The 103418-nt window shown below is 45.1% G+C and overlaps 1 protein-coding gene across 4 annotated transcripts; it reads right to left on the bottom strand.

Annotated features, from left to right (window-relative positions):
- Positions 1 to 39409: 39409 nt before the first annotated feature.
- ZMIZ2 (zinc finger MIZ-type containing 2) lies at positions 39410 to 97783 on the bottom strand. Of its 4 annotated transcripts, XM_040414580.1 has the most exons (20): positions 97710 to 97726; positions 97328 to 97435; positions 66606 to 66680; positions 66031 to 66145; positions 65613 to 65818; positions 64739 to 64925; positions 64246 to 64509; positions 62377 to 62550; positions 59121 to 59195; positions 57539 to 57710; positions 57311 to 57452; positions 57005 to 57215; positions 55362 to 55467; positions 55080 to 55237; positions 52044 to 52111; positions 48559 to 48627; positions 48184 to 48425; positions 41698 to 41876; positions 41006 to 41206; positions 39410 to 40915 (listed from the first exon to the last, which is right to left on the bottom strand). In XM_040414580.1, the coding sequence occupies exons 3-20, from the start codon at positions 66653 to 66655 to the stop codon at positions 40808 to 40810; spliced, it is 2727 nt and encodes a 908-aa protein (XP_040270514.1). In that variant the 5' UTR covers positions 66656 to 66680; positions 97328 to 97435; positions 97710 to 97726; the 3' UTR covers positions 39410 to 40807. The 4 variants fall into 4 exon arrangements, with proteins under 4 accessions (XP_040270514.1, XP_040270515.1, XP_040270513.1 ...); XM_040414581.1 differs by lacking the exon at positions 97328 to 97435 and having other exon boundaries at positions 97710 to 97783; XM_040414579.1 differs by lacking the exon at positions 97710 to 97726 and having other exon boundaries at positions 97328 to 97703.
- Positions 97784 to 103418: the final 5635 nt, after the last annotated feature.

Raw genomic sequence — 103418 nt, 5'->3', positions numbered from 1 at the left:
AGCTTTTTTTTGTGACTTCACCTCCCAAAAATGAAATAAAAAGCAACCAGAAAGCCAAATGTACCCTGAAATGGTGCCAATAAAAACTACAGCTTGTCTCACACAAAATAAGCCCTCATAAAGCTCATAAAAAAAAAATAAGTTATTGCTCTTAAAATCCATGACAGAACATTCCATGTTAGAAAATCCAGATCCCGCTCCTTCCCTTCTAAGCCCTAGCGTATCCCCAAATAACAGTTTATGACCACAATTGGGGTGTTACTGTATTCAGGAGAAAGTGGGTAGCAAATTGTGGGTGGATATTCTCCTGTTATCTTTTGTGAAAAAGAAAGTTTGGGCCTAAAGAACCATTTTCTTGTTAAAAAAAAATAATTTTTCATTTTCACACCCAAGTATTAAAAATTCTATGAAACAGCTGTTGAGTGAAGTGCTCGCTACACCCCTTAAAAATTCCTTGGGTGGTGTAGTTTACAAAATGTGGTCATTTTTTGGGGGTTTTCACTGTGAGGGTACCTCAGGGCCTCTTCAAATACAACATAGTGCCCAAAGACCATTCCAGCAAAATCTGCCCTCCATAAACCATATGGCACTCCTTGCATTCTGTGCCCAAAAAGCTATTCGACCACATATGGGGTGTTTCTGCAAACTGCAGAATCAATGTAATAAATATTGAGATTTGTTTTGTTGTTAACCCTTGATGTGTTCCAGGAAAAAATCGATTAAAATGGAAAATCTGCAAAAAAAGTGACATTTTGAAATTTCACCTCTATTTTGCTTTAATTCCTGTGGAATACCTAAAGGGTTAACAACATTTCTAAAACCAATTTTCGATAGTTTGAGGGGTGTCATTTCAAAAATGCGGTCATTTATGGGTTGGTTCTATTATATACGCCTTCAGAACTGAACTGGTCCTTAACCCCTTAAGGACATAGGACGTGCCGGTACGCCATGTTTGCCGAGTCCATAGGGACCCAGGGCGTACCGATACGTCCTAAGTTTAAAACTAGATTGCGGCGCTGCGGGCGGTGATCGGAACAGGATGTCCGCTGAAATCATTCAGTGGGCATCCTGTCACAACCCCGGGGGGGTCCCATGACCCCCCCCCCCCTCTGTGTCGGCGATTGCCGCAAACCGCAGGTCAATTCAGACCTGCAGTTTGCGGCTTTTACCTTATGCGGCGGCGGTGATCGGAGGTGCCATCGGGTCCCCATGCGATGCCTTCCAGCCCCCTGGATCTCACAGGCCGGAAGCTGTATGAGTAATACACACTGTATTACTCATACAGCCAATGCATTCCAATACAGAAGTATTGGAATGCATTGTAAAAGGGATTAGACCCCCAAAAGTTGAAGTCCCAAAGTCGGACAAAAAATAAAGTAAAAAAAAAAGTTGAAAAAAAAAAGTTTTCCCCCCAAAAAATTAAAAGTTTCAAGTAAAAATAAACAAAAACGTAATTTTCCCCAAATAAAGTTAAAAAATTAGGTAAAAAATATATAGGTATCGCCACGTCTGTATCGACCGGCTCTATAAAAAAGGCGTTTGCCCACCAAAATAGTACCAATCTAACCGTCACCTCATCCCGCAAAAAATGAGCCCCTACCTGAGACAATCGCCCAAAAAATAAAAAAACTATGGCTCAGAATATGGAGACACTAAAACATCTTTTTTTTGTTTAAAAAATGATATTATTGTGTAAAACTTACATAAATAAAAAAAAAGTATACATATTAGGTATCGCCACGTCCGTATCGACTGGCTCTATAAAAATATTACATGACCTAACCCCTCAGATAAACACCGTAAAAAAAATAAAAACTCTGCTAAATAAACCATTTTTTGTCACCTTACATCACATAAAGTGTAATAGCAAGCGATCAAAAAGTCATATGCACCCCAAAATAGTACCAATCAAACCATCATCTCATCCCGCAAAAAATGAGACCCTACCTAAGATAATTGCCCAAAAACTGAAAAAACTATGGCTCTCAGAATATGGACACACTAAAACATGATTTTTTTTGCTTCAAAAATGAAATCATTGTGTAAAACTTACATAAATAAAATAAAAGTATACATATTGGGTATCGCAGCGTCCGTAATAACTTGCTCTATAAAAATATCACATGACCTAACCCATCAGGTGAATACCGTAAAAAAAAAAAACGGTGTAAAAAAAGCTATTTTTTGTCACCTTACATCACAAAAAAAAGTAATAGCAAGCGATCAAAAAGTCACACGCACCCTAAAATAGTGCCAATTAAACCATCATCTCATCCCGTAAAAATCATACCCTACCCACGGTAATCGCCCAAAAACTGAAAAAATTATGGCTCTCAGACTATGGAAACACTAAAACAGGATTTTTTTTTGTTTAAAAAAAGAAATCATTGTGTAAAACTTACATAAATAAAAAAAAATGTATACATATTAGGTATCGCCGCATCCGTGACAACCTGGTCTATAACAATATCGCATGATCTAACCTGTCAGATGAATGTTGTAAATAAAAAATAAAAACTGTGCCAAAACAGCTATTTCTTGTTACCTTGCCTCACAAAGTGTAATATAGAGCAACCAAAAATCATATGTACCCTAAACTAGTACAAAACTGCCACCCTATCCCATAGTTTCTAAAATGGGGTCACTTTTTTGGAGTTTCTACTCTAGGGGTGCATCAGGGGGGCTTCAAATGGGACATGGTGTCAAAAAAACCAGTCAAGCAAAATCTGCCTTCCAAAAACCGTATGGCATTCCTTTCCTTCTGTGCCCTGCCGTGTGCCCGTACAGCAGTTTACGACCACATATGGGGTGTTTCTGTAAACTACAGAATCAGGGCCATAAATATTGAGTTTTGTTTGGCTGTTAACCCTTGCTTTGTTACTGGGAAAAATGGATTAAAATGGAAAATTTGCCAAAAAATTTAAATTCAGAAATTTCATCTCCATTTGCCAATAACTCTTGTGGAACACCTAAAGGGTTAACGATGTTTGTAAAATCTGTTTTAAATACCTTGAGGGGTGTAGTTTCTTAGATGGGGTCACTTTTATGGAGTTTCTACTCTAGGGGTGCATCAGGGGGGCTTCAAATGGGACATGGTGTCAAAAAAAACAGTCCAGCAAAACCTGCCTTCCAAAAACCGCATGGCATTCCTTTCCTTCTGCGCCCTGCCGTGTGCCCGTACAGTAGTTTCCGACCACATATTGGGTGTTTCTGTAAACTACAGAATCAGGGCCATAAATATTGAGTTTGGTTTGGCTGTTAACCCTTGCTTTGTAACTGGAAAAAAATTATTAAAATGGAAAATCTGCCAAAAAAGTGAAATTCTGAAATTGTATCTCTATTTTCCATTAATTCTTGTGGAACACCTAAAGGGTTAACGACGTTTGTAAAATCAGTTTTGAATACCTTGAGGGGTGTAGTTTCTTAGATGGGGTCACTTTTATGGAGTTTCTACTCTAGGGGTGCATCAGGGGGCAGGGCCGGACTGGGGATAAAAACCAGCCCTGGAAAAAGTTGCATACCAGCCCCACAGCATTGCGTCATTATTTGCTTGTTTATAATAGGAGAAAGCATTCATTTTAAAACACGTGTGTAAACACAAATATGAACTTTGCCCCACGATAGCTCTTTTGTAGAACCCCCATTGTTCATATTATCACAGTGTTTTCCCAACCAGGATGCCTCCAACTGTTGCAAAACTACAACTCTCAGCATGCTCAGGCAGTGTTTTACCACGCCCTTTGACCCGCCCCTTTTTTGTTGGCCACCTATTTAATGATTGTTGCATGCAACATTTTACTTGACCAGCTATTTTAGATATTCTACGGCAGTCCTGTTACAATCCCCCCCAATGAGCCTTTCGACCAAATAATAAAAATATTTATAAAATCTCACCCATATGCTGCAAAAAAAATAAAAAATCTGCAATGTAAAATCGATAATAAAGATCAACTACAAACATAAACATATTTCACATAAAAACGTAGTTACTTGGCTTGGCCCTTGGGGATCTCGGACACCACTTCAACACTTTGGCTGGCGGCTCGGCGGAGCTGATGTTGTGCTTTATCCTAATGAGAAAGATTTCATAATAAGGATTTGGAGAAGGGGCAGAGGGGTCGCAGAGCAGGGAGAGGCTGGTGCTGCTACTAGGGGGGTCATACCATGGGGGAGTAATAAAGCCCACCATAATGCCCCCCCCCAGTAGTAATAATTCTCCTTATAATGTTTAAAACATAGCCCTTTGTAATGCCCCCAGTTGAGCTAATGCTCCCATAATGTGCCAATATAAAATACCCCTTCTCAGTGCCGCCGTAGATGACCCCCATAGTGCTCCCCCCTTCCCCATAGTACCCACAATAATGTGTCCCAGTATAAAATGCCCCTATACAGAGCCCCCCATATAAAATACCCCTTCTTTTTAGCCTCAGTAGATGCCCCTATAGTGCCACCCAATAATCTGCCAGTAATAAGTGCCCCAATAGATGCCCCCAATCATGTGCCAGTAAGATGTGCTGCCATAGATGCCCCCAATTATGTCAGTAATAAGAGCCCCCCCACCATCATGTGCCAGTAGCCAGAGCCCCCCATATCATGTGCCCGTAGCCAGAGTACCCCCTATCATGTCCCAGTAGCCCCCCTTATTATGTGCCAGTAACCCCCCTTATGTGCCAGTAACCCCCCTTATGTGCCAGTAGCCCCCCTTATTATGTGCCAGTAGCCCCCCCTTATCATGTGCTAGTAGCCCCCCCCTTATGTGCCAGTAGCCCCCCCCTTATGTGCCGGTAGCCCCCCCTTATGTGCCGGTAGCCCCCCCCCTTATGCGCCAGTAGCCCCCTTATTATGTGCCAGTAGCCCCCCTTATCATGTGCCAGTAGTCCCCTTTATTGTGAATGTAGCCCCCCTTATGTGCCAATAGCCCCCTTATGTGCCAGTAGCCCCCCTTATCATGTGCCAGTAGTCCCCCTTATGTGCCAGTAGCCCCCTTATCATGTGCCAGCCCAGTAGTCCCCCCTTATCATGTGCCAGTATTGTACCTATATAAAAAAAAAAAAAAAAAACACTTATACTTACCTCCAGCAATGCGATGCAGGCCTCTTCCAGCCTGTGTCCCTTGCTATACGGCTCAGGCGGCGCGATGACGTCATCGTGCCGCCTGCACCGGCCTCTGATAGGCTGCCAGCACTAGGCCGGCAGCCTATCAGAGGAACGGGAGGGGGGACACCTCTCCCCCCCCCTGCCGCAGCATAGACATTTGTATCACCGTCCTGAGGACGGCGATACAGATGACTATGGCGATGAGCGCTTCCACAATGGAAGCGCTCATCTCCTGCTGCTGTGCCCTGCCGCCGGCCGCCCTCACTTGTCACCAGGGCCGCAGCCTTGCGGCACTCAGGCCTGCCGGCCTAGCGGGAGATTTCCCGGTATCCCGGCAGGCCAGTCCGGCCCTGTAAGGGGTGCTTCAAATGGGACATGGTGTAAAAAAAAACAGTCCAGCAAAACCTGCCTTCCAAAAACCGTATGGCATTCCTTTCCTTCTGAGCCCTGCCGTGTGCCCGTACAGCGGTTTAGGACCACATATGGGGTGTTTCTGTAAACTACAGAATCAGGGCCATAAATATTGAGTTTGGTTTGGCTGTTAAAATATTAAAATGGAAAATCTGCCAAAAAAGTGAAATTTTGAAATTGTATCTCTATTTTCCATTAATTCTTGTGGAACACCTAAAGGGTTAACAAAGTTTGTAAAATCAGTTTTGAATACCTTGAGGGGTGTAGTTTATAGAATGGGGTCATTTTTTGGTGGTTTCTATTATGTAAGCCTCGCAAAGTGACTTCAGACCTGAACTGATCCCTAAAAATTGGGTTTTTGTAAATTTCTGAAAAATTTCAAGATTTGCTCCTAAACTTCTAAGCCTTGTAACATCCCCAAAAAATAAAATATCATTCCCAAAATAATTCAAACATGAAGTAGACAAATGGGGAATGTAAAGTCATCACAATTTTTAGGGGTATTACTATGTATTACAGAAGTAGAGAAACTGAAACTTTGAAATTTTTGTTAAATTAGGTATTTTTTGGTGCAAAAAAAATAATTTTTTTGACTTCATTTTACCAGTGTCATGAAGTACAATATGTGACGAAAAAACAATCTCAGAACGGCCTGGATAAGTCAAAGCGTTTTAAAGTTATCAGCACTTAAAGTGACACTGGTCAGATTTGCAAAAAATGGCCTGGAAATTTTCTTAAAAATGTCAAAAATTGCTTCTAAAATTCTAAACCTTCTAACGTCCTAAAAAAAAATTACATTACAAAAATGATTCTAACAAAGTACACATATGGGGAATGTTGATTAATAAATATTTTATGAGGCATCACTGTCTGTCTTAAAAGCAGAGAGATTCGAATTTAGAAAAAAAAAATTGTTAACTTTTGGATTTTTTAAAATAAATAAATATAAATATATTGACTCAAATTTACCATTAACATGACGTACAATGCATCACGAGAAAACAGTCTCTGAATGGCTTGAATAAGTAAAAGCGTTCCAAAGTTATTACCACATAAAGTGACACATGTCAGAATTGCAAAATTAGGCCTGGTCAAGAAGGGGGTAAATATCTCGGTCTAGAAGTGGTTATAAATCATACGATGTAATTTTCTGGATTTTTTTTTTTAGATTCTGTCTCTCACAGTTGAAGTGTACCTATGATAAAAATTACAGACCTCTCCATTCTATTTTTAGGTGGGAAAACTTTCAAAATCACCAGTGTATTAAATACTTATTTTCCCCACCGTATATGCCAATGGTAGCCCTACCTATTGACAGAGGGACCACCCTAAGGAAGTAAAGGAAGGTGATGGAAAACCTCTGCAACGAATACAATCCTCTCTAATATAATGCCAAGATATTGGCCTTTATGCTATACACTTACAGTATTCAATCTTGTTTTAAAGGGGGTTGTCCCACAAAAAAATATTCTACAATTTTCTATCCAGCACCTGGATCTGAATAATTTTGTAATTAAAAATTTAGCATAACCGCTGACTTATTCAATAAAATGTAGCTGTATAGCGCCGCCTGCTGTTTGATAATTTTCTTAATATTTTGTCCTGCTCACTGAGAAGGCCGCACATGCTCAGTTCCATCCTTCAACTGCCTCCTGAGCTGTGATAGGGGGAGAAAGCTGCAGCAGAAAGGACACGCCCCCTGAGCATCAGCAGATAGGACACACACCCTGAGCTGCGGCAGAGAAGACACTCCCCTTGAGCTGTCAGCTTGATATAAATCTAGCAGAGCAATGAATGAGGAGATCTCTGGATCCATGTGAGGTACAGGGCTGGTTCTAGCTTTGTTAGAAAGAGATTGTCATGTAGTATAGTATTATGTAATTTTTACATTAGTCATGGGTTAACCCTTTTAACTGCAGCACTTCCTTGTGCAATAGCTGGTAAAAGGAAAAACATGATTTCTGATATTGTGAGTGCTTTTGGCAGTCAGTATATTTGAGACGATGAGTGATATTGCAGGTATTCCTGAACACCCGCCAACTGTGCGTTTTTTCTGGGAGACTTTAGACTTTACTTACCCCGTGCAGGACTTCATCAGCGACAAATGGAATAGTTTTCTTTTCTCTAACCTGGAAATCATTGTGCTGGAAAAGTACTGAGTATAACGGCATTATACAGCACTGAACAGTGGTTTTCCACGTGACCAGTTCTGAAAACAGACAGCCTAACAATTAACAGACATGGTGTGTGCCAGGGCTGTACCGGATCACCTGGTGGTTTAATATCACCAGTCCTGATTGCAGGACTGTACAAGCTTTTAAAGGGCGTCCGTCAACACATCTGTACCTATGAAACACCCGCGGGGAGGATCAGAGCTTGGTGCAGGAAGCAGCAGGGGAGAAAAGTGCCATTTGTTTTATATTTGAATCGTTTTTTCCTGTTTCTGTGGAGGTTTTTGTTTCACTTGCACTGTCCTTTTAAAGGGCATCTGTCATCAGATTTATACCTATGACACTGGCTGACCTGTTACAGCTGAAGACATCTGTGTTGGTCCCATGTTCATATGTGCCCTCATTGCTGAGAAAAATGATGATTCAATATATTTAACCACCTCCGGACCGCTGTACGCACAGACGCGTCCTGGAGGTGGTTGATTCATTCCTCCTGGACGCGCCGGCGCGTCCTCTCGCGAGACGCGAGATTTCCTGTGAACGCGCGCACACAGGCGCGCGCGCTCACAGGAACGGAAGGTAAGAGAGTTGATCTCCAGCCTGCCAGCGGCGATCGTTCGCTGGCAGGCTGGAGATGTGTTTTTTTTAACCCCTAACAGGTATATTAGACGCTGTTTTGATAACAGCGTCTAATATACCTGCTACCTGGTCCTCTGGTGGTCCCATTTGTTTGGATCGACCACCAGAGGACACAGGTAGCTCAGTAAAGTCCCACCAAGCACCACTACACTACACTACACCCCCCCCCCGTCACTTATTAACCCCTTATTAGCCCCTGATCACCCCTAATCACCCCTGATCACCCCATATAGACTCCCTGATCCCCCCCCTGTCATTGATTACCCCCCTGTCATTGATCAACCCCCTGTAAAGCTCCATTCAGATGTCCGCATGATTTTTACGGATCCACTGATAGATGGATCGGATCCGCAAAACGCATCCGGACGTCTGAATGAAGCCTTACAGGGGCATGATCAATGACTGTGGTTATCACCCCATATAGACTCCCTGATCACCCCCCTGTCATTGATCACCCCCCTGTCATTGATTACCCCCCTGTAAAGCTCCATTCAGACGTCCGCATGATTTTTACGGATCCACTGATAGATGGATCGGATCCGCAAAACGCATCCGGACGTCTGAATGAAGCCTTACAGGGGCATGATCAATGACTGTGGTGATCACCCCATATAGACTCCCTGATCACCCCCCTGTAAAGCTCCATTCAGATGTCCGCATGATTTTTACGGATCCACTGATAGATGGATCGGATCCGCAAAACGCATCCGGACGTCTGAATGAAGCCTTACAGGGGCATGATCAATGACTGTGGTTATCACCCCATATAGACTCCCTGATCACCCCCCTGTCATTGATCACCCCCCTGTCATTGATTACCCCCCTGTAAAGCTCCATTCAGACGTCCGCATGATTTTTACGGATCCACTGATAGATGGATCGGATCCGCAAAACGCATCCGGACGTCTGAATGAAGCCTTACAGGGGCATGATCAATGACTGTGGTGATCACCCCATATAGACTCCCTGATCACCCCCCTGTCATTGATTACCCCCCTGTCATTGATCACCCCCCTGTAAAGCTCCATTCAGACGTCCGCATGATTTTTACGGATCCACTGATAGATGGATCGGATCCGCAAAACGCATCCGGACGTCTGAATGAAGCCTTACAGGGGCATGATCAATGACTGTGGTTATCACCCCATATAGACTCCCTGATCACCCCCCTGTCATTGATTACCCCCCTGTAAAGCTCCATTCAGACGTCCGCATGATTTTTACGGATCCACTGATAGATGGATCGGATCCGCAAAACGCATCCGGACGTCTGAATGAAGCCTTACAGGGGCATGATCAATGACTGTGGTGATCACCCCATATAGACTCCCTGATCACCCCCCTGTCATTGATTACCCCCCTGTCATTGATCACCCCCCTGTAAAGCTCCATTCAGACGTCCGCATGATTTTTACGGATCCACTGATGGATGGATCGGATCCGCAAAACGCATCCGGACGTCTGAATGAAGCCTTACACGGGCGTGATAAATGACTGTGGTTATCACCCCATATAGACTCCCTGATCACCCCCCTGTCATTGATCACCACCCCTGTCATTGATCACCCCCCCTGTCATTGATCACCCCCCCTGTCATTGATCACCCCCCCTGTCATTGATCACCCCCCCTGTCATTGATCACCCCCCCTGTCATTGATCACCCCCCTGTTATTGATCAACCCCCTGTCATTGATCAACCCCCCTGTCATTGATCACCCCCCTGTCATTGATCACCCCCCTGTAAGGCTCCATTCAGACATTTTTTTGGCCCAAGTTAGCGGAATTATTATTTTTTTTTCTTACAAAGTCTCATATTCCACTAACTTGTGACAAAAAATAAAATCTCACATGAAGTCACCATACCCCTCACGGAATCCAAATGCGTAAAAATTTTTAGACATTTATATTCCAGACTTCTTCTCACGCTTTAGGGCCCCTAGAATGCCAGGGCAGTATAAATACCCCACATGTGACCCCATTTCGGAAAGAAGACACCCCCAGGTATTCCGTGAGGGGCATATTGAGTCCATGAAAGATTGAAATTTTTGTCCCAAGTTAGCGGAACGGGAGACTTTGTGAGAAAAAAATAAAAAATATCAATTTCCGCTAACTTGTGCCAAAAAAAAAAAATTTCTATGAACTCGCCATGCCCCTCATTGAATACCTTGGGGTGTCTTCTTTCCAAAATGGGGTCACATGTGGGGTATTTATACTGCCCTGGCATTCTAGGGGCCCCAAAGCGTGAGAAGAAGTCTGGTATCCAAATGTCTAAAAATGCCCTCCTAAAAGGAATTTGGGCCCCTTTGCGCATCTAGGCTGCAAAAAAGTGTCACACATCTGGTATCGCCGTACTCAGGAGAAGTTGGGGAATGTGTTTTGGGGTGTCTTTTTACATATACCCATGCTGGGTGAGATAAATATCTTGGTCAAATGCCAACTTTGTATAAAAAAATGGGAAAAGTTGTCTTTTGCCAAGATATTTCTCTCACCCAGCATGGGTATATGTAAAATGACACCCCAAAACACATTCCCCAACTTCACCCGAGTACGGAGATACCAGATGTGTGACACTTTTTTGCAGCCTAGGTGGGCAAAGGGGCCCATATTCCAAAGAGCACCTTTCGGATTTCACTGGTCATTTACCTACTTACCACACATTAGGGCCCCTGGAAAATGCCAGGGCAGTATAACTACCCCACAAGTGACCCCATTTTGGAAAGAAGACACCCCAAGGTATTCCGTGAGGGGCATGGCGAGTTCCTAGAATTTTTTATTTTTTGTCACAAGTTAGTGGAAAATGATGATTTTTTTTATATTTTTTTTTTTTCATACAAAGTCTCATATTCCACTAACTTGTGACAAAAAATAAAAACTTCCATGAACTCACTATGCCCATCAGCGAATACCTTGGGGTCTCTTCTTTCCAAAATGGGGTCACTTGTGGGGTAGTTATACTGCCCTGGCATTCTAGGGGCCCAAATGTGTGGTAAGGAGTTTGAAATCAAATTCTGTAAAAAATGACGAGTGAAATCCGAAAGGTGCTCTTTGGAATATGGGCCCCTTTGCCCACCTAGGCTGCAAAAAAGTGTCACACATCTGGTATCTCCGTATTCAGGAGAAGTTGGGGAATGTGTTTTGGGGTGTCTTTTTACATATACCCATGCTGGGTGAGAGAAATATCTTGGCAAAAGACAACTTTTCCCATTTTTTTATACAAAGTTGGCATTTGACCAAGATATTTATCTCACCCAGCATGGGTATATGTAAAATGACACCCCAAAACACATTCCCCAACTTCTACTGAATACGGAGATACCAGATGTGTGACACTTTTTTGCAGCCTAGGTGGGCAAAGGGGCCCACATTCCAAAGAGCACCTTTCGGATTTCACTGGTCAGTTTTTACAGAATTTGATTTCAAACTCCTTACCACACATTTGGGCCCCTAGAATGCCAGGGCAGTATAACTACCCCACAAGTGACCCCATTTTGGAAAGAAGAGACCCCAAGGTATTTCGTGATGGGCATAGTGAGTTCATGGAAGTTTTTATTTTTTGTCACAAGTTAGTGGAATATGAGACTTTGTAAGAAAAAAAAAAAAAAATCATCATTTTCCGCTAACTTGTGACAAAAAATAAAAAGTTCTATGAACTCACTATGCCCATCAGCGAATACCTTAGGGTGTGTACTTTCCGAAATGGGGTCATTTGTGGGGTGTTTGTACTGTCTGGGCATTGTAGAACCTCAGGAAACATGACAGGTGTTCAGAAAGTCAGAGCTGCTTCAAAAAGCGGAAATTCACATTTTTGTACCATAGTTTGTAAACGCTATAACTTTTACCCAAACCATTTTTTTTTTACCCAAACATTTTTTTTTTATCAAAGACATGTAGAACAATAAATTTAGAGCAAAATTTATATATGGATGTCATTTTTTTTGCAAAATTTTACAACTGAAAGTGAAAAATGTCATTTTTTTGCAAAAAAAATCGTTAAATTTCGATTAATAACAAAAAAAGTAAAAATGTCAGCAGCAATGAAATACCACCAAATGAAAGCTCTATTAGTGAGAAGAAAAGGAGGTAAAATTCATTTGGGTGGTAAGTTGCATGACCGAGCAATAAATGGTGAAAGTAGTGTAGGTCAGAAGTGTAAAAAGTGGCCTGGTCTTTCAGGGTGTTTAAGCACTGGGGGCTGAGGTGGTTAAATGAGCCTCTAGGAGCAACGGGGGCGTTGCCATTACACCTAGAGGCTGTGCTCTCTCTGCAACTGCCATGCCCTGAGAGTTTTTTTTTCTCTCAGGCTATGAGCTGAGCGCTGCGATTGGCCAGCGCTACAGCCTGGGAGAAGGAGACGCCGGCTGGCTCCACCCAGTTGAGCCGAACATATGAAGATCCCGGAGCCTATAGCGGGAGAACGGAGCGGCGCCCAGGGATAATAGTAAGTGCAGGGAGATCCCTGGGAGCCGCTCTACATGTCTGTATACTTAGTTTAGATTTTTTTATTGTAATGAAAGGTCCTCTTTAAATAATTTATATGTGTGTAACCGAAGTGTAACGTCATAGACATGAGACAAAGCAAGACTCGCGTTATTTGCAGCAAGGTTTTCCATACATTTTAGCACACTACAGAGGAGATATTCTAAACGGGTTCGGATAGAGCAATCTAAACCTGATTCACTCGAGCATAATTATATCTTCTGGGGCATTATAGGGAGCAGAGGCATTATAACTACTCCAACTGGGGCACTATGGGAGACATTTTAACTACTGGGGTACTATAAGGTAGATTCTAACTACTGGGGGCTCAATGGGGACATCATAGAGTACCTACTGTGGGTACTATAGGGGACATTATAACTACCGGGGGCACAAAAGAGGAGTCTTAATACTACTGGGTGCACTATGGTGGGCATTATTATTTGGCACACTATGGAGTACACCAGGCTCGGACTGGCCTACAGATGAATTCCCCGGTGGGCCCCTAGTCTCCCACCCCCTGCACAAGTGGCACATAACACAATAGACTTACTGCACTACATACATATATTCAATGTACAGCACCTCAACAAGCCTATGTTCATATACAAAACGTGACAGATTATTAAAGAAACTCCCCAGTTTATTATCATAGACACGATCAGAGTTAAGATGACTTCTAGGTATAGTGGAAAGCCACCAGTGTCTTCTTCTCCCCAGGACCTACCTTCTCAAAGTTGCTGCAGGGACCCCCATATTCAATCATCTGGTAGCATCTTGCTGGTGTGTGAGCAGGTAATATTTGGATATATCCGTACAGTGGGCCCCCAAAATAAATTTTACTGGTGGGCCCTAGACACCCCAGTCTGACACTACTACTAACGGGCATTCTTAGGGAACATTATTATTGGGTGCATTGTAGGGGGTATTATTACTAATACTCCGCACCCCAGCCAGCACCAGGTAGGACACCCCAAAGTCTACGGCTTGCCCTGAAGAGAAGGGTTGCATCCCTCAAACCACTGTGTGCGTGGCCTGGGAGAGCACCGGAGCAGTAAATAGCCACCGTGAGGACTATAACCGCCCTCATCGCTGCAGCCACCACTCTTCCACCTCACTCTTCATTGTGCATGCTGCACTATGAGTTTTTAATTTCTCTGGATCTTTTAGGACAGGGATACCCAACCTGCAGCCCTCCAGCTGTTGCAAAACTACAATTCCCAGCATGCCTGCACAGCCTACAGCTACTGGGAGTTGTAGTTTTGCAACAGCTGAAGGGCCGCAAGTTGAGCATCCGTTTTTTAGGAGAAACAGACACCAGTCAAGAAGGTCTGCACAGTCAGTGGCATAACCGTGAGCCTAGAAGGGGGGCCATTTTCAACTGGATCTGTATCCTCAGGACCCAGATAAAGTTGAGAACTATTGATTACCTGATGCAGCACTCTCACCACGTTATGCAGCTTTGATCTGGGTCCTCCTCTCCATGCATCTACATTTATCTAAACTGGTATTGTCGTCTATGTTCTCTAATCCAGGACCTTGCACACTGCATCACATACAAAGTCCTGAGGCTAGCAGATGTTGGGACCTTGTACGTGCCACAACTGAAAACCTGTATGCCAAGCCCTTTAGACAAGAGAGGACAAGATAGACGATAGGCAAGTAAATGCCTGTTTTTATTTGGGTTGTCTGATTTGTCTAAAAGTGTGGCATGGGCCAGCACGCTCTAGTTACACTTCTGTACACATTGGCTTGGTGGTTAGCACTGTTGTCTTGCAGCTCCAGGTTTAAAGTGTATCTGCCATTTCACTACCAAAAATGAAATTCCTAACATACACTCACCTAAAGAATTATTAGGAACACCTGTTCTATTTCTCATTAATGCAATTATCTAGTCAACCAATCACATGGCAGTTGCTTCAATGCATGTAGGGTTGTGGTCCTGGTCAAGACAATCTCCTGGACTCCAAATTGAATGTCAGAATGGGAAAGAAAGGTGATTTAAGGAATTTTGAGCGTGGCATGGTTGTTGGTGCCAGACGGGCCGGTCTGAGTATTTCACAATCTGCTCAGTTACTGGGATTTTCACGCACAACCATTTCTAGGGTTTACAAAGAATGGTGTGAAAAGGGAAAAACATCCAGTATGCGTCAGTCCTGTGGGCAAAAATGCCTTGTGGATGCTAGAGGTCAGAGGAGAATGGGCCGACTGATTCAAGCTGATAGAAGAGCAACGTTGACTGAAATAACCACTCGTTACAACCGAGGTATGCAGCAAAGCATTTGTGAAGCCACAACACGCACAACCTTGAGGCGGATGGGCTACAACAGCAGAAGACCCCACCGGGTACCACTCATCTCCACTACAAATAGGAAAAAGAGGCTACAATTTGCACGAGCTCACCAAAATTGGACTGTTGAAGACTAGAAAAATGTTGCCTGGTCTGATAAGTCTTGATTTCTGTTGAGACATTCAAATGGTAGAGTCCGAATTTGGCGTAAACAGAATGAGAACATGTATCCATCATGCCTTGTTACCACTGTGCAGGCTGGTGGTGGTGGTGTAATGGTGTGGGGGATGTTTTCTGGGCACACTTTAGGCTCCTTAGTGCCAATTGGGCATCGTTTAAATGCCACAGGCTACCTGAGCATTGTTTCTGACCATGTCCATCCCTTCATGACCACCATGTACCCATCCTCTGATGGCTACTTCCAGCAGGATAATGCACCATGTCACAAAGCTCGAATCATTTCAAATTGGTTTCTTGAACATGACAATGAATTCACTGTACTAAAATGGCCCCACAGTCACCAGATCTCAACCCAATAGAGCATCTTTGGGATGTGGTGGAACGGGAGCTTCGTGCCCTGGATGTGCATCCCTCAAATCCCCATCAACTGCAAGATGCTATCCTATCATTATGGGCCAACATTTCTAAAGAATGCTATCAGCACCTTGTTGAATCAATGCCACGTAGAATTAAGGCAGTTCTGAAGGCAAAAGGGGGTCCAACACCGTATTAGTATGGTGTTCCTAATAATTCTTTAGGTGAGTGTATGTGATGCTGAAGGGAAGATATTCAAGAAGCTGCATTTTTCAGCTAATTTTACCTTTCTGATGTCTGTATTCAGCCCTTAGCAACCATATTTTTCTGTGCCTCTATTTCAGCAACTTCCTAAGATGGCCTCTGCTGCTCTTCCTGTGATGATCTTTGCCTTTCCTTGAGGCCATCTTGTATTTCCCTCACTTCCCATAAGTCCTTGCTCTCATCACATGAACTAGCAGGACCAATCCAGGGCTCCAGACTAAAAAAAATATTAAGGAGCCATTGGCTCCTAACCTGAAAAATTTAGGAGCCAAATATAGAATACATATAATAAAGGTATAATAAAAAATAAAAACACACATGTCTTACCTAGGGTTGTCACGATACCAAAATTTGGACTCAATTTCGATACCATAAAAAAGTATTGCGATACTCGATTCTCGATGCATTCCACATTTTATGGAACATCTGGACCATAATAGAACAGTCCTAACCTAATTTTTGTCGGGACAAGGCGACTAAAAAATGGCAAACTGCACGTTTTTTTTTTTTTTTTTTTTTCCTGTTACGGCGTTTACCGCATTGGAGATATTTTTTAAATTACAATCTCTCTACAGCGCTGTAGAATGTAAGATACATGAATAAATAATACCGTCAGGTTTCTGCGTGCAGTTTTGGAAGCCAAAAGCAGGAGTGAATAAAAAAAAAAAGGGGAGAAATCAGTCCTGTATATATTTTCTTTTTATGATCCAGTCCTGATTTTGGCTTTCAAAACTGCATACAGAAATCCGAACGTGTGGCCATAGCCTTAGGGTCTGGTCCCTGTGCATCCCATGTAACTAGTGTAATTTAGACATGCAAGGCATTAAATCAGAATCATAAAGCCACTGGCTCAACACTGATTTTATTTGCACTTCATATGATAAAATCGTACATCCCAGAACATGCTAGAAGCTTGAGATTTAGAACCTGATATAGATAGGAGCCTCTAGGGGGTTCATATGCTGCTTCCACCTCCCTGTGGCATCTGTATTCCCCGCTGACTGTCCTGACCTATTTACTCAAGCTGCAAATCACCGCACATTGCCGCTCACAAAACCAGATGAAGCTAAGCTATTTTCAGAAGCAATAATATCTCGCTCTGTATCCAGGGTGCTTGTGATGAAATTTTTTTTTCTTGGGCTGATTCAGATGACAGTCATTCCTGTCCATGTGCTATCCAGACTGCACCTGCATAGCACATGAACCCATAACATTTTCCAGGACTTATTGAGGACATAGATCATTAATAGCAGATCAGCGGGGTCCCTTCGGGGTCATAGACAGATCTCATAGGAGAGAGTTACGACCATGTTATCTGTGGTGTTAACATCTGTGGTGTTACATAGGACTGCAGGTGACATCTACTACACTATCTGTACTCAGAGAGTTATCACTGTGTTATCTGTGGTCTTACATAGGACTGCAGGTGACTGTCACGATCAGTGTGTGGGGGAAACTCCACACTGAACACAGGAGTGAAAGGGGAACAGTAACTGGGCCTGGAAACTAGGGAAGAAACAGGTCACCTCCTAGACAAACCTAATCCGGGCCGAGACTACCTAACAATATGAATAGACCTTGAAGGTAGGAATATTCATATGCAGGATACCTAGGCCCTGATTTCCCTATAAGGCCCTGGAATAAGTTTGGGACCAGAGACAACCCATTCCTCTCCAGATGGACGAATGGAAGTCTCTGTCTCAGGTCCAGATACAATAACAGGGAACATAACAAATGTGACACTTAACTTCCGTAGAGATAAAAGAACAGGAAAACCAGAGACAACCTCACACCAGCTCAGCCAAACCCAAATGAAGCTATCTACCGCATAGTCAGAAGGGTGGGGTCAGACTATAAAGGTAGAAGTGATGACCACTGAGCAACAGCTGAGAAAAGGGAAGTGGTCATTAACCCTATCAACACTGAATAAAGAGAAATCAAGGAGGCAGTTAGATTCCTCCACGCTCAGCCAGTCTCTCTGATCTCCTGACACCAGTCACCTGAGGGACCGTGACAGTGACATCTACTACATTATCTGTACTCATAGAGTTATCACTGTGTTGTCTGTGGTATTACATAGGACTACATGTGACATCTAATACATTATCTGTACTCAGAGTTATCACTGTGTTAGGCTACTTTTACACTTGCGGCAGAGTGATCCAGCAAGCAGTTCCGGCAATCTGCATGCAAACGGACAGCATTTATAGATGGATCCGGATGCGGATCCGTCTTACAAATGCATTGCAAGAACGGATCCGTTATATTTTTTTTTTTCACATTTTTACCGGTCTGCATCCAGCACTAATATATGCTGCTGCGGTATTTCCTCCGTCCAAAACGCCGTTCAGTGACTGAACTGAAGACATCCTGATGCATCCTGAACGGATTACTCTCCATTCAGAATGCATGGGGATAAAACTGATCAGTTCTTTTCCGGTACAGAGCCCCTAGGACGGAACTCAGTGCTGGAAAATAGAAATGCTAGTGTGAAAGTATCCTTATCTGTGGTGTTACATAGGACTACATGTGACATCTACTACATTATCTGCACTCAGAGAGTTATCACTGTGTTATCTGTGGTGTTACATAGGACTGCATGTGACAGCGCTGGCTCGGCTATTTTTGTCTGGCCCATAGAAGTAAATGGGGGTGCGGTAGCCGCCCATGCGCTCCCATTGACTTCTATGGGGAGAGTGCTTGTTGGTGGCCAGACCCGGGGTTGTCCAGCCACCATTTTTCCCGTTCTTTATATACAGGTAGGTGTGGGTCCCAGCGGTGGGACCTGCACCTCAGACAATGGGGACATGTCCTAGCGATATGCCCCTATTGTCTGATGGGAATACCTCTTTAACTGAATCTAAGGAAAATCCTTTAGAGCAGGCATGCTCAACCTGTGGCCCTCCAGCTGTTGCAAAACTACAACTCCCAGCATGCCCTGCAGTATGCTGATAGCTGTTAAGGCATGCTGGGAGTTGTAGTTTTGCAACAGCTGGAGGGCCGCAGGTTGAGCATGCCTGCTTTAGAGGAAATGATGTACCCCAAAAATGAGACACACACATTTCTTCATTTTAGCAACAAGGTTATTCTCTCTCAATTTAGGCAGGACTTTAACACAAACAAGATGTTCCTCTGGTGACAAGGAAAAAAATCGTCCAAGTAAATTACCGCAAATTGACCCAAATACTTTCTGAATACATCTTACATAAAGCCCTAGAAGACAGTCTTGGCAATGCAAAGCCCAAAAGGCATTATTGAGTATTCCTAATGCCCTGTATAAGTATTGAAAGCTTTCTTCCATTCCTCCTCCTCACAGATTCGGACACGATTATAGACTTCCCTATGGTTGGTTTTAGAGAACTGCCTTTTTGAGCTGATCAATTAATTCTGAGATGAGGATAGTGGTTACATATGGAGATCTTATTTAGGCTACTTTCACACTTGCGGCAGAGTGATACGGCAAGCAGTTCCGTCGCCGGATCCGCCAAAACGTATGCCAACTGATGGCATTAGTAAGACTGATCAGGATACTGATCAGTCAAAAAAAATGCATTGAAATGCCGGATCCGTCTTTCCGGTGTCATTCGGCAAAACGGATCTGGCATTTTTTTTTTTCCACCTTTTTTCGGTCTGTTTATGCGCATCCGGCATTCAGGCAAGTCTTCAGTTTTTTTCGCCGGAGATAAAACCGTAGCATGCTACGGTTTTCCCTTTTGCCTGATCAGTCAAAATGACTGAACGGAAGACATCCTTATGCATCCTGAACGGATTACTCTCCATTCAGAATGCATGGGGATAAAACGGATCTTTTTTTTTTCCGGTATAGAGCCCCTAGGACAGAACTTTGTGCCGGAAAAGAAAACCGCTAGTGTGAAAGTACCCTTAGTCCCCTCTAGTCAATACAGGGACAAATACTGACACCTTTTTTGGTCACAAAAATGGGCCCAGCACGAGCTAGGGACCTGGATGGGAAAATAAATCCCTTCTCCAGGTTCTCCTTGACATACATTGTCTGGAGCAGACATGGAGTAAATCTTCCCTATGGGAATCAAACAACCGGGAAACAAAGGGAATCGGACACCAGCGACCTCCCTATCCATCTGTTTGCATAGACACATAGCTGTGGTTCACCTGATTAAAATGCTGGTTTTACTTTGTTGATCTGAGGCTCCGTTCCTGAGTTATGATTCTTTAGCTCAAAAGGCATTTGGTGCAATCAGGGTGTCACTATTGCTCACTAAGCTTCACTCATTTCTGTGGCCAGTCTCTAACCCGTTGCTTTAACACTGCTTGGTCCTGTCAATCAAAGCAGCAAGGGAGGGGCTGGCTACAGAAATAAATGAATCTTGGGCACAGCAAGGGCAATGATGATGCCCTCATTGCACCAAAGGTGTGTATATGTCTGCGCAAACAGTTGAATAGTTGCTACTGACAAATTCCCTTTAAAGGGCTATTACCCATCTCAGACTTTGATGGCATATTGCTAAGATATGCCATCAATATCAGATAGGAGCGGGTCCCAGACCTATCTAATATGCCATCAATATCTGAGATGGGAATACCTATTTGAGCATGAGGGATAAGAACATTAGCAATCTTTTCACACAAAAAAATTTGCAAATTCATGATACTCTGCAAGTGGACCCTGCACACATGCAGCAGCGACCAGAACAGGGGAACTAAAAGATCTTTCTGTACATGCTTTTCTTCATTGGGGTTCTGGAGAATTATATGACTGACAGCTATCTCTGTATACACATTTAAACAGAGAATGCTTTCAATCATTGCTAACACCTCCCCTGTGTACAACTATCAGCGACTGACAGCTACCTCTGTATACACACTTACACAGAGAATGCTATAAATCACTGATTACACCTCGCCGTGTACAACTATCAGTGACTGACAGCTATCCATGTATACACACTTAGGCTACTTTCAAACTTGTGCTAGCAGGGGAACAGCCTGCCGGATCTGTACAAATGCTAGCCCATGTGTGCCGTATGCTGTAGTTTTTGTGCATAGTTTTTGCCTGGCCGCCTTAGCATGTTTGCCGCGCTGTGGCCGGACCTCTGGCCTTTCCCTATTTTAGTGAATGGGGTCAGAGCGGACTTCCGGCGGCACACGTGGGCTAGCGTTAGTACAGATCCGGTAGGCTGTTCCTCTGTCAGAACAGCCTGCCGGATCGTGCTAGTAAAAGTGTGAAAGTAGCCTTACACAACGAACACCTCCCCGTGTACAACTATAAGTGACTGACAGCTATTTCTGTAACACTTTTAAACAGAGAATGCTATCACTGATAACATCTCCCCCGTGTACAGCTATCAGTGACTGACAGCTAACTCTGTACACTGCGTGCAGAATTATTAGGCAAATGAGTATTTTGACCACATCATCCTCTTTATGCATGTTGTCTTACTCCAAGCTGTATAGGCTCGAAAGCCTACTACCAATTAAGCATATTAGGTGATGTGCATCTCTGTAATGAGAAGGGGTGTGGTCTAATGACATCAACACCCTATATCAGGTGTGCATAATTATTAGGCAACTTCCTTTCCTTTGGCAAAATGGGTCAAAAGAAGGACTTGACAGGCTCAGAAAAGTCAAAAATAGTGAGATATCTTGCAGAGGGATGCAGCACTCTTAAAATTGCAAAGCTTCTGAAGCGTGATCATCGAACAATCAAGCGTTTCATTCAAAATAGTCAACAGGGTCGCAAGAAGCGTGTGGAAAAACCAAGGCGCAAAATAACTGCCCATAAACTGAGAAAAGTCAAGCGTGCAGCTGCCAAGATGCCACTTGCCACCAGTTTGGCCATATTTCAGAGCTGCAACATCACTGGAGTGCCCAAAAGCACAAGGTGTGCAATACTCAGAGACATGGCCAAGGTAAGAAAGGCTGAAAGACGACCACCACTGAACAAGACACACAAGCTGAAACGTCAAGACTGGGCCAAGAAATATCTCAAGACTGATTTTTCTAAGGTTTTGTGGACTGATGAAATGAGAGTGAGTCTTGATGGGCCAGATGGATGGGCCCGTGGCTGGATTGGTAAAGGGCAGAGAGCTCCAGTCCGACTCAGACGCCAGCAAGGTGGAGGTGGAGTACTGGTTTGGGCTGGTATCATCAAAGATGAGCTTGTGGGGCCTTTTCGGGTTGAGGATGGAGTCAAGCTCAACTCCCAGTCCTACTGCCAGTTTCTGGAAGACACCTTCTTCAAGCAGTGGTACAGGAAGAAGTCTGCATCCTTCAAGAAAAACATGATTTTCATGCAGGACAATGCTCCATCACACGCGTCCAAGTACTCCACAGCGTGGCTGGCAAGAAAGGGTATAAAAGAAGAAAATCTAATGACATGGCCTCCTTGTTCACCTGATCTGAACCCCATTGAGAACCTGTGGTCCATCATCAAAAGTGAGATTTACCAGGAGGGAAAACAGTACACCTCTCTGAACAGTGTCTGGGAGGCTGTGGTTGCTGCTGCACGCAATGTTGATGGTGAACAGATCAAAACACTGACAGAATCCATGGATGGCAGGCTTTTGAGTGTCCTTGCAAAGAAAGGTGGCTATATTGGTCACTGATTTGTTTTTGTTTTTGAATGTCAGAAATGTATATTTGTGAATGTTGAGATGTTATATTGGTTTCACTGGTAAAAATAAATAATTGAAATGGGTATATATTTGTTTTTTGTTAAGTTGCCTAATAATTATGCACAGTAATAGTCACCTGCACACACAGATATCCCCCTAAAATAGCTCAAACTAAAAACTACTTCCAAAAATATTCAGCTTTGATATTAATGAGTTTTTTGGGTTCATTGAGAACATGGTTGTTGTTCAATAATAAAATTAATCCTCAAAAATACAACTTGCCTAATAATTCTGCACTCCCTGTATACACACTGTGATAAAGTGCACGGTAGAGGTATGGTGGGGGGTGTATTTCACCCGGTGGTCCAGTTTAGCTGGGGGAGATAACTGAAATCCAGAAAAAGTGCTGCTTCAGGGAGGCATAGCTTGCTGGAGATTGTTCTGTTTAAAGTTGTATGGGCTGGATTTCTTTGGACTGGGAGACAGGTTGGTAGTGGGAGTCTTCCAGTCCACACCTCTAGTCCACTACAGGTATTCCCTTTAGCTGAGGAGATCACAGGTGAGGTCAGCTGGGCTGTAATCAAGGAGGGATAAGACAACCCTCTGTGTATGATCGGGGAGAGGAAGTGACCCTAGAGAGGGGGTTGGAGCCGGAGACCCTGTGTGTAAACTGCGTTTTTTGTTTAAACATCTTTTTATTGCTTTTTATTTCCAAATAGATGTACATTAATACACAAATAAAGCGATCCCATAGTCAACACAATGTGTGCTCTTCATTTGGATATATAACAATTCAACAGCGGTTTTTTTTTTTTAGGTGAGCCAGGTAGAAGACCTCTGTATTAGCTAGAGCCCAGACGGGCAGGTGTTTATTTTGGTTTATGTTTGTGATGGTGCTGAAGTGCCAGAATAAAGCACCATTTGGACTTGAACGCCGTTGTCAGAGGAGAAATCTGTGATTGTGACCCCCTGTGAGAGAGCGATCCTTTACAACAGGCATGCTCAACCGGCGGTCCTCCAGCTGTTGCAAAACCACAACTCCCACAAAAAATGGGCCCAGCACCAGCTAGGGACCTGGATGGGAAAATAAATCCCTTCTCCAGGTTCTCCTTGACATACATTGTCTGGAGCAGACAAGGAGTAAATCTTCCCTATGGGAATCAAACAACCGGGAAACAAAGGGAATCGGACACCAGCGACCTCCCTATCCAGCTGTTTGCATAGACACATAGCTGTGGTTCACCTGATTAAAATGCTGGTTTTACTTTGTTGATCTGAGGCTCCGTTCCTGAGTTATGATTCTTTAGCTTAAAATGCAAATCAGGCATTTGGTGCAATCAGGGTGTCACTATTGCTCACTAAGCTTCACTCATTTCTGTGGCCAGTCTCTAACTCGTTGCTTTAACACTGCTTGGTCCTGTCAATCAAAGCAGCAAGGGAGGGGCTGGCTACAGAAATAAATGGATCTTGGGCACAGCAAGGGCAATGATGATGCCCTCATTGCACCAAAGGTGTGTATATGTCTGTTGTCAGAGGAGAAATCTGTGATTGTGACCCCCTGTGAGAGAGCGATCCTTTACAACAGGTATGCTCAACCTGCGGTCCTCCAGCTGTTGCAAAACCACAACGCCCATCATTCCCTGACAGCCTACAGCTATCATCCTACAGAAGGGCATCGTGGGAGTTGTAGTTTTACAACAGCTGGAGAGCAGTAGGTTGAGCATCTCTGCTTTAAAACACTTATACAGAGAATTCTATCACTGATAGCATCTCCCTCGTGTACAACTATCAGTGGCTGACAGCTATCCATGTATACACATGTACATAGGGAATGCTATTAATCTGTGACAAAACCTCCCCCATGTATAGCTATCAGTGACTGACAGCTATCTCTGTATACACATTTACACAGAGAATGCTATCAATCATTGATAATACCTCTCCGGTGTATAACTATTTCTGACTGACAGCTATCTCTGTATACACACTTACACAGAGAATGCTATCAAATCACTGATAACACCTCCCCGTGTACAACTATCAGTGACTGATAGCTATCTCTTTATACACACTTAGGCTACTTTCAAACTTGTGCTAGCCCTACTAATGCTAGCCCATGTGTGCCGCATGCTGTATTTTTTCCCCGCCGCCTTGGCATGTTTGCCATGCTGCGGCCAGACCTCCGGCCCATCCCCGATACAGTGAATGGGGCCAGAGCAGACTTCCGGTGGCACATGTGGGCTAGCGTTAGTATAGATCCGGCAGGCTGTTCCCCTGTCGGACCGTGCCAGCACAAGTGTGAAAGTAGCCTTACACAAAGAACGCGATCACCTCCCAGTGTACAGCTATCAGTGACTGACAGCGCTCTCTGTATAAACACTTACACAGAGAATTCTATCAATCACTGATAACACTTCCCCAGTGTACAACTGAGCTCAGAAAGTGCAGATTTAAATGTATATAAGGTTTGCTAAATCTTTATCCACATCTGCATCCTCTGGCATTCCGGGCACCTAGATTAAAATCGGATTTCAGCCATTATTAGTGGTTAGCAGTGGTGCCTTGCAGTGCTGGGGTCCTAGGTTCAAATCTGACCAAGGACAACATCTGCATGGAGTTTGTATGTTCTCTTTGTGTTTGTGTGGGTTTCCTCCTACACTCCAAAGACATACTGATAGGGACCTTAGATTGTGAGCCCCATTGGGGACAGTGAGTGATGATAATGTCTGTGTAAAATAAATTATTTCTTCCAGAAAGTTTGTATAAATGAGCTGGCGCTGACAGCCCCATCCCTGCCTCACCGCCTTTTCAGAAAGTGGTGTAAAATTGCCACTTTGCCCCTAAATTTAGGCCCACTGTTTAAAACGTTGCAGACTTGCAGTGTGCACCTTTTTTATGCCTGTTTCTGACAGAGGGTCAATGGTGCATTTTACTCCTAGCCATGTGTTGCAGCCACATCCTATTTCCAGACACTTATCAGATCTGTCAAGGAAGGTTTAAAATACATTTTAAAAAAATTATAATTTAAAACCAAATTTTGGTGCCTACCATTTCCTGCACCGTTTATCAATTCTTGGTGGTCTCTCCCAGTACCTCTAGATCAGGGATGCTCAACCTGCGGCCCTCCAGCTGTTGTAAAACTACAACTCCCACAATGCTCTGCTGTAGGCTGTTCGGGCATGCTGAGAGTTGTAGTTTTGAAACAGCTGGAGGGCCGCAGGTTGAGCATGCCTGCTCTAGATGGTCACAATCTTGCCTATAAGGACTCAAAACTGCAGTGAGGACGGTTGTAGTGTTTTCCATGCCGACTCTCCATTGCCATGTCCAGCTCAGACCTTGTAGAGGACGGCAGGCAGGGCCGGATTAAGAGCATCATGGGCCTGGTGCTGAGGATTTTGCTGGGCCTTTTTATGGAACTGCACTCAGTGTCTTAATTACATATATATTTTATCGATACCATTAAAGTATTTTGTTCCTGCAACTACCCCTTCATTTGGCGTCTATCTTGGCAACATGGAGGGGGACCACGGGAAGGGGAGCCTGAGGGTGGGGCACCCCCAGGGCACTATAGTGTCAGGAAAACCGCTTTGTTTTCCTGACACTATAGTGATCATTTAACATTACTATGAAGATTACTGTTTTCTAGCTGCTGTGGACTGTGGACAACAGTAGCTCGAAACAGTAATTTTCATAGAGCTGTGTTATGATTTATGGACACAGCACTCAGCATGCTTAGCCAGTCAGATAGAAGGCTGGCTAAGCATGCTGAGAGCTGTGTCTAAATAACATAACACATTAAAGGGATTCTGTCACCAGGTTTGACCCCTGTCAGCTAAAAATATGCTGATGTTCAGGGCGTCTTCACGATTCCTAATGTGGGCTTATAAATGTCATCTGTGGGCTTATTTAGCTAAAAAACAGCTTTTACTAACCTGTCAGGCAAACAAATAAGGTGCCCAAGGGGATGTTAATGGGTGCAAGATGCCCGCCGCACCCACCGCCGTTCGTCCCCAGCGCCGCCTCCTAATCCTCTGTGCCGCCTCTCGCTCTCCCTCCCTCCCCCCTCCTCCTGCTGTAAGATCTCACGCATACAGGGGTTGAGCGAAGTGCCGGCGCATGCGCAATTCGCTGTAAGAAGCCAAGTGGAGAAGTCTGCACGGGCGCATCAGGCAGAGCCCTGTGCGCAAGCGCGAGATCTTACAGCAGAAGGAGGGGGGAGTGAGGGAGAGCGAGAGGCGGCACAGAGGATTAGGAGGCGGCGCAGAAGTCCGGAAAGGCGGCGCTGGGCACGAACGGCGGTGGGTGCGGTAGGCATCTTGCACCCATTAACATCTCCTTGGGCACCTTATTTGTTTGACTGACAGGTTAGTAATAGCTGTTTTTTAGCTAAATAAGCCCACAGATGACATTTATAAGCCCACATTAGGAATCGTGAAGACGCCCTGAACATCAGCATATTTTTAGCTGACAGGGGTCAAACCTGGTGACAGAATCCCTTTAAAGAAATTACTGTTTCTAGCTGCTGTGGACTAGCAGCTAGAAACAGTAATTTCTTTAATGTGTTATGTTATTTAGACTGAGCTCTCAGCATGCTTAGCCAGTCAGTAATTTTCATAGTGCTGTTATGATTTATGGACACAGCTCTCAGCATGCTTAGCCAGCCTTCTATCTGGCTGTGCTTCTTGAGAGTCACAGTCCACAGGCTCAGAAACAGCCAGATAGAAGGCTGGCTAAGCATGCTGAGAGCTGTGTCCATAAATCAGAACAGCACTATGATTGCCCTCCCTTCCAACTGGATGAGTTTATCTGATACCTGCCCTGCTCCAGAAGCTCCTGCTGTCTCACGGGCTGGTGTGGCTGAGCGCTGTGGGCCGTGTGCTGGTCGAAACTGCTGAGTAGGTTGTACACAGCGCAGCGTGCAGGAGGGATAACCGCGGGCGCACTGAGGTCATATCCGGCGGGCCGCGGCATTACAGGAACCGCACCAGCTGCTCTGACGTCCTGCCGCCGGATATCCTGTGACGTATATCCGGCATCAGGACGTCAGAGCAGCTGGTGCTGTTCCTGTAATGCCGTGGCCCGCCGGATATGACCTCAGTAGTGATAGGAAGTTCGGATCTTTCAGATGAATCGTTCATGAATCGGATCTTCGGTTCACTTGCTGAGTCACTGACTGCTGAGCTGACTCGCAAGTGAACCGAAGACTCTAGGTCCCGATGCGCATGCGCAAATGCTATCCATTTGATTCACTTGCTGCTGCTGACTCAGTCGGCTCTTCAGCTCTCTAATGAGTGAGTCAGGATCAGGAAGAGTGATTAATTATAGTGAAGGGAAGCTGAGGCTGACGCCGGACAGGAGGACTCAGGAGCTGTCACTGTGGTGTGCATTGTTGTCTGTTGTGCATTGTTACCCACAGTGACAACAGTCTGACACTGACAGTAGTACAACGAACCAAGTGAAGTGAAATGTGAATGCACGCACAGGGAAAACTATGTGCTGAATTGATAACAGTATTACAGTAACACAGTCACTGGCTGATAATAAAATAGTCCCCACTTAACGGAATCCATAAAGGATATGTGAACCCACCCTTAGTTATATAGCTACTGAATGAGATGCCTTTAACATATATATCTCCTGAGAAGCCAATTTGATCCTAAAGGGTTAATTCAACCTGTAATCTAAACTCTGTGTCATCTGTCACTTCTCTTATCTCTCTGCTCCTGTCAAAGGCGTACATAGAAATCACTGGGCCCCATAGCAAGAATCTAAATTGGGCCCCCATTCCCCTTTTATAGCCCCTCCCACTACCCATTCCAGGCCTCTCTCTTTGTTCCATGAACTATGTTCGCTGCTTTTTTTTAATTTATGCCATCAGGGCCAGATTGGGATTACAAAACAGGCCTGGCACACAAAAGAGGCATAATAGATACAGTGTATACAGATGTATAGTGTATACAGCAGTGTACTGATATGTGAGGAACGTGGTATAATATATGGAGTGTGTTCAGGTATATAGTATATACAGCAGTGTACTGATATATGAGGTATAAATTACAGCTCGTACCTCACATATCAATCCAATACTGTATATACAATATACCTGTACACACCATCTATTATACCTCGTACCTAACATATCAGTACACTGCTGTATATACAATATATCTATACACACTGCATATATTATACCTTGTACCTCACATATCAGTACACTGCAATATATATTATATATCTGTACATATTGCATCTATAATACTGTTTAATTAATATATGCAGTGTGTGTGTGTGTGTGTGTATATATATATATATATATATAGATGTGAGGCATACAAGGTATAATACTGTAGATGCAGTGTTTATAGAAATATGTGGTCAGTTATACATTATGGTCACTGTGTGTGTGAAGTACATGAGGTTGTGGTCACTGTACCTGTCTGAAGTATTATACATGAGTGAGCAATGAGTAAAAACAGGGCATGGAGGGGGGGGGGGGTAAATGATGAAAAGTGGAGGACCTCCTCTTACCACTCCATTCCAGTCTGTATGGATCAATGCAGAGCTGATTGTGAACTTCTAATACTTGCTGTTAGGGGTTGAAGGACCTGTGATGATGTCATCACAGGTCCTGGCAGATGTACCTTTCAAACCTAGGAACTACACCATTTTTGGTGCAGTTCCTTTGCTAGATTCTGCAGGACCTGTGATGCTGAAGATGTCATCACAGGTCCTAGCAGATGCACTGTTCTAACCTGGGAGCTACACTTTACACTGTGCAGTTCCCTTACAGGACCTGTGAGGACTCCCTGTACTACTCAGACGACTCAGAGCTGCTAGTGCTTGCCTTGCCTCAGCTCTGATTGGTTGGTGGGCGGGGAGGGGAGGGGCTGGCAGAAGCAGCTTCCACTCTAGGATCATATTACGCTCCTCCCCAGTCCCTCCCTCAGGCTCCTGCTGCCAGCGTGAGGTGAGCGTCTCTGCATTGTCTGTGTGCTATGTGACGCTGTGTACAACAGAGGACTTTTGGCTGGCAGATGGGCCTATTTTATGGTAGGGGCCTGGAGCTGCAGCTCCATCAGCCCCTACGTTAATCCGGCCCTGACGGCAGGCACGGGATCTCCAGAGCAGCCCTCTTTGGGTAGATGGCCTTTTGAAGAAAAACATAAATTCGTACAAAAGCGTAGCTTTATATTTATATTTTTTTCACCCAGGAGTGAAGCCGGCCATTTAATTGCCCGCTGAATTGCCTCTGGCAGCAGCTCATCTTCTCCCGGAACAAAGGTTCCAGCAAATTCATTCCCTTTCCACTAAATCTGCCATCAGGTTCACCCTCTTGCACATGGCCAGCATTAGAGTACATCCACAGTTTTTTTTACATGGATTTTGCTGCTGGTTCCACACCTAAAAATGCTTCCAAATCATCTCCATTGATTTCAATAGGTTAAACCACTTTCATTCATATGGCATTTTTTTCGACACCGAATCCACATAGAGTTCTCATTGAAAATGGGCAGGGTGAAAAAAAGACACCCTAAAAACCATGAAGGTTCTGAATCAGTTTTTTTGTGTACAGATGTGATGTGTGAACATACCCTTAGACTTTACAGTCACGAGGAAGTGCCACTGATTAAACATAGCAGATCTGGTGGTGCCTACTGCAGTCTCCATCTTTTACTGCAGGAAAAAGCATTCATAAGACCAGTAACAGCAGAAGTGTTGGCAGTTTGTGGACGTCCTTTCTATCCGTGCCAGATCTATGTAAACACGGAAAATAAAACCCCTGTGTCTGCATCTTGGCCCTATATGGATGTGCATGCACCATGAACGCCTCTGAAAGTCTGTATTAATGCTACAATGTTAGCTATGAACAAGCACAGAATTCAGTGTAACAGAGTCACTGTGCTAAAGCAGACAGACCGTATTTGGGTGGATCCAGGTGGGTTTTTTTTCTCTATATTTTTTTCTTCTGTACAATCTGCTGTGCTTTCCTATACAGTTAAATCTCCTTAAAGAGACCAGTCCTGTATGGAGACTTATTGGCAACGCTCCATAGGAAACGAATATGCAAAGGAGTTATCTCCCAAGGAAAGAGAACCATCTCAAGAGTGGCTCCCTAGGAGACAAAATCCAACTTTACAATAAGCCTTGGGATTTGACAAAGGGAATATAGCCAAGCCCAATATGCATCTGTAAACAGCTTCTTTTTTTTTTTAGGGGGTTGCCCCTTGCCAGTATGGAGGATTCTGGCTGGGTACAATGAAAATGCAGCTTAGGGCTGTTTCACACTTACGTTGCGGCATTTCAGTTTTCAGATCCAGCAAACCAGGATCTCAAAACCGGACCAAAACGGTTCCGTTTTGTCCCCATTCATTGTCAGTGGAGACAAACAGGATGCTCCGTGTTTTGACCAAACACAAAACCGCTGTGTCCGGTCTGTGAAACACAACAAACCAGATCCAGCTGCAAAATCAATGTAAGCCAATGATGTTGGATCATTTTCGGATTTGTCACCCATTGACTTACAATGATTTTAGTGCTGGATTCAGTTTGTTCCGTTTCGATGTAACACAACCGCATCCTAACAAAACAGACGCATCCGGATGTGTTAACATCAAACGGAACAGTTTTGGTTCGGTTTTGAGATCCTCTGCCGTGCCTAAGCCAGAATCCAGTGGCACACCGATCATGGCCGAGTACATTCGCTCGCCTCTCCCGGTGTTAAAGGGAGAAAGTGGTTGTACACGCAGATCATTGTGTGGAGAGGGGAGAATGCATCCAAATCTTAAATGATGCCACAGGCAGTATTGTATTAGAGTGTAAATAAGGGAAAAGCAGACACACAGCCTGCAGATCACACACATTGTGTATGCGTTTGGACAGAGAGGACTGAACCTAAGGCAGGCTCTACAGCGGGAGGAAGGGGGCAATCACAAACTCCCTTGCATCACTCTGTCTAGTGAAGGCAGCAGGATCCAGGAGACACAGGTCTCACATCCAGCATGCATTACTGGGAGGGATGTCCACGTGAGAAAAGTAGAAAACCAGGAACAGGTTGTAACCTGTATATCAGGGAGTCTGAAAGTACTTTAAAGGGAGTCTGTCACCTCCATATGGCCATATACAGTGCTTACATGGCTCTGTAGCACACCTATACAGGATTGTAATGGTACCTTTTCCTGCTGGTGCAAGTCTAAAGACAAAACAAAGTTTAATTCATATGCAAATGAGCACTCGCAAGTGCCCAGGGGCAGCGTTCAGTGTGTAGGTGCCCAGGCTGCTCTGCCTTCTTTTCACTTTACTCCTCCCCAGTCTCTTCCTTTGCCCGCCCTCCAAGTCCGGACCTATCGATGAGGCAAGAGACTTGGAGGACGGGCAAAGGAAGAGGCTGGGGGGGGGGAGTAAAGTGAAAAGAAGGCAGAGCAGCCTGGGCACCTACACACTGAACGCCGCCCCTGGGCACTTGCGAGTGCTCATTTGCATATGAATTACACTTAGTTTTTCCTGCTGGTGCAAGTCTAAAGACAAAGACAAAGGTACCGTTACAATCCTGTATAGGTGTGCTACAGAGCCATGTAAGCACTGTATATGGCCATATGGAGGTGACAGACTCCCTTTAAGAAGTTAAGATTGCAGACTGAGACTTAGTGCAACTTACTCAAGGTAATGACGTGTGTGTGTGTAATATTATATATACACACACACACATACACATACTCACACACACACACACACACAGTTGTGTTCAAAATAATAGCAGTGTGTTAAAAAAAAAAAGTGAATAAAGCTCAAAATCCTTCTAATAGCTTTTATTTCCATACACACAAATGCATTGGGAACACTACACATTGTATTCCAAATCAAAACATGAAGAAAAATATATAAAATTTATGTTCCTCTAAAAATGTTCAAATTTCAAAAAAATTTTTGCAGTGTTTGTATTCTTCTTTACAAACTCAAACATTCACTATATAAACTGACAAATGTTTGAAGATTTTGCTTTCCTTTGAATCACTTCACTATTATTTAGTTGTACAGGTCCTTCTCAAAAAATTAGCATATTGTGATAAAGTTCATTATTTTCTGTAATGTACTGATAAACATTCAGACTTTCATATATTTTAGATTCATTACACACAACTGAAGTAGTTCAAGCCTTTTCTTGTTTTAATATTGACGATTTTGGCATACAGCTCATGAAAACCCAAAATTCCTATCTCAAAAAATTAGCATATCATGAAAAGGTTCTCTATTAACCTAATCATCTGAATCAACTAATTAACTCTAAACACCTGCAAAAGATTCCTGAGGCTTTTAAAAACTCCCAGCCTGGTTCATTACTCAAAACCGCAATCATGGGTAAGACTGCCGACCTGACTGCTGTCCAGAAGGCCATCATTGACACCCTCAAGCAAGAGGGTAAGACACAGAAAGAAATTTCTGAACGAATAGGCTGTTCCCAGAGTGCTGTATCAAGGTACCTCAGTGGGAAGTCTGTGGGAAGGAAAAAGTGTGGCAGAAAACGCTGCACAACGAGAAGAGGTGACCGGACCCTGAGGAAGATTGTGGAGAAGGACCGATTCCAGACCTTGGGGGACCTGCGGAAGCAGTGGACTGAGTCTGGAGTAGAAACATCCAGAGCCACAGTGTACAGGCGTGTGCAGGAAATGGGCTACAGGTGCCGCATTCCCCAGGTCAAGCCACTTTTGAACCAGAAACAGCGGCAGAAGCGCCTGACCTGGGCTACAGAGAAGCAGCACTGGACTGTTGCTCAGTGGTCCAAAGTACTTTTTCAGATGAAAGCAAATTTTGCATGTCATTCGGAAATCAAGGTGCCAGAGTCTGGAGGAAGACTGGGGAGAGGGAAATGCCAAAATGCCTGAAGTCCAGTGTCAAGTACCCACAGTCAGTGATGGTCTGGGGTGCCATGTCAGCTGCTGGTGTTGGTCCACTGTGTTTTATCAAGGGCAGGGTCAATGCAGCTAGCTATCAGGAGATTTTGGAGCACTTCATGCTTCCATCTGCTGAAAAGCTTTATGGAGATGAAGATTTCATTTTTCAGCACGACCTGGCACCTGCTCACAGTGCCAAAACCACTGGTAAATGGTTTACTGACCATGGTATTACTGTGCTCAATTGGCCTGCCAACTCTCCTGACCTGAACCCAATAGAGAATCTGTGGGATATTGGGAAGAGAAAGTTGAGAGACGCAAGACCCAACACTCTGGATGAGCTTAAGGCCGCTATCGAAGCATCCTGGGCCTCCATAACACCTCAGCAGTGCCACAGGCTGATTGCCTCCATGCCACGCCGCATTGAAGCAGTCATTTCTGCAAAAGGATTCCCGACCAAGTATTGAGTGCATAACTGAACTTAATTATTTGAAGGTTGACTTTTTTTGTATTAAAAACACTTTTCTTTTATTGGTTGGATGAAATATGCTAATTTTTTGAGATAGGAATTTTGGGTTTTCATGATCTGTATGCCAAAATCATCAATATTAAAACAAGAAAAGGCTTAAACTACTTCAGTTGTGTGTAATGAACCTAAAATATATGAAAGTCTAATGTTTATCAGTACATTACAGAAAATAATGAACTTTATCACAATATGCTAATTTTTTGAGAAGGACCTGTATAACCTCTGTTTCTGAGAACTGCTGTACATCTGTGTTGCATGGAGTCAACCACCTTCTGGCCCCTGTGAACAGGTATTCCAGCCCAGGATGATTGGACTACATTCCACAGTTCTTCTCTATTTCTTGGTTTTGCCTCAGAAACTGCATTTTTGATGTCACCCCGCAAGTTTTCCATTGGATTAAGAACCGGGGATTGGACTGGCCACTCCATAACGTCAATCCTGTTGGTCTGGAACCAAGATGTTGCACGTTTACTGGTGTGTTTGGGATTGCTGTCTTGTTGGAACACCCATTTCAAAAGGGCACTTCAGTATAAGGCAGCATGACCTCTTCAAGTATTCAAACTGATCCATAATCCCTGGTATGTGATAAATAGACCCAACACCGTAGTATGAGAAACATCCCCATATCATGATGCTTGTCCACCATGCTTCACTGTCTTCACAGTGCACTGTGGCTTGAATTCAGTGTTTGGGGGTCGTCTGACAAACTGTCTCCGGCCACTAGACCCAAAAAGAACAATCTTACTTTCATCAGTCCACAAAATGTCTCTTTAGGCCGTCAATGTGCTCTTTGGCAAATTGTAACCTCTTCAGTACATGTCTTTTTTTCACCAGTGGGACTTTGCGGGGGCTTCTTGCAGATAGCTTGGCTTCACATAGGCGTCTTCTAATTGTAACAGTACTCACAGGTAACTTTAGACCTTCTTTGATCTTCCTGGAGCTGATTGTTGGCTGAGTCCTTGCCATTTTGGCTATTCTTTTAGCCATTCGAATGGTAGTTTTTCGCCTTCTTTCACATCTTTTAGGTTTTGGTTGCCATTTTAAAGCATTTGTGATCATTTTAGCTGAGCAGCGTATCATTTTCTGCACTTCTTTATACGTTTTCCCTTTTCCAATCAACTTTTTAATCAAGGTACGCTGTTCTTCTGAACAATTTCTGGAACAACCCATTTTCCTCAGAATTTCAGAGATAAATGCACTGTAACCAGGATGTACAACATTTGCTGCCTCCCTTCCCTAAATAAGGGCAATAATTGACCGCACTCATTGAACTCCACACTGCTATTATTTTGAACATGCCCCTTTCAATAAGTGATTGAATTACAGAGAATCAGCAGCATGCATGGAATCACTCTTGGATTTCTATTACTCTACTACACCTGCTAGTAAATTATTTGCCATGTAGAAATATCATTTCTACCAAAAACAGTGATCAGGTTAGTGATGTCTGACTGCTATTATTTTGAACACACCTGTATATATCGGTGTCTATAGCCTGTAAGGTGATTTTTCTGGGAAATTGCCACTCAGTTTTGGCATAACTGTAACATGGAGACCTTTAGTACTATTATATAGTACTTTATATATGTAGCGCAAACACGACAAGAGCAGAGCCTAAAATGAAGAGCTGTCATAAAACAGATACATGCAACATGAGGATTGTACGAAACTGCACCTAATAGGGTCACGATGCAATGCCACAAATCGAAGAAAATTCTACATTTGGAAATTTAGTCATAAGTGACTTTGTCTTCATAGACCACAACACAAGTCACGTGCGACTGTGACTTACCTGCCATGTGAATGTGTTTTTACAGCCAAATCACAGATGTAGAATACTGTGCAGCCCCAGCCTAATGAAACCTGGCACAAAGCAAAAGTGGATCAGTTACCAACAGAAACCAGACTCCTCCTTTCATCTTCGAAATGACCTAAAAATTAGCTATTAAAAATAATAATGTGGTTGCTAGGGTAACCTGCTGAGCTTGCTTTTTGCAGTTTATATAAAAAATGGAGCCCTACCCGTGCATAGGTCTGAGCAGCTATTGCTTTTACTCCACTTCTGTACTGAAGGTATAATTCTGTCATTAAAAGGGTTCTCCACCTGGACAACTCGATATCGATATGCAGCCCCATATCTAGCGATCACCACCACTCTAGCCGTTCACACCAGTAATTGAAGCTGCCGGCACCTTCACATTTGGCATAACGCCCATTAAAGCAGTGGCCAGCAGAATAATAAGAGTTTATACACAGGCACATATATATGAAAAATGACAAAGACCTACAAATAAACCCTAAATGGTCACATCCAGTCCTCCATACCAAGAGCAGCTGTTTCAGAATCCGTGTTCTGTCTAATAGAGGAGTACCAAAGCAAGGGCGGGACCTACCACAGGGCAATGGCACCTATCATCAAGGCTCTCTGGATGCAATTTAGGCTGCTTTATTATCTCCGGTCTGCTGTTCCAGCAGAGAAGGCCAGGAATCTGCCAGATCTCTGCCGGCCCCAATTATAGTCAATGGAGTCCAGCGGGCAGATGGCACTATCTGGCAACGCCAGATCTGGAGAACTCCAGTAGGCTTTACTCTGCTGGAACAGCCTGCTGCAGTTGTGAGACTTGCCGTAGTCCTCGTTTGTTTAAAAGTGTTAGGCCCCTTTCACACGGGCGAGATTTCCGCGCGGGTGCAATGCGCGAGGTGAACGCATTGCACCCGCACCGAACCCGGACCCATTCATTTCTATGGGGCTGTGCACATGAGCGGTGATTTTCACGCATCACTTGTGCATTGCATGAAAAATCGCAGCATGCTCCTCTTTGTGCGTTTTTCACGTAACGCAGGCCCCATAGAAATGAATGGGGTTGCGTGAAAATCGCAAGCAAATGCGGATGCAGTGCGATTTTCATGCATGGTTGCTAGGAGACGATCGGGATGGGGACCCGATCATTATTATTTTCCCTTATAACATGGTTATAAAGGGAAAATAATAGCATTCTTAATACAGAATGCATAGTACAATAGGGCTGGAGGGGTTAATAAAAAATAATTTAACTCCCCTTAATCCACTTGTTCGCGCAGCCGGCATCTCTTCGGTGATGGACCATGTGATGAGCGCAGTGACGTCATCAAAGGTCCTATTCCTCACAGAACAAGACAGAAGAGATGCCGGCTGCGCGAACAAGTCGATTAAGGCGAGTTAAATTTTTATTTTTTTTAACCCCTCCAGCCCTATTGTACTATGCATTCTGTATTCAGAATGCTATTATTTTCCCTTATAACCATGTTATAAGGGGAAATAATACAATCTACACTACAACTAACCCAAACCTGAACTTCTGTGAAGAAGTTCGGGTCTGGGTACCACAGTCAGTTTTTTATCACGCGCGTGCAAAACACATTGCACTCGCACGATAAAAACTGAACATCGGAACACAATCGCAGTCAAAACGGACTGCAATTGCGTACCTACTCGCGCGGGTTTGCCGCAATGCATCGGGCCGCATCCGGACACGCTTGTCGGCAACGGTCCCTAGGGTTGATTCACACGACTGTGCAGCCCTTATTTTCTTATTTGCTTTTCTACTATCAAAAGCAACTGAAACCTTGGAAACATGACAGAAAGGAACTTTTAAAAGGGGGCTGTCCAGATTCCGATATTGATGACCTACCTTCAGGTTAGGTCATCAATATCAGATCGGCAGGTGTCCGATCAGCAGATTACAGCTCCTCCGTGCCCACTCACTTGAATGGGAAGGAGCAGTGGTAGTTACACTCTAGTGAATGGGACGGAGGAACTGTAATTACACTGCTTGCTGCTGCAGTATTGATGGCGAGCGCTCATATTACCCCTGCACGCTGCTTTGCTTATATTCTCTGCCATTACTACAAGCTGTACAAGTTGTCCTCCTTGGATTCTTTCTTCCTCTCAACACTGACAGAATATGGGGATTTAAGGCGATTTAGACGGGCCGATGAGCAGCAGATTGTCGGGAAGGAAGTGTTCCTTTCCAATAGTTGCTGCTCATTCAGTGGAGGTGAAAAGCTGCATTTACTTGCAACAATCTCCTCCACAGTAAGAGGACAAGGGATCTCTCTAGCGATCGCTTGTCCTCATACAGCTGCATTGTTTCTGGGCAGCAGATTGCGGTTTGGATAGCACGATCTGTTGCCCAAAAACAATAGGTGCCTGCACCCAATGAACAGCAGCACCTTTACACGGGCAGATTATTGGGAACTAGATCTGGCTGTCTAAATCTACCTTTAGAGAAAAGGAGCCATGCTCTTACAGCTCAGATCCAGCAGCAGTACCAGCTAGGTGAAGGTAGGAAAGTTCTTATGAAAACTATTTAGAAAGTTGCTTAATTGTGCATTCAAGAAGCAAAATGAACAAAAAAAATTTAAAATTAAAAAAAAAAAAAGGTGTCCATAGACTTTAAAGAGACCATCTCATTAGGAGGACCTGCTTCAGCATTATGCTTTAAACTTCTTCACACTGCATAACACAGCACTACACAAATACAAAAGGCCCAGACTTACCGTACTAGATGTCTAGACCTGCACTAGATCTATCACAAGGGCTCAGACAGGATGATAAATCGGGTGCAGGGATAGACACTTTCCCCCCCCCAACTCTATACCACTACCTGAATTTTGGAGCAGAAGTTGTATCTGAGGCCACGTCCCTTTCCCCATTAAGTCCCATCCCGTTTTGAGCAACTCAGAAAACCTGTTGAAAGCCTAGAATCAATGATGGCTAAACTCCAGCTGTGGTGAAACTATAACCCCTGGCAAGCTCCTTTCATTTCTATGGAGTTCTTAGAGCAGCCAAACAAGTATACATCTTTGGAGTCGGTTTTAAACCCAGCTGGAGTGCCGGAGGATAGCCATCACAGGCCAAGATGTACCAAATCGCATCAAAACTGTGCAACTTTTTTTTTAGACAGGATCGAAGCTCAGACCCATTATTAAATCTGGGCCAAAGTGTGGTCCAGTAGTAGGCCCTATAGTGCGCAGGGCACTTCTACAATCTTGAGACTGGCTGACCTGTTTGGAATGGCCATTCTCTTATGACCCAATTTTCCATTCTTCTCATCAATCATGGAACAGGTTACTGGAGAGAGGCATCTTTGGTGGACTCCTACTAATCATAGTCCACATCTGTTCACCTGTGAACGTCCCTATCCATCTATGTTGGATCTATTATCTACATACATACATACACACACAAACCGCGTGACACCATGGTTTCAATATATAGAGATATATATATTTTTTTATTTATGCAAAACGCACATTTTTCCAGCACGTAGCACAAACCCTAGATATTTAAATAGGAACCGGACATTTAACCACACTCACCAGCAGGATATATCCCTGGCCTGTTTGCCTGTGTCTGGAAAGAGTCATCTGGTTTTTTGGCTTTGCAATAAATCTGTACTTCAGTCGAGGAGGCTGACGACTTTATTAACAACTGGTGGTCCCTTTTATTTATTTTTTTTTTCCCCCCCCCCCCCCCACCCCCCACTTCGTCGCCATACCTCACTCAGACTCCTTCATGGCTTATTTAAAAACAATTTGCAGGAATTTTTACTTTTTTAGAAATCCAGAAACAAAGTCCAGAAATAATCTAGAACAATAAATAAAAACAGCTATGGCTAATCAGCGTGGGTCTCAGCCGCATCATAGATGGTCTATGCAAATCACTGACCATTTGTCTGCAGTGCGCTCATGCCCTATGCACAGTTGGATGGGAGGGGGGGGGGGGGGGGGCGCGCAGCCGTTTTATTAGCTACATCAGGTTGCATGAAAATTCATCCCTTCAAAGCCTAAGGCGAATCGCTGAGATCTGAACATCTTGTACATTAAGCCTCGATCTCCAAGGGACTACCCCTCTCCCCACTGTGCAGGCGACAGCTAAATGTAAGAAATGTATGTACATGCTGCATCCTTCCCGCAGTCATGTGATATTATCACACAAAACATATATATATAAATATATATATTTATATACTGTACACAGATTCCCGCTCTGCTGCAGAGCGAATAATGCAGGTGTTGCAAGGCTGCAGGCCCTTGATTATTGCATGTACAGTGGGTGGCGCTGCCCAGGCTACTGAAGCTTTAATATCGGAAATAACATACAACGACAAGGACACGTTAACTACAGGGGGTCAGCTCCTGTATAAGATAGATAGATATACGTAGCAAAGTCACCTCAGGCTATGGCTGAGACGGTAGGAAATATAATGAAGTGTGGCACCAGGATCTTACAGTGTCCTTTAAAACCAAACCACCCTCCCGCCCCACAAAAAGGAATGAGTTATGACTTATGGACCAGCAATATTATACATGTATACACACACACGCAATCTATGTATCTTTACATTACAAAAAGATAGGGGGGGGAAAGAAGAAGTAGTGTGTAGACTAGTACACACACCGGCGTTGTGCTCTTAGCTTCCATCACCCACGGACTGGGTGTCCCCCTATAATAAAATGGGCTACCGGCCCTGCAACAAACTCTCAGGCTGGTGCTTTGTGGCAAAAAAAATGGGCATGTACACAAGTCAGCCGGCACGTGGCACCTTTGCCTGGTAGCAGAGGTATTAATAAAAGAGGAACATTGCTGGTTTCTTTGAAATGGAGATCTGCAGATAACATAGTCGACAATTTCTATTCACAAAAGTTAACGTATTCCTAATCCGCAGAGTGTCTCTTTAAAATTTTCCGGGGCAGCGCTGCAGGTTTACAATAGTGCAATGATCTGGAGAGTCTGTGTTCATCTATGGAGGTGAACAGTCCGGATCCAGATCAAGTCTTGTGCTCAGCACTGCACCCAGTCATCCATTTCGTTAAAATTTGGGCACGAGGAAGAAATTAAAAAAAATTAAAAATTAAAATAAAATCTTGAATCAGTTATTCTCGAACAAGGACAGGAGGTCATCGTTCCCGCTGCTTGGAAGGTCCGGGGGTCCAAGGTAGGAGAGCAGCTCGTCCGGATTTGTCAGTTCGGGGAGAAGCTGGAAAGCAGAGAGGATGGGCGTATTGGAACACGCGGTAGATCGACAATAAAAAGAAAAAGAAATTTAATGTGGAAGAAAAAATCTTACATCAAGGGAGGGTTCGCTCACATCGCCTCCAGCTGGGATTCCCACTGAAGGATTAAAAGCCAGATCGCTGCCAGGCTGAGCCAATGTCTGCCGCTGCGGGTTCCGATGGTGAAGCTGCTGCGGGGATTGACTGTTGAGGTTGGCGGTATGAAGTGACTGGGAGGGATTGTGTGATGCGTCTATCCGCCCTGTAGGAGGGACCTGCAAATATACCAAGTGCAAAATAATTGGCACTGAGAGTTACACAGCCTGCCGCTAATATGAATGTCGCTAGGTAATAGTGGAATCCAGATGGGTATTCAGGCGCTGGCAATAAGGGCTCATGTGCACAGCTGTAGTTTCTGTCCGCATCCAATCCGCATTTTTTTTGCGGATTGGATGCAGACCCATTCTTTTCAATGGGACGTCAAATGAAGCAGACAGCACACCGTGCACTGTCCACATCCGTATGCCAGTCCGAAAAGCATAGGCCATGTCCTATTCATGTCAGTTTTGTAGACAAGGACAGGATGTTTGTAGGAGTGAAGAAAACGGCAGCATGCACACGGCCTGGGATCTGGAGACAGAAAACCACTTACGGCCATGTGCATGAGACATCACCCTGGAACAGTCATAGCTTCTTATATGGGACGCAGCAACCTGTCTCCATGCCCCTACCTTTATAAATGCCATGCTAGCATTGTTTTCCTTACCTGCCCACTTAAGGGTGGACCTCCGCTCTTTTCCTGGTTCATCATCTGGTTTGGAATGTCAGACTGATAGGAGATGGGTGGCGGACCATTCGGGGTGAAGTCATTCATTGTGGGCGTGCTTGGGTTAGAGGACGGGAAGCCGCCTTCAGGAAATCCCCCTTGATTCTGGAAAGTTGGGCCTAGAAGGGATAAAGGAATGCACGGTGATTGGATTTCTCAGTTGTTCCCTGTGAAGTCTAGTCAGTGAATCTAGAAACGTTCTGATACCTTCCACAATGTTCAAGATCTCCGCTTGCAGTTACTTCATGGTGCACTGATTGTTTACATGCAGGGGATGAAAATGGCCCTATAATCTCTTTCTCCTGATCGATCTGACGTGAAGGGTGGAGAGACACCGGCGGCACCCAGCGCAGGATCTCCAGGAGAGATCCTATCAACCAGAATAGGACTGAGCACCATATGGTGGTCTCAACCACGTACCGCCCGGTGTGCTTCTCTCCACACCTAATGTGAGATGAGGGACACTTCAAACCCCAGTCGAGTTGTTGGAGATCAGGCACATGAGAAATCTTTCCTGAACTGGACTTTTACCCAATGGCAGTGGGAGCAGTACTAGTAAAGATGGGTTTTCCACCTCACACTAGGTTCACACACAGTTTGACGCAGATTTCCCTTCATGTTTTTCAGCCAAAATCGAAAAGTGGATTCAAAACGATTTGGAAAAAATTCTCCTTCCTGCTGGATCCACTGGAGGGAAATCTGCCTCAAACGCATGCTCCAAAAAACGAATCACACATGGCAGAAAGGGCACAGAGGCCTTACCCAGGCTGTCAGGAGTACCCGCTACTCTGCAATGAAGAGCGACAAACACTGGATAAAATAGCAGGACCTGGTGGAACAGAGGAGGACACTTTCCCCTTTCGGCATTTGCCAGTAAAATCCCATTAGAGTCAATAGGGAAGTTAAAGTGCTTCTCCCATCTGTGAAATTTATAGCATAGCGCTAGGATGCGCCATAATTAGCAGATAGGTGCGGGTCCCACCTCTGGTCCTCTCTATTCACTGCTACAGGACTTCTGAAAAAATAGCTGAACAATCGCAGTGAATGGGGGGCAAGCTACGCATGTGCAGCATGCTTTCCTTTACTCTGGTGCACCGATCCAGAGATGGGACCTGCCCCTGTAGGGAAGTTATGGCATATCCTTGTGATATGCCATAAGTGTCCCGGATGGGAATACCTCTTTAGAAAATGTGTAGACACAAGCTCTAATCATAGAGGCAACATCCAGCAAAAAAAAAGTAATAGTAAAAAGGGTTTATTAAAAGGGGTTGTCCAATTTATTTTTTTATTGATAATCTATCCTCAGGGTAGGTCATCAATCTCAGATTGGCGGGGGTCCGACGCCCAGCACCCCCACCCATCAGCTAGTTGAAGAGAAGGCGCGCTTTGCCAGAGCCTCCATCTCTTCATTGTTTACCTGCTCGCTGTCGACAGCGCAGATGCGAGCAGGTGTAATTACAAGAAACCGTCCCGTTCACTTCAATGGGACAGCTCCTTTCTATAGACTTGAATCTGGTATGAACATAGCCAAGTTATAAAATAATATGTCCAAGAATACTGCTCTGAAAAGGTTGTCTCACTTCAGCAAATGGCATCATGTAGAGAAAGTTAATACGGGGCACTTACTAATGTATTGCCATTCTCCATATTGTCTCCTTTGCCGTCTGGATTCATTTTTCCATCGCATTATACACTGCTCGTATCCAGGTGTTACGACCACCGCGGTTGGATTGCAGGGTGGTCATGCTTGCACACTGTAGGAAAAAAGCACCAGCCTCTCTGAAGGCAGAGACCATGGGAATGTGCATAGGTTAGTGCTATGTCTTATAGTGTGCAAGCACGGCCACAACTGCTGGATTGCAGGGTGGCCATAACACCTGGATACGAGCAGTGTATAATGCGATAGAAAAATAAATCCAGCCGGCAAAGGAGACAATATTGACAATCACAATACATTAGTAAGTGCCTTGTATTCACGTTATCTACATGATAAATGCAATTTGCGGAAGTGACACAGCCCCTTTAACCCCTTAAGGACATAGGAAGTACCGGTACGCCCTATTTCCCGAGTCCTTAAGGACCAAGGACGTACCGGTACGTCCTAACTTTTAAATCGGGATTCCGGCGCCCGAGGGGTTAAACGGAACGGGATTTCGGCTGAAATCCTTCAGCCGGCATCCTGTGACAACGCCAGGGGGGGTGATGTGACCCCCCCGTGTCGGCGATCGCAGCAAACCGCAGGTCAATTCAGACCTGCGGTTTGCTGCGCTTTTTGCAGTTTCTGATGCCCGCGGTCCCTGACCGCGGGGATCAGAAACTTTTGAGTGCCTATAATCTATATTTTTCACCCCCCCCCTGCACCCCTGCATGATTTGATGCCGGCGGGTGGTGCGGGGGGGGGGGTGTCGCAGGCGGTGGGGGCGTTGCGGGAGGCGGGCGGTGCGGCAGGCGGGATCGCGATCCCCCGCCCGCCTCCCCATGAACGATCGTTGGCTTCTAGTGGTTATACCAGGGTGCCAGCACATTGCTGGCACCCTGGTATAAACGGCTGACATCTGTGCAGATGTCAGCCGTTTAACCCTTTCCATACCGCGGTCCGTACGGACCGCTGTATGGAAAAAGTTATCTGTCATCGGTCAGGGAGCTCCCTCCCTCTCCATCGGGGGGCTGCTGTGCCTTTGCAGCCCCCCGATGGAGAGGGAGAGAGCCCCCCGACAGCCCCCCGCTTACCCTTCCCCGTCTGCGAAGTTCTGAGCAGACGGGGAGGGTTCCCATGGCAACAGGACGCCTGCTCAGGCGTCCTGCTGTCCATGGTGCTGAACAGATCTATGCTGAAAGCATAGATCTGTTCAGTGTAAGTAAAATACAGTACAGAATATATATTGTACTGTACTGTATTATACAGACATCAGACCCACTGGATCTTTAAGAACCAAGCGGGTCTGGGTCAAAAAAATGTAAAAAAAAAAAGTGAAAAAAGTTAAGATAAAAAAAAAACATTTATCACTGAATAAAAATTAAAAAAATAAACTAAACTACACATATTAGGTATCGCCGCGTCCGTAACGACCTGATCTATAAAATGGTCATGTTACTTTTCCCGCACGGTGAACGCCATAAAAATAAAAAAATAAAAACTATGAGAAAATTGAAATTTTGCCCACCTTACTTCCCAAAAAAGGTAATAAAAGTGATCAAAAAAGTCGCATGTACGCCAAAATAGTACCAATCAAACCGTCATCTCATCCCGCAAAAAATGAAAAATGAGTAATACACACTGTATTACTCATACAGCCAATGCATTCCAATACAGAAGTATTGGAATGCATTGTAAAAGGGATTAGACCCCCAAAAGTTGAAGTCCCAAAGTCGGACAAAAAATAAAGTAAAAAAAAAAGTTGAAAAAAAAAAGTTTTCCCCCCAAAAAATTAAAAGTTTCAAGTAAAAATAAACAAAAACGTAATTTTCCCCAAATAAAGTTAAAAAATTAGGTAAAAAATATATAGGTATCGCCACGTCTGTATCGACCGGCTCTATAAAAAAGGCGTTTGCCCACCAAAATAGTACCAATCTAACCGTCACCTCATCCCGCAAAAAATGAGCCCCTACCTGAGACAATCGCCCAAAAAATAAAAAAACTATGGCTCAGAATATGGAGACACTAAAACATCTTTTTTTTGTTTAAAAAATATTATTGTGTAAAACTTACATAAATAAAAAAAAAGTATACATATTAGGTATCGCCACGTCCGTATCGACTGGCTCTATAAAAATATTACATGACCTAACCCCTCAGATAAACACCGTAAAAAAAATAAAAACTCTGCTAAATAAACCATTTTTTGTCACCTTACATCACATAAAGTGTAATAGCAAGCGATCAAAAAGTCATATGCACCCCAAAATAGTACCAATCAAACCATCATCTCATCCCGCAAAAAATGAGACCCTACCTAAGAATTGCCCAAAAACTGAAAAAACTATGGCTCTCAGAATATGGACACACTAAAACATGATTTTTTTTGCTTCAAAAATGAAATCATTGTGTAAAACTTACATAAATAAAATAAAAGTATACATATTGGGTATCGCAGCGTCCGTAATAACTTGCTCTATAAAAATATCACATGACCTAACCCATCAGGTGAATACCGTAAAAAAAAAAAACGGTGTAAAAAAAGCTATTTTTTGTCACCTTACATCACAAAAAAAAGTAATAGCAAGCGATCAAAAAGTCACACGCACCCTAAAATAGTGCCAATTAAACCATCATCTCATCCCGTAAAAATCATACCCTACCCACGGTAATCGCCCAAAAACTGAAAAAATTATGGCTCTCAGACTATGGAAACACTAAAACAGGATTTTTTTTTGTTTAAAAAAAGAAATCATTGTGTAAAACTTACATAAATAAAAAAAAATGTATACATATTAGGTATCGCCGCATCCGTGACAACCTGGTCTATAACAATATCGCATGATCTAACCTGTCAGATGAATGTTGTAAATAAAAAAAAAAAACGTGCCAAAAAAGCTATTTCTTGTTACCTTGCTGCACAAAAAGTGTAATATAGAGCAACCAAAAATCATATGTACCCTAAACTAGTACCAACAAAACTGCCACCCTATCCCGTAGTTTCTAAAATGGAGTCACTTTTTTGGAGTTTCTACTCTAGGGGTGCATCAGGGGGGCTTCAAATGGGACATGGTGTCAAAAAAACCAGTCCAGCAAAATCTGCCTTCCAAAAACCGTATGGCATTCCTTTCCTTCTGCGCCCTGCCGTGTGCCCGTACAGCTGTTTACGACCACATATGGGGTGTTTCTGTAAACTACAGAATCAGGGCCATAAATAATGAGTTTTGTTTGGCTGTTAACCCTTGCTTTGTAACTGGAAAAAAAATATTAAAATGGAAAATCTGCCAAAAATTTGAAATTTTGAAATTGTGTCTCTATTTTCCATTAAATCTTGTGCAACACCTAAAGGGTTAACAACGTTTGTAAAATCAGTTTTGAATACCTTGAGGGGTGTAGTTTCTTAGATGGGGTCACTTTTATGGAGTTTCTACTCTAGGGGTGCATCAGGGGGGCTTCAAATGGGACATGGTGTAAAAAAAAACAGTCCAGCAAAATCAGCCTTCCAAAAAAACCAAACGGCGCACCTTTCACTCTACGCCCTACTTTGTGCCCGTACAGTAGTTTACGGCCACATATGGTGTGTTTCTGTAAACGGCAGAGTCAGGGCAATAAAGATACAATCTTGTTTGGCTGTTAACCCTTGCTTTGTTAGTGGAAAAAATGGGTTAAAATGAAAAATTAGACAAAAAAATTAAATTCTCAAATTTCCTCTCCATTTGCCAATAACTCTTGTGCAACACCTAAAGGGTTAATAATGTATGCAAAATCAGTTTTGAATACCTTGAGGGGTGTAGTTTCTTAGATGGGGTCATTTTTGGGTGGTTTCTATTATGTAAGCCTCGCAAATCGACTTCAGACCTGAACTGGTCCCTAAAAATTTAGTTTTTGTAAATTTCTGAAAAATTTCAAGATTTGCTTCTAAACTTCTAAGCCTTATAACATCCCGAAAAAATAAAATATCATTCCCAAAACAATTCACACATGAAGTAGACATATGGGGAATGTAAAGTCATCACAATTTTTTGGGGTATTACTATGCATTACAGAAGTAGAGAAACTGAAACTCTGAAATTTGAAAATTTTTCCAAATTTTTGGTAAATTAGGTATTTTTTTGTGCAAAAAAAATAATTTTTTTGACTTCATTTTACCAGTGTCATGAAGTACAATATGTGACGAAAAAACAATCTCAGAATGGCCTGGATAAGTCAAAGCGTTTTAAAGTTATTAGCACTTAAAGTGACACTGGTCAGATTTCCAAAAAATGGCCTGGTCCTTAAGGTGAAAATGAGCCCGGTCCTTAAGGGGTTAATGTGTGCTCTCAATATTAGTAATGATCAAGAAACTGCAAGTTACAGCAAAAAGACAAAAAAAAAAATGAAAGGGGTTGTCCCACTAAAAAATAAATAAAAATAAAGTCTACATTTTTCATACTGGCACCTGGATCTGGAGACTTTTGTAATTGCACGTAATTCAAAATTTTGTATAGCCACTAAAATGTATCTTTATAGCGCCACCTGCTGTTTGCTCCAATTCTAATTTCTCTGCCCTTCTCACTGAGATGGAAATGTATGCTCAGTTCCATCCTTCCACCAACAGCTGCAGTAGAAAGGACACCCCCTAAAACTGCCAGCTTTGAGCGATGAATGGGGAGAGCTCTGGATCCATGTGAGGTACAGGGTTCTAAGCTTGTTAGAAAGATCATGTACTATATCATAGCAAATTTTAATTTTTTACATTAATCATGAGATATTCCCTGCAAGTGATTGCAAAACCGCATCTGATTACTCACCCTGTTGGCCGCCGTAGTCTGATCGCACACCACCTGACTGCATACTATTGAAGGGAGAAGAATTTGGTCCCAGTGCAGCGATCATTTCCATAACATTTGGCATAACCATGTGTGCTGGGCTCAGGCTCCGACAACGCTTCAGTACTGGTCCATCTGCTTCTTCCTTGATGTGGGTGTCTGGCTTCACAGGGACAGGCTTCCAGCAACAGGAGGGATCAATAGTAATCTCTTCATAATCAGAGCTAGCAAACAGAACACAATGTATGAAAAGCCCAGAATTCATTGAAATTGGATACAAAACAAAGTTACAAATGAGATTCTATGAGACATAACCATAGGTGATCATGACATGTACTATACTCCGGTAATACTCACTTCTGGATATACAGCAAGGTTCCCAGCATGTACTGGTCAACTTCCAAGCCCTCTAATAGGGCGGTTTTACTGCAAAACAAAAAAGAATTGCGTCATTCATAAGCATTTTCCAGCTTTACAATGGCATCTCTGGATATTGCTTTACAGCGAGATAATAGACTTGTAATTAATGTGCCATCTATCCATCCAACTGCTACACTGATGCTACTCGTGCCAGTCACTTCACTGGTTGCCCGTCCACCACAGAATACAATTCAAACTTCTCACCCACAAAGCTCTCCACAGTGCTGCACCTCCATAGATCTCCTCCCTCATTTCCATCTACCACCCTACTCGTTCTCTCCACAGTGCTGCACCTCCATAGATCTCCTCCCTCATTTCCATCTACCACCCTACTCGTTCTCTCCACAGTGCTGCACCTCCATACATCTCCTCCCTCATTTACATCTACCACCCTACTTGTGCTCTCCACAGTGCTGCACCTCCATACATCTCCTCCCTCATTTCCATCTACCACCCTACTTGTGCTCTCCACAGTGCTGCACCTCCATACATCTCCATCTACCACCCTACTCGTGCTCTCCACAGTGCTGCACCTCTATACATCTCCTCTCTCATTTCCATCTACCACCCTACTCGTGCTCTCCACAGTGCTGCTCCTCCATACATCTCCATCTACCACCCTACTTGTGCTCTCCACAGTGCTGCACCTCCATACATCTCCTCCCTCATTTCCATCTACCACCCTACTTGTGCTCTCCACAGTGCTGCACCTCCATACATCTCCTCCCTCATTTCCATCTACCACCCTACTTGTGCTCTCCACAGTGCTGCACCTCCATACATCTCCATCTACCACCCTACTCGTGCTCTCCACAGTGCTGCACCTCTATACATCTCCTCTCTCATTTCCATCTACCACCCTACTTGTGCTCTCCACAGTGCTGCACCTCCATACATCTCCATCTACCACCCTACTCGTGCTCTCCAGTGCTGCACCTCTATACATCTCCTCTCTCATTTCCATCTACCACCCTACTCGTGCTCTCCACAGTGCTGCACCTCTATACATCTCCTCTCTCATTTCCATCTACCACCCTACTCGTGCTCTCCACAGTGCTGCACCTCTATACATCTCCTCTCTCATTTCCATCTACCACCCTACTTGTGCTCTCGACAGTGCTGCACCTCCATACATCTCCTCCCTCATTTCCATCTACCACCCTACTTGTGCTCTCCACAGTGCTGCACCTCCATACATCTTCTCTCTCATCTCCATCTACCACCCTACTCGTACTCTCCACAGTGCTGCACCTCCATACATCTCCCTCATTTCCATATACCACCCTACTCGTGCTCACTGTTCTGTTATCAACAATATAACAAAACAATAACAAGGACAGGTGCACTCTGCAGTCTCACTAGACCCTCAAACTGATTTTAAAATTGAGAGATTAGTCAACATGTCCTACGGTGTAGAACATGTCTAAGCCTGGACACCATGCCAAGGTTTCTCAAGTAGCTCTGTTATCAACCCAAGATCGATAACCTCCATAATCAGTCCCTCTCGCTCCCGTCTTCAAGACTTTTCTCGAGCTGCACCTACTCTCTGGAATACTCTGCCCCGGAATACTAGGTCAATTCACAACTTCTCCACCTTCAAACATGCCTTAAAAACACATCTTTTCAGGCAGGCTTATCAAGCTACCTAAAATGACTTTTCCCAGACTAAACCTTTCCCCAACCAACTCCTCTGGCCTAAACTCAATCCTCTAGTAGGCCTAAACTCAATCCTCTAGTAGTCCCAAACCCGAAGCAGATCGGCCGGCACCACTCCTGTCAGTTTAATGGGTCGAATCCTACTCATCACAAAACTACCTTATGTGTCACCCCCAGTTCCTCAGATTGTAAGCTCTTGCGAGCAGGGCCCCGACTCCTACTGTTTTAGTTGCATATTAGCCAGTTACTTTTGTTTTGTACATGAACCCTATGAATTTGTAAAGCACTGCAGAATATGGTGGCGCTATATAAATAAATATTATTATGTGCCAGTCACTGCCTGCAGTGATATCCATGGAGATCTAGCACCATCTGCTGTTTGTTAGTAGGTACTACAACCGTAAAATACATTTAATTCTCATCAGCGTGCCTTTTCACTTTAGCTACATGTTTTAGCAGTTATGGATGAACTAAATAAAATAAATTAATAAATTAGATAGTAGCTCATTGAGCAATGTTATCACAGCATCCTTACTGAAACTTCTTATCACAAGCTGCCTCCTGACCCAACCATGCTTTTAAATGGCAACAGAGTCCACCACTGAAGCACATTACTATGAACATCATAGAGACACTTTATTTGGTGACAGAATTACCCTAGAATTGAACAACTCCTGACCCATCCCTAGGAAAGGCGGCCAACAAGTCACTGACCAACTATTAGGGAGTAGTTTTGGTGCTGTAAGTGCACAGCTTCAGCCATTGTGTAGTGCACAGAGCTGGTAACTGCAGCACTGGTCCCGATGAAGTGATCCGCAGGGGCGCCAGGTGACACTGATGTCCTATCCTAATGAGACGTCATCACCTGTACCCCTTTAAGGAATGTTCACATTGACCATTTACCTCCATTAATTACCTTCTGCGGATTTTCATTTTGTCAGATTCACCCTTTGCATATGGTGAATGCATAAGGGGAAACCTGGGCGGCCAAATCCACGTGCAAACCCGCATCACGTGCATTTAGCTTAAGGCATTGCTTGCTAGAACAGCTTCCAGCAACAATGACCATCTCCACATGGCTGGAGGACATGCCTGCCCATGGGCTTCAAGAATACTCAGGATGGAGATGTCCATCAGATCCTTGCAAACAACTTTTCCAAGCACCAGTCAGTTGAGCAAAAAGGAGGAGCTTTTAAAAAAAAAAAAAAGAAATGGTCACCTACAACAGAAAAATCTCTAAGGCTACTTTCACACTAGTGTTCGGGTGTCCGCTCGTGCGCACCGTTTGAAGGGGCCCCGAACGCATCCATCTGGCCCCAATGCATTCTCAGTGGAGGCGGATCCACTGAGAATGCATCCGCCTGCCAGCGTTCAGCCTCCGCTCAGTGAGTGGACACCTGAACGCTGCTTGCAGCGTTCGGGTGTCCGCCTGGCCGTGCGGAGGCGAGCGGATCCGTCCAGACTTATAATGGAAGTCAATGGGGACGGATCCGCTTGAAGATGACACAATATGGCTCAATCTTCAAGCGGATCCGTTCCCCATTGACTTTCAATGTAAAGTCTGAACGGATCCGCTCAGACAACTTTCACACTTAGAAAATTTTCTAAGTTTTAATGCAGACGCATCCGTTCTGAACGGATGCGAACGTCTGCATTATCGGAGCGGATCCGTCTGATGTTTCATCAGACGGATCCGCTCAGAACGCTAGTGTGAAAGTAGCCTTAAAAGGTCAATATGGGAAGAAGGAGCCATGTCTGACACTTACTTGCACACAGGGCATCTCCAGGTCCCACGTTCACAGTTCAGCTGCAGGTACGATTCCAGATCAAAGCACTGCAGAGCAAACAGGCCAGAATAAGACATCTACCACGAGTGGGGTTATACAGTCCAATCAGTTCCAAACCTGTATTGCAGATATCTTCCACCTCGTCATGTACGTGGTGTTGAACCTCGAACCCAAGTGCTGGCAGTAACTAATAAGCCTATGACACAGCGTCAGGTCCAATTTCATTAATATACCAAAGTCTCCTGCTAAAATTTCTAGATTAAATTTCCATCTCCTGAAGCAGGACTTCTTGCGTATCACTAAAATGACAGCACCCACACTGGCACGAAGTAAGGCACATCGTATGCCTCATATTATATAGGTTGCACAGAACTGCAGCATTCATGCACAATACTAAAACCAGGAGCTCTCAGCTCTGTCCCGGATGTAAAATTCACCCTGGATAAGATCTGGCACTGTCCAAAACTCCAGAGGTAGTGGCCCCCAAACCCTTTTAACTAGATACACACGTGGACAAAAAACTGTTGGCACCCTTCAGTTAAAGAAAGAAAAACCCACAAAGGTCATTGAAATAACTTGACAAACTGACAAAAGTAATAACTAAAGATTTACTGAAAGTGACATTGCTTTTGAATAGTGGTTCAACAGAATAATTTATAATGAAATTGGCCTGGACAAAAACAATGATACCCCCTAACTTAAAGGGGTTGTCCCATGAAAAATATCCTACAGTTCTCAAACTAGCACCTGGATCTGAATACTTTTGTAATCGCATATAGTTAAAAGCTTAGTACAGCCACAGAGTTTTTCAATAGCATATATGTATGACGCCACCTGCTGTGACCTGCTCACTAAGATGGCCGCACATGCTCAGTTTCATCCTGAGCTGTGATAGGGAGAGCTAAGACACGCCCCCTGAGCTGCAGCAGAGAAGACACTCCCCCGGAGCTGTCAGCTTGATATAAATCTAGCAGAGCAATGAATGTGGAGGTCTCTGGATCCATGTGAGGTACAGGGCTGGTTCTAGCTTTGTTAGGCTACTTTCACAATAGCGTTCAGAGCGGGTCCGTCTGGTGTCTGCACAGACGGATCCTCTCCTATAATGCAGACGTTTGTATCCGTTCAGAACGGATCCGTCTGCATTATAGTTTAGAAAAAATTCTAAGTGTGAAAGTTGTTCAGACGGATCCGTCCAGACTTTACATTGAAAGTCAATGGGGGACGGATCCGTTTGAAGATTGAGCCATATTGGTCAACTTCAAACGGATCCGTCCCCATTGACTTACATTGTAAGTCTGGACGGATCCGTTTGCCTCTGCACGGCCAGGCGGACACCCGAACGCTGCCAGACTGATGCATTCTGAGCGGATCCGCATCCACTCAGAATGCATTAGTAGCTGGACGGATGCGTCCGGGGACGCTTGCGAGACGCTTCAAACGGAGCTCAGAAGCGGAGCCCCGACGCTAGTGTGAAAGTAGCCTTAGAAAGAGATGTCATGTACTATATGATTAATGTAAAAAAAAATAAAAAAAAAATAAATATGAAAGTCAGTCATAGGATAACCCCCTTTAATATTTTGTTGCACAACCTTTTGAGGCAATCAAGGGATTTATGTAACTCTCAATGAGACTTCTGCACCTGTCCACAGGTATTTTGGCCTGCTCCTCAGGATTGAAGGATGCATTCTCCAGACTGCAAGATTCAGCACAAGATGTTCAATAGGATTTAGATCCTATTGAACATCTTTAAAATAGTCAAGTTCTTGGATGTTTAAAACCAAGTGTTTTGGGTCATTATCCAGTTGATCTGCGACCGAGACCAAGCTTTCTGACACTGGGCAGCACATTTCGCTCCAGAATGCCTTCATAGTCTTGAGACTTCATTGTACCCTGCGGAGACTCAAGACACCCTGTGCTAGATGCAGCAAAGCAGCCCCAAAACATAACCGAGCCGTCTCCATGTATCACAGGGGGTACAATGTTCTTTTCTTTGTACAATGCATTTTTTGCATCTGAACATAGAGCTGGTGTGACTTGCCAAAAAGCTCCAGTTTTGTCTCATCTATCCAAAGGCTATTCTCCCAGAAGCAATGTGCATTGTGGTATCCACCATCATACCAAACCGCACAGTGACTGCTTCTAAACCCTACAGGCAGACTGACGGATTACATGTTGGAAGACATCTGTGATGCCAATTACAGGACACACCTTATTACCATGTCCCTATGGCCAATTGTTTTCAACCGACCATTGTGTTTTTTTTTCTCTTAAACAGAAGGGTTCCAACAATTTTGTCCACGTGTGTACAAGATTAGGGCTCATTCAGATGGCCGTATGTTGCTTCCCGCATCTGACCCGCAATTTTGCGGATTAGATGCGGACCCATTCACTTCTATGGGGCCCCAAAAGTGTCCGCATGTTTTCTTCCGTTCCACGGCCCCGCAAAACAAATAAAACATGTCCTATACTTGTCAGTGAAAATCAGGACGTTGTCCTATTTAAGTCTATGGGTCCGCAAAAATGAGGAATGCAATTTATTATTTTTTTTGCGGACATGCTGAACTGTCCACAAATAAAAACTAGATCCGCAATAAAAACTAAAAACACATGGCTGTCTTAATGAGCCCTTAGTCCATGAATATGTCTGACTAGCTATAGCTAGACTATCATACATAGCCAGAAAAATGCAAAGTGCAGCACTGCTTAGACCAGGGATGCCCAACCTGCGGCCCTTCAGCTGTTGCAAAACTACAATTCCCAGCATGCCTGCACAGCCTAAAGCTATTAGGGCATGCTGGGAGTTGTAGTTTTGCAACAGCTGGTGGGCCGCAGGTTGAGTATCCCTGGCTTAGACCAACAACCGCCCACAATAAGAGTAGCTTGGCTTTTGGAATTTGTGGCATGAAATTAGCAATAAACCGACTAAACTGAAAAAAAAAAGAAAAAGTTGAATGCTATATGCGAAGAAATTAGGCACTTGGAAAAAGAGGGCTCAGGTTGTCACCCCTTTATTACCTGGATGTGTCTACAATCATGGCCCCTGGCAGGGAGCTGAATTCTTCGGAAGGTGATTGGACATTTTAGGGACACCTTGATAGCCGTCTGTTCCACACCATCCTCCCCATTAGGCCCAGGAGTCCCGGGGATGCTGCCATTGCTGAAGTTTCTTTTAACTGTGAAAAAAATTAAATAGAATATGAGCAAAGGGGCAATTATACTAGAGAAAACAGGAAAGGAAAGAATGGAAAGAGGGGTGAAGGGTAATAAGAAAAGCAATATCTGAAGCAATGATATTACTTTTTGTGATGCAATGTTCTGCAGGGAGCAGCCTCTTCTTTATCAGACCCTGGAGGACAGATCTTACAGATGGTCGGTGAACCAGTTGGAGAACAAACAGATGAGACTGTAAGGAACAGACAGATAAGTTATATTAAACACCCAGAAACTATGCAAACAATATGTATCTACATCTCTCTCACTTCCATTTTGTCCAGGAAGCGGAGATGGGCATTTTCAGGGTCCCAGCACAGACCAGATGTCACCAGTGATTTTCTCCCGACTAGTAAAATCAACGTATCATTCCTTAACCCAGAGGAGCTGCCATCTTGTTCATGGGAAAGCGAACCAGTGGCGACAAGTTGAGACCTGCTTCAAGCAGGCACGTAGTCATGTTAGCGATGACGACCGTGCCGAGAAGTTGCAACGAGCAGGCAAACCCCATTCTTCTTATTGTTGTCAAACCTCTTGAACTCTTGGTAATTTTCAGTTTGCAGTATAATCCTTTAATTATGGGAGTGGGTCGGTGAAACATTTCACTTTGTTAGAGTCTAGAGAGTGTCCAGCTGCCATGAATGAATTAATCCAATCACACGAGTACACAAGTGCAGCAAAACAGACAATCACCTTTAAATTTGCACTCATTGACGTGATGGAACTGTATATGTTCTGGAGTGGACTTTGGCAGGATGCAGAATCTCCACCAATCTGATATTGAGCGCCTATCCCGAGGATGAGCCAGCAATATCAAAATCCTGGATAGCCCCACTTTTGGCTTCAGAAGACCAGAATCTAAGAGCGGAGATGACTCTAGTATCTGCTGAATTCAAGCGTATGACCAAAGCCTCCAAATGGACACCTTTTACTTCCCTGGTCCTGCAAGTGCAGCCGTTGAGGTCATGTCGCAGACTGCATCGGCTGGAATTGGGCATAATTTGCCTACATTAGTTTATCTATGCAGGATAGACTTTAATCATTACGGATGAAGGCAAAAGAGGTGCTGAAAAGAGGTACACAGTGTTTGGGGACAACAGCGCCACACCTGTCCATGGGATGTGCGTGTTATTGCAGCTCAGCCTTATGCACTACAATGAAGGTGAGCAACAATACCAGACACAACCCATTGACAGGTGTAGCACCAGTTCCAGCCAGGATTCTCTATTGTGGTCCAACCCTTAAGCCAGACATCTCTAGCTGCAGCTTATCTCCCAGGAGAACAAAATGATTAGGGTGATGAAATTTAAAGTACACGGGATAGTTTAACGAGGAGAACTTTAAGAGCAATTTTTTTTTAAAGAAGCCAATTGACCTGTTAGGCCAGTTTCACCGTGTGGTGGCTGCATTTCCCAGCCTGAACACTGCATCTTTTAACCTGAACTCACAGCACCGTAATGATTTAGGATACTGTAGGTCTACTGTACTGTACTCACGGCATTATGCGAGTACACTAAAGTAGACCCGCAGCCGGGCACAAACTCACAGTATCAGTTCAGGTTAAAGGAGCAGAGTCCGGTCCAGGAAATGCAGCCACCCACCACGTTCCCTGGACTGAACATGCACATATGAAATTAGGCTTCGTATATGTTTGGAGTCAGCTAATCATTTCTAGTGTCCCCAACAGGCCAAACGTGAGATTTCACTGGGGCTCCTCATGCGGTACTTACACAGCAGCAGGCGCTGACAGTGATCTGGATGCTGTTCCGGCCAGGCTGGCACACCTGCTTCAGGTAGAGAGGCTTATGGGAAGTTTTGTTGTCCCCCCGCTCAATACTCAGTGGTGTGGAGTTCACGCTAACTTGTACAGAACAAGGCCAATTGGTGTTCATCTGTCGATCTTCATGGTGGTAACATTTAAACTGCAGCTCAAGATCAGGCCTGGGAGCGAGAGAAAGTGTGAATCGCACAATAACTCACATCCACCGTACTGCATATGAAGAACCCCCCCCCCCCCCCCCCCGACGTGAGCATACCTCATCATAAGCGTCTTATACACGGATTCCCGCAGGTGATATACATGGTTACTGACCGCCAGGTTGTGCTGCAATCTAAAGGGTTCAAGGACAATCCCATCCCGTACCGGAAAGGTCAGCCTCAGCTCATCATTGGAGGCACCTAAGGGCAGAGATTCGTAGCAATATTACCTCGTTCTCCATCTTAGTTGCCCCTAGTAGTGTCTAGATTTTTTTTTAAAGACCTACCTGTGGGAGACTGGTGCAGAGAGTTGTGTGTCGGTTTGATATCAGGCAGAAATGGGGACTTGACGTCTTGACCTGGTGACATATAGGGTGGAGCACTGCTTCCTGGAGTCATGGGTGGCGTGGGATTTCCAGGCAGGGGAGAGCTGGGATATCCAGGCATGGGGCGTCCTGGCTGTAAAACAAAGTGAGTGCTTACAGCACCATACCGCTACATGGGTCGTGTCTGGTATTGCAGTTCTGCTCCACTGACGTGATTGGGGTTGAGCTGCAACACAACAACCTGTGGACAGGTGTGGCACTGTCGCTGGAAGAAAGGCCCTCTTTCCAATCCTTTAGGACCCCTTTCATCTACAGTTGTGTATAATTTTAGCTGTAAAGGGGTTTCCTGACGCTTTATCGTCGCACAACCATAAGTATTCCAGCACAGATGGTATTCTTGTGAATCACAGAAATGCCATGCTTTCACTGTGCCTTGTGGGTGATGACGCCCTAACCTTAGGGCCTATTTACATGGGCGGATGCACAGGGCACTGATCGGGAACAGTTTGTCCTGGAGTGTTCAGTTGCATTTACAGCAGCAATTATTTCCTATGAGTGGGGATGAAAGATCACTACTATGATCATTCATCCCCATACAGATTCAGGGGCATATTTATTAATACCAGCATTTTCGACGCTGGTCTTAAAGCCCTGCACTTCCGGTGGATCCGTACATAATTTGGCGGATCCACCGCCACTTCTAAATGTAAGACAGCTTCCTAGCCCTTGGACGTAGAACACAACCATAGAGATCAGTGGGCTTGAGTCTGTCATATGGACAGGACATGTACAAAATAACCCAGCTATTTAAGCAGTTCAAAACCATGCCATTTAACCTACACCCTGAACCAGGCCCATTTTACGTTTCTTTAGTACAGGCGCCTTTAACCGCTATAAAAAAAAAAAATTCCCCCATTCGCTTACGCAAATAATTTTTGTGCCTTTTTTGGCGATACATGGGCATAATTTTTTGGTCATTTATATTTGAGTATTTTTTTTATTTTCTTATTATGTCCTCTTTTCCATAATGGTCAAATAGGGGCCTGTGGCTCAAAGCTGCAGTGCCATGGTGTTTTTTTTATTTATTTTATCTTGGTGTTTTTTTTTACATTTTGGTGACATTTAACATTACATTGGTTTTATTGCCGATTTCTCCTGTGACTGAGGCCGACATATTGGCCCCAAATTCAGGGTGAATACAGCCCCCAGGGAGGTTGTACAAGACTGTGCAGCCATGCTGCAGAGCTGATAGTGTGTCTGCTAGGACCCAGCAGCTCATGTAGACACCCTGCGCTGCCGATTACATGAGCTTCCTGATCTGGTTTACACAGCACTCATTGAACACCATATATACAGTGATAGGTAAAGCAGGGACAGTAAAAAAAAACATCCCTGCCATATTTATCAGGAGCCCCGCTATATGTGTGCAGCCGCACCCCTGCAAGGACATGCAGAAACATTCTTGCAGAGATAAATGCTGAGCACCCGGACGTATATAGTTAGCAGGCGGTTAAGCGATTTTTATGGAGTGCTTTATGCTTACCCCACTCATCGTCTGACTATATGCAAAGTTTCCACCATTGAAGTTATTGCTCTGTCCATTGTATTGATCTGTAAGCTGGAGAGAAAAAGAGAAGGAAAAATGTCAGATCTGAATGATGGGACTGGCACAACAGTTTTCCACAAATCTCTATACAACTAAAATAATATGCCAGATGAGATTTGCTAAAGTGACGGGGAAGATTCATCTCCCTCCACCAGAAAACAGATGTGTTAAAAAAAAAAAAAAAAAAAAACACAAAGCAATTTTACGCCACTTTTCTGAACGAGTGGGATGGCGGCGTGGCCATCTGCCGCAACAAGTTTATCTTCATTTACGCTAGTTTTCTGGTGCAAATGAAGCCAGAAACCTACAGGTGCTCAGAGCCGTTTAGGTGCATGGATATCAACAGAAGCCTATGCAGCGCATGCACTGTGAAGCTCAGATGTCCTTGAAGGAATTCATAAGGAGAATGCAGCACCCCGCAGATAACAAGCGGTCACACTTTCTTGTATGACTAAGGCCTCTTTCACACTTGCGTTGTTGGGATCCGGCATGCACTTCCGTTGCCGGAGGTGCCTGCCGGATCCGTAACAACGCAAGTGTACTGAAAGCATTTGAAGACGGAACCGTCTTCCAAATGCTTTCAGTGTTACTATGGCACCCAGGACGCTATTAAAGTCCTGGTTGCCATAGTAGGAGCGGGGAGCGGGGGAGCGGTATACTTACAGTCCGTGCGGCTCCCCGGGCGCTCCAGAATGACGTCAGAGCGCCCCATGCGCATGGATGACGTGATCCATGTGATCACGTGATCCATGCGCTTGGGGCGCCCTGACGTCACTCTGGAGCGCCCGGGGAGCCGCACGGACGGTAAGTATGCTGCTCCCCTGCTCCCCACTACACTTACCATGGCTGTCAGGACTTTAGCGTCCCGGCAGCCATGGTAACTATTCAGAAAAAGCTAAACGTCGGGTCCGGCAATGCGCCGAAACGACGTTTAGCTTAAGGCCGGATCCGGATCAATGCCTTTCAATGGGCATTGATCCCGGATCCGGCCTTGCGGCAAGTCTTCAGGATTTTTGGCCGGAGCAAAAAGCGCAGCATGCTGCGGTATTTTCTCCGGCCAAAAAACGTTCCGTACCGGAACTGAAGACATCCTGAACGGATTACTCTCCATTCAGAATGCATTAGGATAATCCTGATCAGTATTCTTCCGGCATAGAGTCCCGACGACGGAACTCTATGCCGGAAGACAATAACGCAAGTGTGAAAGAGCCCTAAGATCAGCAACCTTCGCCACTCCAGCTACTGTAAAACTACAACTCCCAGTGTGCACGCTTACTCAACTGTTCTTGTAACAGCCATAGAAGTAAACGGAGGATTGTGGGAGTTGTAGTTTAAAAGTAGCTGATGCCTGTTGGACAATTTTTTTCATGCAGTCATTACGAGGGGAAGCTCGTCTTACAAGGAAGAAAAAAAAAAAAAAAAAGGCATGCTTAATCCTCGATAGTCTGGTTGTCCATTTAGACATTGACGCCTTAATACTTTGTCCAATGTTCAGGCAGATAGGCAGAATGAGCGCCGATGCGCGATAAAACTATCCATTGGCGCTGAAATAAATTCATATTCTGATCTCAAAACCGTATGACTATCCCTGTTATATACTGCACCTCTACAATTCAACCCGCTATACTAGTGTTATATATGAGGCAATTTATGGATGGATGGAACAATTTATTCCTCCCAATTATCCTGGAGGTGACTGTGACAGCATCGGTCTGTCATAAGTCCTATCTGATACAAGGCAAATATGCCGCAAGCTGGCAATTTCTACCTTTCGAAATCCTGTAATGACGACGTGGCACCCACTGACTTCAATTGGACTGTAGTGTGCGTACAAAACAGTCTCACTGTAGTGGACATCTGTCAGAGATGCAGATATTTTGCTAAAAGCTGGAGTACAGGACCAGTGATGGTTCCAGTACATGGACCCCACAATTCAAAACTACTGATAAGTCTTAAAAATAAAAAACATAAGAGGCAAAAAGGATTGGCCTGTCTGTGATCCTGATCATATTCCATCCAATATGGCATAATGGTTTAAAGGGGTTGCCCAGGATTTTAACACTGACGGCTTATCCTCAGGATAGGTCAATATCATATCGATGGGGGTCCGACTCCCAGCACCCCTGTCGATCAGATGTTTGAAGAGGCCGAGACGTCGGACACATGGCCTAGGTCCAGCTCAGTACCATTCAAGTGAATGGGCCTGGGCTGCAACACAAAGAACAGCCCCTATACAATGGACACCACTGTGCCCGGTAAGCTGCGAGGAGGCTGCAGTGATCACCGGAGCACTGCGACCTCTTGAAACTGCTGATCGACAGGGATGTCGGACCCCTGCAATCAGTTATTCATGACCTATCCTTAGGATAGGCACATCAAAATCCTAGAAACGCCTTTAAGGGTCTTCTCCCAGCACACGTTCACTGTATGTACCAGGAAAGCGCATGATAAATGGTATACAAAGGGGTTGCAATTATTTTGCTGGATGGAACAGCGGAACAGACTGCTATTCAATCCGTATGCTTGTAAAAAAATAAAAATAAATAATAAATCTGTTAAACGGGTAGCATAATAGTCTACGGCCGACAGATGCCACTGTTAAAGAGGTCGTCTCATCATAGACAATGGGGGCATATCGCTAGGATATGCCCCCATTGTCTTATAGGTGCAGGTCCCACACCTATATAGAGAACGGAGCTCCACAAGGTGGTGGCTGGAGGACTGTGGTCCGGCCACCACCAAGCTGGCTCCCATAGAAGTGAATGGGAGTGTAGCGCTCATGCGCGCCCCCCCCCGCTCCCATTCATTACTATGGGGCTGACTGAAATAGCCGAGCCAGCACTCTGCTATTTTCGCCGGCCCCATAGAAAATGAATGGAGAGCAGCTGCACATGCGCAGTGTGCCCTCCTTCACTTGCGGGGCTCAGTTCTCGATATAGGTGTGGGACCTGCACCTATAAGACAATTAGGGCATATCCTAGCGATATGCCCCCATTGTCCATGATGGGACAACACCTTTAAGAATCAGTCACAGCCTCTATATATATTGAAAACATTGTGAGTTTTTTTTCCCCCAGTGTCTACATTTCACAATATCAGTACAATTTACATGGAATTAGAACGGTGAAATAAAATTATAGCTAGAGAAAAAAAATAAAAAAAATAAACTGTACATCTAATCACCACTTATCACCTTATAAAAATGGCCTCCAGGACCTGCCTGGGGCATGTACTGCGACATATTCTGCTGTACACGATGCCCAGGATAGGAAGGGGATGGGGCAGATTGCTGTGGTGTAGATGGTGCATACTGACCCCCGTGGGGTGGATACTGTCCGCCTTGTATGTACTGTTGAGGAGCGTAGCCCTATAAAAGAAAAAACGCATTACTTCTTCCGATGGTAGAAAAGGTTACAAGTAGGGATGAGCGAACCCGTGGAAGTTCAGGTTCGCCCGAACTTCGGGTCAAAGTTCGGGTTCGGGACCCGAACTTGACCCCATTAAAGTCAATGGTGACACGAACTTCACTTTATTATTTTCAGTTATAACAGACAATAGCATTCTTAAGACAGAATGCTAAATAAAGTGGCCATTAAGGGGTAAAAAAAAAAAAAAAAACTCCTCATCCACTTGATCGTGCAGCCGGTATCCTATTCTTCCTGCAGGACCTGCGATGAGGTCACCGCGCTCACCAGGTGACGTCATTGCAGGTCCTGCAGAAAGAAGGGGATACCGGCTGCGCGATCAAGTGGATAAGGTCAGGGTTTTTTTTTATTATTATTATTATTTTTAACCCCTCAATGGCCATTTTATTTAGCATTTTGTCTTAAGAATAATATTTTTTATTGTAACTATGTTATAATAGAAAATAATAAAATCACCCGAATACCGAACCCAAACTTCAGTGAAAAAGTCCGGGTCCAGGTACCCGAAATCGCAAAGTTCGGTACGAACCCGAACTTCGGGTTCGCTCAACCCTAGGTACAAGTCATGTCTCGATACAGTTTTTATCTGGAAACCCCACTGAATCGGGCTAATCCGGATGCGGTCCTGAGCAGCTGTAGTTTCAAATTTACGGCAAAAATCAAAGAGGGATCATCCTAGTATTTCTGCCGTGGATTCCACAGCAAATATACGTCAGATTCTTCTACCATGTGAACATATCGTTAGAAAGTGTAACGTATCAACAGGAATCCACCAAGGACAAAACAAGACCCTATAAAAGGCAATGACAGGGACTAGTGTTGAGCGAATTGAGCTTCGGATCATAGACTCGACGTCAGTTCGTTCAAACACTTTGTTTTAATGCCGTCAAACGTGTCTCCGTACAGCTTTAAAATGTATTTCCTCCGTGGAGGCAAAATTAGTTTCACCTGAAGTCGCATAAGACTTCGGTATTAATTTCTAAATCTTTAAAAGCATTTCAAATCCGGAATCCGAAGTCGGGTTTGGTAACGGCTGGTACCAAATCACAGACTTCGGATTCCTAATTTTAAATGGTTTTTAAAAGATATAGAAATGAATACAGAACTCATTCACTGAAGTTTTGCGCGTCTTCGGGTGAAACGCATTTTGCCTCCACAGAGGCGATACATTTTAATGCTCTACGGAGACAGACCCCCGTGCAGCATTACAACGAATTGACTTTGGATCTAGGATCAGAGGATCGATTTGCTCAACACTATGGGGCAGATTCATCGCAGCCCGACGCATTAGTCGGGCTATGATAGCCAGAGGAGAGCATACGCCTCGTCATACATTAGGCGTAGCATCCCGAATTCTGTGCGCCTACACAGATCTCTCCGCCAGCACCAGGGTGGCATAGATTTCGGTCTTCCATGCCAGAAATCTGGTGTAGATCATAAATGTGTCGAGACTTCCGGAGCCACCCCTTCCCTCAACATGAACCTTTTTGGGAAAGGGGCAAAGCCGGTGGAGTAATGGCACCTGCGCAGAAATTTTCGCACAAGTACAGTTGAGCGTTGCAAACACACAGTTTGCGACTTTCACGTCACAAAAGTGGCATTATAAAACTTACTTGGGAACCTACAGCCAGACTCACCTCATTGGAGTAGGTCCTCTTTACTCCCTGACGTGACATCTGCTGGCCTTGGAGTTGCCCAGGGTAGCCATGGGGTGGTATTCTTTGCCCACTATACACTTGATTCATACTTTGTGCTCTTGCAGAATTCATACTCATCTGAGCCATTCCTGCAGGTCCCATGACTGATCCCATACCCCCAGATGTCATTCCACCCTGGATGGAGGGTCCACGGGGACCAGAGTGAGGTAAGAACTGGCCACCAAAGTTATGAGTAGGTCCCACCTGTGGAAAAGAACAAGGAGGATGATAATAAACAAAATGGTTCTCTATGAGGAGAGGGAGTAAATCATCTCCCAGTGCCGTAGAAGGAGTCTATGACATGGAACATCGCATTTCCAGAATGAAAGCTCTATGGCAGGTATGGCCAACCTGCGGCTTCCCCTTTAAGCATCACTGAACTATAACTGGAGTTGCGTGACACTTGCACTGTAGATGTGATCTGACAACTCACCCCGCCATACTGATTCATCTCCTGGGTCTGTTTCTCCTGCAGTGCAGCCACAGTCGCTGTCGCAGTTGCTGTGGCCGTGGCCGCGGCCACAGCTGCTGCAGCTGCCGCCTGTGTGAAGTCTGTGGGGCCGCGTCCGGAGTGCTGAGCCATGCCCATTCCACCGCCAGCTGTGGGGCCGCCAGGGTAACTGCAAATTGTAAGGGGGAGAAGAAAAAAAAAAAAAAAAAAAAAAAAAAAAAATTACTATAAGGACTTGATACATTGCTGTCACTTTGTAAATTTAAGGGCAACTCCGGGAATCCATGAAAATGTATTGGGTCAGTAAGTGGCCTCACAGACTACAATCGCCGAGCACAGCTGTCTCCATTCAGTGGCAGATTTTTGCAATAGCTGGAGGGGTAAAGGTTTGAGCCCCGTGGCCTAGCATATGATCTGCCATTTACAAAGGGGGAACACATACAAACGTCAACTAGTACTAAACACATCAGCCCTTAGTAATACGTCCGATCTCCTGACAGGTCTCTTTTCTCATAGCTCTGCACTGTGCTGCTCCTCTGTTATTCCTACTAGAAATTTATGAGCGTTACCAATTGAGGATGTGCCCTTACTCATACTGACATTGTTCAAATCAATGTTGACTATCAAACCGAGTAGGGGCCCACCCTTTTGACAAGCAGAAAGGTAACGCCCAGTTGTCAATTTATTGAAATATTTCTTGAGGGAATAACAGAAGACTTCTAAGAAAAGGGGCTCCAGGACATATGTTTCATAGTGTTCTCCAACCTGTAGATCTCCAGCTTTGGCTAAAAACTACAAATACCATCAAAAAAAAAAAAAAAAAGCTCCCCTTTAATTGCGATTGTGTAACGGTTACCTGTTACTATAGGCCGAGCCTCCTGGATATCCCCCACGTCCATACATGTTTTGTGGCATATAACCTTTTCCAGCGCCATTTTCTGGAAACCCTTGCTGATTAATGTACTGAGGGCTTCCGATTCCCCCGCCGTTGCCAGCCAGACCTGGCATGCCTCCACCTCCTGTGGGGCCACCGCTGGGCACCATGGGATTCCCAAGATGCTCCTGGGGAAGGGCACAAGAGAAGAAAAAAATTTCACATGTTATCAGTGCTAAGAAATAAATAAAAAATATAGGAAGGTGAACGCCTGAGATAATAGTGAGCAGATGACTAAACAGGAGTGGATGCAGGAAAGGGTTAAGCGAGGCAATGCCAGACGGGCTCAATACCAAGGAAGGGGGGGGGGGGGGGGGAATGCGGTGACGTCATGCGTTACCTGGCTCTGCGACGTGTTGCTCAAACCCCAGACGGTGGTTACTACGGAGAGCGATCCTGCAGGCTGATTGGTGTTTGGTTGCCAGGGAACAGAGTCGTATGCAAATGAACCATCACTGTTTAGGGGGCAGAGGCGGGAGTTAGCGGTGTGTGTGCACGAACCATATGAAAATGTTTAGATACATCGGATACAGAAGGCACAGAAACCAGAGATTACGCAGGCAGCATCCACACATACAGATGCAGGGAAATTCTCCACCAGACATTCAGTGAACTGTCAGCACAACCAAAATTATTACACATACATAAAATATATAAGATTTGCAAAAAAAATAAAAAATAATTCACAGAAAAACCTATTACAAAACGTTATCTGTAACGGGAAATACAGTATGCAGTAAATAAAATTGTGGGCAAAAAAACTAAATGTAAAAAAATTATATTTTGTACACAGTACAAAAAATTATTACATCTAAACAATAAAAAAAAAAATTATATATATATATCTCAAGCGCAATAATTTAAGAGTCGTCATGGATGCACAATTCATTGGGATCATCCCATGCTGATTCTTACCTGTGTCCTGTGCCTGGATGAGATGGTTTCATGGGGTTCATTGAATTCATTTGCAGGCGACTGTTTCGTCAGTGGCTGCAGAGAGGAAAAAAAAAAGAAAATCTCAGTCATCCATTATGTCTCCATCCCCAGAGGCTTGTCACCGCGCACCTTTAAATTGCCCTGCAAGGCTGGCAGCAATTCCCCTCTAAGATCTCTATGCAGCATGTCATACAGAGGTTGCATTGCTAAGCATTTTCCTACGGCAAGGGTTAACGTTCTGCTCATCTGCCCCCGGCCTTCCCTCTGGTCACATGATCATGCATTCTGTACACAGGACGTGGAAGCTGGCACCCGGCCAGCACTTAGACAAGACAACCCTTGATTAACCCTGGTGCTGCCGTAGGCAACCCAATCCACTGACCATTGGGCACTGCGCAGACATGACCTCACCAGATTGACACAAATCTTCAATGGTGTCTCCATCTTGGTAGGGCAGATATGGAAACCAGAATTATAATTTTTTTAAATCTATTTATCTAATGTATCAACTTTGTCCGCATTAAGAAAAAAAATCCAAAATGTCTTTAAGCTGCCATGGTGCAGGTGTTCGGAAAAAAATGAAAAAAAAAGTCAACCACAAAAAGGAAATTCTGGGCAATGGAAGTGGGCGAGCACAGCTGACATAATAAAGGATGGGGGTACCACCAGCCCCTTAGAACGAATGAAGGCGACTGTGCAGGGCGTGCTCAGGAAGAGGGGGCGCAGGGCAGGGAGTGTACACTGGGGGACAGGAAGGAAGAAAGCAGAGGAGGGAACGGAAAACAACGCATAGCGGGTGGGAGTAAGCAAAGTGCAGAGCTGGAAGGTGAGGCCAAGTCGAGCATGGAGGACAAGTAGCCTGAGGTGACAGGTGTCACAATCCTTGTCCTGACAAGTGGCCTCCAATAAAGGGTCAATTCTAATGTAGCAGACACTGAAGAAAGGAGAAGTGTAATTATCCACCGATAGCTACCAGAGGAAGCCAGTCTTGTAGTAGAGGAGAAGATAACATTTTGTGGTTACTGTGTACTCATTCCCCCCCCACTCACAGCCATTTTGTGACAGAACCTTCTTGGAAATATCAATTCACTAGACATGGGTGTCATCTATGACTCATGAGGTATATCCTGCCTCATGTCTCAGTGATGGAGCGTAAATAACCACCATCATGAGTTACCGTCAAGAAGAACCAGACGTATAACGCACAGGGCTTTAAAGGATCTTTTTCAAACCCGTCTGTAGTGGTCAGCAATTACATATGAGAAAGGAACTTCATAAAACCCCTATTCACACTCTGTGGAAGTGAACAACGCATTTTGAGGCCCAGCCGTGGCTTTTCAACATAAACCCCATTCATTTGTGTCATGTCCGGCACGTTAACCACAATGTAACGGGTGGTACCGAGGTTATCAGTAGAAAAGGAGAGGTACTGATGTAATCCATCATCTACCGGCAATACATATGGACGACATATACAGCAATAATGGCTCCTGGAAGAGACAAGGAGGCAGCCATCTTATGATCAGATACAGTATTCCATGCCATGGAGATAGTGGTGGACCACTTCCTTTTAGGCAGCGCTATTTTATATACATGAAGGGCGATGGGTCTCCACCCATAAATAAAACTAATTTTATTATTATTTTTTTACCGATACCATAGCACAAATTCCTGGAACATTTCTCTGTCTCAACTTTGACTCTCCATGTATTTATTACCGGTTACAGCTTGATAGTGTTATCTATGGCTTAGGTAGTTTCATCCAGGGTAATTCAGTAAATGGAGCAAGAGATATCGGCAATCAGCCACAGTGCAAAGCACCAGGGGTGTCAACATGTTTAGCTTCCCTCAATACCGCTGTACCACAGAGGACTTGAAGTTACAGACCATAATAAAAGTACCCCACATGTACTGAAATCCCCATGCCACATGTTCTGAAAACCTCAAATTGGGTTGAAAGATTCTGTTGCAGATCAATATGTGGCACCAGCCCTTCTGAGGGTAACACTACTACATCTTCCCACATGGAGTTCAAATGTTGTCACCTGCTGGTGGTGGAACTTGTTGCTACCTAAGCTTACAATAGGACAAGAGTTGGACACGTTACTCTAAAAGCTGATCAAAATGAACAATTTCAACCAAAACCAATCGTTAGTCAGGTGATACTTAAAGGAAGATTGTTCCAGCTGATGGATGAAAGGTCATAGTCATCTGAAAGAAGTCAGCCATGTTTGAAAGATTGTATGTTTAAATTATCTTCAAGGATGAGCGAAATTTCTTTTAAAAGAACATTCCCAAAAGGATCGGTTGCCCTTCACCTGCTGTCACTGATCATGTATGGCCAGTTTAACCCCCCCTTTACGGACTAAAATGTGTCCGGATGTGTATTGTCCACCAGATGATCAGTCAACAGTTGTTCAACCATCAACGTCTATCTAACGTGTATGGCCGCATAAGAACCAGTTATTCATTAGAGAGAGAATCTAGTCAAAATCATCTTCACAGGAAAAAGCCTGATCTCGTGACTGGGAAAACAATCTTAAATGAAAAAGATTGCACAGAATATCCAAAGCCCTTTGGCGCTGCCTCAGAGTTAGTTTCTAGAGCCTACACAAAGTCTTGCAGCCTGACAAATAGTCAATTTCCTCACTTCCAGACTTGTAAATAGGTTGACCACATAAACTTGTGAAGACCATCCATAAATCACACAAGACAGACACTTTGCCAATAATGCTGTGGCATTACATTGTCTTCAGGTTCCTCATGTCCTTCAACCTTTAATAATTTTCTGATAAAAAGGGAAACAAGTCAGTCATTCACTTGCACAGCAAGTTGGGAGAAGACTACTCGTTGTAGGCTTTGTTTGCATACCCATTCATTGAATTTTTGATGAGGTGGGATAGATAGATCAGTAATTACTATTAGAACACAGGAATTAATGAAGATAGACCTTCACAGAGAAGCTGGACATGCTCTACTCCTCCTCCATCTTCCCAGGAGATCCATCTTCCTTAGTGCTGGTGTGCACAAGCGCTCTGCCACTTAGAGATCAATCAATCACTTTTATGTTTTATCCTTTCCCTGCTGTTCCCATTTTTTTGATGTAGATATAGACCTACACACTTCCCGTCAGATGAATAGGCACATTCGCTTGCAAGGATATTTTCTGACGCCCAGAAACACAACTGGGACCAGCTAAATTATCTTCAGGTCTCTCATCCTCGGCCACTTATCTCATTGTTAACGAACAACCCTATTCAATAGGAAAGTGGGTGAGTCTTCAAAAGAGAACATCTGAGGGCTACCTTACAGAAAACCACCTCTTTATAGATCCACCAGGGTTAATACTGACAGCTGTGAGGAAAACATATCTAGTCATACACAAGGGCAAAGCAGTGAGCCTGTGAAGAACATGGGGGCGAGCTTCCTTGTATTTCCACGAATAGCCAAGTAGATCTTCCACCCAACGATTATTACGATTGTACATAAAAGTGCTTGCAATTTTTTTTTTATACCATCTGAACTATTCCATGAAATAGTTGACCTGTCAATGTGAAGAAGGCTTAAAATGGCCACTGTTCACAAGCCAAGCCAATATAAACCTTGGTGGGTGACAGAAAAGGAAAGAGTCAGTAGAGGTCATTCACCAGCAGCGATCATCATAAGATGTGATAGAAATTAGATGAATCGTAGAAATAGCAAGCTTATACAATTATATAGGTTAGACTCCTTTTACAAGTCGATCAGTGCTCACTTAAAGGGCTTTTTACACCACCCCATGCTAAAAGTGAAGGTGTTCAAAAGCTAAACAACCCCTTTAAGAAATATCAGCAGCTTCAAAGTAAGTATTAGAGGGGATGTATAAGATTACAAAGACGTGACTGCTTCCTTCCAAGAACGTAGCGCTCTATTCTGGAATAAGGCTATGCCGAAACACCATGGACAAAAGTGGCGGCGTTTCTGTAAGAAGTCAACCATGTTTTTGTAAGCTCCTACAATACCTTAAATTTTTTATATATATCCCCCCCCCCCAGTCATGCTCTATGGCTTTCTAACACCCCATTGACTCCCATTGTATTGTAATTTCTTGCATTTTTTTGGTCTAGATTCTTGTGAAGGTGCTCTACTACTGAGCATTTCTTATACCAGTTCCTGGAAAAGTCAATAAGGATCGCGCTTCCACAAGGATCACCAACCAGTTTTTCCTAGAGATTCCTACACCAGAATCACCGCAGAACTAGCCAGAATTGAGCTTTAGCGTGCCAGGATGGTCGGGTAACAACCACTTTGGGAAGGTCGCCACATCTCCCGTCATCCAGATTTCCACATACGTAGGTCGAATTGCCATTTAAGAAAAGGGAGACAATCTGCAAGAATCTCTCCTCATCCTACCTAAACCAGTATGAATTGAGATTACAACCGATCACACAGATCATCCTAAAACCCACGTTAAAAAAAATAAAAATCTGTTACTTGAGACGGATCACGTCAGATTAGGTCTGGGCAGAACAATCATAACTATAGGATCATTTGTTAGAAGCCATTGTCCCCATTTCTAGGAAATTACCAGACTGAAGATCAAATTAAAAATTCTAAGAAGAGTCTTGAAGTTTTGTCCAGAAACCGGTCAGACAAGACATCATGACGTCTGTAAACACACACAGGACAGGGTTAATAGCTGTATTGCAGTATGTACGGCTGGCATCTCTACACAAATCCTCATGATGCTCCCCCTCCCTCCTCCGCCTCTCCCGTCATGTCCCTGGAACATCGGGTTCTGTCTTGTTCTCTCTCACCAGGATCTCTGTCCAACCCAAACACAAAAATGTATGAGCCCCCCTCCTTTATAGCACAGTGCCCCTCCATCCCTCACTACCCCTCCCTGCACGTCACACATAGCAAACCAAAAGCTTCTCAAAAAGAATGCTGCAATCCACATTGTATTCTCTCCTGTGCCGCAGCATCCCTGCGCCATACCCCACACATCCACGTGTCGCCACCGCAACATTACAAAAAAAACTAAATTTACCACCCAGAGGCATCCCGGGAGCTTAAGTAAAAAAAAAATAAAAAAAAAAAAAAAAAATACCCAACTATCAAAATAAAGAAAATCACAAAAACACAGGTCTGGGTGACCATCAATATGGCTGACCTGTGGATATGAAGATCATACTTCGCAAGCTTGCCATTCAGAACCCTAGGAAAGCTTGATATTGTAATGACAGCCACCTGAGTCACCCAGCTTTCCCACAAAGAGATATAACAAGGATATGGCGGAACAGAAGGTGCTGGACATGTGCTGTGGCTGCAGTGCAACACACGAGTGCACTCGTCAGTGTGACACAGCCCGTGTTGTGCACGGTCACAACCACTCATTTCAGAGCTCATGTGACTCATGGACATATGACCCCGTTGTGATGTCAGGACTTGCTCCAGTGTGGGTGTCAGCCTAGATCGCAGGGACTCTACAGCAAGAATGTACAAAAACACTACCTATTACTACTTAAAGGGACCCGTCACCTCTCCTGACATGTCTGTTTTATTAACCACTTGCATTCCCCATGTAACAATTTTTTATTTCTTCGTATGACTGTTTTGCCATTCTTCTATTACTACTAGAAGGCATTTATGAATAAAATGTACATATGGGCGTTACCAGTTGGAGGGGCATGTCCCTACACAGTCGGACATTGATTGGCAGCACTGTTTGCACAGTCTCCTAATGCCCCCCTCCCAAACTGGTAACAGCCAGCTGAACCTTTATTCATAAACTTGTAGCAGGGATAATAGAGGAACGGCACAACAAAGAGCTAGAAGAATAAATGCTCCAGAATGGTCATTTGGTGTGGAATACATTTATATATTGAACAGACGCCTCAGGAGAGGTGACAGGGCCCAAAATCTTTGACCAATACTTGTGAACCACTAAAGACTTGACACTTCATAAATGGAAGAATAAGAATAAGAATAAGAATACATAAAAACACACTGGGGTCAATTTATCAAACCTGGCGTAAAGTAGAATTGGCTTAGTTGCCCATGGCAACCAATCAGATTCCACCTTTCATTTTCCAAAGGAGCTGTGAAAAATGAAAGGAGTCGTCTGATTGGTTACTATGGGCGACTAAGCCAGTTCTACTTTACACCAGGTTTAATAAATCTCTCCCAATTCATTTTTTGCATAGTACACGGCCTAGGTAACTATTAGATGAGAGAATACAGGTAGATCACCCACGCCTCTACAAATATTGCTTTTGTAAGTTTAGAGCCAAATCCTTATACCAATTCCTTAGCTGAACCTGGACATATCCCCAGGTAGCCCTCCTGATATGAGCATCGGAGCATTTCATGCTCTCCTTCGCATTTCATGCTCTGATGCTCACCTTCGCATTTCATGGAGATCCGGTGACATACTGGGCTCTCCATGGGGACTCCTAGGAGGAGGCTTCCGCCCAGCAGTGAGCCCGGTGACGTCACCGGCACTGATAGGTGGGCTTTAGCGCTGCCCTAGCCCGTAAAACAGCTAGGGCAGCGCTAAAGCCCACCCATCACTGCCGGTGATGTCACGGGCAATGCTGCTAGGTGGAAGCCTCCTCCTAGCAGTGTGAAAATATAAACAAACAAGCCCTTGCCCTCCAGAAGGACTGCCTGAGTGAAAAAGGGGTTATGTCGGGTTTTTGTTTTTTTTAAACGCCCTAGTAAGATCTCCTGAGTCCTTAAGACCAGGCACATTAGAGGTCCTGTCCCAACGATAGGACCCCCACCAATCTGATAGTTACTCCCTATCCTGTGGATAGGGCATAACTTGTTATAAATGGAATACCCCTTTAAAGTTAAAAGGGTCATCCCATGATTAAAAGGGTTTTCAGAGATCTTTTTGGTGGGGGTCACCCATCGGTATCTGATCGGTGGGGGTCAGACACCTGGGACCCTCACCGATCAGCTGTTTGAGAAAACACCTGCACTTGCAATAGCGCCACATACTTCTCTCAGCTCACCAAGCACAGTACTGTACATTGTATAGCGTTTGCCTGGTATCGCACTCATCCCCATTCACGTCAACGGAACAGAGCTGTGCCTAGGCCATGTGACCGATGAACGTGACGTCACTGGCCTAAGGAAAGCTGCAAAAAGGCAGTGACGCTACTACAAGCGCTGGTGCCTTCTCAAACAGGTGAACGTAGGGGGTCCCGGGTGTCTGACCCCCACGATCAGATACCGATGACCTATCCACAGGTTAGATCAGTTAAACAATCTCAGAAAACCCCTTTAATATAAAAAATAAAAGTCAGACTGCATGTACTAACAAAGCTAGAACCAGCGCTGTACCTCACATTTATCTTGAGATCTCCCCATTCATTTCTCTTCTAGATTTATTTCCTGCTGGCAGCTCAGGGGGAGTGTCCTTTTTCTACAGTTGTGTTAAGGACTGAACTGAGCATGTGTGTCCACCTCAGTGAGGTGGACAGAGAAATTAGAATAAGAAAAAACAGCAGATAGCGCTACACAGATGGATTTCACTTAACTCCGTCGCTAGAATACCTTTTCTAATGACGTGCAGTTATAAAAGTATTCAAATCCAGGTGTTGCTTTGAAAATTTTACAATATTTTTCATGGGACAACAGTTTTAATCTTCTTTGGAGGCACCTATAGGTTTGTGCCGACAAGTCTGCAGTGCTTGGCGATCACACGCTCCCTGACAACACACTACTGTTGAGTTCACAGCTATGGTGCTCTGCAAACATTTGCTCTCATCATTCCTGCCACAGAGAAGATAAGCGGTGCCAAAACGCACACTCAAGTACACAAACTGCTCAAACACCGAGGACCTGGACCGCAATATACATTCCCCATAGCTCTGAGTGCTTTAAGGCTACTTTCACACTTGCGGCAAAGTGATCCGGCAAGCAGTTCCGTCGCTGGAACTGCCTGCCGGATCCGGCAATCTGCATGCAAACGGACGCGGATCAGTCTTACAAATGCATTGCAAAAACGTCTCGCCGTATGTCAGTCATCGGAGAATCGGGTCAGTTATATATTTTTCACATTTTTAAATCGGTATGCACAGACCGGAAGGACGGATTCGGCATTGTGGTATTTTTAATGCTGGATCCGGCACTAATACATTTCAATGTAAATTAATACAGAGTCGGCATTCCGGCAACTGATCCGGAATTTTGGACAGCAATAATACCGCAGCATGCCGTTCAGTGACTGAGCTGAAGACATCCTGAATGGATTACTCTCCAGTCAGAATGCATGGGGATAAAACTGATCAGTTCTTTCCTGGTATTGAGCCCCTATGACGGAACTCAGTACCGGAAAAGAAAAACGCTAGTGTGAATTATTGTGTCAAAAAAACGATTTTAGATATATGTAAATGAGGCAAGTAAGGTGCCCAAGGGGCTGTTACTAACGTTTCTGGTGCCTAGGCTCGCCCACCGTGAAGGAGCCCAGCATCGCCCACATCCTCCGAATCTCCTCCTTGCTCCCCGACGTCACAAAGTTAGAGCGTCGTAATCTCGCGCATGCGCGAGTATGCCGAATAGTGTTCGTTCCCTGAGGCTGATGCTGGAACAGGCAAGGAACTGCGCATGCGCTAGCTTCGAGATTACAGCGCTCTAACTTTGTGACTTCGGGGAGCAAGAAGGAGATTCAGAGGATGCGGGCGGTGCTGGGCTCCAGAAGTGTTAGTAACAGCCCCTTGGGCTTCTTACTTGCTATAATAGTTTTTTTTATACAATAAAAGCACTCAGAGCTATGGGGAATGTATACTGCGGACGTGCTAGTGGCGATCTAGAAGCGCATGTCTGCAGCTCTATAGGCAAAATCCAGGTGACAGAATCCCTTTAAAAAGGAGAACTCCAAGGCACCAGAATTGATACACAATTCTGAACACAGACTATGATAAAGAGACTCCCGCTTCGGTGTGCCGGAAACCTTAGCTCTGGAAAATAAATCCACAGGAAATTGTGGGAGTTAGAGATCTGCCTTAAAAGTATCGATTACATAGCAATTGCCTGATCTGAGCAAGCAGACTGGAGGCCCTTTTACATGGGCGAATGATTGTTCTTAGGCTACTTTCACACTAGCGTTGTTTGAATCCGGCGTTCAATTCCGTCTCCGGAACTGCCCGCCGAATCCGGAAAAACGGATTACATTTGAATCCTGATCAGGATTTTGATCACAATGAAAAAATGCATTGGAAAAAACTGATCCGCCATTTATGGACTAACTTTTTTTTTTTTAAATTTTTCGGGTTTAACATCTAAAAGCCGGATCCGGTTTGACGGAACACACGGCGCCGGATCTGGCGTTAATGCAAGTCAATGGGAAAAAGGCCGGATCCGGCGTTCAGTCAAAGTGTTCCGGATTTTTGGCCGGAGGTAAAAATACAACATGCTACGGTTTTCTGAAAAGCCTGATCAGTCAAAAAGACTGAACTGAAGACATCCTGAACGGATTACTCTCCATTCAGAATGCATGGGGATAAAACTGATCAGTTCTTTTCTGGATTTGAGCCTCTAGGACGGAACTCCGCACCGGAAAAGAAAAACGCTAGTGTGAAAGTACCCTTACAAGTGTTCATTCTGAGGCAATGCCCCGTGTAAACACGTCTGCCGTCAAACTGGTCATGTTATTGACTACATAGTTTATGTGGACATGAAAATAACTGGTCAGCAGCACATCCTTACGGACAGGAATCTATGTAAAATAACCTTAAAGGGGGTGTTCCAGAAAAAAATATTCAGCAGTTTTCAAACCAGCAACTGGTTCCGGCGGGCAGTTTGTAATTGCATAGAATTAAAAAAATAATCTATAGCCCCACCTGCTGTTTTTTGTTTTCATTTCTCAGTCCACCTCACTGAGGTGGACGCACATGCTCCTGATCTGTGATAGCCAGAGAGCTGCAGCAGAAAGCACACGCCCCCCAAGCTGCCTGCCTGAGATACATCTAGCAGAGCAATTGGAACAACGAAAGAGGGAAGCACCGGATCCATGTGAGGTAAAGGGCTTGGTTGCAGCTTTGTTAGAGATTGTCATGTACTATATGGTGCCCGATTTTCATTTTTAACAGTAATCCAATTAAGCTAGGGATTCTCGCCCCCGTTGCGGCCTGCCATTGGCTGCTCGCCCCCCCCCCCCTCCTCCTCCTCTCTCGCCGGATGTTTTGATCCACGCAATGGGGAGATGCAGCGGCAGCCATGCAGGGATCCAAAAGGGACGTGGGGGTGCCAAGATGCAGGTAAGTATGCTCTAGAGGAGGGGCCCAGGCATTCTGAGGGTCATTATAGGGATTCAATAACCCCTTTCAAATCTGATCAGCGGCGAGTTCAACGCCCTGCACAGCTCTGTCCACGCTAATGAATAGAGCTGGTCACTGCGGCCATTCACTTCAATGGGAGCAGTACTGCAGTAATCAACTGCGCCCACTACATAGTGGGAGGAGCTGTGTAGTTTGGGCGCTAGAGCTACACGGGAACTGCTAATTGTGGCGGGGGTTCTGGGTGTCGCCTGTCCTGCACATAGTTCCTCAATATAAAAAGATCATAGGCAAGCCCTTAAAAGGGGACCAGTCTTCAATTTTATGCTGACCTTACTTAGGGCCACATAAAATAGTGACAAATGCCGATTTCATTACAGCCCAGGCCAAATCCACCTGAGAAGAGTCCTGGTTATCCATAATTTCCTGCTCTCTCGCCCATCTGCTGATGATTGGCAGATCTCTCCTAGAGAGAAAGGGAGAAAACTAGGTAGAAGACTGTCAGTCATCAGCAGGAGAGCAGGAATTCATGGATAACCAGGACTCTTCTCAGGTGGCCGGGACTCTTTTCCAGGCCCGGTCTGCAATGTTGGTTCTCGGCAACCACTTACTTTTAACTTAAAAATGACAGACCGCTGAAATAAATTCATTTATCTCTACTTTATGCTGCAGTTAGTATGGGCAGCATAACGTTGATGATGGGTTCCCTTTAAAGGCCTGCTTTTACAACAGCCTGTAGACCACGGTCCATAAGCAGCAGCTTGTGGTCTGCGGTGGGTCCTGCAAGTGATTTACAGTGTCTACATGTATATGAAGCCCGTGTTATGTTAGGTTCATATATTGGGAAATAACTAACATATCAACCAAATGCCTGTCCTGACATAAGATAACCCCCAACCACACCTCTGTCCCATCATGCCTCTCTGCTATGAAAGCTCCAAACTTATCTCCCCTCCACTAATAAATTCTTATCCGCGCCCGCCTCTCTCCTCCGTCCCCCTATCTAGTCCTCCTTGAACAATTCTCTTGCTCGTCACACAAGATACTTGGAATTCTCCCAATTATTTAAATCCACAGGACGTCTGCCAATTCTCTCCCTGCCCCCTCCCTGTCCAACCTGCTGTGCGAAGCCTGAGGTGGAAGGGCTGTCACACCTCCCCCGCCTCAGCCCTATCTGTGTCACACAGGCAGGCACCACAGGAGCGGGAGGATGATGAGCCTTATAGTCAGTCGCTGCCACAGGGCAAACAGACAACATCATGAGGTAGTCCATTAGAGAATGGAAACATGGGCCCAGGAGGGAGCCAAAGCTCATGACTCAGAGCAGCGGAACCGTCCACCGAGATAGGACAGCGTGTGAGACGCTGAGGGCATCAACACCCTCATTGCACGGTGTGGGGGCGGCCATTTGCACTCCGTACCAATGCCCGAGTGAAGACCCAAGAAGGCGGCTCTGGTGTTCACCTCTATTGGTTCCACATGTGGACCCAGAACACAGAAGTCTGAAATAAGTGCCCATCATAAACAGAGCTACCACTCTCATTGACAAATATGAAGAAAGGGGTTATCCAGTGTCTAAAACATGCCCCCCAATGCCCAGGCCCCTCATATAGGATTATACTTACTCCGCTCCCTGGCACCAGAGTCGCTCCTGATCCCCCACATGGCTGCCAATAGCAGGGCGCGACAGGGACCAGCCTCCCGAGCATCACGCGATGTGGGGGCCCAGGCATGTTTTAGGCATTGGATAACCCCTTTAAAAAAAATAAATAAAAATCAAGCAGTACCTTATCTTTAGTTTGGTTGGCACATTGATTAGATGCCATCTTCTGCATAAGGCAGTCCCTGCTTTGTAGGTCTAATGAAGCTTTAATCAGTAAAACACCTTGGAGGGAGGGGGGTATGAAATGTCCCACCCCCGAATCTGGGGGGGGGGGGGGGGCAATAATTGTTAAATGGGTTTTCTGGAACCAGAATATTGATGTTCTACCCTCAGGACAGGCCTTGAGTAACTGATCATGGAAGCCTGACTCCCGGCTTCCCCACCAATTCAGCCATTTGAAAACGCAGCTGCGCTCCTGTGATCACTGCAGCCTCTACCTAGGCCAGTGACATCATGTTCATCAGTCACATGGCCTAGGTGCAGCTCAGTCCTACTCAAGTGAATACAGCCACTATACAATGTACAGCGCTGTGCTTGGTAAGGTGCTAACCTCTTCAAACAGCTGATCGGTGGCGGTGCTAGGCGTTATGAAATTTATTACTGCATTTATGTGGATTTTAGACAAAAAACTAAATGTTTAGGTAAAATAAGGAGAATGTGAAATTTGATTCACAGGGACAATAACCAGCTCATTCAGTATTTTGCACAATCCAGGCTGATATTTTAGTAAGAGGAAGAGACTGACTCCACAGATGGTGGTACACCTTCCCTTGTCTGTAGAGCATGCGGTTTCCTTTTCCTCTAGCGCTCTGCGTGCACTCACTATGGCCGGGGAACAGCAAAAGTCACCAAGTTTTCCTCCTATTAGGTTACTAAAACTTCACTTTATCAGTTCATTATTCATACCATGCACTGTATCCAGCTTTCCTAAAGTCCTGAGTGGAAAAATCTCACTTTTATACAGCAGTTAGAGAACACTTCACATACAGCTTTACCAGAGGCCTAAATGTGCTGCTAAGAACCCAACTGGGCGACAACCCTGGTAAGACGACTACTTAAAGCGGACCTCTCCTGACATGTCCGTTTTAGTAACTTCCTGCATTCCCTATGTAACAATTCTGGAGCATCTATTCTTAGGACTATGTTGCTCCATTCCTTTATTATTCCTACTAGAAGTTCTAAATTACTAGCAGTTTGCAAATGAGCGTTACCGGTTGGGGTTGGTATCCCTGCACAGTCTGACACCATTGAATTAGTGCTGCCAATGTCAGACTGTGCAGGGATACCACCCCCAACCGGTAACGCTCATTTGCAAACTGCTAGTAATTTAGAACTTCTAGTAGGAATAATAAAGGAATGGAGCAACATAGAGTGATTAAAAAGAGATGCGTCAGAATTATTACACGGGGAATGCAAGTAGTTACTAAAACAGACTTGTCAGTAGAGGGGGCAGGTCCTCTTTAAAAGGGTATTTCCATCTGGACATTTGTGGTATATCGATATGTCCGATAGGTTCTAGTCCCACCATCTTGCTCTATTAAGAACAAGCGCACGCCGTGCATGTCAAGCTTTTTCCGTTCACGACTATGGAACGTCTGAAAATAGCTGAACGTACTCTCAGCTATTTTCAGAAGTCCCACAGCAGTGAATAGTGAGGGCGCTGCACATGCGCAGCATACTCGCAGTTCATGATAGGGCCATGTTCTTAAGATGGGACCAGCAACCATCCGACATTTATGGCATGGCCTACCCATATCGCATAAAAATGTCCAGTTGGGATTACCCCTTTAAGGGGTTTTCATAGGACGATTTTCAAAATTTGGGATATGAGCCAATTGCCAACACAAAAAAGGACCACACATGATGCAACCCCCACTCAGTGCAGGGTTAACAGGAACTCCACCTTTATATATAAAAAAAAAAAAGAAGTGGTGGGGGGAGGGGAGTCTCAGCAGGTGGCTTCCTGCTGATCAGATTTTTTATAACCGGTCATAAACTTGCTGTAAACAGGCTGGACACCACAGTGGTGACCGACCAACACATATATTCAACCTAAATCATAGACAAAGACCTGATCGCGCTATAAAGTCAGAAATAAACAGGATGGAAACAGATGGCACGCTGCTCAGCCAGGGTGCGGGGGGGGGTTGTTGAATGCCCACTGATGTGATACTGATGACCTATTCAGAGAATAGGCCATCAATGTTCTGAACCTGGAAAATAGGCGTGGCTAAGCTCTGTTCACTTGAATGGAGCTTAGCCCCGCCCAGGCCAGTTGATACTAGTCGTGACGTCACTGGGCCAGCGGTAAACAGTAAGAAGGCCGCGGCGCTGCTGCCAGCACCGCTGCCTTCTCAAACAGCTGATCGGCGGGGGTCCCGGGTGTCATACCCCCGCCGATCAGATGCTAGAACCCCCTTTAAAGGAAATCTACCCTTCAGCCGTTGCACACATTATACATTGGGTGAGAGTCTGGTACCAACTTATACATTAGAGGATCGCACTGAAAAACATCTTTGAGCAACTTTAGACATGGCGCTGGTATCACCAGATTCTTTACTCAATCTGGAAATCCCTTTTGTCAAATGATGAGATCACAGGACAAAATGTGGAAGTTCATCATGTTCACCCTTATGACACGTCACCATCGCTTCTTTAACGGGAACCTGTCATGTTGAACATGGTGTCTGATCTGTGGGCAGCATGCAGTAGAGCAGGAGGAGCTGAGCACACCGACATAGATCTGTGGGAAAAGATACTGGTTCTTGGCACAAGACCAAGGCCTCTTTCACACTTGCGTTGTTGGGATCCGGCATGCACTTCCGTTGCCGGAGGTGCCTGCCGGATCCGGAAAAACGCAAGTGTACTGAAAGCATTTGAAGACGGAACCGTCTTCCAAATGCTTTCAGTGTTACTATGGCACCCAGGACGCTATTAAAGTCCTGGTTGCCATAGTAGGAGCGGGGAAGCGGTATACTTACAGTCCGTGCGGCTCCCGGGGCGCTCCAGAATGACGTCAGAGCGCCCCATGCGCATGGATGACGTGATCCATGCGATCACATGATCCATGCACTTGGGGCGCCCTGACGTCACTCTGGAGCGTCCGGGGAGCCGCACGGACGGTAAGTATACTGCTCCCCCGCTCCCCGCTACACTTTACCATGGCTGTCAGGACTTTAGCGTCCCGGCAGCCATGGTAACCATTCAGAAAAAGCTAAATGTCGGCTCCGGCAATGCGCCGAAACGACGTTTAGCTTAAGGCCGGATCCGGATCAATGCCTTCCAAAGGGCATTAATTCCGGATCCGGCCTTGCGGCAAGTGTTCCGGATTTTTGGCCGGAGCAAAAAGCGCAGCATGCTGCGGTATTTTCTCCGGCCAAAAAACGTTCCGGAACTGAAGACATCCTGAACGGATTTCTCTCCATTCAGAATGCATTAGGATAATCCTGATCAGGATTCTTCCGGCATAGAGCCCCGACGACGGAACTCTATGCCGGAAGACAATAACGTAGGTGTGAAAGAGCCCTTAGTAACATTGCTTCCCTAACTGCCCTATAAAAAGGCTCTAAGGAGCTACTTTTGAGTAGTGTTCCTCTTGGTGAGAGATCACCTATTGCTAAACATGCCTCTACGACATTTTGCCCAGCTGACAGACTGAGAAGGGGCATCTTTAGACTGAGAAAAGCTGGATGATCATTTCAATGAACTGCCCGCCATCCAAGCTTTTCTGGCCGAGCTTTTAGGGCAGGGTTTCTCAACTCCGGGGACCCACTTACCAGTCATGTTTTCAGGATTACCTTAGTATTGAGCAGGTGATATAATTAGCATCTATGCATCAGGACTTACCACAGGTGTTCATTCTGTGGGATATTCTCAAATCCTGACCGGTAGCTGTGTCCCGAAGACCAGAGTTGAGAAACCCTGTTTTTCAGAGGTATTGGGGAGTAGTGGTTTCATGAGGGCAGGCACCCATGGCAAACAGGCTCTAGACCTACCATCAGTAGAGCGTGATCAGTTGAGAAGCACGAGCAGATCCCACAGTTTTGTTGTCCACCATTCAGACATAGGTTGCACCTTCATTACACCCCTGTCTCTGCCCGGACCATTTCCAGATGCTTAGCCGGCGGAAATTTGGCATCACTGCACCCATTACATGCCCTGCCATTAAAAGCCAGCCACTGAGCTTCATTTGCAGTTGTATTGTGAATGAGAAACCTGGACCACTATGGACTGGAACCATATCATCTTTAGTGATGAATCCAGGTTCTGTTTCGGATTGGACGACAGTCAATTTCAAGAATGGAGGTCTTGTGGTGAGCGCTTCAGTCCCTTCATTGCTGTGCAGCGACACACTGTCCCGACTGCTGGTGTGATGATCTGGAGAGCCACCGCATACAACAGTCGGACACCCCTAGCAGTGACACAAGGGACACTAACAGCTCTGCGATATGTGCAGGACATCCTGTGGCCTCATGTGTTCCCCTCATAGCAGGGCTTCCGACTGGCATTTTTCAGCAGGATAATGCTGGCCCACATATAACAAGGGCTTCCCAGGAACATCTCCACCAGATTACAACAATTCGTTGGCTGCCCGGTCACCTGATTTATCGCTGATCAAACATGAGACGCCAGGTTTGGCAACGTGAAAGAGTGCAGGATCTACAGGCCCAATTGCACGATCTGTAGGCAAATGTGTCATAGCAGACCATGCAGAACCTGTATGTCTCCATGTCCAACCATAGGTCATCCCGTATCCAGACTAGAGGCCGTATTTCATCCTGTATCCAGACTAGAGGCCGTATTTCATCCTGTATCCAGACTAGAGGCCGTATTTCATCCTGTATCCAGACTAGAGGCCGTATTTCATCCTGTATCCAGACTAGAGGCCGTATTTCATCCTGTATCCAGACTAGAGGCCGTATTTCATCCTGTAACCAGACTAGAGGCCGTATTTCATCCTGTAACCAGACTAGAGGTGGCACAACAGGGTACTACAGCCTCCATTCCATTGTTAAGTTTTTCCCAATAAACTTCTCCTTTCTAATAGTCATCACTTCCATCTATCATTATATTCACACAAAATTTCATTCCATCCCAACTCTTTCTTGGTGCATTTTATTTATTTTTGCAGAAGAGCATACGTTTCCTGTAGATTAGATTGTGTTTTCACAGATTGGCATTACCTTCTTGTCTACTAAGCAGAGTCACAAACCAGTTGAAATAGTTACTGGTGGGGGAAACGGAGCCTTGCTAGCCCTTCCCTATGGAATTAAGAATGTCATGCCAGCAGGTGCACCACATCATGGTCTCATATTTTAGGAATGTAAATAATGCATCAAGACTCAATTAAAAAAAAAAAAAAAACTATACTGCCAATACTATATTAACAAGAGATATCAATTTCATCTATGTATGGATCAGCATATCTGTGGAGAAGAAATTTGAGAAATAAAAAATGATTTCATGGTTAACCCTTTGGTACAATGTGGGCTAAGATATGTGATGGCCTACATGACATCCACAAGTATAGGCACAAGGTGAAGGACATACTAGGGTCTCCCTTGGTTTATGTAGAGGATAGTGTGGGAAAAACTTTCCTATTCTGCAATCCAAAAAGTCAACCCATATAGGGAGCAAAAATAAAGAGCATCTATGGCATTTCCAAGAACATGGAATTCACATGAAACGTCCACGTCTATCTGAGAATCTATAGCTAACTGGAGCACGATGACCGCCCACATGATTTCCCTGAAGGCAACAAAAATCTACGTTGTCCTATCCGTGATATAGAAGGGGCTCGATGTGTAGGTTATTTTTATTCCTAGCAGCAGTGATTCCCTTTTATGGCCTGAAACGTGTGTCTTATGTGCGCTTTATAAAGCTATGTGGTAGCACTATGAAACCGCAAACATAACATGCATGCTCACCTAAAGCCAGCCACAGACATTTTATGCAATAGACATAGCAGTAACAATTAAAATTTCCTAAAGGACAGGCCGGGCTGCAGGTTGTAGGGAGCAGACTTCAAAATGTCCCCTTGCCAAGTGCCGTTTTCCACCTGCACTTACAGAACTTCCTACTGCCACATTCCTGTTTGGTAGTATGGAGGCTAGAGACAACCCCTCTGGTCACCCAAAATTGTACCTATGGCAAGTACGTTCTTTTAACCTGCCACATCATGGCTCGTAGCTTTATTTAAAATCATTAGCCAATACACTGATGGAAACAGAAACTCGCCGTCTACAGAGTAGCCAAATACATAGCTAGGCAAGGGCACAACTAGTCAGTCAAGCAATGGTATCTAACAAATGGACAATCCCTTGAAGCAGGGGATAAACAATATTTCCATAGCTTAAACTGGATTGAAAAATATATATATATATAAAAAATGTTGCATTACTGGTAAACTTCAAGTTGCCCATACATATTAGGTAAATGTTGGCTGAACCTGATGATTTCGGCAGGGCCTGCTGACCATTTAACACATACGGGACTCGCCCACCAAAGCAAATGAAGGATAGGCCGATAACAGAGGAGTATGGCCGCGGTTTACTCTCCTCTTCCCATTGGCAACACATGCACACTCAGCAGAGCCTGCATGTGTATGGGATGGTGGTTGAGAGAAATCAGGAAAAATAGCTTTCAGCTATGCATTTAGATTTTTCCACCAGAATACACACTTGCCCAATCATCTCAGGAGGGAGAAAGCAACACATTTCCCGATCGGGCATTTTGAATTCCAACCACCCTCTCCCCCCTCCAAAATCTGCCATCAGGTGGGAGTCGGGAAGCAAATTAGAAAACTTGGCCAGTTGTGCCAATCGGCAGAGTTGGCCAACAAGGTGTGTGGCCAGATTTAGGTGTCGGTCAGTTTCTAAAAATTTCTGTCCAACTGTTCCTTCTTTAAAACTTTGAGACTACCAATATCATTGAAAACAGTACCACTGGAAGAGGGGAAAGTTTAAGGAGCATATTCCATAAAAATAAAGACTAAACACAAAAACTCGCATACTATAGCGGTGAGTGTGGAAAAGTACAAACATTACAAGGCGCTGGTAAACGTTAACCTACCTGCTAATCATTGATAAACATCACTGTGTCCTGGAAGGAGGCATCAGGCAAACATTTCCCCTCCCTGTGAGGTAAGTAAACCTGCAGAGATGTTGGTGGTTCCTAGCAGAGCTACTAGGTGGTAAACAATTACAAATCTGGACGTTGGCAAGAACTGGAGTCACCATGTTAAACTAGAACATAATCTGTACCACCACAACCAGCATATACCTGGACGCAAGAACAAAATTAGCCATCTGTAATACAGTAGAATATGTTCTAATAAAGCCCAACATCACTGGAGCTCAAGTAAACAAGAGTGACTAGAGTTCCACATCTACACAAATAGCCAGTAGGCAATGTAGACAAGGAGGTTAATGGCCAAGGAATGCTGCATATTCCCATCACTAAACGGTTCTGCATAAGGTCTTGTGACAAAACGGACAAGTCTTTTCTTAAGGTGTAACTCCAGGCAATGCTTAATCTTCCACCCCCAATGTTCCTGCCCAGAGACTCTTCAAGCACCTAAGACCTAATTTCGTCCAAATCATGACAACTCAAAAAACTGTGTGGGGTAGTCTCAAGGTCTGTTCCATCTTCTGTACCGATTAATATTGCTTAAAGGGGTATTCCAGTTGGTTAAAGTTATCCCCTATCCTACTGTTGGGACCCTGACCGATCACAAGAATGGAAGCCCCGTACCCCCTGCAGCTTCCCTGAAAAGAACGGAGCGGCCGGTCGCACATGGCCGCTCCATTAATTTCTATAGGAGTTCTGGAGATAGCTGAGCGCTGTACTATTGGAAGACAGAGGGTATATGATAGAAACCTTTAAATACATAAAGGGAATCAGCAAGGTAAAAGAGGAGAGAATATTTAAAAGAAGAAAAACTGCTACAAGAGGACATAGTTTTAAATTAGAGGGGCAAAGGTTTAAAAGTAATATCAGGAAGTATTACTTTACTGAGAGAGTAGTGGATGCATGGAATAGCCTTCCTGCAGAAGTGGTAGCTGCAAATACAGTGAAGGGGTTTAAGCATGCATGGGATAGGCATAAGGCCATCCTTCATATAAGATAGGGCCAGGGGCTATCCATAGTATTCAGTATATTGGGCAGACTAGATGGGCCAAATGGTTCTTATCTGCCGACACATTCTATGTTTCCCATAGAGATGAATGGAGCGACCACATGAATGCCAGGTGGTACGGAGGCCCGCTCTCGTGATCGGTGGGGGTCCCAGTGGTAGGAATCCCACCGATCTGATAGTTAGTCCCTATACTGTGGATAAGAGATCACTTTAACCAACCGGAATAATCTAATATATAATATATTTTAGGATTCAGCAGCCAGTGGATTTAGTCAACTCCATGAAAGCCCAGAGATGATCAGAAAGATTCTGCGGAGTGGAAGAACACTCTGGTGTTGGAAAAACAACATTCTTTAGTGTTAAACCCGACTTGTTGCCCAATGTAAAAATTCTTCAGCAACGAATGTTTGTTCTCCGATCTTCAGCGCATGTACAAGAGGATGTATAAGCAATACGTACAAGAGGCCACCATGCAAATATTGTTTGCATTTTTCAAGAGCTAGTATTCACCTGGACCAACGTTACTCAGTCCTTCACCAAACAACAATTTAGTGATCTCTACAGGTTGAGATTTTTCTGCTAGTATTCCTGTAATTTCTCTAACAGTCAGGCATCACGTCTCCAGAGGTCCCCTCGTGTGCTCTCCGCATCCATAGGTCTGTTCTGCGGCCCCACAAAAATAATAGAACATGTCCTATTCTTGTCTGTTTTGTGAAAGGAATAGGACATTTGTGGAGTAAAAATAAATAAAATAAATAAAGGTAGGATCTTAGTTCGTGTCCATGTTTTGTCGATCTGTGATTTGTGGACTGCAAAAACTGAGATGGTGGTGTGCATGAGCCCTAAATGACCATGCCATGCTACTGGAATGGTAGATTTAGGCTACTTTCACACTTGCGTTGTTCTTTTCCGGCATAGAGTTCCGTCACAGGGGCTCTATACCGGAAGAATCCTGATCAGGTATGTCCCTATGCATTCTGAATGGAGAGTAATCCGTTCAGTTTGCATCAGGAAGTCTTCAGTTCAGTCGTTTTGACTGATCAGGCAAAAGAGAAAACCATAGCATGCTACGGTTTTATCTCCGGCTAAAAAAAACTGAAGAAGACTTGCCTGAATGCCGGATCAGGCATTTTTTCCCATAGGAATGTATTAGTGCCGGATCCGGCATTCAGAATACCGGAATGCCGGATCCGTCCTTCCGGTATGTGCAGACTAAAAAAAAGGTGAAAAAATAAAATGCCGGATCCGTTTTTGCCGGATGACACCGGAAAGACGGATCCGGCATTTCAATGCATTTTTTCGACTGATCAGTCTTACTAAGGCTACTTTCACACTTGCGTTGTTCTTTTCCGGCATAGAGTTCCGTCACGGGGGCTCTATACCGGAAAAGAACTGATCAGGTATGTCCCCATGCATTCTGAATGGAGAGTAATCCGTTCAGTTTGCATCAGGATGTCTTCAGTTCAGTCGTTTTGACTGATCAGGCAAAAGAGAAAACCGTAGCATGCTACGGTTTTATCTCCGGCTAAAAAAACTGAAGACTTGCCTGAATGCCGGATCAGGCATTTTTTCCCATAGGAATGTATTAGTGCCGGATCCGGCATTCAGAATACCGGAATGCCGGATCCGTCCTTCCGGTATGCGCATACTGAAAAAAAGGTGAAAAAATAAATGCCGGATCCGTTTTTGCCGGATGACACCGGAAAGACGGATCCGGCATTTCAATGCATTTTTTCGACTGATCAGGCATTTTTAAGACTGATCAGGATCCTGATCAGTCTTACTAATGCCATCAGTTAGCATACATTTTGCCTGATCCGGCAGGCAGTTCCGGCGACGGAACTGCTTGCCGGATCTCTCTGCCGCAAGTGTGAAAGTAGCCTAATGCCATCAGTTAGCATACATTTTGCCTGATCCGGCAGGCAGTTCCGGCGACGGAACTGCTTGCCGGATCTCTCTGCCGCAAGTGTGAAAGTAGCCTTAGAAAACAAAAACGTGTAACCTAATATATCTCAGTCATAATAAAATCACCAGTAAAGTCATGAAATGACTCCAAACTACCAATGAACCATCTGTGGTTTGGACAGTCATTTCCAAAATGCATGATTGGTGGGTCTTCTAACAAACGATCAACCAAACCAGAGAGCCCGCCCTAAGACAAAGAGGGACAAAATACATAAAAGCCTTTAGGAGCCAGGTACAACCTATCAAGGAGCACATATTATACCTCTCCCCTTTGGTAGCTCATCAAGAGTACGTTTAATAGAAATCAATAGAAAAACAACCCAAACGGGCACTAATGACATATCTATGTACTAAATGGCTGCTGGGATTTCTCAAGCCCTGACCTAAAAGGCGATCAATACGATAAGGACTTGAAGATAGTCATAGCAGAGGCCCCATATTTTCATATCTAGAGAGGTTCCTCAAGCTAATCCGCTTAGCTTGAGGGAAAATGAGTAGACTATTCCATATTGGCAGCCATGGTCAAAATCTACTGGACCCTGGTAGTACAGATAGTGGTCACCTTTCCAAGTAATTCTGAGGACACAAGGGAGTTTATTAGGCCATGTCCACTCCAATAATCTGAAAGGTTTTTCAAGAAACACTGTTCACAACCAACACCCAAATCAGTCACACCATGACCACCATGTCATGTATGACAAACCCCACAGAAGGCAAGTCAGGCCATAGTCTAACATGGGATATAATGTTTTCATTGTAAGCTGTAACAAGTCTGTCATTACCTACAACTGAATCACACAAAATTAGGCCTCACGTACACGGCAGAGCCCCGTGTACAGAGCCTGGACAACAAAAATTTTGCAGGTAGTCTATGTATGAAAAACACACAATGCAGGAGGATACCCTCCATCTATACAGCATGGAACACACAGATTATGTCCATAATGCACCAAAACTAAGACCCAAGGGTCGTAATATGGACCCCAACACACATATTAGGCCCGTCTGTAGGTGGCATTTGAGGATTGAAATTACAATCCTTCGAGAGTCAGACATTAGCAGTAACCCAAGCTACATATTACTGGCACCAGTAGCAAATTGGTAGGCACACTGGCAATATGGTTCCTCAGCCTGGTCCAGTCAGGCCATACGCAACCAACTTCTTCTCACCATCAGTCAGATCAGCTAGACAGCTAACGTGGCTTGTTTCTAAAGCATTCAGTGGCATCTATTTTTTAATGTACATCTGTAGCACTCTAGAACTAAAGGCTTCAAGGTCTCTTTTCCCTACCCAAGGTTGGCCCTACACATGAGGACAGTAGTGGAGCACTTGTTCAGAGGACAGATCTCTCTCCCCAACCTATCCCCCCCCCCATACACATGCACGTTTTTTGTGCATGTTGCAATCCAACAGCCCGATCCTCATCTCCCCCGACATCTGCTGTTGTCAGAGTGGAGAGGCTGCCATATTCACTAAATGATTGACCGATCCCACCTAAAATCGTCACGTTCGTCAACCTACATCTAATATGTAAGGACAGTATAATGTAGGAGTTTCAATTAAATTAATGTACAACCCCCCCCCCCCCCCCCCTTTTTTTACTTTACATTCCCTGAAGGACAACCAACACGGTACCACTTAGCAGACAGCACTTATAAAGTAATTCACGGGAAAAAAAAAAAAAAAATCCATAAAAACAGGGACTTTAGTATCGTAATTAATTATCTAATGGTGAGGCCTCCAGACTTCCATAATGAACCATTTCTGCAGGTGTGGTCTGGATGCCTACCAACAGGCACTGCCACCAGTTTCCAACACTACGTTTCCATGTTCTGGTGAAGGGGGGGGGGGGGGGGGGGGGGGTGTCAACAAATATGGAGATTCTGTACATGGATAAGCACATATTAAGCGTATTGATCAGCAGGAGAGACAATGGGCATCATCTGTTCCAACAAGTGCCCCCCCACATTAGCTTATATGTATGAAGGCCGTTGTGTCAGCAGGAATGAAAGCACAAGGGTTTTAGATTCTGCATTACAGAATTGGAAAACGCTAAATCACGATGACCAGTCAGATGCTCAGTTTTATGTTCCCGACAGAAAAAGACGGCATGGACTCTAATTTCCAAAAACAAAAACTGTATAACGAGGCAGAACAAGGTGAGCAAGTGATAGAGGCCGCTGGGAGACACCATATAACACATGCAAAAGATGGCCAGCGGACTGCACCATGCCATCTAAGGCTAGTTTCACACTAGCGGCAAGGAACTCCTGCAGGCTGTTCCGGCGGGTGAACAGCCTGTCGGATCCGTGCTGCCGCTAGTGCACGTGTGTCCCCGGACTACCGCTCTGGCCCCATTGACTATAATGGGGGCGGGCCGGAGTTCCGGCGGCAGCACGGCAAACATGCCGAGAGTCGGCTGGAATAAAACTACGACATGTTCGCCTGCCGGAGTTCATTGCCGCTAGTGTGGCACTCCTACATCACAAACACTGGGATTCCTTCTAGGTCACACCCCAGTACAGTGCGAGGACCCCAAACACTGTAGATCAGGAATGGCCAACCTGCGGCTCTCCAGCTGTTCGAAAACTACAACTCCCACCATGCCCTGCTGTTGTTGGTCTAGGAATGCTGGGAGTTGTAGTTTTGCAACAGATGGAGAGTCTCAGGTTGGCCATCCCTGCCCTAGATCTAAGCTTTACATTTTGTATCTTTGATGTTTATGGGACGATCAATAATGGATCAGTGGGGGATCAGACTCCAGCACCCCCAAGATCAACTGTCTGAAAGGGTCAAGGAGATGTGGCTAGTAGTTTTGAGCGAACTTGTGTTCAAAGTTCGGTGTCTAAAGTTCGGGTTATCGAAGAATCGCATTATGGATTCAGCTACCACGCACCATAAATCCATATTGTGATTCTTTGATAACCCGAACCTAAAACACAAGTTCACACACACACACACACGCCGGAGCTGGCACCACACCTGTCCACAGGTTGTGTCTGGTATTACAGCTCAGTCCTATTCACTTCCATGGAGCCCAGCTACAATATCCGGAAAAACCCATAGACAGGTACAGGGCTGTTTTTGGAAGGAATCATCCTCATCCCGGAAATCCTCATTAATGGGTTACAAATTATTTTGGGGGGTGGGCGGGGGAAATAAATATTAGAACGAATAAGGGGTGCTTTTGTTTTACTTTTAATTATATAACTAAATTGCGACGACCCACGCCTGCGGCTCTCTATAGATAAAGTAGGTCATGCCAGCAGACTCCTAAGTGTCCTCATGTGGCCCTGGCAGCGAGTTGGCACACGGACGGAATGGATTGTGCAAGGTCTATGAGGTAACTGAAGAGGATTTCAATACACAGGGCAGAAGGGCGCTCTACGTAAAGGAAGGTAAACCTAAAATCTCTTAATTTAACCTGAAGGTCAGCACCATCCATTTTTTGCCGTTATCGGCCATCGGTAGTGTTCTGCAATGGAGTCACAGGTGGTCGAGAAAAGGGTCTTCCGCACCTGGCAGAATCGGGGACTAAGAGGCCACCTCCAGGACGAAGTCGGAGAAAATGAAGCGCCACCCATTGGGTAGTGGCCATGCCAGGGTACTGCAGCTCAGCATCCATTCAAGTAAGTGAGACTGGATGTGCAGTGGACAAAAGGCAAGTTCCCATCCAATGTCTACAGACCGGATGCCGATTTCTCTGTGCATTCCTATGGGAGTCACATCCAAGCTCTCATAGGAACATACAGAGCGGTCCACATAGCAGACAGTGTGCGATTCCCTTGCGGTGGGGGGGCGGGCTGGAACAGGAGGATAGTTCAGCTATAAAGCTGAATTACCTGCTCTACCTTGTACTGAAGGGGGGAAAAGTTGGCGGAGTGCTGCTTTAAAGCCGACACTAAGCAAACAGCTGATCTGACTCCAGGACGGCCTCCAGTGAACACCTCCGTTTCATGGTTGTCATGACCTGCCCCTTAGCTACTTAAAAAAAAAAAAAACATAACAAGGAAATGCAAGAATTACAAAAGGTCAGAGACGTACAACTGTGGAGGCTGGGATTACTAGTAATATGGGGAAGTAACATATCCCCTGCAGCTACCCCCCCAGCCCCTGCACAACAGAAGGGCTCCAGCCTCCAGCTACCATGAGAGCTCCTATACCGTATCCTAAGGGCAGGTTCACACACAGCTGACTAGTCGCATACATTTTCGGAGCTTGCAGAAAACTATGCAATTGCTGCAGAAACAACCTCTCGCAGTTAGGCCTCATGCATAAGGCCATGCTTTTTTTTGCGGACCGCAAACCACGGATCCGCAAAAAACAGAAGCCACCCGTGTGCCTTCCGCAATTTGCAGAACGGAACGGGTGGCCCATTGTAGACATGCCTATTCTTGTCCGCAAAACGGACAAGAATAGGACATGCTATATTTTTTTCGCGGGGCCCCAGAACGGAGCAACGGATGCGGACAGCACACGGAGTGCTGTCCGCATCTTTTGCGGCCCCATTGAAGTGAATGGGTCCGCATCCGAGCCGCAAAAACTGAGGCTCGGATGCGGACCCGAAAAACAGTCTTGTGCATGAGGCCTTATATGGAACAAATGTTCATTGGCAGAAATGTCTGCAACCAATAGCCCAGCTGTGAACACAGCCCGATACATGTCAGACGGGATCCTGAAGAAGCACTGCGGGCTCTCCCTAGGCCCGTGACATCACGATCAACGGTCACATGGCCTACTTGCTGCTCGGTCCCATTCAAGTGAATGGGCCTGGGCTGCAATACCAAGGACAGCCACTATGCAATGAGCGGCGCTGTGCTTCTTAAGCTGCGAGGAGCCCACAGAGCTGATTGGCGGGGTTCCCAATCAGATACTGATGACCCATCCTGAGAATAGGTCATCAATATTATACTCCTGGAAAATCTCTGTAAAGTCAATAGGCCAATTTACATGACCGATTTTTAGAGGGTGAAACAGAGATGACCTTCACATAGTTAGTCATGGTAGACCATTCTGATGAGCCAGTCCACACTGGGGCACATATACTGACTGGTGTGCCATGTTACAGGAAGCAGCACATGCATACTGGTGCTCAGTCTACATTCGTTTTTTCTGTCTGGCGGGGGTGTCCAACACCCCCCTTCCCTCTCAGATCAGATGTACTGCAGTAGCTCGGGCACTACACAGCTCCACCCATTGTGTAGTGGACACATCTGGTTACTGCAGCACTGCTTACCCAGCTCTGTCCACTACAGAAAGACAGAGCCGAGAAGTTCTGGTGCCGGAGCTACTGTAGGGTGTCAGAACCCTGCCAAATCTGAGAATAGGCCATCACTTGTAATAAGCTAGACAATCCCTTTAAAAAAGGGGGACACTAAACCCTCAAAAACATAAAACAAGAACATGGCACACAGAGCTATATCTACAAGGTGGCATAAGAGGTTTACCTGTGATCTTGCAGACACTTTCTCCCTCCCCCCACTCTACCCAATCTTCGGCTACAGAACGGCTAGGTGCACAGGCATACACTCAACAGGAAGTTCTGGGAGAGGGGCAGGTCTTCAGCCACAGACACACTGAAATGCCTGCCCGAAAAAGTCCAGCATAACGGAAACCAGACGGATCCGTTATGCTTGGCCATAGACCTCCATTATGACGGATCAAAACGGAAGGCCTCTTAAAGGCTTCCGTCATGGAATTCAGTTATATTCCGTTATAACGGAATCCATAAAACGGGATTCCGCCACTGCCCGAACGCTGAATCCGAATCTGTAAAGTTCGGCTTCGCTCATTTCTAATCATTACATAACTAGGCAAACTTGGAATTCAGCAGGGTAACAACCTCTGCGGATATGGAATGGGAGGCCACACATTCTGTACTTTACTTCATTACTATAATGCTCACTTTGGTATTAGCTTCAGATTTACCCTAAATTGAGATGCGGTTCAGATTTTTTTTTAAATTGCAGGTTGTCAACTTATTTCACGGATTTTCACTTGTTTCAGTGTGAGGGTTTACACGTTAACCCCTGATAAATCCAAACAGATCCACAGCAGAATATTCTGCCCCACGTGCAGGGCCTAATCACATACTTGTACTCATCGCCATACAAGCTCCGAGTTCTAACACGGCACCCGTAGCAGCGTTCCGGGCAAATTAAGGTTTTTCCTGGAGCCGAGATCTCCCCCAACATCTACCATCAGGGGCAAGTCGATATTCGGAGTGTCAGCCGACAATTATCTAATGTGTATGACCGGTTTAAAGGGTATTCCAGCTACAACAAATAATCTATCCACTGGAGAGGGGGGAAATCACTGTTAACTCGTGGGGGTCCAAACTATACCCACTGATCAAGAGAATGGGGGGTTACAGGTCCCTCATTTGATGGGAGTAGTGGTCAAGCGTGCACACTGATGCCCCATCCAAATTCTATTGGACGGCCTTAGATAGCCAAGCGCGGCACTGAACTGGAGAATCAATATGGAAACTGAACCCCTGCTCTGTTCTTGTGACCATGGGTGTTCCCTATCCCAGTGCATAACTTGTTGTTACTGGAATACCCCTTTAAGCTTGCAGTCAAGAGACATTGCCTCCATAGATTCACAAACAATGACTTCCAAAAATCCTAAAACAAAAATCTCCATACACCCGACACAAGTATTTGATAGGACACCACACCGCATATGTCGCTGAGCGATCAAATATGTATGAGGGCAGCACAATAGTCGTTCAATCCTTTCACCCCCCCCCCCCAAGGAAATAAGCCATTGCCAGAGGTGTCTACTGCCACCTTTATGGGCGGAGTCAGGAGACGGTGAGCGTAACGTGCATGGGTATAGTGGGTTGTACGGTACTCGATCATACCTGGCCAATTCTGGGTCACTCAGACATAAGTGGAGTCAGAAGCATCAGGCAGGCACTCAACTCCCACCTCTTAAGTGTATGGCCAGAATAGGGATGTCCTCATCCCATCTCAATTAACAGACTCATTAAGTTCGACCCAAGACTGTTCCTTCCGAAATTAGCGGTTACAAGAGACGTAACAATCGTCAACCAACTGAGCAAATCAAATGGAACGTTTCTACTCAACCTCTCCAGTGTGGTCCTATTAACACTGCCCCTTCCAGTTACTGTAGTAGAGCATAAATGCGTCACAGAGAGGGGAACCCTAACTCTAGACCCCTTATCTTAGCCAGGTTATTTCTTGAGGTATACCTCCAATGGATGACTACAACATACACCAGCCTGATGGATCCAGGAAAGGGCACTCTTGAAAATTTATTTTGCCACTAGGACCCTATGGGTATGCTAGGTCGCGATGTACAGTATACGTCAAAGCTTCCCTGGCCCATACGAGTAAACAGACACAATCCATGCCATACCAAGCACAACACACATTGCCAGGGGGGGCGCTACAGCATGTGTTCTGCCAACGTGAACTACTAACCACTTCTCAAAGTTGGTCAACTGACATGAAAAACAATGAGTAGGTCAAGACCCAACCACAAAATATGAACTGTAACCATCAACAGTCCATGTCACCATCCAGTGACCCAGCCAAAACCCTGATGACCATACTTCATAGCAATCAACTGACCATAGATGTTAGAAGCCAAAAGGACCCATCCTAATCTATCCGCATATCGTTGCCTTTATCTAGTTGACCCAAAATCGTATTATACCATTTTATACTGCCCAACTTGGACAGTCAGGTGACCCATCTGTAACTACCCATGCCCAATAACCAAATATTCCAACCATATCCACAGAGCTGGCCATGCCCCAAGCATATCCACAGAGCTGGCCATGCCCCAAGCATATCCACAGAGCTGGCCATGCCCCAAGCATATCCACAGAGCTGGCCATGCCCCAAGCATATCCACAGAGCTGGCCATGCCCCAAGCATATCCACAGAGCTGGCCATGCCCCAAGCATATCCACAGAGCTGGCCATGCCCCAAGCATATCCACAGAGCTGGCCACACAGAGGTATCTGTATGGCGGAAAAACTGCATTCATCTGGCTGTTGGCTGGATCGCCACCAGATTCCATTATAGTCACTGGGGTCTGGTAGTATCCAGCTATACCGGATACCGTGAAACCCAGTAGCCTGTTCCTCCGCTGGATCAGGCAAACATATTTCAGAACGCATATTCGAACCTACCCTTCAGTGGACCATGCCCTATAATAGCCATGAGATGTGACCAAGTCCTTCAACACACTGACCAAAAATATCCTTCAACTGCTCCTACACCGCACACGTTTGTCTCCGCCATGACTACGAGATAACAACCTACCCAATGTCCTAACCATACACATGAAAGTGGCCAACCATAACCCCCCTCCAGGCTGAAGACCAAAGTCATCCACCTCAACCGTAGCCTACAGATGACATAGCCATCTCCTCGCCTGACCGTACAAAGACCAAGATCACACATGGACTTTCATGCCGCCAGGTACGTCACACCGTATCAAGATCTAGCATGCCAAGGGACAATCAGAGGATGGCACGGTCAGATCCTCAGACACATTTGAGGATAGGTTCTTCTCCATAGCCTTCACTTGTCAAGCTGCACACGGCTGGTGCCCACAAGACACCTGGCACCTGCACACCAAGTCTATGCCATCAGAAATGATCTACTACAGGAAGACCACAATGTGTGCACTTACCTTGCCCAAGAAGCTGTATCAGGCTGCGATACAATCTCACCTCCCCATACTACTGAACCTTCTGAGCTGGGGGGAGGACTTCTGCACCCAAAATATCCCAAGCAGGAACTGAGAAGAGGGAGAAGGGGGTAAGCCCCTGGCACAAAGGAGGAGGCACAGGGAAGGTGAGGAGGTGCAGAGCATGCACTGCACAGGGAAGGGAGGAAGGTGCAGTGCATATGCAGTGAGAGGGTGCAGTGCGGGGAGGATGGGTGGGGGAGGGGCAGAGGGAAGTGCCAGCCAGATAGACACAGCAATCAAGTGACAATGAGGAGCAGAAACCGAGACCCGTTGGCAGCGCGCTCAGCTCCTGTACCCCATGCTGCTGCAGCCGCTCACCCACCTCCTCTCTCCTCCAGCCTCACCGTCTCATCTCCAATTGCACAATGCTGCCGCTCATTAATATTCACGAGCCTCCCTTCTTCTCCTGCCGTTCCAGGCCACGCCCCCCACTCTCCCGAAACCCCAGGCCGCGCCAGGCCAGAGCAGAAAAGCGCCGAGATCATCGAGCCGCTAACGTGCGAGGGGGGGATGGGCGCTACATTGTATCGCTAGACGGAAGTGCTTAACCCGTTAGCGCCCGGGAGTGATCGCGAAGTGCGAATCATCGCGAGGGACGAGAATCAGATACTGCACGTATGTCCTCCCCTCCCCCCCCAAATGACTGTAGACCCCACACCAGACCCCCATTTATACAGATACCAGAACCAAGGGGACGTGAAATAAGTGCAAAAATCCGCATCCTATTTTGGGGCAGATTTTAGCCTCCTCGTTGCAAATGGTGAAATCGTCGCTGACAATCCGCAACGTGAACCGATTTTAAATCCGCAGGGCTGAATTCACACACAGGTTTTTTCCGCACAGTGTGGATTACATTTGTTAAAAATCTCATCCGCTTTCCTGCCGCTGTGATAAGCTGCACGTTTTCCACCCTCCAGTTGGAGAATCTGCTGTAGAAGCCCCCACGTTAACATGCTGCACCAGAACAGCGCCACTCATTGTGCAGTGGACAGAGCTGGTAACTGCAGTGCTGCTCCCCTGAAGATTGACAGGGGCCCCGCCAAACATACACTGAACAAAAACATAAACGTAACACTTTCGGTTTTGCTCCCATTTTGTATGAGCTGAACTCAAAGATCTGAAACATTTTCTACTTACACAAAAGACCCATTACTCTCAAATACTGTTCATAAATCTGTCTAAATCTGTTAGTGAGCACTTCTCCTTTGCTGAGATAATCCATCCGACCTCCCAGGTGTGGCATATCAGATTGGATATGGCACAGGTGTGGCTTAGGCTACCTTCACACTGGCGTTTCGGCTTTCCGGTTGTGAGATCCGTTCAGGGCTCTCACAAGCGGTCCAAAACGGATCAGTTTTGCCCTAATGCATTCTGGATGGAAAAGGATCCGCTCAGAATCCATCAGTTTGCCTCCGTTCAGTCACCATGCCGCTCTGGAGGCGGACTGCAGCGTTTTGGTGTCCGTCTGACGAAACTGAGCCAAACGGATCCGTCCTGGCACATAATGTAAGTCAATGGGGAAGGATCCGTTTTCTATAAAACAATCTGGCACAATAGAAAACGGATCCGTCCCCCATTGACTTTCAATGGTGTTCAAGAAGGATCCGTCTTGGCTATGTTAAAGATGATACAAACAGATCCGTTCTGAACGGATGCAGACGTTTGTATTATCTGAACAGATCCGTCTGTGTAGATCCATGACGGATCAGCACCAAACGCAAGTGTGAAAGTAGCCTTAGGCCTCTTTCACACGGACGTTGCGGGAAAAAGAAGCGGGTGCGTTGCGGGAAAATGCACAATTTTTCCCCGCGAGTGCAAAGTGTTTTAATGCGTTTTGCACGCGCGTGAGAAATATCGGCATGTTGGGTACCCAAACCTGAACCTGGACTTCTTCACAGAAGTTCGGGTTTGGGTTAAGGTGTTGTGTACAGTCGTGGCCAAAAGTTTTGAGAATGACACAAATATTAGTTTTCACAAAGTTTGCTGCTAAACTGCTTTTAGATCTTTGTTTCAGTTGTTTCTGTGATGTAGTGAAATATAATTACACGCACTTCATACGTTTCAAAGGCTTTTATCGACAATTACATGACATTTATGCAAAGAGTCAGTATTTGCAGTGTTGGCCCTTCTTTTTCAGGACCTCTGCAATTCGACTGGGCATGCTCTCAATCAACTTCTGGGCCAATTCCTGACTGATAGCAACCCATTCTTTCATAATCACTTCTTGGAGTTTGTCAGAATTAGTGGGTTTTTGTTTGTCCACCCGCCTCTTGAGGATTGACCACAAGTTCTCAATGGGATTAAGATCTGGGGAATTTCCAGGCCATGGACCCAAAATGTCAACGTTTTGGTCCCCGAGCCACTTAGTTATCACTTTTGCCTTATGGCACGGTGCTCCATCGTGCTGGAAAATGCATTGTTCTTCACCAAACTGTTGTTGGATTGTTGGATGAAGTTGCTGTTGGAGGGTGTTTTGGTACCATTCTTTATTCATGGCTGTGTTTTTGGGCAAAATTGTGAGTGAGCCCACTCCCTTGGATGAGAAGCAACCCCACACATGAATGGTCTCAGGATGCTTTACTGTTGGCATGACACAGGACTGATGGTAGCGCTCACCTTTTCTTCTCCGGACAAGCCTTTTTCCAGATGCCCCAAACAATCGGAAAGAGGCTTCATCGGAGAATATGACTTTGCCCCAGTCCTCAGCAGTCCATTCACCATACTTTCTGCAGAAGATCAATCTGTCCCTGATGTTTTTTTTGGAGAGAAGTGGCTTCTTTGCTGTCCTTGACACCAGGCCATCTTCCAAAAGTCTTCGCCTCACTGTGCGTGCAGATGCGCTCACACCTGCCTGCTGCCATTCCTGAGCAAGCTCTGCACTGGTGGCACTCCGATCCCGCAGCTGAATCCTCTTTAGGAGACGATCCTGGCGCTTGCTGGACTTTCTTGGACGCCCTGAAATCTTCTTAACAAGAATTGAACCTCTTTCCTTGAAGTTCTTGATGATCCTATAAATTGTTGATTGAGGTGCAATCTTAGTAGCCACAATATCCTTGCCTGTGAAGCCATTTTTATTTGCAACGCAATGATGGCTGCACGCGTTTCTTTGCAGGTCACCATGGTTAACAATGGAAGAACAATGATTTCAAGCATCACCCTCCTTTTAACATGTCAAGTCTGCCATTTTAACCCAATCAGCCTGACATGGTCCATCACATGGTCCATCATCATGGTGATAGACCATGTGATGAGCGCAGTGACATCACCAAAGGTCCTTTTCCTCCCAGGTCATCAAAGAAGAAGAATGAAGACGAGCCGGGCTTCGCGAACAAGTGGATGAGGTGAGTTTAATTGAAAAAAAAAATTTAACCCCTCCAGCCCTCATTTACTAAGCATTCTGTAATAAGATTGATATTATTTTCCCTTATAACCATGTTATAAGGGAAAATAATAAAGATCAGGTCCCCATCCCGATCGTCGCCTAGCAACCATGCGTGAAAATCGCACCGCATCCGCACTTGCTTGCGAATGCTTGCAATTTTCACGCAGCCCCATTCACTTTTGCGATTTTCACGCAACGCACAAGTGATGCGTGAAAATCACCGCTCATGTGCACAGCCCCATAGAAATGAATGGGTCCGGATTCAGTGCGGGTGCAATGCGTTCACCTCAGGCTGCGGATTGTGGCCTGTGGGATGTTGGTCCACTCCTCTTTCATAACTGTGCGAAGTTGCAGAATATTGGCAGGAACTGGAACACGCTGTCGTATACGGCGATCCAGAGCATCCCAAACATGCTCAATGGGTGACACGTCCGGTGAGTAGGCTGGTCATGCAAGAACTGGGATGTTTTCAGCTTCCAGGAATTGTGTACAGATCCTCGCAATATGGGGCCGTGCATTATCATGCTGCAACATGAGGTGATGGTCGTGGATGAACGGCACAACAATGGGCCTCAGGATCTCATCACGGTATCTCTGTGCATTCAAAATGCCATCAATAAAATGCACCTGTGTTCGTTGTCCATAACATACGCCTGCCCATACCATAACCCCACCGCCACCATGGGCCACTTGATCCACAACGTTGACGTCAGCAAACCGCTCACCCACATGACGCCACACACGCTGTCTGCCATCTGCCCTGAACAGTGAAAACCGGGACTCATCCGTGAACAGAACGCCTCTCCGACGTGCCAGACGCCATCGAATGTGAGCATTTGCCCACTCAAGCCGGTTACGACGACGAACTGCAGTCAGGTCCAGGCCCCGATGAGGACGACGAGCATGCAGATGAGCTTCCCTGAGACGGTTTCTGACAGTTTGTGCAGAAATTCTTTGGTTATGCAAACCGATTGTTGCTGCAGCTGTCCGGGTGGTTGGTCTCAGACGATCATGGTGGTGAACATGCTGGATGTGGAGGTCCTGGGCTGGTGTGGTTACACGTGGTCTGCAGTTGGGAGGCCGGTTGGATGTACTGCCAAATTCTCTGAAACGCCTTTGGAGACGGCTTATGGTAGAGAAATTAACATTCGTTGCACGGGCAACAGCTCTAGTAGACATTCCTGCAGTCAGCATGCCAATTGCACGCTCCCTCAAACGTTGCGAAATCTGTGGCATTGTGCTTTGTGATCAAACTGCACATTTCAGAGTCTCCTTTTATTGTGCGCAGTCTAAGGCCCTGTGCAATATTCATGCTGTCTAATCAGCACCTTGATATGCCACATCTGTGAGGTGGGATGGATTATCTCGGCAAAGAAGAAGTGCTCACTAACACAGATTTATGAACAGTATTGGAGAGTAATGGGTCTTTTGTGTATGTAGAAAATGTTTCAGATCTTTGAGTTCAGCTCATGCAAAATGGGAGCAAAACCGAAAGTATTGCGTTTATATTTTTGTTCAGAATATATTGATGAATGACTGGCCTCAGTGGTGATGTGCCCCCTGTATGGTGCATGTGAACCTATCCGGGTGGAATTTGATAGGTGGGGACCGGACCACCAGAGAAAATAGTTCAGGAGCTAGAACGGAGTAGTTAAAGGGTCCGGCCACCACCAAGTGCTCTCCGCATAGAAGTGAATGGGAGCGCACGGCACATGACCGGCCACCACTCCCATTCACTTCCATGGGCCCGACGGAAATAGCCCAGCCAGCGCTCAGCTATTTTCGGCGGCCCCATAGAAAATGAATGGAGGGCGGCTGCGTATGCGCAGTGCGCATTCCACCGCTTTCGGGCTCCGTTCTCGATAGCGGGGACCAGCACCTATCAGACAGTGGGGACATATCCTAGCGATATGCCCCCATTATCTCAGATGAGACAACTCCTTTAACCTCTTGTTAACTCATATGACACCTTTTTTCTGTTTGTGGTTTTAAAAACCGTGCTGCCGAAAAATGACGTTGATTCTGCATGACATCCACGTCCAGAGTCCCAGGATGAAAAAATCACTTCAAAACCGCATAAAAAACCACATCAGGATGAAAACTAAATTGTAAAAAAAAACACAAGGAATCCTGCAGCAGATCCCAGCAGGATTTTTTCAGCCCAGGAAAAACACCTTGTGAACATACTGGGACTACGGCCGACTGAGCGGGAAGGAAGCGTTCCATCCTGACAGTCGGTTGCTCGTTCAGTGAAGGAGACCACGCGTTTACATGCAGCGATCACCTCCACATTATGAGGGCGAGAGATGACTATCGCGATCCCTTGTCCTCATACAGAATCATGGCTTCTGAGCAGCAGATCACTGTTTAGACCACACAATCTGGTGCTCGGAAGCCATGGGTGGTGGTCAATGAGGCCAGGTGAGGCGACTGCCTCAGGCGGCGAAACCTGGAGACAAGTGGGGTCGGTGGCAGGGCCATGGAAAAGTATGCCTTTAACAGCAGGGCCTGAGGGGGGCGCTATTTAAATTTTTGCCTCAGACAGCAGAAAGGCTAGGTGCACTCCTGGCGGTGGTGCCTGCACGAGCGTCAGGATCGGGTGATCGGCAGCACATTTATATGGCCATATGGTTGGGAGCCACCATTCCC

This window comes from Bufo bufo, chromosome 1, assembly GCF_905171765.1.
Source record: "Bufo bufo chromosome 1, aBufBuf1.1, whole genome shotgun sequence".
Lineage (NCBI taxonomy): Eukaryota > Metazoa > Chordata > Amphibia > Anura > Bufonidae > Bufo > Bufo bufo.
Note: the sequence above shows the minus strand (reverse complement) of the source record. Positions and strands in the feature narration are given on the sequence as shown.

Bases quoted from the DNA above. Each gene is read 5' to 3' on its own strand.
- ZMIZ2 (XM_040414581.1), bottom strand. From the start codon at position 66,655: ATGAATTCAATGAACCCCATGAAACCATCTCATCCAGGCACAGGACAC. The intron at 62,551-64,245 runs GTGAGTCTGGCT...TTTCTTTTATAG, and splicing joins AGAGGACCTACTCCAATGAG to GGCTACGCTCCTCAACAGTA. The intron at 55,238-55,361 runs GTAATATCATTG...TTTTTTTCACAG, and splicing joins AGAACATTGCATCACAAAAA to TTAAAAGAAACTTCAGCAAT.